The 144,179-nt window shown below is 41.6% G+C and overlaps 1 long non-coding RNA gene across 2 annotated transcripts; it reads right to left on the bottom strand.

Moving 5' to 3' along the window:
• Window positions 1–69,322: 69,322 nt before the first annotated feature.
• On the bottom strand, window positions 69,323–117,291 carry LOC137642299 (uncharacterized). 2 transcript variants are annotated; one of them, XR_011044737.1, is made up of 3 exons: window positions 117,223–117,291; window positions 89,189–89,462; window positions 69,323–70,072 (listed from the first exon to the last, which is right to left on the bottom strand). It is a non-coding gene; the product is annotated as an uncharacterized lncRNA (long non-coding RNA). The 2 variants fall into 2 exon arrangements; XR_011044738.1 differs by having other exon boundaries at window positions 69,325–70,072; window positions 89,204–89,462.
• Window positions 117,292–144,179: the final 26,888 nt, after the last annotated feature.

Below are 144,179 nucleotides of genomic sequence, written 5' to 3' on the forward strand. Positions count from 1 at the left end.
CGTGAAAATCCCGTAGAGTTTTTATCTTGTTGGAGTAAATTCTTATGAAATGTGGCGTGAAAATCCCGTAGAGTTTTTATCTTGTGGAGGAAATTCTTATGAAATGGTGCGTGAAAATCCCGTAGAGTTTTTCTCTTGTTTGAGTTAATTCTTATGAAATATGGCGTTAAAATCCCGTAGAGTTTTTCTCTTGTTTTGAATAAAATCTTGTGAAATGTGGCGTGAAAATCCCGTAGAGTTTTTCTCTCGTTGGAATAAAATTCTCATTAAATGTGGAGTGAAAATACCGTAGAGTTTTTCTCTTGGAGTAAATTCTTATGAAATGTGGCGTGAAAATCCCGTAGAGTTTTTCAATTAGAATTCCTTATAATGTCAAGGTGTAATGACAAAAAAACGGATTTTGAGCGAAGCGAAAAATCTATTTTTGGGTGAGATAGCCATGGCGTCCTGATGGAAGGTTCCTGTTTGGTAGCTTCCTTGGGTATAAGACTACTAAGATATTCCCAGAGAATTTAACCACAGGTTATCACAGAATTCTAACTTCTGGAGCGAGTATCTCAAAGGTTTCCCTTTAAGACATCGTAATACAACAGGGGACACGCATGTCTGAACGTGCCACATAGCTATCTCCACCCCGAACAGAGTTAATGCTTCGGTGTGTAAGGACTGAGAATAGCTGGGAGCCGTTCCACAGCTAATCTCACTCGTGGCTACTACTGATACTCGAGACGTAAACAAACGGACGCCATTGCTCTAATGACGTCACGCGCGTCTTTATCCTGGCGCCAGTTGCTGCCCATCACCATGATACAATTGTGTAGGGTGGGAACAAACTGAACGAAGTAGTAGGGAGGGTCCATCAGGATGCCATGGCTATCTCACCCAAAAATAGATTTTTCGCTTCGCTCAAAATCCGTTTTTTGGGCTCAAGCCATGGCGTCCTGATGGAAGAGTACCAGAGAATCAATGTATCGTGGTAGATTTTCCCCCAGAGTTAAGTGCCTAGGCATTGACAAAACAGCAAAGTAATCTTAGGTAAGAACCATAGGAACGAAGTATCCTGCCCCCCATTGGTAGGAAGTTCCCATGGGCTATGCCGACGTCAAAGTGGTATTGAAGGGCTATTCATCTTGACAGAAGAACTTTTAAGAACTTAGAGATGAAGCAGAATGTTTGATATTTGTATAGGAACATTCTGAAGTAGGCCAGTGGTGGTTGGGCACTGTGTGTAGAGTTCATCTCCTGATTATCAGAAGTAAGTATTCGTGTAGGAACCTTACTGAGACAAGGTGAATATAATTTAGGATTAGACATCTTAAATTCTTCATGACCATAAGAAAGGAGGAATAAATAAAACTATGACAGTATGTATTTCATAGTAAGTAGGAGCTGAAAGAGACGCATAAGTAATAAAATAGAAATTTTATTTCACAATGCAGAAATTAAATAATTTACAGCAAAAGTAAAGTTCATTTACAGTAATAATAATGTACATAGAAATAAAGGCTTGCTCTTGAATCTGAAAAGGAATTTCAGGATTAGTAGGTACTCGTTCTCGAGGAACGCAAGTCTTTAAACAACACATCATGCTCAAGGCATGCGGCACTTGTGTGACACTATGACATTTCACCTGGGATAAGAACAGTTATAAAAGCACTAAGTGTTTTTAGACATCACTATGAATCACTCGAGGGTCAACATAGGCACCCGAAGAGTTAGAGTCCCAAGTAACTCACTGTTCTACGCAGAGTTAGGTGCAGGTTTCATAACACTACCTGCGGCTACCACAAAATGTTTGATTTCGTGCACTTGTTTCGCATAATGTTTAAAGAAAACTCGCGAGGACTTCCAGCCCGTAAAGTTTTTAAGGCTCTCAAAGTCCATGCTCTGAAAGAAGTTCAGAGAAGATGCCACTTTTCTAGGATCATGACCAGCGGGTGTACTGTTCGGATCCGCTCTGCGAATGAAGTAGGTGATTTTCGCTCTTAATTGTTTCAGTGACAGGTCGCTGCCCGATGTTTCTCCTTTGAAGAGTTGGCCTCCACCAAAGTTCGAAGTTCTGCGAAGATAGACCTTGAGACTCTCTACTGGACATAGAGAGACATCCTCCTTCAGGGGGCATATTCTCCAAGGGCCCCATCTTTTGGTGGGTAATTCATTTTTGGCGAGAAACGTCGGATCAGGGGAGAGGGTCACTTCTCCTGAATCAGCAAACAGGATGTGTCCCTCTTCTCTTGATAATGCCACTATTTCGCTGACTCGAGCTCCCGAGGCGAGAGCAAATAAAAATATAACTTTCTGAGTCAGATCCTTGAGGGGGCATGAATCATTGTCCAAGTTGGAGGCGAAATGGAGCACCTTGTCTAGTGACCAGGAGATCGGTTTCGGAGGGGGTGCTGGGCGTAGGCGAGCACATGCTTTCGGCAGTTTGTTAAAGATGTCGTTGGACAGATCAATTTGGAAAGCATATAGAATTGGTCTAGTCAAAGCCGATTTGCAGGTTGAAATCGTATTGGCTGCTAATCCTTGTCCATGAAGGTGAATGAAGAAGGACATACAGAAATCAATGGTGATTTCTTTAGGATTTTTTGCTTTAACAAAGGAGACCCATTTCCTCCAGGATGATTCATATTGCCGTCTCGTGGATTCGGTCTTGTATTCCTCTAGGAAGTCTAGACTTTTCTTCGAGATCCCAAACCTCTTCTTTGCGGCAAGGGAGAGAAAATCATGAGATGAAGGTCCTTGATTTTCGATGATGAAGCGAAGACAGTCGACTTCTGTACTTGTTGAGAGAGAACTGGGCCCGGGAGAGGGATCAGCTTGGGCTGCAGCTCCAGGACCAGGGGGTACCAGTTGCTCCGGGGCCACTTGGGAGCCACTAGGGCCGCTGTCCCTTTGAAGGTTCTCAGTTTGGAGAGGACTTTCAACAGAAGGTTGGTGGGAGGGAACAGGTATATCTTCGACCATCTGTTCCAGTCCAGTGACATGGCGTCCACCGCTTCTGCTTTGGGGTCCTCGTACGGGGCTACGTACAGAGGAAGTTGATTGTTGTCGCTCGTTGCAAAGAGATCTATCTGAAGTTCTGGGACTTGATGAGAGATGAAGGAGAATGATCTTGCGTCTAGAGACCATTCCGACTCTATCGGGTTTGTCCGAGATAGAGCATCCGCTGTCACGTTGCGGAATCCTTGTAGGTGAACTGCAGACAGGTGCCACTTCTTCTTCTCCGCCAGACGGAAGATTGGGAGAAGCACCTGATTTATCTGGGGCGATCTTGAGCCTTGGCGATTGAGACAACGAACTACCACCGAGTTGTCTAGGGTTAGACGGATGTGGATCGAGGGCGGCGGGGATAACTTCTTCAGAGTAAGAAGGACCGCCATGGCCTCCAAGATGTTTATGTGGAACGTCTTGAATAGTGGAGACCAGGTCCCTTGAGCTTGTTTCAGGTGGGAGTGACCTCCCCAGCCCTCCAGTGAGGCATCCGTGTGGATGTTGAGTGATGGAGGAGGGTGTTGGAGAGGAATGGACCTTTTCAGGGCCATTGCTTCCGACCACGGCTTTAGGAGGCGTCGAAGTCTGTTTGGAAGCCGTCTCTTGAGGTCTCTTCGAGCGATGGATGCCGATCGTCTCCAGACTCCCGCGGCATCCTTTAGCTGTGCACGAAGCACTGGGTTTGTCACTGAGGCGAATTGTAGAGAGCCTAGAACTCGTTCCTGCTGTCGTCTTGAAATGCGTTTGGATTTCAGTAGTCGCTTGACAGACCCTGCTATTTCCTTCCTTTTCTTCTGGGGGATGGAAAGGCGGTGTGACTGAAGATTCCAGTGGATTCCCAGCCACTGAAACTTCTGAGCCGGAGAGAGGCGAGATTTCTTCTCGTTGATCTTGAATCCCAGGTGTTCTAGGTACTGGGTAACTTCGTCGCAAGACTTTGTACACTCTTCGGGCGATGGAGCCCAGACTAGCCAGTCGTCGAGGTAGGCCATCACCTGGACGTTTCTTAGGCGGAGCTGTTGTACTATGGCATCCGCCAGCTTTGTGAAGATCCGAGGGGCCACATTGAGGCCGAATGGCATGGCCCGGAAGGCGTAGCTTTTTCTTTGGAGTCGAAATCCTAGGTAGGAGGAAGCGTGATGGTTCATTGGAATGTGCCAATAGGCATCCGCCAGGTCTATAGAGACCGTGTAGGAACCTTGAGGCAGAAGGGTCCTTATTTGTTGAAGCGTCAGCATCTTGAATTTGTTGTTCTCTATGAACTTGTTGAGGGGGGATAAGTCCAGAATGACTCTGAGCTTGTCTGAGTCCTTCTTGGGAACGCAAAACAGTCTCCCTTGGAACCTGGTGGACTTTACCTTCCTTATCACCTTCTTGTTCAAGAGGTCTAGAACATATTCTTCCAGAATGGGGGTCGATTGTTGAAAGAACCGCTGGAAGATTGGGGGTGGTTGCACCCAACTCCAGCCTAGACCGTTCTTGATGATGCTGTGTGCCCAAGGATCGAAGGTCCAACGATCCTGGAATTGGCGGAGTCTTCCTCCCACCGGAAGCACTTCATTGCTTCTGGTGTCCCGAGGACTTGTTGCCTCGGCCGCTAGCTCCCTTTCCTCCTCTACCTCTGGAGGGACGACGAGAGGCGTCTCTGCTTGCACCCCTGGACGAGCCTCTACCTCTGGCATGAAAGGTAGTGGATGGCTGCTCAAAGGCAGGGGTGAAGACCGGTGACTGTGACAACACCGGTTGGGGGACCAATTGAAAGGTCTGTTGTGGTTGGGCAACCACTTGGGAGGTAGCGGGTCCCGGAAACTGACGTCGTTGTTGACGTTGCTGGGGTTTTGGCTTCTGAGGTTTCCTCTTAGGCTGAGGTCCATCGTCCTGAGAGGTTTTCCTTTTTCTGGACATGCCCCACTTGTGGAGAAGGTTCCTATTCTCCGTGGCGGCTCTGTCAGTTATTTCCTTGACAAGGTCAGAAGGAAACAGGTGCTTTCCCCAGATGTTGGAGGAAATCAGCCTCCGGGGTTCGTGTTTCACGGTGGCACCGACAAACACGAATTCACGACAGGCTCTACGAGCCTTTATGAAATGGTACAAGTCCTTCATTACTGTGAGTAAGTGGGATTTGGCTAGTACCATGTAGTGATCAGGTACTCTTGTGTCACAGGCCATAACTTCAAGTTGGACTTGATGAGAAAGAGATGCCGCAAGCCTCTCCTTCGTGTCTTGTTCCCGGCGAAGGAGGTGATCATTGAGCTTAGGGAGGTCTTCATTAAACTGACGTCCGGCGACGTCAGGATCGAGCCTACCCACGACGAAAGTATGTTGAACATCTTTCCATTGTCTAGTGTCAGGGGGTGTCACGATGGAGAAGGGTCTGCACTCCTCCAGTGCAGGGCAGGGTTTTCCTTCTTCCGCCGCTTTAAGGCATGCAGCCAAGGCCTTTTCCAAAAAAGGAAGAATCGCAGTGTCAGGTGCGACATATGTAGGATGCTTCTTGCTCAAGGCAGGAAGCTTAGAGCAGGTAAAGCCCCTGCTCTTAAATGCGGAGGCTAGCATAGCCTGGGCCTTTGCGAGATCGAACACTATCTCTTCTTTAGGTTCGGTCTCCTCCTTCGAGGCAGGTTCGGAACGAAGCCGGACGTAACAGTCCGGGTAGGCCTCGAAGCTTGGGAAGAACTCCACATCTTCCAACGGGACCGTGCCGATCTTGTCACTAACAAAGATCCTGCCGGTCGCAATAACCATATGCTCTGCATACCTCCACGGGTTGGCATGAGAGCAAGCTGGGAGATCCTTGACCGAAATCTTCTTCGGGTCTCTGGATCCAATCATAGACCTGATGGACTCCTGGTTCTCCTTCAGTCTGTCGTCCATGACAGCTCTAATCAGTCGGATCAGTTCTTGGGTAGAAGAGGAAGGATCCGGGGTCGAGGAGGTAGACGGAATGGACATTTCCGTCGGTGTAGGAGTAGGCGGAGGGATGGACGAGGGAGTAGCTCCAAGCTCCGACTCGGTGTATTCCACCTTGTCTTCGTCCTCTTCGGCTCCTTGAGCCATAAGCGTCTTCTCCGTGTCTTCCGAGACGTCTGAGATCTGTTCATCATCCTCGGAATCTAAACGACACTCGTGCATGGACTGAGCCATGACCACATCAGGTTCCACCGTAATTTGGACAGTGGGGATTGCTTCTTTTGGAACCACTGAGTCAGGGGAGGCCTTAGGGAACAACAGGGACCTCAGTTCTTCGGTGGCCAGGTACGGTCCAGTAGCATTTCTCTGAAAACCACGCACCCACTTGCGCAGCTTTTCACGAGCAATGTCTCTAACCTCCGCTGAGGGAGGGTTATGGAAGGCCTCAACTAGGTAGGCCTGGCAGACCGTACATTCCAGTGGATTCCAGAACTTCAAATCCCCTTTCTTGTCTGCGCAAGGGGCGTGAGTCCTGCACGCCGTATGTCCGTAAAACTGCGAGCGTTTCACAGCGCAGAAGGCGAAGTCACACTTCATCTGCTCCTCCTGTGGAAGAAAGAGAAAATGAGTATGGGGGAGTCATAGGAATGGCTCTTAAACTAAGTTAATATTAATCATTAATTTTAACTTAAAGAAGGTGTGATGCATAGAGAATGAAACAGTAAAGGAGAACACGCTCCATGCATCTCGCCCGGCTGGTTACCATAGGCTTGGTCCTGGGATAATCCAAATGACCGAGATCATTGGATATAGTTTCCTAGGATTCCCATTATATTGGAACTCCATGGAAAGCCAAGGACAAGGTTGGGATCGAATTCATTCGGTTCCCAGTTAAGAGCCAGAAGGCCTCATTAAGGGTAACTGCTTCTGGCAACCAGCCGCGCTAAGATGCACATAGCATGCTGGAATTAGAAGAATGCAAAGAGACAGCATGATCACTAATAGAGCAGTACTAGGTACTGATCTTAAAAGCAAAGCAGCTTATCTATTTGCAATGTAGGGCTATCTTAGTCTTATGATAGCTACAGAGAGGGGGTGCAAGTATTCTTGACGCCTCCGGGGCATCCGGCAAGCCGCCGGCATGCCGGAGCTCGCTCCAGCATAGATTCTGGCACTAGAACAGACAATTTTCAAAGTCAGTTAGATACCAGGATGGCGGCCGCCGGCACAACGGCGGCACGCCGGCAGGGAGCGGCGGCTCCGGCAGCCGGAGGATGCCAGGTTGGTGACTGGGGTAAGGATGGTACAGGTAGTATCGGGTTGCCGGCAGTATATGCCGGCACTCCGGAGATCGACCGGCAAGCGGACGATTAGATAGGAGTAGGAGAGCCGCCGGTAGTAGCCGGCGGCAGCCGGCAGTCCCTCGGTACACGGGGGGCTGGCGGCAAGGGTAGGGAAGTCACCAAGAGGGAGGCAGGTATTGCCGACAGTAGAGGCGGCAAGAGACCGGCACCCGGATAGATAGAGAGACAGGGGGAGGGGGGAAAGGATGCAGGAAGTACCGTCAGGGTTCCAGACATCCCTCCCCCTCCCTGAGGGGGTGTACCCATGATAGAGACAGGCTCTAGCATCCATAAGCAGGGGTCACTAGGGACCGGGAGCAGGTAGCCCAAGGGAGGACTAGGGAACACCCAAGAGGGGGGGGGGAGACTCCCCTATGCAGAGCTACACTAGTAACTAACCTTATAGGACACTATGAAGGTATATGTACCAGAGCGGACAGCACAGGGAAGCTCGGGTAGCCCTACTCATCCACCCTAAGGAGGATTTGTAGGACAGGGGACAGATGAGTATAAACTAACCTAAGCATAGGCTAGGCTATACAAGAGATAGGTGGGGAGGGAGAAGAGAGAGGTCTTCCCAGGAAGGGTTTCTGTACCAGAGCGGCCACTAAGGGAAGGGAGGACACTCCCTAACCTAAGATTAGGCTGATCGGCTAAAACGGTGCAAGAGTACAGTTTCAGCATGGAACAGAGAAACCTTCCTAACCCGACCTAGAGCAGGGCTAAAAGTCCTGAACTAGGTAAGGAAGAAGACGTATCGCTATCGCAGGAAAGTCATAGACTATCCTAGCCATAGAGGTAGGCTAGCCTAACCTCACTCTCAGACGCAATCCTAAAGGGGGTTCATTCCTTTAGGGAGGACTGAGAGGCGATATAAATACTCTATTAGACAATTAATCCCTTTACTCAGAAAAGGGATCAAGGCTAAATAGAGGGAGTGCCAAGGCAGGGGATGAAGGAAGCATATAGGGGTCCTAAGGTTAGGTTAGGCTAGAAAGAATCACTGACTAGCCTATCCCCTATATGGTCCCTGAAGGCGAAAACATTTGCATCACTAGTCAAAAGTATTGTAAAATAATAATGCCACTATCTTCATAACTTAGTCTAGGATCACTAATAAATCATGCATGAACACTTGTATGTAGGCTCCTGGCCTGGGGGCTATAGTAGCCGACTGGTATGAGGTCAATCGATGACCAATAAAAAGCGTCTAAACACGATATAAAAGTTCCTAGCTATGAAGACTAAATAAACTAATGTATTCGATTAGTATATAATGCCGGAAGCGTTGTTGTGGCTAACTAAATAAGACATGCAAAACAACAACGACGCCATAAAATGGCGGGTCCGGTAGAGGCACAGCTCTGCCACAAAACATCAATTATTTCGCGAAATAATATTTACTTTACGGCCAGAGCTTAATTAAACAATACTGGAACCTTGTACTCAACTTTCCAGAAGAAGGCGAGGCTGAAGGTAACGACATAGCGAAGATGCAAAGCGATAAAGTTAACACAAGGGAAAATCCGTCTAAGTAGGGCAGCTACTAAACAAAGGATAAAGACGCGCGTGACGTCATCAGAGCAATGGCGTCCGTTTGTTTACGTCTCGAGTATCAGTAGTAGCCACGAGTGAGATTAGCTGTGGAACGGCTCCCAGCTATTCTCAGTCCTTACACACCGAAGCATTAACTCTGTTCGGGGTGGAGATAGCTATGTGGCACGTTCAGACATGCGTGTCCCCTGTTGTATTACGATGTCTTAAAGGGAAACCTTTGAGATACTCGCTCCAGAAGTTAGAATTCTGTGATAACCTGTGGTTAAATTCTCTGGGAATATCTTAGTAGTCTTATACCCAAGGAAGCTACCAAACAGGAACCTTCCATCAGGACGCCATGGCTTGAGCCCAAAAAATACCTATGAATGAAATATGAGAAACTCTACGGGATGTAAACATACATTTTCATTATGCTTTCAGTTTACCTTTGAAGTTTCTTAAAGGAAATTCTGCTTTGATATAGAAAATGGACACCTTTTCCTTCAAGCTCATAGAATAAAGGGAATTTTTTTACCATAAAGATATCTATAATTAATAAATTACCGATTGGGACACTTATAAATGATAATGTAAGCGTAAATATTAAATAAGGAAATTTTATAATTGTTTTCAAAGTTATTTCGAATTTAAAATTTAATTTCTCGATATGGACTGATATTTATCAAGTCTAGGGTAATTTGAGCAGGCAATTTTCAAACTCAAAGCAATGAAAATATAATATAATCTGTAATTTGATGGGGGATATTTTACAATTGTTCCCAAAAGTATATGGAATTTTAATTTATTTTAAATTTCTCTATAAAAACGACTGACTGAAATTATTTAGCAAATTTATCATACTTTACACAGACAATTTTCTAACATTTTCTAGCATTCTTACGTCAGATTTTACATAAAAAAGTCAATAAGGGTGACTAAATATGAGTAATTTTATGATAATAAATATTATAACTACAAAATACTTAAATTTTCTCTCCAATACTGACTACTAAACAAATAATATGACAAGGAATTGCTAAATTATGTTAGAAAAACTGTCACAGTACCACATACTCAACAAAGGGATTTCACACTGAATTTTTATAAATGAAAATGCTAATTTCTTAATTTACAATTTAAGTGATTGGTTTCTTTATTCCAAATACATTTTCTTGGCCTTTTAATGTAAATTTGGTGTTTTAATGAATTTAAGACAAAAAAATAATATACCCAGAGCTGGGATTTAAAAAAAATAAAAAATACTTAGATATAGACTTTGAATACCTTCGTTTTTTTCGATTTTTGCTAATTATTTTTAATTTAGATATTGTTTTTATGAACTTGCATATTTTAATAAAGAATTTTACTCTAATTTCCAAAAAATAAGAATTTTTTTTTTTATAATATAGCTGTCAATTTTGATTCCCATTTTCTTTTTCTGATTTACCTTTTGATTTTGTCGATTTTACTTTAATTTTATCGATAATTGGCTTACTTATTAATCATTTAAACTTAAATTAAACTAACATCAATGGAAAACAGTAATTTTACTGACAAATGACTTTATAGGTTATTTTAACTTGAATTCAAGTAAAACTCAAGACTCAATGTGGAACAAGATTTAAGCTGAATGAAGATCAAATGTTTTCAAACTTTAAACAATTAAATATATCTTCTGATTAATTTATAGATTAAAATTATCTTTCTGGACTTGGATCTTTTGGCAGATTAATTCTGACTTCGCCTTTTTATTTCATTTATGCTGAACTCTATTTTTTAGATATTTCATTACTTTAGTTTCTTATATACTGCGATTCATTTACAAATAAATCAGTAATTTAAATCTATATTTCCATTTTCCCCCGAGCTTTTTTAACTTGTCATTTTCCCATTTTAGTTTTTACTGATTGTTGACTATCCTCCTGGCATTGATTTTAGCTGTAATTTCATTATATTTAGAACTTTATGAAATTATATTAGCAAATTTTATATTTTCTAAACCAAAACTACTTCAATGCTTTGGGTATTTTCCCATTCAAGTAGCAAGTTTAAATGTTCAATAGGTAGGTTAGGTTAGGTTAGGTTAGCTAAACCATTATTGTTAGATTTAAGCAAACTAAATTGTTTTAATTAAATTTAAATATTTATGGAGTAAAGTCTTATGGCTTAACGTTAATTCAAACAATTTTAATTAACGTGATCTGAACTGTTTTTTTTATATTGAAATTAGCAAGTTAACGGTACTTTACACATCCCATTCTAACATTTTCCAGCATCCTGCCGTTAAATTTTACATCAAGTTGTCAAGAAGCACGACTAAATTTAACTAATTTTATGACCATAAGTATTGTAACCATAAAAAGACTTCAATTTTGTCACCAACACTGACTAATAGAAGTTAAATTTGACAAGGAAACGACAAATTATACAGTAAAAAGTCACTTATGCATTGCAAAATAAAAAATTTCTACAAATAACTATAGTCCATTTCTTTTAGCGATGCAGATTTGCACCGACTCACAGCGGTGCCCTTTTAGCTCGGAAAATTTTCCTGATCGCTGATTGGTTAGAATTATCTCGTCCAACCAATCAGCGATCAGGAAACTTTTCTGAGCTAAAAGGGCACCGCTGCGAGTCGGTGCAAATCTGCATCGCTAAAAGAAATTGACTATAGTTTTTAGCTTTACTAAACCAAATATGTTAATTATAGATTATATTTTAAGAACTAAACAAGTTAATAGTTAATTTGCACGATTAGAAATTTTTTTTGTGTCAAATTGCATCGACACAATCTATTCATTAATGTAGGAAAAGTTTCATCATTCGTTACTTCATGAAATTGGCTTTTTATAGGTCTAGCCATTATATTAATTCAAAACTTTAATAATTTATATTTTCAATCTGGTTCCACCTTCGCTAACAGCAGTTTATAATGAATACTTGTCGAAAAACCTCTATCTTTCCAGATGTCTTTCTTAATATTACAATTTTATTCAGAAATAATTCAAAACGTCATAATTATGAGATTTTCACAAGTAAACCAAACACTTTAACCCTTTTACCCCCAAAGGACGTACTGGTACGTTTCACAAAACTCATCCCTTTACCCCCCCATGGACGTACCGGTACGTCCTTGCAAAAAAAATGCTATTTAAATTTTTTTTTCATATTTTTGATATTTTTTTGAAAAAATTCAGGCATTTTCCAAGAGAATGAGACCAACCTGACCTCTCTATGACAAAAACTAAGGCTGTTAGAGCAATAAAAAAAAAATATACAGTACTGCAAAATGTGCTGGGGAAAAAACAACCCCTTGGGGGTTAAGGGTTGGAAATTTCCAAAGAGCCTGGGGGTAAAAGGATTAATCAACGTTTAGTTTTATTCAAAATTACAAGTCATCCTTCAGTCTGTTAAAACAATACAATTGATTACATCAAGACACGCGCTTCCCCCTCAAAAGCAGACAAGTGACCTAAACAACTGGATCGACTTCGGTCGCGACACTCATTCCATGTAAGTGATTAAATCAGGTAAATACTCATGAATCTCTGGGCCACTTCAGTGTCGGTGAGATCAGCCTTACAAAATTCATACCATTGTCAGATAGAATTGTCCCACTCTTGGACATTCGTTTTGATGTTTTAAGGCTTTTCTTCAATCAATATTTCATCTTACGAGTTTCAAAAGACTTTCTAAATTGCTATCTAATACCGCTTACTACATACATACATACAGTATACCAAGGCACTTCCCCCAATTTTGGGGGGTAGCCGACATCAACAAATGAAACAAAAACAAAAAAAGGGGACCTCTACTCTCTACGTTCCTCCCAGCCTAACAAGGGACTCAACTGAGTTCAGCTGGTACTGCTAGGGTGCCACAGCCCACCCTCCCACATTATCCACAGATGAAGCTTCATAATGCTGAATCCCTTACTGCTGCTTCCTCCGCGGTCATCTAAGGCACCGGAGGAAGCCGCAGTGAAGACTATAGAAACAACAGTTTTGTCCAATTACTAAAAAAGGAGTACAAAATTCATGAATATTGCCAGTTTCATTTTATTGATTAGGGAATTATCATCATTGCCATGTTCAGGACCACGTACTATCGCTGGTATGGAGCACCCTTCCTGAAACATTTGCAGCTTTCAAATTTAGGCATAATATTCAAAAGTCACCTCTGGAATGACAATACCAGCTGATAATTCTCAAAATACAAAAACCATCTTTAAGCATTCATCTTATTTCTTCAAGGAAAATCTAACGGCAATACTTCTCGTTTTTACGTATCAATTTTGCTTCGAAGTAGTGCCATTTTTAAAAGCGTATCTAATTTGCCCGTTATCTGTTATTCATCTTAGATTCTGCGATCCCTTCTACTTACTAATTGAGAATTCTTTCAATTACAGTATAGAGCTAATTCTAAAACAAGTCACCTTTTGCATCCACAATTTCTAGCAGAATACCAAACCATATCCATCTTCTAGCATATGCTGCCAGCACTCCTAAGCTGTAAAGACTTTCCAGGTAAATAAATCTCGAACGGCAAAACTCGGACTAAAAGCAATCTCAAATAGACATACCTTCTAGATACAAGAAAAAGTTAGCAGTCATTGAGACACCTGGTCTTGAAAATACAGCTTATAGGTAAAAAAACTAACAGAATACATGTTCTGTAAATAAAACTATCACAATACTAAGCTATTAGAGCTAAGATGTCTGGGACTATGGGTTCTAAAGCTTTCACATATGTGGCTCCAAAACAGCATAACAAGCTCCTACTTATTAGAAAGACACTATGATGATATGAAGACTTTGCGGAAAGGATTAAAGATCACTTGCTCTTCGTGACAAGATGGCATGGATTTGACAACACACTGTACTGACTATGCCTCAATATTCTCTAAAAACTTTAAGAATATGCATGGCAAACAAATCAGTGCATTTAACCCTTTTAACCCCAGGCTCTTTGGAAATTTCCAACCCTTAACCCCCAAGGGGTTATTTTTTTCCCAGCACATTTTGCAGTTTATTTTTTTTAAATTGCTCTAACAGGCTTGATTTTTGTCATAGAGAGGTCAGGTTGGTCTCATTCTCTTGGAAAATGCCTGAATTTTTTCAAAAAATTATCAAAAATATGAAAAAAAAAATTTTATAGCATTTTTTTGCAAGGACGTACCGGTACGTCCATGGGGGTAAAGGGATGGGTTTTGTGAAACGTACCAGTACGTTCTTTGGGGGTGAAAGGGTTAAGACTTTTGTGTTGAGAGACAAGGAAAGCAGTCTTTAAAGACATTAATAATACAACCAAAATCATCCGAAATAAACTCTGTGGTAAATAAAAGACTGACTATAATGATAAAAAGTCTTTCCGGAAAGACATTTGTTTTTCGTGTCATGGAAGCATGGATTTGACAAGACTGACTATGCCTCAAGATTCTCTAGACTTTGAGAAAGTATTCGGCAAAGAAATCAGTGCACTGAAGACTTTTGTGTGGAGAGACAAGGAAAGCAGTCTTTAAAGACATTAACCCTTTTACCTCCAAAGGACATACTGGTACGTTTCACAAAACCCATCCCTTTACCCCCATGGACGTACCGGTACGTCCTTGAAAAAAAATGCTATAAAATTTTTTTTTTTCATATTTTTGATATCTTTTTGAGAAAATTCAGGCGTTTTCCAAGAGAATGAGACCAACCTGACCTCTCTATGACAAAAATTAAGGCTGTTAGAGCAATTTAAAAAATATATACTGCAAAATGTGCTGGGAAAAAAATAACCCCTGGGGGTTAAGGGTTGGAAATTTCCAAAGAGCCTGGGGGTAAAAGGGTTAATAATGCAGCCAAAATCATCCAAAATAAACTTGGTAAATAAAATTCAGTCAAAAACTCCCGTCTATGCTACATCATGTAAGCCTACAATTGCTGGACAAAATCCCCTTTACTTATTTGCAAGAATCTCTCTACTTAATTGGCAGAATCCAAAGCAGAATCTATAAAATTGCAAGAACACAAACTTAAGATAAACTTTCTGAGCTAAGAAACTATTTCACATGACTTTCATGGCTGTAAAATCTAGTTTTCATACAAATAGAATTCAAAAGAAGTGTTATGTGTTATATTGAAAAACAAGCAGAATTTTGAAAACTAAAAAACAAGAAATTTGAAAAAAACTTTTAGGTATGAGATTTTCATGAATGGAATTATTGTGTGGAACTTTCCAAAAGTAATTTTCAATGCCAAATAACATCTTTTTGGACCAATAACTAAAAAGCATTCTGGCCAAATACCTTCCTATCTGTGCCATTGCAAGTAAAAACTGACAGTTCAGGCATAACAACTATGGAGAAATATGCTTTTTTCAAAAGAAAATGAGTTGAAAGTAGGAAAAATCAGCGAAAACTGTCATATTGTACGGTAAAATTTTTCACAAACCGACAGATTTCTAAACCGATAAAACAAGAACATCCAGAAAGTCAGTCGATGCCTTAAAGTTTCTGATGTATCATGTATCAGTAAATATTTCTTTGAAACACTGCTATATAAGCAACTTTATAAGCCCTTTTGTAATTCTCCTATAGTCTTAAAAATGTCTGATCATAAGACACACTCAATTCAAACATATAAAAATCTATCTATAATTACTATACCCATCAGTATCATAAACAGACTTTCCCGGACCAAATCCTGTACAAAACAATAACTTTCTGAATCAAGGATAAAAGACAGACTCAGATTTCGTAGAGAAATGAATGAAAAGCAAAAATCTATGAGAAATGTTATCTAACTAAATTTCTTATGAATACCAATGAACATATCCCAAGCTTCGAACTTTATATTACGAAGGTAAATAATATTGTAGACTATGAATTCTCAAGGCAATATGACAATAAGTAAAAGACTTTCTAAATTCAAATGTGCCAGACTTCATCTGTAATTTCTGGAGACAAAAGTATCTTAAACTAAGATTACTAAAGACCAAAATTTGTACAGGACAAATTCTTTCTGAATCCAACTGAAGATTAGTTCTATTACTCTTGAACAAACTTGATGAAAAGCAGTTGAAAACTAATTGTTCACTAAACTCCTGATATCTTACAAGACAAGGAACCATAAGCTAAGCCACAAACTTTGTACCCTAAAGATAAACAACATTATAGACAAGGAATCCTGAATCCTAAGTCTCAATTTCAGAAAGCAAAATGACAAGTAACAGGTCTCAACGAACACTCCAGAAAGCAGTACAGGAATTACATTCAGGCATATAATGAAGATCCCTTTCTTAAAAGTACCATGGAACTTCAGAGAGGCACTTCTTGCCTCAATCAGTGACAAAAAAGAATTATTATTATTATTATTATTACTATTATTATTATTATTATTACTTGCTAAGCTACAAACCTAGTTGGAAAAGCAGAATTCTATAAGTCCAGGGGCCCCAACAGGGAAAATAGCCCAGTAAGGAAAGGAAAGAAGGAAAAATAAAATATTTTAAGAAGTGTAACAACATTAAAATAAATATTACCTATATAAACTATAAAAACTTTAACAAAACAAAAGGAAGAGAAATCAGATAGAAGAATAGTGTGTCTGAGTGTACCCTCAAGCAAGAGAACTCTAGCCCAAGACAGTGGAAGACCATGGTACAGAGGCTATGGCACTACCCAAGACTAGAGAACAATGGTTTGATTTTGGAGTAGTATGAACGCATTACTTCCATAAACATGAACTGTAAAAGCCAAAAAGCCTGGGTAACCATTGAGAAACTGAACTTGGAAAAGCCCCAGCCTATATTAGCTGCCGTAGACCCCTACTAGGTAGCGCACCAACTGCTGCTGAACAGCAAGCCTCACAACAAAGAGTGGGTACCTAACAAAAATGAGATACCTTAAAAAAATGAGACAGGGTATGGACCATATCATGCAAAACCGTGACGACACCTTGCAACTGTTCACCTTAAAAGAACTAGATTATTATTATTATTATTATTATTATTAAATGCTAAGCTACAACCCTAGTTGGAAAAGCAGAATGCTATAAGCCCAGGGGCTCCAACAGGGAAAATAGCCCAGTGAGGAAAGGAAACAAGGAAAAATAAAATATTCTAAGAACAGCAAAAACATTGAAATAAATATTTCCTATATAAACTATAAAAACTTTAACAAAACAAGAGGAAGAGAAACTAGATAGAGCAGTGTGCCCTCAAGCAAGAGAACTCTAACCCAAGACAGTGGAAGACCATGGTACAGAGGCTATGGCACTACCCAAGACTAGAGAACAATGGTTTGATTTTGGAGTGTCCTTCTCCTAGAAGAGCTGCTTACCATAGCTAAAGAGCCTCTTCTACCCTTACCAAGAGGAAAGTGGCCACTGAACAAATAGTTTAGTAGTTAACCCCTCGAGAGAAGAAGAATTGTTTGGTAATCTCAGTGTTGTCAGGTGTATGAGGATAGAGGAGAATCTGTATAGAATAGGCCAGACTATTCGGTGTCTGTGTAGGCAAAGGGAAAGAACCGTAACCAGAGAAAAAGATCCAATGTAATACTGTCTGGCCAGTCAAAGGACCCTATAACTCTCTAGTGGTAGTATCTTATTAGTATATTATTATGATTACTACCCAAGCTACAACCCTAGTTGGAAAAGCAAGATGCTATAAGTCCAAGGGCTCAATACCTTGCAACTGTTCACCTTAGAAGAACTAAATTATTATTATTACTACCCAAGCTACAACCCTAGTTGGAAAAGCAAGATGCTATAAGTCCAAGGGCTCGATACCTTGCAACTGTTCACCTTAAAAGAACTAAATTATTATTATTATTATTACTACCCAAGCTACAACCCTAGTTGGAAAAGCAAGATGCTATAAGCCCAAGGGCTCCAATAGGGAAAAATAGCACAGTGAGGAAAGGAAATAAGGAAATAAATAAATTATGAGAATAAATTAACAATAAATCATTCTAAAAACAGTAACAACGTCAAAACAGATATGTCCTATACAAACTATTAACAACGTCAAAAACAGATATGTCAAATATAAACTATAAAAAGACTCATGTCAGCCTGGTCAACATAAAAACATTCGCTCCAACTTTGAACTTTTGAAGTTCTACCGATTCAACTACCCGATTAGGAAGATCATTCCACAACTTGGTAACAGCTGGAATAAAACTTCTAATGCTGCTATGAAACTTCTCAGACCAGGGAGAGCAGCTGGCATAGATGACCTAATAAAAATTATCTTACATTTTGGAGACAAAACATAATCACGGTTCCTGTTGCTATTCAATTCCTGTGCAACGACCTACCAAATCCCAACGATCTGGAGAAGAGCGAGAGTAACGGCCTTGATGAAACCAAGGAAAGATCCCTCATCCCCCAAGAGCTATTGACCTACATCCTTAATGTGTATCCTGTACAACTAACATGAACGAATGATCTTACCCCATATCAAACAAACTACCGAAGAACCAGTTGTGTAACCAAGCTGGTTTTAGACGAGGTTGATCCTGCCGCAGTCCGATGTGAAACGTGACGCAATACAATGAGAACAGGCTTGAGAAGGAAATCACCAGTATAGTCTTTGTCAACCTTACAACATATGTTACTGTAAACTATAGAGCAATATTTCTGAAGGTGGCCCCACTATACGGAATAGCAGCATGTCCACTCATTGAATCCTTACTTACCAATCCGCAATATTTTGTAGAAACAGACGACAGGAAAAGAAGATGGAGGACACATAACAACGGCCTTCCACAATGGTCATTGCTGGCACCAACACAATTTAATATCTATACCTAAGACCAGCCTAAGTACCAGAGCATCCACAGGTACATATATGCAGACAACCTGTGCATTTTTAGTCAATCGGACTCCTTTACTACCATCGAAGAAATTATGTCAAAAGCCCTGACTACCCTCTCCTACAACAAAAAGTGGCACCTCAATGCCAATCCAAGCAAAACACAGGTGTGCGCCTTCCACGTGATCAATCGCCAAGCAAAGAGAAAATTAAAGATCAAATTGGGTAACAAAACTGGAAAATCCTCCCTACTCCGTCTACTTAGGTGTCACTCCTGACACAACACTCTCCTTTAAAGAACATGAAAATAAAGTAGATACTAGGAATAATAATTTTAGTAGAGCCGCCTACACCAGCTGACGAATAGACCCCGAGACAGTCAAACAGCCCTGGCATTTTGTTACTCAGAATTCAGTGCACCAGTGTGGGCAATCTCATGCCATGCCTATAAGGTAGATCCAGAGCCAAATAAGTAATCTCAAATTATTACTGGTACCTTAAAATCAACACCTCTAGCATCTTTATACACAGTACCAGGTATCCCGCCACTCAATATACGAGAAACGCTAGCAAAAACTGAAAAGAATAAAATTAATGACCTCTGGCATCCACTCTGCAATTATCGGAAAGCGGGGCGGACTGAAATCCCGCTAAGCTTGTGATAATAATAATAATAAGCTTCATAACAGTGGATGGACTAGAACTAATCAAGGCAGCTGCTCACTGGATAGAGAAGAGGCTGAAAAGAGACCAATGGCCATCCGATTGGGGCGCTGCCCAATGAAACACCCTCACCAAGAATAATAGAATATTATTATTATTATTATTATTACTATCCAAGCTACAACCCTAGTTAGAAAAGCAAGATGCTATAAGCCCAGGGGCTCCAACAGGGAAAAATAGCCCAGTGAGGAAAGGAAATAAGGAAATAAATAAATGAAGAGAACAAATTAACAATAAATCATTCTAAAATAAGTAACAACGTCAAAACAGACATGTCATATATAAACTGTTAACAACATCAAAACCAAATATGTCATAAATAAACTATAAAAAGACTCATGTCCGCCTGGTCAACAAAAAAGCATTTGCTCCAACTTTGAACTTTTGAAGTTCTACTGATTCAACCACCTGATTAGGAAGATCATTCCACAACTTGGTAACAGCTGGAATAAAACTTCTAGAGTACTGCATAGTATTGAGCCTCATGATGGAAAAGGCCTGGCTATTAGAATGAACTGCCTGCCTAGTATTACGAACAGGATAGAATAGTCCAAAGGGTAAAAGTGGGCAAAACTAAAGATAACAGACACAAATGGATATTAAACCAGCCTTCAATGCCCATGTAGGGCAACACTACAATGGAAAACATCCTACGAGGGTGTCCACTGGACTCTCACTGATCAGATCAAGACCTCAGAGAAACAAACGACAACACCATCCTGTGGGTTCGACACTGGTGCTATTAGATACGATGACCTCAAGTACCATAAAATAGACTTTCCAAGACCAAATTTGTAAAGGACAAATTACTTTCTGAATTAACCCTTTTACCCCCCAGGCTATTTGGAAATTTCCAACCCTTAACCCCCAAGGGGTTATTTTTTTCCCAGCACATTTTGCAGTATATTTTTTTTAAATTGCTCTAACAGCCTTAATTTTTGTCATAGACAGGTCAGGTTGGTCTCATTCTCTTGGAAAATACCTGAATTTTCTCAAAATATTTTAAAAAATATGAAAAAAAAAATTTATAGCATTTTTTTGCAAGGACGTACTGGTATGTCCATGGGGGTAAAGGGATGGCTTCTGTGAAACGTACCAGTACGTCCTTTGGGGTTAAAAGGGTTAAGACTAAAAGACACTATCAATTGTTCTAAAACAAGACTTGACAAATAGCAAACAGTAAACAAGATAGGTTTTCTGAATTCTCAAATTCTTATAAAAGAATACAAGTTAACATAGGCTAAGCTACAAACTTTTTTCCTGAAAGTTGAACAAACATTGAAAACGATGAATCTTGAATCCTAAAATCATAGTTTCCAAAGTGAAAATGACGAGTAAAACCATTTCTACATACCCTAGTACCACAATATTAGTTTTCTGAAGACAAAAGTATCACAAACTGATAGACGTTCTTAGAACGGAATCTATAAAGAAAAAAAATTATTTTTGAATCAAACTAAACTCGGGCTTAGTTGGTCTAGAACAAAGATTTGCTGAAAAAGGAAAAGAAAACATTTTAAAGTTTTCTGATCTGCAAAGTTAAAAACAGCAGGTCACATATCAGATGTTGCCAAAATTTGTATCATTAAATGATAAACAAAACTGATTACATTAATCCTGAATCAATAGTTTCTGATGGAAAAATGAAATCAGGTAAAACACTTTGCGTATCTGTAAGTACCAAAATCTATTTTAATTTATGAAGCCAAAGGAATCGTAAACTGATAAGACTTTCCAAGATTAAAATCTGCGCAGGAAACTTTCTTAAGCAGACTAAAAGACAGATTCAATTGCTCAAGAAGTAAAACTTGAAGAAAAGCAAACCTCTTTCACTTGAACGACACCTCGTAGTAACGGAGGATTTTGAGGAGGGAGAAGTCTAATTGGAAAGGGATCTCTGGTAGTGGTATCACTCGCCCCAGTTTTAATTCCGACACCCTTTAGGGGTGAGCGAGCTGGACATATTCCTAGCATTCCATGCAACTTTTTCCTCTGGTATATTTAGCAGTATTTATACCTTTGAAATGGTACTTTAAGGAGCATTTCACGGAGCGACACAGGTTGAGCCCAGAAATAGATTTTTCCTTTGTCAAAATCCCTAAACTAAATTTCTAATTTGGAAATATTTTAGCAGTTAGATAACATTGAAAATAATACATCCTGAACCTATCCTCATGTAGAAGACAAGATTAGTGCCTAATTCATTTGAAACAAATGGAACCTTAAACCTTAAATCTAATATCAAACTTACATAAATTTCAAACCTTGATGTTTGAAACATAGAAGTACTAAATGTCAATTTCTGATGTTAGGAATTGGAATATGAAAACCAAAAACCACAGTCACATTGCGTATTGAATACTATAGTCAATTTCTTTTAGCGAGGCAGATTTGCACCGACTCGCAGCGGTGCTCTTTTAGCTCGGAAAAGTTTCCTGGTCGCTGATTGGTTGGACGAGATAATTCTAACCAATCAGCGATCAGGAAACTTTTCCGAGCTAAAAGGGCACCGTTGCGAGTCGGTGCAAATCTGCCTCGCTAAAAGAAATAGACTATAAGTATTCTTATTATCATCTAACATCCTGATAACAAATGGTGTTGTATAAGTTAATTCTAATAGCCAGGCCTTCTCCATCACGAGGCTCAATACTACGCAGTACTCTACAAGTTTTATTCCAGCTGTTACCAAGTTGTGGAATGATCTTCCTAATCGGGTAGTTGAATCAGTAGAACTTCTGTTCAAAGTTGGAGCAAATGCTTTTTTGTTGACCTGGCGGACATGAGACTTTTTATAGTTTATTTATGACATATTTGTTTTTGATGTTGTTAATAGTTTATATATGACATGTCTGTTTTGACGTTGTTACTTATTTTAGAATGATTTATTGTTAATTTGTTCTCTTCATTTATTTATTTCCTTATTTCCTTTCCTCACTGGGCTATTTTTCCCTATTGGAGCCCTTGGGCTTATAGCATCTTGCTTTTCCAACTAGGGTTGTAGCTTGGATCGTAATAATAATAATAATAATAATAATAACTGGAAGCGAAGTATCATTAACAAACTTCCTATCGTCCAAACTCCACCCATATGGTTCTTTCAGATTTCCTTGCTTCTCTGTCATGAACTAAATATTTCTCCAAAACTATTAAACCAAGAACAAACACCTTATATGAATCCAATACTTCTTAAACCAAGTAAAATACTATCGCTATTTACAGTTCAAAGTCTCAAGTTAGAGATAATCACGACTTCCAGTATACACAATCTCATTATGATCAAATAAGAGCAGATAAATCTGATATCTCCTTAACAACATTGTAAATGCCAAACCAAAACTAATATCTACTTGTGTGTGATATGACTGCATTTCAACGCACCAGGAATGAAGGCATTGAGACACTAATACTATCATATAATGGGTGGATGGATGGAGTGAAGAAAGCTCTGGGTGATAGGAGGATAGATGTGAGAGAGGCAAGAGAGCGTGCTGGAAATAGGAATGAATGGCGAGCGATTGTGACGCAGTTCCGGTAGGCCCTGCTGCTTCCTCCGGTGTCTTAGATGACTGCGGAGGTAGCAGCAGTAGGGGATTCAGCATTATGAAGCTTCATCTGTGGTGGATAATGGGGGAGGGTGGGCTGTGGCACCCTAGCAGTACCAGCTGAACTTGGTTGAGTCCCTTGTCAGGCTGGGAGGAATGTAGAGAGTAGAGGTCCCCCCCCCCTTTTTTTTTTTTGTTGATGTCGCCTACCCCCCAAAATTGGGGGAAGTGCCTTGGTATATGTATGTATGTATAATAGACAACATGAACCCTAAACTAGATATCTTAAAAGAACTCTGTATTTACCACATATATACACATTGAGTCTATCTAAAACTGCAGAAGATCATAGCTTCCAAAACCTCTCTACAAATTCATTGATATCTCAAGCGGTGCATTATTTTCCAAAAAGAAACCTTTTCAATGTAAAACCAATAGAATTTTATCCTGGCCTTAAAGTTATCAAAGATATATAATGCTATTCAAATTCATTATCAATGCATTCTTAAGTTACGATGTCACAGATTGACCATGAAAACCTCATCTTTGCTGTAATGAAAAGGCTACAATAATCTCATCACCTAGACATCTATAAAGCTGAGAAATATAAAATCCTGAATCATGATCCTAGATATGAAATTCCTTCAAATAGTAGCACCAATGCTTTCCCAATTAACATCTGGGACATATATACAGTATACAGTTCACTATCATTTAGTTTTAATACCTAAGCAATATTGGCAATGAAAAATTATGTACATTTGAAAAGTAAATACTCTATTGATTCTAAGTTTTGCCAGACAATTCCAAATGCTTCTACGTCAATTAAGACTTCGGCTACAAATGCATCTGAAAAGTTAGGTCAAATTTCTCATAGCAATTAAAAGAACAAGATAGTTTTTATTCCAAGCAATCAGACTTTTTTCAGTGAAGTCTTAGACATTTCTCAGAGCCATACTGTAGGGTGGGCTGTGGCACCCTAGCAGTACCAGCTGAACTCGGTTGAGTCCCTTGTCAGGCTGGGAGGAATGTAGAGAGTAGAGGTCCCCTTTTTTGTTTTGTTTCATTTGTTGATGTCGGCTACCCCCCAAAATTGGGGGAAGTGCCTTGGTATATGTTCAACCTAGACTGATTAACTTGAATAAAAATTCACTTAATTCGATCTTTTCTAGTTACTGACAATGTTATAAATTGGTATATGTATGTATGATATATACTGTAGTTTTTACTTCTTCAACCTAGACCGATAACTTGGAATAAAAATTCACTTAACTGCATCTTTTTAGTTACTGACAATGTTATAAATTTGTAAGGCTTTCGCCACAGACTTAAAAATGGCCACAGCAGTATTTATCTCTCTATTTCAGGTACAGGATATGAATGTCGAACTCAAGTCGAAAAGCTATTTAAGCCCCAAGCTGGTACCACCTTTCGAAGGGACGGCATGTGTCCTACATGTAATAAAAGTATTCCCATACACTCGACCAAAGGAATAACTATTGATTTAATTGATCGCAGACTATTTCAAGTTTTTACCTTTAAAGACATCTGGCAGGATTTAAATTTGTGAAACAAATTTTCATGTAAACAATGAAAAGTCAACGTGATAGTCAATCAAATTAAAATAAAAAATGACAAGTCAAGCTCATTGTAAAAAAATGCTCTACGAGTTCAATTTCCTACATAACACAACGCAAAATTTACATGAAATTGGCCAGTTCAAAATATTGGAATTAAAATTTAACCATCACATAAAACATCACGCTTAAAGAAAAAATTTTCAATATTAAATTAAAAAATCTAGGTTTTCTATGAGCTTGAACAAAAACTGTACATTCTTTAAACCAACACATCCAGTATTAAACATCAAGAAAAAACAAAGCAATCGAAATATGCTTACGCCAAAGTAAAGTTTCTTTACTCATTCATAGAAGAATATGATTTTTTGACAATTACATTTGACATTACACATTCTACTGCACATTCCATAATACAATAACATAAAACATTATTCACGTACCAATTCATAGACATGAGTGAAAACATGAGCTCAAGCCTCCCTCAGGAGTAACCCTACCACCCCCTTGGACTTCTGTGCATAAGTTTACTTTCACATATGGAAGGGACAAAACATCCTTTAACAGTGACGGAGAAAACAGATCTGCATACGGAAGAGCACAAGGGAAGCGAGGGACTTCTCTTTCCCATCTCGGCAATCATCTGTCAACTTAAACCTTTGAATCGGTTTCGGAACTGATAACCGACTGGCCACGTCCCGCTGAGAACACTCGGCCTCCTCTCGAAGAGTTTTCAATTGAGACGATTCTCTGGGCTGCTTTCAGATTTCGCTCAAGGCAGCAGATTTTCTGAAATAACATGAAATCAGTTAATACTGTCATACTGTACACGTTAAAATAATTTGGTATCTCTAAACATGGATAACGAGGTACAACAAGGACTCAAACATTAAACATGGATAACGAGGTAAAACAAGGACTCAAACATCTTATATTTATGTTCCTATCACTAAAAACAGAAAATAAAAGTGGCATATTGTAACCCGTACTGTTTATTTGAAGGTACTTCAATCAATTTCTATTTAGTCCGTTACTGTAACTGTGCATACAATCATTTAAACATTTTACATATCGTCACCCTCATAAACTAATTTACCTAAGTCATTTTCTCCACTTGTTGGGAACTCAAAAAAAACCCTTCTCATTTCCTAATACTTTATATCATTGTCTTGATTTTCAATTCACAAATTCTTAGCAGAGGAATTTGTGAATTAGAATTTGTTAATAGAAGCTCAATACAATGATATAAAGAATTAGGAAATGAGAAGGTTTTTTTTATTTCCCAACAAGTGGAGAAAATGACTTAGGCAGTTAGTTTATGACGGTGACGATATGCAGAATTCTCCCCTTGCTAATAAGGGCCTGCGTGCATTTTTGCTACTACGGTATATCTTTACCTTTAGTTCTGGGTGATAGGAGGATAGATGTGAGAGAGGCAAGAGAGCGTGCTAGAAATAGGAATGAATGGCGAGCGATTGTGACGCAGTTCCGGTAGGCCCTGCTGCTTCCTCTGGTGCCTTAGATGACCGCGGAGGTAGCAGCAGTAGGGGATTCATCGTTATGAAGCTTCATCTGTGGTGGATAACGGGGGAGGGTGGGCTGTGGCACCCTAGCAGTACCAGCTGAACTCGGTTGAATCCCTTGTCAGGCTGGGAGGAACGTAGAGAGTAGAGGTCCCCTTTTTTGTTTCATTTGTTAATGTCAGCTACCCCCCCAAAATTGGGGGAAGTGCCTTGGTATATGTATGTATGTAAGTTCTCAAAGAATTTTATCATCTATGGGATTTTCAAATTCACGACAAACATGCATCTATAAGGAAGCTTTTCCATCCATATACCAAAGGCACTTCCCCCAATTTTGGGGGGTAGCCGACATCAACAAGAAACAAAACAAAAAAGGGGACCTCTACTCTCTACGTTCCTCCAGCCTAACCAGGGACTCAGCCGAGTTCAGCTGGTACTGCTAGGGTGCCACAGCCCAACCTCCCACATTTCCACCACAGATGAAGCTTCATACTGCTGAGTCCCCTACTGCTGCTAGCTTTTGATTCCTAAAATATGGTCTAGCTCAATTGGATTGGATAAAAAAAATTCCAATCAAGATAAAAAGGCAACATCTATAGCACAATAAGTCATTTGTGGGGTTCTAAGTTGACTTGCAACGTTAATCTATGCAAAAGGTTTCTCGATATGGGGTTAACCCTATATAATTCATAGTTTTGATCAATTCCTCCTATATTGCACCATGCAAAAGCTTATCTTGAACTATTTGTGGCGTTAGAAGCTGCTTTCATTTTCCTTAACAAAATTGATGATTGCATTAAATGCTGGAGGAACGTAGAGAGTAGAGGTCCCCTATTTTGTTTTGTTTCATTGTTGATGTCGGCTAACCCCCAAAATTGGAGGAAGTGCCTTTGGTATATGTATGTATGTATGTATTAAATGCTATAAATTAACTTCGTAATGAAAACGAAAAACCGAGGCAAAAATCCCACATTAGATTGTTTCGTTAGCTAAATGCTATTTGATTCCATACTTCTAATAGACGGAATCTTGAAAGAGAATCAAAGAAAAATTACATTGATAAAGGATGTAACTTCTGATTATACATACATATACTTATAATTATTACATATAATTATACATATAATTATGATATTTGCCTTAAGAAAAGATCTGCATCGTCTCTCCTGCCCCGAGTTGCACCCACTTCAGAGCCTTCTACTTTACCTCCATTCTCTTTTCCTTTCCTTCATCTTGCTGTCCAGCTTCTCCTAAGTTTTCCCCAGTTGTCATTCAGCTCTGAATGGTCTCCCTGGTCTGAGGGTCGAAACATAAGGACCAAATTTCACAGATCTAATGTTTTTACATGGGTCTTTTACCTGTCATTTTCCTTAGGGGGATTTACCTTGGTTGATAACCTACCTACCTACCTACCTACCTCTCTCTCTCTCTCTCTCTCTCTCTCTCTCTCTCTCTCTCTCTCTCTCTCTCTCTCTCTCTCCCCCCAATTTTGGGGGGTAGCCGACATCAAACAAATGAAACAAAAAAGGGGACGTCTCCTGTCTACATTGCTCCCAGCCTGACAACGGACTCAACCGAGTTCGGCTGGTACTGCTAGGGTGGCACAGCCCACCCTCCCACATTATCCACTTCGGGTTATACCACATCTAAACATGAATGAAAGCTGAAGACGACTATAATACAAATATCAATATTTCCAGATTGCAAAAAACTAAATCGTCAGTCCCTTCAAATATAACACAAGCTTCACCAAACTGTGTAACTTCTCACCTTAGTGAAGTGTACTTTATATTCAAGCTTTCCTATCAACAGTACCTTCAATATTTTAGTTTTATTTCAGAAGCATTTTCTTCTTTATTTCTAAGGTAGTAGGTTGTGATACTACCGCTAGAGAGTTATGGGGTCCTTTGACTGGCCAGACAGTACTACATTGGATCCTTCTTTCTGGTTACAGTTCACTTTCCCTTTGCCTACACATATACCGAATAGTCTGGCCTATTCTTTAAAGATTCTCCTCTGTCCTCATGCACCTGACAACACTGAGATTACCAAACAATTCTTCTTCACCCAAGGGGTTAACAACTGCACTACAATTGCATTGCTCAGTAGCTACTTTCCTCTTGGTAAGGGTAGAAGAGACTCTTTAGCTATGGTCAGCCGCTCTTCTAGGACACTCCAAAATCAAACCATTGTTCTCTAGTCTTGGGTAGTACCATAACCTCTGTACCTTGGTCTTCCACTGTCTTCGGTTAGAGTTCTCTTGATTGAAGCTACACTCTGGCACACTATTCTATCTTATTTCTCTTCCTCTGGTTTTGCTAAAGTTTTTATAGTTTAAGAAATAAGAAATATTTATTTCAATGTTGTTACTGTTTGTAAGATATTTTATTTTTTCCTTGTTTCCTTTCCTCACCGGGCTATTTTCCCTGAGCCCCTGGGCTTATAGCATTCTGCTTGTTTTTATAGTTTAAGAAATAAGAAATATTTATTTCAATATTGTTACTGTTCGTAAGATATTTTATTTTTCCTTGTTTCCTTTCCTCACCGGGCTATTTTCCCTGTTGGAGCCCCTGGGCTTGTAGCATTCCGCTTTTCCAACTAGGGTTGTAGTCTAGCAAGCAATAATAATAACAATATCATCGTTACACCTAATAGTAAACTAACCACTTGACCCACATTATATCAGGCTTCAAAATACTGCTTCAAAGAAAAGTTTTAAGACCACATTCTATTTCATACCATCAAAAATAAGCTGTCTTTATAATTTCTTGCCTTTACCCAAATCAATAGAACAACTCTACCAAGTTCAATGTCTTACCTTTAGAAGCTCTGAAACCAGATGGCAAACTGGCTTAGACCATCATCGATGTATGACATGGCTTCAACTCTTCCTCACAATTCTTCCATTTAATCTATTGACTTCCTTTTCATATTTGATCAACCTGAGGGAAAAGAAACATATGAGAATAAGGATATTACAATCTCTTGTCCTACTTTTCAAACCTGTAAGGATCTTTAGCAAAGTTGTCCTAGTGCGTTAAAATTGATAAACACCCCTTTGAAGCTTTACTGTTATATCAGTTCAAATAATCTATACTGAACACTGTTTAACCCTTTTACCCCCAGGCTCTTTGGAAATTTCCAACCCTTAACCCCAAAGGGGTTATTTTTTCCCCAGCACATTTTGCAATATATATTTTTCAAATTGCTCTATCAGCCTTAATTTTTGTCATAGAGAGGTCAGGTTGGTCTCATTCTCTTGGAAAATGCTTGAATTTTCTCAAAAAATTATTAAAAATATGAAAAAAAAATTTTTATAGCAATTGTTTGCAAGGACGTACCGGTACGTCCATGGGGGTAAAGGGATGGGTTTTGTGAAACGTACCAGTACGTCCTTTGGGGGTAAAAGGGTTATGCAATGAAAAATAATCTTGACTACAGTACTATGGTGTTAAAAATTACTTTTGTAATCAATTTCAAAAATGAAAAGACCACTGAAGAAAATTACTAATTTTGTAATAATCATATTTCAGATATTCTGTATTCAAATCACATGCAACTTTAGTGTTGATAATTCTAAAAAGAATTAAAGAGAGACTCACCATTCGTCCAATAGAACAATAGAACGTATTCTATTATCTTAGAAGAATCTATTGATAGCAGGCCTGTGAAAAGTGGAAATAACAGCCAGAGACCTGAAAAAGAACAAAGTTATTAGTAATGAGTAATCTCTCCATAACAGGAATTATTAAAACCGAAAATAGTATTTGGAGGCAAAGAATCAAAGGGTCTTGACAAATAGCCTGTTGTGAATGGATAGACAAGTGAAAATGCTTTTATTATTATTATTATTATTATTATTATTATTACTTCCTAAGCTACAACCCTAGTTGGAAAAGCAGGATGCTATAAGCCCAGGTGCTCCAACAGGGAAAATAGCCCAGTGAGGAATGGAAAAAAAAGTAAAAAAAATTTGAGAACAGTAATAATCAAATAAATATTTCCTATATAAACTATAAAAACTTTAACAAAACAAGAGTAATTAGATAGGATAGTGTGCCCGAGTGTACCCTCAAGCAAGAGAACTCAAAAGGACATATGAAGACCAGTGTGCTTAATATTTCATCTCCCCATTTCCCACCCCTTCCGAGTCCTCAGTTGTGGATTTGAAGAATCTAGAGGGTGCTTAGTTTTTCTACGTTTGATGAGAAAATATAGTTTTCTGGATTTATAATAGATGTGAAACAAAGGAAGCGAGAAATTAAACAAGAATGAAAGGGTTGAAGGGAGAAATCAGAAGGATTTAAGTAAAGGGATGTGGTACCCAATTGTTTAAGACCTGCTCAAGCTCTCTTGTTTTTTTGTAGTGTCTGCAACCCCACCATCCTTGTGAGCTAAGGTTGCGGGGTCAGGGGGAGCCTATAGGTCTACCTGTCGAATCATCAGCAGCCATTGCCTGGCCCTTCCTGGTACTAGTTTGGGTGAAGAGGGTGCGTGGATGCTGATTATATGTATATATGGTCCGTATCTAGGACAACTTGTTCAATGCTTCTGCCATTCATAAGCAACCTCTAAACCTTTAGCCTTATCAATAGTAATTGAAAGCCAGCTTCAATCTGTTTAACTTACTTTCAATAAGAGGTCCAGTATAGGAAATCCAGATAAGAACTACAGAAAAGAAACTCGGTTAATAATGGAATAGTTAAGCCTCTCTTGACCTCACTCATAACCTCGTCGGACGAGTAAAAAAAGTCCTAACTGTATGAAATCTTGCGACGACAGACTGTATACGTCAACAAGAATCAGACTAACAACATACATACTTATACTAAGGCACTTCCCCCAATTTTGGGGGTTAGCCGACATCAAACAAATGAAACAAAAAAGGGGACGTCTCCTCTCCACGTTCCTCCCAGCCTGACAAGGGACTCAACTGAGTTCGGCTGGTACTGCTAGGGTGGCACAGCCCACCCTCCCACATTATCCACCACAGACGAAGCTTCATAATGCAGAATCCCCTACTGCTGCTACCTCCGTGGTCATCCACGGCACCAGAGGAAGCAGCAGGGCCTACTGGAACTGCGTCACAATCGCTCGCCATTCATTCTTATTTCTGGCACGCTCTCTTGCCTCTCTCACATCTATCCTCCTATCACCCAGAGCTTCCTTCACTCCCTCCATCCATCCACCCAAACCTTGGCCTTCCTCTTGTACTTCTCCCATCAACTCTTACATTCATTACCTTCTTTACCAGACAGCCATTTTCCATTCTCTCAAGATGGCCAAACCACCTCAACACATTCATATCCACTCTAGCTTCTAACTCATTTCTTACACCTGTTCTTACCCTAACTACTTCGTTCCTAACCCCCATCTACACGAAACTAACAACATCAGGATAGAATTAAATAACTGGGAAAATGTTTAGCTGATGGCCATCTTCAATCGACAACTGCCACAATCTGAATATCCTGGAACATAGGATGAAAAGGAGTTCCAGTTTACTGTACTCCACAGACAATAGATTGATAGGACGAAGGCCATTGTGAATTAGTATAAATTACTTAGCCAGGAATTAGCAAGAATTAATAGCCCAGGAATTGCAGCCATACTCAACTTTTTTATATACATTGTCTTTGAAAAATACTGTAAATCACTCAACTGATTGTTTATGGATAATCTAGTAATAACTTTTGATTTCAAGGTGGACATGTTTTAAGAGTAATTTTAACTTCACATAATTCCTGCACATTGGAAATGTGCATCGAAATAGCTATAGCGCACTAGATCCTTTAAAAGCTCCTGGATCACAATGAAAACTATTTTTATGTGATCTTTATAATGTACTTTATGATGACCTGAAACTAAAATGTGATCGCACAAACTTAAAAGATATCCTAATCGAACTGGTGCTTGACGTTTATGGAATATCTTTCCAACTAGACAAAAAGAAAAAAAAAATGATGGGGCAAGAAAGAGTGTGTTTATACTAAATGAATACTTCCCTCACCATGAAGAACTGAGTACTATAATGTAGTAGAAAATGTCCCTGTAAATAAACAAAATGTTTAAACAAACTTTAGGGAAGGACAAATCTAGAAACTACGATGATGTGCTTCGTTGATTTCTGACTCACCTTGTTGCCTATGGTGGTCCCATTGTGGGTGTCAACTTGTGGGGATGTTCGCTTGAGGGGGGTCTGCTCGAGAGGTATCCACTTGAGGGGTCTGCTCGAGAGGTATCCACTTGAGGGGTCTGCTCGAGAGGGACCCGCTTGAGGGGTCTGCTCGAGAGGGATCCACTTGAGTGGGGTCTGCTTGAGAGGGATCCACTTGAGAGGGGATCCGCTTGAGAGGGAATCAACAGAGTAGACTGCATGCCGAGGGTATTATCCACATACCTGTAAAAGTTCAATTATCTATAATTTCCTGAAAATTAGTTCATTAGGTGTAAAAGTTCTCTTCGTTAATTTTCTTAAGATTATTTTTAAATCAAACTTAGAACAAACGTTTTAGAATAAATTACTAATTTGGTCTAGTTATTCTATAAACAAGAATGAATATTGATTTATAGGATAATTATTTTATATTTTTTTACCTGTTCAAGATATCAGGTACCTTTGACTATTAAAATCTGTTTCTAGAATACACAGTTATATTACATAAAATTAATTTCTTGCAAGTGTACGTTTATTTTGTATAACTCGATATAACTAAAACTTAAATCAGCATAATTTCATCATCTCTCTCACCCGAGCTACGCCAAAAAAAACTGCCAAAATATGGATAAATACAATATAAAATAAAGGCTATTTACCTTCATAATGACCTCTTCTTATTAATTGATAAATTGTAATAGGGGAGACTGCATTAGAATCAAGTCGAACGTTTTAAATTCATCAAAATTAACACAAAATTTTTCCCCAAATATCATGTTGAAGAAATTCATTTCCATACATCTATATTACGACAAGTTAATTCGATACAATCCAAGTGGTTGTTATTGTTGTTGTTGTTATTATTACAAGCTAAGCTGCAACCCTAATTTCAAAACCAAATAGAAGTTATATTAAATTTTTTTTTCCAAAATCTATTTTTCAAAAATCGTGACCTAAGATATTTTTCCTCTTTCTATAAAAAGTTTTATTAAAATACAAATACGAAAATTATGCATAATTCAAATATCCGTTTTACGAAAAGCACGAATTATTAATTTTAATATATTTTCAATTCAACCCCCCTCAACCACACCGAAAAAGGGTGACGGACAAGACACCTCAAGACATCAGTTTCGTTGCCAGTGCGGACGCCTCACTCCAAAGTTCGGAAAAGTGAGAGGCAAAGTAAAGGAGTTCAAGTCGTGCCTAGTATGCTGGAGGGAAAATGTCCAACGGCAACGGAAGCCGCAGCAATTATCGGCAGGTACTGAAACGGGCGTTATTCTATCGCACGCAAGAAGAGGAAACAGAAGCGGAAAACAACAAAGTATACGCGTCAGGGATAAACTCCTCAAACGAAGTTTTACCTCACCCAATGATACCCATCCGCATATCGGGGAACCCTGCTCCTTACAACAAAAAGATGCCAAACAAATCCTCATCCATTATGGCGGCCGCGGACTCCGGGGCTCACACGTGCCTGAATATGGGTCTACACCAGCAACACCTCAGGCCAGCTAACAGACGCATCTTCGCAGCCAACAACCAGGAAATCAATGTGCTCGGCTCCATACACCTCATACTATCAGGCAAGAATGAGCAAGGAGCGCACATCACAACAACTGACACGGTGCGTGTCACGGACACCGACAACAAGTTTTACATCAGCTGAGCAGCTATGACGAAGCTTGGCATCATCGACCATGATTTCCCCAGGATTGGTGCCACAGGCAGGGTCGCAGTATGCCTAAACGAAGGGAAGTCCCACAGTAACAACTTGCTCGCAGAGTGCAGATTCCCACGCCGCACTCCACCTCCCCGGCAACCAGCCAACCTGCCGTTCAAACCGTCAGCAGAGTTTACCGAAAATATACAAGCGTGGCTACTGGAACGATATGCATCGTCAACCTTCAGCACGTGTCCACACCAGCCACTGCCAACAGTGACCGGACCACCCATGGAGATAAGGATCATCGACCCTCAGGTAGAACCAACGGTGACAAAGAGACCCCTAAACATACCGGTACACTGGCAAAAAGAGGTGGCGACCCAACTGGAAAGAGACGTAGCACCGGGTGTGATTGAGCCCGTACCACCCAACACACAAGTGACCTGGCTACACAACATGGTTCTCACACAAAAAAAAAAGATGGCACCACGCTGCACTGTGGACTCACAGCCCCTAAATCGACATTGCGTTCGAGAAACACATCACACCATCCCACCCATAAAGCAAGCCAGAGCAGTACCTCCTAGTGTATACAAAACGGTCACTGACTCATGGAACGGATTTCACTCCATTGATATCTGCAAAGAGGAGAGACACAAGACAACTTTCCTCACTGAGCAGGGACGATTCCGCTACCGTCTCACACCCATGGGCTTTCTCGCATCGCAGGACGCGTACACACAACGATATGATGCGATTATTACCGACATCCCAAAGAGGACAAAATGTGTCGATGACACCTTACTGTGGGACTCAAACTCACAGGAACACTGGTGGCGCGTCATAAATTACTTGGAACTCGTTGGAAGGAACGGCATCATTCTCAACCCAGCCAAGTTCCAATTCTCATCTACAGAGGTGGACTTTTCAGGATTCCAGGTTGGAGAAACCGAGGTAAAACTCTTACCAAAATACCTGAACGCAATTGAAACGTTCCCAAGACCAAAGAACATCACACACATTTGGGCATGGTTCGGACTAGAAAACCAGGTATCACACTATGGCACAGCAACTGACTTAATGGAACCGTTCAGGCCCCTACTCAGCCCAAAGGTACGCTTCCAGTGGGGCCCGGAACTCGAGAACCCATTCGATAGGTCGAGGCAGCAATCATATGCGAAATCCAGAAGGGGGTCGAGATCTTCAACCCAGACAAGCCAACATGCCTTAACCCAGATTGGTCAAAAGTCGGAATCTGGTATTGGCTGCGTCAGAAACACTGTACTGTACATGCGAGGCCCTCACACCAGGATGTTGCCCAGATGGGTGGAAGACCACCCTAGCAGGATCGAGATTTCTCATGGACGCAGAAAAGCGGTATGCACCAATTGAGGGGGAAGCCCTGGCCGTAGAATGGGCACTCGAGGACAGCCGATTCTTCACCATGAGGTGCAAAGACTTGATAATAGCAACGGACCATAACCCACTCGTGAAAATTGTAGGGGACAAAGAACTAGACACCATCAGGAACCCAAGGCTCTTCCGACTCAAGCAGCGAACACTGAGGTTGAGATACCGAATCATTCACGTGCCAGGAAAAGACATACCCGCAGCAGACGCCACATCAAGGAACCCTTCACCTAATACAAAGCCAAACACATCGGAGGTGATAACGGCTTTAAATGCCATTCGCTCGACACCCAACCACCTAGACGACCTGGAAGCTGCTGTGATAGCAGTGGTACGGTTGACAACGGACTCAATCGGAGCTGTGACATGGGAAAGAGTCAAAAGATGCACCCATGTGAACCCCTGCCTGCAAAGTCTGATACCATTCATTGAAAACGGGTTTCCATCTACAAGGGACGAACTAACTGAAGAGCTGCAACCATATTGGCAGTACCGGGACAGGCTGTCGACAGTGGATGGTGTCATCATGATGGATAAAAGAGTCCTGATACCCTCCGCACTACGGGGTGAGATATTGAGAGCCCTACACGCGGCCCACCAAGGAACCAAAAAAACGCAAAACAGAGCTAAGGGTTCTGTGTTTTGGCCAAGACTCAAAAAAGACATCGAAAACACAAGGAACAGTTCCCAAGCATGTTGGGGGATGTCACCCTCACAACCACGCATGCCGCCGACACAACCGAGCGTCCCAACCCAACCATTTCAAGCCATTGCAGAGCATTTCTTCAAAATGAAAGGCACTGGCTACCTGGTCATCGTCGACAGATTCAGCGGTTGGCCCTACATTGTGACATCGGGTACAGGGGCCAGGGGTTTCAGCAAAGCTATCCTGCGCTACTTCGCTACCTTCGGAGTGCCTCAGGAACTAAGCCCCGACGGGGGACCTGAATTCTCTGCAAAGGAGACCCAAAGCCTACTGTAGCGCTGAGGAGTCAGACACCGTCTCTCATCTGCGTACCTCCCCCAGTCATATGGGTGGGCGGAGGCAGCAGTCAAGTCCATGAAACGCCTCCTCACATCACACACCGATACGTACGGCAGCCTAGATACTGAAGCTGTAGCAGCAGGCCTACTCCAATACAGGAACACACCAGACCAGGAAACCGGCATGTCACCATCCTAGATCATATTCGGAAAAAACCTCAAGGATCTGCTACCTGTGGCGCCTGAGACGCAGGTCTTCTCCAATCCAGCAGTCCACCCAATATGGTGGGACACATGGGAACGCCAAGAGGAAGCCCTGCGATACCGATTCACCAAGCAGGTAGACAAACTGACACCCAACACCCGGTAGCTGCCGCCTCTGAAACCAGGAGACCGGGTCCTGCTGCAGAATTAGGCAGGCAATGCCAGGGGGCGATGGGACAGAACAGGTATCGTCGTGGAAACAAGACAACATAACCAATACTTAGTCAAAGTAGACGGGTCCGGGCGATCAACGCTGCGCAATCGCCAATTCCTTCACAATATACAAGGACTATCAAAGGTTGGACCACCAACTCTCGCCAGCTCTGCACAGACACATGCACCCGATAAAGAGCACATAACTCCCGTGCAGGACAACCGTCGTACACCACACGAAACACCCACGCCACCAGGCACACAGCAAGAAGAGAACCCCACGCAGACACTACCCAAAGCCGAAGATCAGACACCTGTCAGGTCGACCACCATAATCAAGTCCGTCCCCGACGCTTCAAAATGCAAGCCAACCGAGTCACCAACCAGAGAAAAACCCAGCCCAAATTCACCCATAACACAAAGCACAACAAACTCTCAAGGCAACACAAGACCACGCAGATGCAGACGACTACCTGAGTACCTGAAGGACCATGTCACAGAATAAGTGGTTCTCAGCTGAAAAACTGGGGGGATGTGGAATAATGAGTTAGGAAGGGTCAAATCTGGCGGGCAAGCGGCATGTGCGCCACCTAGGGGCGCAAAAGGTAAACAGGGATATAAACAGATTCACGAGGGAAGCCTCAGCTACCGGAACTGTTATACTACAATGATCATAGGAATATTATCTTGGTTTATTTGTAAGTAATAGTATAAGATGGTGCATCATTATCATGAGCCCAGAGGGGGCATTATGTTTTATTTATATTTCGGGCTACATAGCAGCCTCATGAGAGTCATACATTTGGATAGGCCAATCATGGGTACATTTTACAGTTCTCCCAATGAGTAAGTTTATGCAGGTCTGGCAGTAAATATAAGCACGCATCACAGTTTACACACATAGATTAATATATATGACAGTGCATATCCCATTTCCATGCATGTCAGAGGAAGGTCATATTTATATGTATAGATATGTATGTAGAAGGATGGCCTATCACAGGTATGGTAGCCTATTTTATTTTCTAACCATTACAAGTGTGTAATTACGTACATTTATTTTTTCAGCTTCAAACATTCGTTGCATGTACCTCAAGTAAAGTCATCAAATGCACGAATGTCTTATTGACCATGTTTGAAGAAATATTGTAGACAAGAACGCAGGACATACAGACATGGCCACGTCATTGAGGTGTGAGGCTCCTGGGTGCACGGAGATGAAGCAGACGGATGATATGACAACGTGCATAGCACTGATGCAATTGCATCAGAAGAACAAGCATGACGAAAACTCGTCACGCCAGAAACCCCCCAAAATTAACCGCCCATTACTGAAACAAGGCGTCGGCGAAGATGACTGGGCCGCTTTCACAAGGCGGTGGGAAATGTTTCGCGATGGAACGTCTTTAGCACCTAACCAGAAAAAAGCTCACCTGCTCGCAAGTTGTGAACCAAAACTTGAAGCCGCCTGATTCAGAGAGGACCCCGCCATCGCAACAAAGACAGAGGTGGACGTACTAGCGGTGATAAAACGTCTGGCAGTACTGAGTGTGGCCTTAAGCGTACGGAGGACGACACTACTATAAACCACTCAGGCCCCAGGTGAACCTGTAAGGCAATATGTGGCAAGGTTGCGCGGGGTGGCCAATGTGTGTCAGTGGATCGTCACCAGCGCCTACAAGTCCAACACCTGCACAAAGTCGATTACATGCGACTACACAGAGGAGATTGTGAAGTTGATCCTGGTAAACGGCCTCGCAGATGAAGAAATCAAAAGAGATGTGTTGGGAACCCCAGAGGTCGATAACAAGACACTAAGCGAAACGGTAACACTCATCGACAGCCAGGAAACAGCTAGACGGACCACGTTAAGTGTAAACCCATCAGTATCAGTCAGCGGGTACAGGAAACAAGCGAAAATGACAACGAACACACCCCCCTCAACCACACCGAAAAAGGGTGACGAACAAGACACCTCAAGACATCAGTTTCGTTGCCAGTGCGGACGCCTCACTCCAAAGTTCGGAAAAGTGAGAGGCAAAGTAAAGGCGTTCAAGTCGTGTCTAGTATGCTGGAGGGAAAATGTCCAACGGCAACAGAAGCCGCGACAATCATCAGCAGGTACTGAAGCAGGGGCGTTATTTCTATCGCACGCAAGAAGAGGAAACAGAAGCGGAAAACAACAAAGTATACGCGTCAGGGATGAACTCCTCAAACGAAGTTTTACCTCACCCAATGATACCCATCCGCATATCGGGGAACCCTGCTGCTTACAACAAAAAGATGCCGAACAAATCCTCATCCATTATGGTGGTCGCGGACTCCGGGGCTCACACGTGCCTGAATATGGGTATACACCAGCAACACCTCGAGCCAGCTGACAGACGCAACTTCGCAGCCAACAACCAGGAAATCAATGTGCTCGGCTCCATACACCTCATACTATCAGGCAAGAATGAGCAAGGAGCGCACATCACAACAACTGCCACTGTGCATGTCACGGACACCGACAACAAGTTTTACATCAGCTGAGCAGCTATGACGAAGCTTGGTATCATCGACCATGATTTCCCCAGGATTGGTGCCACAGGCAGGGTTGCAGTATGCCTTTACGGAAGGAAGTCCCACAGCAACAACTCGCTCGCAGAGTACGGATGCCCACGCCGCACTCCACCTTCCCGGCAACCAGCCAACCTGCCGTTCAAACCGTCAGCAGAGTTTACCGTAAATATGAAAGCGTGGCGACTGGAATGATATGCATCGTCAACCTTCAACACGTGTCCACACCTGCCACTGCCAACAATGACCGAACCACCCATGGAGATAAGGATCATCGACCCTCAGGCAGGACCAACGGTGACAAAGAGACCCCCAAACATACCGATACACTGGCAAAAAGAGGTGGCGGCCCAACTGGAAAGAGACGTAGCACCGGGTGTGATTGAACCCGTACCACCCAACACACCAGTGGCCTGGCTACACAACAAGGTTCTCATACAAAAGAAAGATGGCACTATGCCGCACTGTGGACTCACAACCCCTAAATCGACATTGCATTCGAGAAACACATCACACCATCACACCCATAAAGCAAGCCAGAGCAGTACCTCCTAGTGTATACAAAACGGTCACTGACTCATGGAACGGATTTCACTCCATTGATATCAGCGAAGAGGACAGACACAAGACAACTTTCCTCACTGAGCAGGGACGATTTTGCTACCGTCGCGCACCCATGGGCTTTCTCGCATTGCAGGACGCGTACACACAACGATATGATGCGATTATTGCGGACGTCCTAAGAAAGACAAAATGCGTCGATGACACCCTACTGTGGGACTCAAACTCACAGGAACACTGGTGGCGCGTCATAAATTACTTGGAACTCGTTGGAAGGAACGGCATCATTCTCAACCCAGCCAAGTTCCAATTCTCATCTAAAGAGGTGGACTTTGCAGGATTTTAGGTTGAAGAAACGGATGTAAAACCCTTACCAAAATACCTGAAAGTAATTGCAACGTTCCCAAGACCAAAGAACATTACAGACATTCGGGCATGGTTCGGACTAGTAAACCAGGTATCACACTATGGCACAACAACTGACTTAATGGAACCGTTCAGGCCCCTACTCAGCCCAAAGGTAAGCTCGCAGTGGGACCCGGAACTCGAGAACGCATTCGATAGGTCGAAGGCAGCAATTATACGCGAAATCCTGAAGGGGGTCGAGATCTTCAACCCAGACAAGCCAACATGCCTTAACCCAGGTTGGTCAAAAGTCGGAATCGGGTATTGGCTGCGTCAGAAACACTGTACTGTACATGCGAGGCCCTCACACCAGGATGAAGACCACCCTAGCAGGATCGAGATTTCTCAAGGACGCAGAAAAGCGGTATGCACCAATTGAGGGGGAAGCCCTGGCCGTAGAATGGGCACTCGAGGACAGCCGATTCTTCACCATGGGGTGCAAAGACTTGATAATGGCAACGGACCACAAGCCACTCGTGAAAATTCTAGGGTACAAAGAACTAGACACCATCACGAACCCAAGGCTCTTCCGACTCAAGCAGCGAACACTGAGGTGGAGATACCGAATCATTCACGTGCCAGGAAAAGACATACCCGCAGCAGACGCCACATCGAGGAACCCTTCACCCAATACACAGCCAAACACATCGGAGGTGATAATGGCTTTAAATGCCATTCGCTCGACACCCAACCACCTAGACGACCTGGAAGCTGCTGTGATAGCAGTGGTATGGTTGATAACGGACTCAATCGGAGCTGTGACATGGGAAAGAGTCAAAGGATGCACCGCTGTGGACCCCTGCCTGCAATGTCTGATACCATTCATTGAAAACGGGTTTCCATCTACAAGGGACGAACTAACTGAAGAGCTACAACCATATTGGCAGTACCGGGACAGGCTGTCAACAGTGGATAGCGTCATCATGATGGATAAAAGAGTCCTGATACCCTCAGCACTAAGCGGTGAGATATTGAGAGCCCTACACGCGGCCCACCAAGGAACCAACAAAACGCAAAACAGAGCTAAGGGTTCTGTGTTTTGGCCAAGACTCAAAAAAGACATCGAAAACACAAGGAACAGTTCCCAAGCATGTTGGGGGATGTCACCCTCACAACCACGCATGCCGCCGACACAACCGAGCGTCCCAACCCAACCATTTCAGGCCATTGCAGCGGATTTCTTTGAAATGAAAGGCACTGGCTACCTGGTCATCGTCGACAGATTCAGCGGTTGGCCCTACATCGTGACATAGGGTGCGAGGGGCCAGGGGTTTCAGCAAAGCTATTCTGCGCTACTTCGCTACCTTTGGAGTGCCTCAGGAACTAAGCAACGACGGGGAACTTGAATTCTCTGCAAAGGAGACCCAGAGCCTACTGCAGCGCTGGGGAGTCAGACACCGTCTCTCATCTGCGTACCTCCCCCAGTCATATGGGTGGGCGGAGGCAGCAGTCAAGTCCATGAAACGCCTCCTCACATCACACACCGATACGTACGGCAGCCTAGATACTGAAGCTGTAGCAGCAGGCCTACTCCAATACAGGAACACACCAGACCAGGAAACCGGCGTGTCACCATCCCAGATCATATTCGGAAAAAACCTCAAGTATCTGCTACCTGTGGCGCCTGGGACGCAGGTCTTCTCCAATCCAGCAGTCCAACCAATATGGTGGGACACACAGGAACGCCAAGAGGAAGCCCTGCGATACCGATTCACCAAGCAGGTAGACAAACTGACGCCCAACACCCAGCAGCTGCCGCCTCTGAAACCAGGAGACCGGGTCCGGCTGCAGAATCAGGCAGGCAATGCCAGGGGACGATGGGAGAGAACAGGTATCGTCGTGGAAACAAGACAACATAACCAATACTTAGTCAAAGTAGACGGGTCCGGGCGATTAACACTGCGCAATTGCAATTCCTTCCCCATAGAACAATGGTTTGAATTTGGAGTGATCTTCTCCTAGAAGAGCTGCTTACCATAGCTAAAGAATCTCTCCTACCCTCACAAGAGGAAAGAAGCCACTGAACAATTCAAGTGCATTAGTTAACCCCTTGAGGGAAGAAGAATTGTTAATTAATCTGCGTTGTCAGGTGTCTGAGGATAGAGGAAAAATTGGAACAAGCAGGCCAGACTATTTAGTAGGTAGCAGGTTGGCCTGGGCACCAGCCGCCCGTTGAGATACTACCGCTAGAGAGTTATGGGGTCCTTTGATTGGCCAGACAGTACTATATTGGATCCTTCTCTCTGGTTACGGTTCTTTCCCTTTGCCTACACATACACCGAATAGTCTGGCCTATTCTTTAAAGATTCTCCTCTGTCCTCATACACCTGACAACACTGAGATTACCAAACAATTCTTCTTCACCCAAGGAGTTAACTACTGCACTGTAATTGTCCAGTGGCTACTTTCCTCATGGTAAGGGTAGAAGAGACTCTTTAGCTATGGTAACCAGCTCTTCTAGGAGGACACTCCAAAATCAAACCATTATTCTCTAGTCTTGGGTAGTGCCATAGCCTTTGTACCATGGTCTTCCACTGTCTTGGGTAGTGCCATAGCCTCTGTACCATGGTCTTCCACTGTCTTGGGTTAGAGTTCTCTTGCTTGAGGGTACACTCGGGAACACTGTTCTATCTAATTTCTCTTCCTCTTGTTTTGTTAAAGTTTTTATAGTTTACATAGGAATTATTTATATCAATGTTGTTACTGTCCTTAAAATATTTTAATTTTCCTTGTTTCCTTTCCTCACCGGGCTATTTTCCCTGTTGGGGCCCCTGGGTTTATAGCATTCTGCTTTTCCAACTAGGGTTGTAGCTTAGCAATTAATAATAATAATAATAATAATAATGTTTAGGCAAAGGAAAAATGAGCCATAACCAGAGAGGGAACCAATACAGTACTGTCTGGCCAATCAAAGACGCAATAATTCTCCGGTCAATTTTATCTGTGACATCACGTCCTTTATATACAACTCTAACCCGTAGACACACATTGAATTCTTTCTTGACCATGTGATTATACATGCCTAAACCTTAAAATGATAATCAAATATTAAAAGCGTTATGGTGTATGTATGATAGCGGCCGACTTATAATTAAGGGGGGTCGCAGTGGGGGCGTTATCCCTAAGTTAGATAAGTAGGTAAGGACACAGCTTGTAGGTTAGGTTAGGGGGGAAAGTTTAGTTTAGCAGATTTCCATTTTTTATGGAAGCATGAGGATCTGGCCGCTGATATACAAAGGCTCCAAAGGGTTTTTGGCAGTTCCAAATTTCCCTTTTAAATTGCGGTCTTCCTTTGCATAAAATGTTCCGAGAATTTGCTTGTCAAATCTTTTTCTTTATATCTTCAAGATAATTAAAATCTTAATGTTAGCTTTAATTTACAATATTAACCCTTTTACCCCCCGGCTATTTGGAAATTTCCAACCCTTAACCCACAGGGGGTTATTTTTTTCCCAGCACATTTTGCTGTATATTTTTTAAAAATTGCTCTAACAACCTTAATTTTTGTCATAGAGAGGTCAGGTTGGTCTCATTCTCTTGGAAAATGCCTGATTTCTCTCAAAAAAGTATCATAAATATGAAAAAAAAAATTTTATAGCAATTTTTTGCAAGGACGTACTGGTACGTCCATGAGGGTAAAGGGATGGCTTTTGTGAAACGTACCAGTACGTCCTTTGGGGGTAAAAGGGTTAAGTTACCACTCAAGTTTTATATGAAGCTTTTGTAGTTAATTGGTACAGACCACGTCAGTAATTAAAATGTGGGTAAATATTTACTGTAGCACAATATTCCTAATGAAGAAAATATGATGTTTCTGATGTATTTGTGGATTACTTTGAACTAGTTTAGTGCAAATAACTGGGAGAAAGCCATATTTATCTTATTTAAGTAATCTTAAAATTCTATACTGGATTACAGGAACAAAACACATTTAAAAAGGGAATCAAACACAAGAACAACATTTAACCTTAAGATATTTCTCCCTTACCCTAACCTAGGAGCCATATCCTTGCTTTTAAAATTCTATATGGGATTACAGGAAAAAAAAAACATTGTAAAAGGGAATCAAACACAATAACACCATATTTCCCCCTTACCCTAACCTAGGAGCCCTATCCTTGCCTTCTTACCTACCAGGGGGTCATATGAACCCTTCTGGACCCCTATTAGACTGCCCTATCCTCTGCTTACCCTAAGACTAAGTCTCAATCCTGAGGTTGCTTCCAAACCAGCTTCCTTCCTGACAATGTAAACCTAAGTATTTCATAAATAGTAAAACTAGCTCCATAATATCGTATATTAGACCAAGATAAATATTATTTCATAAAGGAAAACGAATTGACTATGAAAAGAATCGCTTGCCACCATGCCATTCTTCACGTTACCTTTTCTTTCTGTCTCGATTTTGGTCCACCAAAGATCTTGAATTGCTTCAGACTACTTGAGAAACGTAGATCACAAAGTATTCTTTTCACTATTAATAAAATATATTTGCTTATTAGCAAAGACACGCGTCACTATATGCAAAGATATACGTATCAAGATCGGCTTCAAAACTACTGTTTGATTTGAAGCTTTGTTCAGGTTCAGGTTCAGGTTCCGGGGCGAGGCATAGCCTTTACAACGGCGCCTCTAACGCTTATCTTCTTATACTGTTTTGTCTTTTCTTCCACATTATGTTTAATACTTCTTTTTTCTTTTCTATATTTGTTTCACTAAATAAAAATAATCCTACTATTTTCTTTGGGTCTTCCTCGTATGGTTGTTGTAGCTCAATTACTTTATTCCTTTCTTTTCTATATTCCTGGCAAAATAACAAAAAATGTATCAAATCTTCCTCCTCATTTTCACAAAAATTACAGTTTACATTCCCTCCATTGTGTCTATTTACAATATTTAGTTTTAACGTATTAGTTCTTGCTCTAAAAAATATCACTGAAGCAAATGTATTGTCATAAATTAACTCTTCCTTAATTTCTTTCTTCCACGTTCTATATATTTCTAGGCTCACTTTACTTTCTATTCCTTCTTTCCACTTTTCAGTATCCCACTTTCTGGTTTCCGTTTTTATTTCTGCCTTGTTCATTCTTCTTATATGTCTTATACCTAAACTTAATTCTTCCAAATACTTTGCAGGTTGTTTCCACCATCTTCCTTCTTTTTCTTGAATATCCTGGATAATTATTTTCAGTCTTTCCTTCTTTCCATTCAGGGTACGATTTAAGTACTGCAGCTTCCCATCCATCACCCTTGCTTTCATAGAAGATGCACCTATCTCCCCTCTTAGAGCAGTATTAGCTGTGCTTTTAGTGGCACCTAAAATCTTCCTATATACCCCATTCTCTATTCTTTGTAGTTTCTCTATTTCAGTTTCTGTTAGATTTATAACATTTGTTCCATACAAAATAGATGGTAAAGCAATACTTTTCCAGAACGTTTTTCCTATCATCACTTTATTGCAACTTTTCTCTATAACTGAATATGTTAGATTAGCTCATTTTTGTGCCTTTTCTATCATTACCCTTTTCTGAGTTTTAAATATATTCCTACTATTGTCTAGCTTTATTCCTAAGTATGTCAAACTTTCTACTACTTTGATTCCCTCTATGTTATCTGGCTTTTCTTTCATATTGTAAATCATAATATTACTCTTCTCTTTATTAATTTCCAACCCACATTTTTTACTAGTTTCTACTAATATCTGAATGTTACGCTTAGCATTATGTATATCCTGTGCAATTATTAAGGCATCATCTGCAAAAAATAATGATTCTATCTTTATTAACTGATTTCTGAAACCGTTTCCTTCCTCTTCTATTTTCTTCATGACAATATACGTAATCAGTTTAAAAAGTGAAGTTGATCCTGTGCAACCTTGTTTAATTCCACTTGTAACTTCCATTTCTTGTTCTATACCTTCTCCTAAGTCAATGCCCGTAGTATCTCCTTGATAAATATTTTCAATTGCACTTATGATTTTGGTGTTAATTTTATATTCTTTTAAAACTTCTATTAATACCTCCCTTTTTACAGAGTCAAATGCTTTGCTAAAATATATCGCAGTTACTATTAGAGGTTTCTTGTTACTATAGCTATCTTCCACACAATACTGTAATATAAAGATATTGTCCTCTATCCTGCCTCCACCTGTAAATCCTGCTTGACATTCATTGTCTTCTTCATTCATTCTTATGTGGTTTTCTATTTCCTCTTTCACCATCATCATGAATATTTTATAAGAAATATTTAATAGAGCTATGGGTCTTAAGTCTTTTGCCATTGGCCTTCTTTTCTTTTCAATCATCTTTGTTCTTGACTTCTTCCACATATTTGGTTTTTCTTTTTCGTCCAACTCATTTTGATAACATTTCTGTAAGGTTTCAAGACATATTTTGCTTTTTCCTAGTGCCTTATATAGTTCGGGTTTTAGGCCATCTGGTCCTGCCGCTTTTTTTGCCTTTAATTTTCCCAGGCAATTCTTTACTTTTTCTGTTGTGATTTTTGGATTTTTCATTGGTTTTATTTTTCCTTTTGTCACCATTACAAGGTCATAGTGTTCCCTAAGTATGTCCGGGATATTATATTCATCTATTCTTGTTGTATCTTCCTGATGTGCTATTTCATTTTCATATTCTATCTGTTTTTCTTCATTCCAAACTGAGTCTATTCTATTTTCATGTTTACAATATATAGTTTTCCAGTACTTGATTAATTCCTCTTTTGTTTCTTCCTTATTTAGCCTATTTCCTTGTTCTCCATAAAGTTGTATAACTTTGCCATGGGCTTTCTGTCTGTTCCTTATTCTATCAATATTCTCCCAGAGTTTTTTATTTTTATCCATTTTTATTTCTTCTGTTACCTTTTTTTCAAATCTAGTAATTTCCTTCTTTATCATTTCTTGCACTTCCCTCTTCTTTTGATCATATCTCTCTTCTAATACATTTTTTACTTCGATGTTGGATTCATTTCTTTTCTTTCTGTTTAAATCCTTCCTTTCCTTTATGCCTTTTCTTATTTCATCGTTCATCCAGGGTTGCTCATGTACCTTTTCTTCATCAAGAACTTTCCTTTTATATACTCTTGCCAATTTTTCTTCTGCAGCCTCTTTTATTATCAGATCCATTCCTTCTATTCTGTCTATTTGTCTATCTCTTACAATTTCCTCTACTCTTGTTGTATATTCTCTTAAACTATTTTCATCTGTCCTAAAGTATTTTACTTCCTCCCACCTTCCTTTATTAAAATTTTTGTTCTGTTCACTCATGAATTCCAGTTCTATAGTGATCAGATTATGATCTGAGATGTCAAAATTCAATTTTTCGTCGTCTATAATCATTTCCTTAAAGTGCTTATACATTTGTTCGTTTACTAGTACGTAGTCTATTACACTTTTTTGTTGCAATCTTTCCCATGTATATATACCTTTACATCTTAAATCTCCATTCAATAGGACTAACCCATGGTCATTCATCCAATCGAGAATCATTTCCCCGTTCCTGTCTAAATTCTGGTAACCTAAAAATCCTACATGTCCGTTGAAATCCCCTAATATCATCAATGCCTCTTCTTCATTTAGATTCCTAATAATTCTTTCACATTCCTGTTTTATTATTTTATCCCTACTTTTGTCTTCTTCAGTATTCCCTGCTGAAAAATAAACCAACAATAATCTAAACGTATGCTTATAAGCATTACACTTAACATGCAATAGGTCTTTACTATTAGTTTCTATCTTTTCCAATTCTAGACTGTCACTATTTCTATAAAGTATCATCAAACCTCCTCCTTTTTTATCATCCATATTCCTCATATTTTCTACTTTTATAACACCCTTACTTAAATTTAATCTATCTAACTTTTGGTGTGTTTCTGTCAAGCAAAAAAGTTTATTTCTACTATTCAATTCCTTCTCAACTTCCATCAGTTTTTGTTTTGTTAAGCATTGTATGTTCAACAAGTAAATCTTAAAGTTTTCTTTAATTTTGTGTTTATATTCTTCTTCTTTCCTTAAAGTTCTTGCGTGTCTTCCTCGTTCCGACGAAAATTTTCCCTTCTGTGCAATTTTCCTTTCTTTATGAACCATCCATCTTCACCATTTTGTCTCTTTGTTTGTAATTCTTCCCTTAAGCACCTATCTTGCTCTCTCTCTCTCAACGTTAGATCTGGCGCTACAAAGATTCTACTTTCTCTTGTTTCTGGACAATTTCTAAGGTTCTTAGCCTTTCCTATAATTGTCCACTTCTCTCTTTCACTTTTAATTTTTACTAGTAATGGCCCAGGTTTATTTCTTTGGTTTCTAACCTCTTGGCTATCAGTTGGTCTATTACCTATTTCCAACCTACCTAACCTGACTGTTTCCACTACTTCAACTCCAGTTACCCCTATATTATCTTTGAACAGTCGCTCACACCTATCCTTATCCTTTCTTTGCTTTTCCTCTGTGCTTCCTTCCATGCATTCCTCGACATTATATATTACCAGATTATTTTTCCTCTTTTCCTTTTCCATTATCTCTTTAACCTCTTCTCTAACTTCTTCCCTGATGGCTTCTATAGGCATATTAACTCGTCCTACCTGTGCCGAACCTATCGAGTCCTTTATTTCTATTATTGCTTGTTCCAGTACCTGCAGCCTATCCATTAGCCTATCATTAATCTCCTTCATCTTTTTAAACTCAACCTTCATATTCCTATATGATCCCCTACATTCTCTACAAAACCAAGAGAGACTTTTGTTATTCTGCAGCACTTTGTAATCTTCCCTGCTTATTTTAACACAACCATTGTGGAACCAAGACTCACAGTAGTCACAGGCGATTCCATATTGTTTCTTGGTTACCTCTCTGTCGCACATGGCACAGTCAGCCGGTTCCCTTTCCATTTCTTCGTCTGATGAGGTTTCTACATCCTCGTTCCTCACCATCTTCACTTTCGGCTTCGTTCCGGTCTTGCCCTTATTTTCCATATTCGATTTTGAGCCCATAACACCTTAATGTCCTTAATTTTCTTCACTTAAATCAAATAATACAGGAGCTCACGTGCGACGTGAGGAAATTCTCGATTTAAAGAAAACGCGTTGTAATGATAAAGGAAATTTAGGAGAGACTTCGATAAATTTACATTTGGGTTTCATTGATGAAGTTAAGTGATTTAGTTGCCTTAATCTGAAGAATTATGTGATATAAGTTATACATACTATAACTGTAGAATAATTTTATCAATTCATACATATCTAAGGTACCAGGTTCCATAAAAAATCTCGTTTTTTGAGATTTTCAAAATATGACTAAAAGTTTTGCTGGTTTAAATCCCTTATAAAGATACCGTGTTAATAAAATCTTTATAATTAGTATATTAAAACCAATCATATACAAAATGCCTTTTACTTATTAATTTAGTATTGAATGCCCGAAATATATTTCAGATAGACTTAGCAAAATTCCCCAACATTTGTACTTGAAGTAATACTAAGTTTATTTAACCAGAGTTTGCAACATTGTATCAGCAAAAGCACCATTGAATAATAGCGAGTTTTCTTCTTCTTGGAAAAAGCGATTATTAAAGAAAACATCAGACTTATAATAATTTTACCTCCGAACTAATGTTGAGTAAAGCAGGACTTTCATAAAATTATGTTCGTACATCTGCTTACCTTTCATCGCCTCACATTTCTTCATTTCCTTTATTGACAAAATCCTAAAAATCGTTATTTTCACAATATTTTTCTAATTTCTCAATTTCATGTTAATTCTTGACATCCTCTCTATCACATATCTGTTCTCTCTTTATAAAACTTCGAATAATGAGAACAAAACACAGACTAATTAAAATACTTACTAACTTTCCGGGGTCTTAAACTCGCTACTAAATTGACGTATCTTCGCTATAAAAGGGGAAAATTTCGCCTCCCGTTAAGGCGTTGGCAACGCTGCCATGGAAGGCACCGGTTTGATGACGTCATAGAAACCAAAGCGTTTATTGACTGAGGTCACGTGATAGAGCAACTCCCATTGCAAGATGACTTCAAGTTTTTTTCAATGTAAACAAACCACCTAAACTCGTCTCCTTCTTCTTCTTGCTAAATTCGGTGTGATTAAAATCAGATTCGTTTCGATGTTTCTGAAATATTTGAGTTATTATGAAATTATGTATACTTACTCACGTTTATCCAGAATTATACTAAACAGGACTCTATCTGTGGAGGCCACTACTTTACTTTAAGTCCTTAGTTAATTTTCCCTACGTTTACTTAATATAAATTGGATAAGTAGACAGAATCTAGAAGCCCCTTCCAGACCCTTTATATCATTTAACACAGTAGATAAATTACCAACTGGTCCAATTATCAATCAATCTTGCTTAATCTTGACTAACTTCTGTAGGTTCCATGTTGCCATCAACCTTAGAGCCATTGTTTAGTTTAAATCGTCTACCTTCACCATTGCTCAAAGTCATTACAGAAATAGTAAATACAAATCACCACAATTCACACTTACCCTCCATTACTGTGTCCTTAACTTTGACCTCATAATCAAGTAGTTTACATCACTAGTATAGGTCATACAATAAGGCAGTCTTCACCGCTAAGAAAAATTTTAAGCTCACAGGAATGTTCAGGTTTTGGTATTATAGAAACCAAAATAAAGGAACAATTTTCCTTTAAGTCAGATGTGGGGAACTTAGTCTTTAAGTCATTTGGAGTAATTACAGCAAGGCATCTTCACGGTCAATACCAACATGTGGGACACTTTAAACACACACACACACAGAGAGAGAGAGAGAGAGAGAGAGAGAGAGAGAGAGAGAGAGAGAGAGAGAGAGAGAGAGAGGGGAGAGAGAGAGAGAGAGAGAGAGAGAGGTTAGTTGTGGGAGAAGGGAATGGATGGTGAATATGGAGTGTGGCCAGGGTTGGAAATGGCAGCTCCAATTTTAGAACAGATTTACCACCAAAATTATTCCTTTTAATTTAAAGGTTTAAAGGCCACTCATGAATAACAGAGGCAAGGGACAGTGACATTGCCCTACCAAGCAGGACAATGCCCCAGAGACTGACCATATATATGCATATGACCAGTTTCCAAGCCCTCTCTCCACCAAAGGTAGGACCAAGGAGGGACAGGCAATGACTGCTGATGGCTCAGTAGATAGACCTATAGGTTGCACCAAACGCCTCATCTTTTAAAAGGATGGTGAGGTTACAGTAACCAATGAAACTAAAGAGTCAGGGGCATTACCACATCAGCCCCCATAACTGTACTTTTAATCAATTAAACCCTTACGAGGTTGATGCAGGATTTCTATGATAAGTACAAAGCTCTAATCTGTGTCCAGACAAACTGGGCTGTCTGTCCAAGGGAAGGATCATATGGCTGGGCCATAAAAGCCAACGTTAGGACCGGGGAGACTCTTCAACGACATAGGTGCAAATGGGGAAACCCTTTATAATTAACCTGTTTATTCAAAAGTAAATAAAATATGGACAAGAGAATGGAGTAAAGACCTTATGGCTATGTCTACAGTGCAGTGCTTGAGGGGCACAGTCAGCAACCCTTTCTGACTAAATTTATAGAATTTGGACCATATGGCTTTGTAGTGGGATCGTGGAAGTCATCAAATCCCTAGAGGGAAAATTGTGTCAAAGAAAAAACAAGACAACAAGATGGATGAAATGAAACCAGAATCAAAGTATACAATATAAAAAATGCATTAGAAGTAACAGAGACAAGGGTGGCCGAGACCCCTTCTATCCAAAAACCCAATCTTGTGACAAAGTCCTTCCTGATGAAACGTGATTCACGAAGCTCCAGCAATTAGAAATGATCTGGGAGAAGGAAGGAATTAATGTCGCAAAACCTCTTGAGAAGGACAAAAGAGTAAACTGTTCACAAACCTAACATTGAGTTCTGATGAAGTCATCACCCTCATTGTTTCGTCTAAGAATGTTTACAGATCTTCAGAGTAACAACAAGAATCCAGGACAGCTGATCTAAGACTTTGAGATTTAAGATTCTAAAAGATTACAATCAATTTTTAAAGGAGACACATGCGGAAATTATGGGATGACTAATAACAAGGAGACCTCAGAAGGCAATACTGTAGAGGTCCCTTGCAAAGTGAAAATTGTGCCATTTAGATTTTGGCCAAGTGCTACCTGGGGGAAATCTCAACTGGTATAATGCACTGCGGGAAAACTTGTAAGATATTGGCCACTAAGATGAAAATAGGAAATGAGAATGGACTTTAAGTAGAAGGTTATAAAGTGGGTGCAATTGAGGGACAAAGGAATGTTGCAAAGACACCCAAGTGATGCCTACAGTGCACAGCAGGAGGTGCACCAGCCCATACGGGAACCACCAAAAAAATGGACGAGAAACCAGGATTAATCCGGACTGCTCTGCGATCATACCTGCTTAATGACAATGTAATCCTGTAGATTTTTGGTCTAGTGCTGTGGATGAGGAGGCCGTGTGACACACAGGTTCAATTTGGGGAACCACGCAATTGTAAAACAGAGGTTGGTCTGAAGAATGGAAGGAGGCAGGGACAGATACAAATAGAAAGATAAAAAGCAGATGAAGTCAACAGCAAAAGGGATCCTGAGAAGCCCTTTGAGTAGTGGATATATTAGTAAAAACAGATATAAACTAAGACCTTATTCTTGGGAAAAATAGGATTATGATTGGATATATGAATTTGGGCTATATAACCCAGAACTGGGACCATCAAGCCACCAAGCGCATAGTTACAAGTGGGAGGAAAAGTCAAGAGGTTGAACACCAAGATGGTAGAATGGATAAACCATGTGACACTTGAACATTATTAGGTCATCAACCCTACGGTTATAAAATGATTACGGATATATAAGAAATGTCTCACTGTATTTGTAATAATAGTATGCTCACCCTCTGTTAATTGGGCATCAAATGAACTTTACAAAAGAAGACTTCATATAAAAAATACAGAGATTTTGTTTGGTTAATTAGTATAGATATGACGATGAAACTCCACTCAGTTGAAACGGACACACAACACAGATGAGGAAGTCTGAGCAATGACTGGAACATGACACAAAGAAATAACGACATAGAATCAGAAGTGGGATTTTAAACACCTTTGCTAAACTATCAATAAAACTGTAAATTATTGTTCCAAGATGTATTGAGCAATCTCTCTCGGGACAATCTACCTTCAAATATTATTCAGTTCAACAAACCTCCCTTCCCTGAAGCAGGACACAAAAGAGGTGCAAAAACAGATTGAAATAAAACCTCATCTTATGCCAAGTGATCATGTTCCTTCTGCAACTCTTCAACATAAATGAAAGACACAACTAAATAATGTTTGTAAGAAACCACAACAAACATTTCAAAAAAACTTAGAATAACTCAAAATTTGTACCAAACTCTTAACAATCAACTTAAGTCTGATTTGCCTCAAAATATTTTAATGTCAAAACTAAAGATTGGAAAATTCTGATTAATATAAACTATCAATGAACCTTTTACAAAATATTTCTTAAAGTCAATTTCTCTATTCATAGATGCAGAACTATCTTGACTACTTTTCCTTGAAGCTCAAAAGGCAACTGAAGGAAAACCTCTCGGTCGAACTGTGAAGTCAAAATTGAGAGTTTTCACATCATGACTGAAGTTGAAGAAAATTTTGAAAATATAGAAAAGAAAAAGTTATTAGTAAATACTTTGACTAGACCTCTTGGTTAACATTGATCAATGGTAACAAATATCTCATTGGAGAAAACAAAAAAAATCTGCAAGAAGTTGGAGTTCTTGAAAAAGCAGTTACATAAATAACTAGAAAAGCACTCAGTAGAGTGCAGACCTCCATCACAGCAGCTTATTTCTCAAAACCAGATTAATTCCCTTTACCAGAATCAATTTAGACTGTAGGCATATTTGAAGTCTGTGTGACAACCAAGTGTGAACTTGGGGTCAATGTTACGGTTAACTCGGTTGACCTTTTGCTCAGCCTTGACCTTTGACCTAGGACTTTCAAAATTGAATCATTTCTGCGTCTCTACACAACAATTGATCCCTAAAAGTTTCACTACTCAATGAATAAAACTGTGGAAGTTGTTCAGAAACAAACAAACAGACAGAAGGGGGAAAAAATGACCTACCAACTTTGTTAGTGGAGGTATTCATGGCTAGGTCGTAGTTTGAAGATAATACGAACACATTAATAGACGCATCTTTAAGACCAATATGGTTTGTACATAAACCAGTGAGGAGTTATTTTAGACATAACAAATGACCACAAGATTTAGTCGAACAACCAGAAGTTAACGAGAGAAATCCTTTCGTGTCTAACCCACATCCAAACATTAATGATAATGTTGAATCATCTCAACAGATCAAGCAATGTGGCTCCTAACACATTCACTACATCAAATATAATATGTTTATTCAACATGTAACAAAAGGACACACTTCATTGACTAAGTGGAACATCGGACAAGATAGTACTTTGCAATGTTCTGAATTTGCTTCATCTAATGTAAGCTAAAGAAATGAAAACAAATCTTGAATAACTTTCTATCATCCATTTTATTATTTGGATTTTTCCTAATTATTGAGTGTGGCTGGAGGCTAGGAGGCCCTGGTGGGTCTGCCCACTCACTGTGACCTTGACCTAAGTCTGGTAGGTGGTGGGGGTGGGCAGTGGAACTTGAAGAAATCGGGTTTGTATACTTAGGAAAAATAGAAATTATTAAAAATATATAATTTGTTCTGATGCCAATAAAAAAAAAACCCAGTCCTTTAATAAGAGACTTTTCTTTTGGAGGTCAAAGTCCCTATAACTATCTGGGAAATGTCGAAGTACTCTTGTCCATTATAGGACCAAAAGTCCTGACTTCTGTCAACCTCTTGAGAATGAAGATGTCACAGGAGTTTGGTAGCCATTAGTGGAAGAATCTACATCCCTAAGGATATAGTGTACGAGTGTATGGTCGTCTATGAGGAATGGCTTTGCATACATTCCATCCCTTTCCTTTGGGAGATCCTTCAATACAGTACAAACATAGCTGGGAGGGAAAACTACTTGGTTGAGTGACTCACTTGCATCTAGCGTTCAGTTCAGCGCATTACGGCATGACGGCTGTACCTCAGGAGAGGGGAATGAAGAAGAAAACAAATGGCCGAACATTTTCACTTCTCATTCTACTCTTGGACAAGATGCTTTTCATCTCATGAGGTACATAGGCTCATCACACAACCACAGATCCTAAAGATAGTCTGGCTTTTCCAGACTCCAGAACTTGCGCTACGGAGTCTTCCTTGAAGAAGGAGAGGAACCGATAGCCATGACTGTGAGCTTCTTGCGCCTTGGGAGGTCCACCAGATGTATCTCTAGGTGATGAGTACGTGTGCCAGATGGTATTATGAGGACGGAGCAAAACCTTGTTCTTGGATATCCTCTTCTTCCCTCTACCGACACTGAAATACAGTCTCTGGTACTCTGGTCTGTAAGGCTTTCTTCAAGGAGTGCCATAGCAGCCTCACTAGTCTGGACTTGGAGGGAAAAGATGGAGATGGAAGACTCTAACCTGGAGTTATGGATGGTTTGGTTCTGTGTCTCGGAGCAAGGAAAGGAAACCTTCCTTCACTCTAAACGAGTCACAACATACCAGATACCAAAATTTCAAAAGCGTAAAGAACAAATATGTAATAAATATTATAAAATCCTAAGCCAACATCTCAGCTATAAACTCGAATATAACGAATGATATAAAAAGTCTTTTGGAAAGAGGTAGCCCTTTGAAGCCTCCGGCACTCAACAGAGGAGATAGATAAGTTACAAGTATTAGAAAACAAAACTTATGAATTAATAATAAGAGCTACAAAGTATACATCAATCATTGTATCAAGTGCAGAAGTTGGGTCCTCTTGTTACTACACCAGAGATATGTACAAAACTCAACCATGTCAAACACATCATGAAAGACAATGAAAATGCATTGGTGCAATATATGTTTCTTGACATGTTTTGAAGAACAACATATGAGAACTAATATCCTGGGTCTTCTCAACATAAAGCATATAGACAAAGTAATGAAAGCGTTGGATTAAAAAATATGGGAGGAATATATAAAAAAGAAAGTCATGCTACAATTTAATTAAATGGAAACTACACATAAAAGGAAGAAAAAAGATCACTTATGGAAAGGGACAAGATCCACCACTACATTTTAAGGTAAGCACCAACACACTAGATCTGCAATGGAGGAAGAAATTAAAAAGAGGCAGATCAAAGAACTTTCATGACGTTCCATTCCCGAGGCCTGAGTTCTCTGGGGGACAAGATTGCTCCAACTCCTCATGAGCACAGACAATTCCTAGGAAGAGGAAAGTTAAGCATTTCACCGCTGAGACTGATATCAGAAATCAATTGCTGAAATGCTTCGATCGCAGAATATCCAATCTACAACACCAATGGAAGAAGATGGCCCAGTCTCTCCCTGGTATTCAGCTGCAGAGGATATTCACAAATATTCAGACATCCACCGTGCAGCGTCTCACGAACAGCCTTTTGCTGGAGAATGTGTTGAATAATCGCCACCAGGGAGGAGACAGGAATGCCACTGAGTGCGATACCTCTGCAGGTGGGAGTGATAAAGGAGGTTGGTCCATTTGGTTAGTTCTTTCGGCACCTCGAGAAGGAGAATCAGCAGATCTGGAAATCATTTGGTTTGTGGCTACTTGGAATGAATTATTTTTAGTTTTCTTCCATCATGAAAACGTAATTGATGCTGAAATCACTTGTTATGAATAAACTATGAAAGGTTTTTCAATTTAAAACCATAAAAAAAAACAGATCAGTATGAAAATGAAATAGTTTTCAGAAAACATGCTTCTGAAATGAATATGAAAATGCTGCTTATATGATTAAACAGGATCAAATATCGTCAAGATATCTCAGAAGATGAGTCCAGTTCGAATGGATGCAAGATGAAAAGAATGTGAACACATGGGGGAACAGTAGACAATACGAAGCACAAATCTTTGAGCTGGTACACAACTCCAACGAGAACTAAGCAGAGGTGCTTTCTGTCTTCATCCTACAGTCAACTTCTCTACATGGAACAGCTAACTCTAGAATCCTGGAGAACAGGAACATGACAGCAAAAGACATAAAGATGGAGATCCATATCAGGTTTTCTAAAGTATTGGCCACAATTCAGATCAGGTTTACCAGATTAAAGCAACATGTACGCTCGTAGTCTCTCCATCAATAGCCACCAAGAACAATCACTCTGAAAAGAGAAAAAAAAAACAAACTGTCAGGTCAATGGCAACATAGTAATCCGACTGTACTGATCTGTGGTTTAGTCAAAGCGAGAGTTGCTCTACCTGCCAAGTGGGTGGAGCCTAGCCACTATCCGATAGGCATTGAATTTAAGCAAAACTGGCTGACACAACCCTTGAAAAACTTGTTAAATTCCGAATCATTTGGCTAAATGTTTTCACAAAATGAATAATCTACGAAGAGCGGTTCTTCAATTTAAGGAATACGTCAACAGATTCTTGATGACACAAAGATTAAACCATTCAAAGTTTAAGCAAAAACTCTCAAGTGAAAGGAAAAGCTTTCACTTTCGGCACCATGATCAAGGCTTGCTAGAGTTGTAATACCGTCATGAGGAGGTGAGAGATTGCTTGCATAAAGCAAACTCTCAGGTGAAAGGCTACCTTTCACCTTTAACACCATTGGCCATTGGCATAGCTGCCAGGTTCTCCCAGTAACTCTGAAGAGAAAGAGCGCTCTTGTGTTGGAACGTAAGAATGCTTCCGAGCTACCTGGATACATGAACTACCAGGCAAGGACAGCAGGTTGCGCTAGCGACTGCATCTGCTGAAATCCCCGAGGGGTTAGCACTCAGCAGGCTTAGAGGGAGAAAGAGACAAGTATATCTCTCAAGTGAAAGATTAACTTCCACTTTAGTGGTAGAGGGCAAAGCTTAGCGATTCGATCACTGACAAAGTCTGACGATTGGTCGCAAAGCAACGGCTTCCAATAAGTGAGGCTGAAATGTTGAATCAACAACACTCGCTAGGACGCAAGTTGCTTGTGTGCATCCGTCGACACATCAGCAGAGACAGAGCAGACGAAAATTACTTCCTCTCTAAGGGATATTTTATTCCTAAGACCTCAAAGAAGTCTAACTCCATGGCAGTAAAGGTAAGTCCCTGGCAACAGTTATTCACGTTTAACTAACTTAAGAGTTAATGGAGTCCTGAATATAAATAAGTCGTCAACTCAAGGAATAAAATCCTTGAGACGCAATCATCAACGGGAAAGAATCCCAAGAGTTAAGTTTCATTTATCATAACCAGTGAAGTGGAAGGAAAATGAATGACAGTCTGCTGGAGAAAAAGCAAAGGGAAGTATAGAGTAACAAGATGGAGGAGACCTTTGAGTTTGGACGAGACATATGATACAGAAAGGATGATACAAAAGCAGAAGGTATTTATACATGAATTTCAGAGAGGAAATGAAGAAATCAAAGTAGATTGAGATGAGGACCAAAGTGTAGGCAGTGAAGTTAAAAGAAGAGCTGGAAGAGATGAGACAGAACATCTCAGGAAAAAACTGAGTAGCAGCACTTGTTTTTAGGGTCATTCAGCCTACAAAATTATACAGGTATAGATGAAATATCCTTGAGTAAGGAAAATAGGAAGAAAGTATCACTCAACAGGAGGGATGGGTCAAACATAACATTAAAAGAAGAAACGCAAAGATGATGGAACATTTTAGTAACATCATGAATAAGATACAAGAGGGTAATCTGATATATATATACATTAAGATTTCTTTTGCCCTGTGGTAGGAGAGTAAGAATACTACTACTGTATATTGTACGTGTAGAAGAAAGGAATAAAAGGACATCTGCTGTCTTGTAGTCTTGCTTTCTAGCAAAAGATGAGGCCCACTGCCTATAACTGTGGTTAAGGACTGCAAGATCATGCGATCGTAACAACCCTCTGCCAAGAGGAACAGACACTGATGCAGTTGAGCACATTAGGAGTATGTTAGTTAAGGCAAACTCAAAACTTATATTAGTCCTTAAGAGGACCATAGTTCACTCTTCTTACCAGTTTGAGCATCAAGATCTCAGGTTGCATCCTGAGATATACCAGGTCTTGTGCTGGTTGCAGAGAGGACTTCTCATGATTTACCACAGCCTCCAGATCATGGCAAAACTCAAGGAATTTGTCTCAATGAAGGGAAAGGATCTCCATCGAATCTGCGAGAATCAGCCAATCGTCTAGGTAACGAAGTAGACGACTGCTGTGAGACTAAGCTGCCACTAGAGAGAAGACCCTCGTGAATGCCTGGGGGGATGAAGACAGGCCAAAGCTCAGCACCTTGAATTGGTACATCTGGTTATTCAGGATGAATCTTTGGTACTTCCTTGAAGACGAATGGATAGGGATCTGGAAGTATGCATCTTTAAAATCCAGTTTTATAATGAAGTCCTTCGGTCTGACAGCTTGCGCGACCATTTTTGTGGTCTCCATCTTGACCGGAGTCTACTGAATAAGCTCGTTCAAGGCGGAGATTTTGATGATTGGTTTCCAGCCTCCAGATGTCTACAATCTTGCAGTATTTCCTCTTGTCATATATACAGCTGAGAAAGTGAAAGAGATGAGCTTACTGACCTGAGGGACTGGGGAAAGCGCACCACTAGGGCATAGGCCCTACTCTTGGTTTCTTTAAACTCCCTAGACCATGGCAAAGCTACCTTAGTCTTGCTTGGCCTGGGGTATTATAAAAGAGTTCAAGAACAGCACCCTTTCCTTTGTGGGAACATCATCTGGATCTCCCAAGGAGTTGATCTTCCTTGTGCAGGATAAGACCTGCAGAAAGACGTGGTCCGAGTCATTCTGCTCCAAGAGAGAAATCATTGGACTGGTGGACACCAGCAGTATGCCATTTGAATGTTCCAAGCCATCGTCAAAGAAATCTTCCACCCCCGAGCTCACATCCGTAGAAGCCTGGGTGGGTTAAAGTCGTCAACTATGAATCTAGCAGGAATTGAGACCTAGGAAGTAAGTCACAGTCCTTTGGTCTTGAAGAGGTCAATCTGGGATCAGTAATGCCTTTCTTAGAATCTGGGATCTCAGATGTCGAGTGCCAGTTCTTCAGAATGGTGTAAGTGTCCTATCTCTCTCACGAGGTACAAAGATGACTCCTTCCTCCTAGCCTCCTTAGGTTGTACGACCTTCGGTGGTATGGGAGGAGAAACTACTACTTTCGCGGTTAGAGTAAGAGGTTCGGGTTAATCCAAGTCCATCTCTAGCCCCTGCTAGTCCTAGGGTGATGAGAGTTGTCTGAAGTGAATTAGAATGTCATCGTCCCTGTTTCTTCTTCTGAGCGTTGAGCAGGATAATGCCCAGTCTCTCCCACTCAGGGTAATGGCTGGTGTTGGAGGCCTTTAAGTCCAGGTACCGTTGATACCTGCATGACCATTGAGGGGAAGGAAGGAGAAGGGCTGTCAGAGGAGGCACCTGTCTTGCTGTAGTGCTACTGTATCTAGGGCGTGGAGGAAGACTACTCCTCCCAGAGGACTCTAATACCTCAAAAGGAATGTGTAGGGTAACTGGGGGATTACAACAGAAGTTACTTGGGTCACAAGTTCAGCAAACCCGGGTGTATCCCTCATAAAGGAAAGGGCACCCATTGGAGTGCTACTCAAATGCTTCCCTCCCTTCTCAGGTGTAACAAGGAAGGGGTAAGTACAACCAGCTGACCTGTCATGTTCATCAAGAAAGTTCACTTTCATAGGAAGGCGAGTACGCTCTACACGAGCATTGCAAACAAGCGCATTCTTGCCAACGGATTAAGTAGGGAGAACAGTAGAGTAGGGATTGTCACCAAAGTGAAGTGAACGTTGGCGAGCAACTGTAGAGGTGTGATCACGTAAAGTGGCAAGTACCTGTGTTTATTCTCTCGCTGTCGATGTATAGCGTGATGGCGAGCGAGTGCACCCTACTACGGTAGCTCGTACTTGTGGGATTTTCATTTCCGAAGCCTAACATATTGGCTAGTATGTCTGTACTAATCCACAACTGCTCTCATTCGAGTGATGAGGCAGGACAAACAAAGGGTGGAAGAGCAGAAGCAGAAGTTGCTACAGCTTGGGGCACAAGACGCTCCTTCGGTAAATTACCTTTGGAGTCTTAAGGGAGAGGACTGTAGTCAACTTAAGGGGAGGCAGGTGTGTGCTCCCGCTATGACCCTAAGTGCAGAACCTCAAGCAGCCGTTCCTTAGAGGGGTTTCCCGAGTGCCACAAGAAAGGCCGCAGCTGTCACTTTGCTAGGTGAAGTGCTAGTGTCCTCAAAACCATAAGGTTGTCCGTGTTTCAAGCAGCCACCACTCTTACTCGACCAATCCCCAAAGGAAACCAACTGAACGAAGTCAGCGTGGATGGAACGAGCCAACGGAGTAAGACACTGGAACTTCTTCACCTTCGGGGATGACCCCAAAGAAGAAGAGTTCCTTTTGGCCTTCTGCCGACTACCGAACCGCAACCACTGGGAGGATGGCCACTCCCGACAAACATCTCAAGGAGACTCCCACAAACAGGAGTGACCTCTGCACACAGGACAAAGGGCATGAGGATCCATCTCCGAGGCTGACATGAAAGTGCCACAAGGGTGACCTTCCGCGCCAGGACATACCCACTTAGTCGAGCCTCACAATACACTCACTCCTGATAAAGAAAAATAATCTTTATTTTAAAGTTTTAGGACAATTTGTATTATTATTAAGTAATAGGCTCTACTGAGCCAAAATAAAAAGTGACGTTATACCATCGGTGTTTGCGTGAGCAGGGTGGTTAGTGCACCCCTCGCTAACTAGCAGTTGGTGGTTATACTTTGCTAAAAAGTCTTTTGGCCGGTTTCAGCTTTTGCTAAGATGACATATTCATTATAAAGAGCAGAGGGGTTTGTATTAGACATTAGAACAAATCATGAATTAGTTAACTTTTACATTAATACCTTTATACATTTCACCCAGCTGAGTCAACCTTTCTCCAAAGTTTGGGAGCCAAAGATTGTGTGTACAGTATATGAGAAAGATATTAATTCCCGTTTATTCAGTTACAGACTGCAGCTTAAATCATTACAGTATACCACTGAAATATAAAGAAACAATTTTGCTGATCATAGGTACAAAATACAGTAATGTATTTGCTAAATATTATGAACGTAAAGAGGAAAAATTATAGGTTTTCATATTAATATTTTTGTGTATATAATTTTGCTTGATGTCATCAGACTCACAAGTTAAAATTTTCAAGATTCATCATCAACAAAATCATGTTACTTTTATAAACAAAACCAAAATGACGTTAATTTGTTGGAGTAAACATAGTGTTAACTAATGACCTAAATTGTTAGCCAATGTAGAGTAAACAGTGTAGCCATATCCCCTACATTATTATGAAGGAATTGAAATAAAATCTAACTTTCAGCCACTTGCCCCTGTGAGTTTAGAGCACCATGGCTCATGTTCTTCTTCTTCTTCTTTGAATATTCATTTGTTAACTGCCAATGTTCAAGATTTAGAAGTAAATATGTTATTTTCATTAGTAAAATAAATTTTTGAATATACTTACCCGATGATCATGTAGCTGTCAACTCTGTTGCCCGACAGAAATCTACGGTCGGGATACGCCAGCGATCGCTATACAGGTGGGGGTGTACACAACAGCGCCATCTGTGAGCAGGTACTCAAGTACTTCTTGTCAACAAGAACTCAATTTTCTCCTCGGTCCACTGGTTCTCTATGGGGAGGAAGGGCGGGTCCTTAAATTCATGATCATCGGGTAAGTATATTCAAAAATTTATTTTACTAATGAAAATAACATTTTTCAATATTAATCTTACCCGATGATCATGTAGCTGATTCACACCCAGGGTGGTGGGTGGAGACCAGCATACATGTTAACAAAGAAGCTAAGTATCCCGTATCTTATTTTAGCCGTTATTCAAAATAACAAACATAAAATAAATAAGTACCTGGTAAGGAAGTCGACTTGAACCATTACTCTGCCTTTTTAAGTACGTCTTCCTTACTGAGCCTAGCGATCCTCTTAGGATGCTGAGCGACTCCTAGGTGCTTAAGTATTAAGGGCTGCAACCCATACTAAAGGACCTCATCACAACCTCTAATCTAGGCACTTCTCAAGAAAGAATTTGACCACCCGCCAAATCAACCAGGATGCGGAAGGCTTCTTAGCCTTCCGGACAACCCAGAAATATTTCAAGAGAAAGATTAAAAAGGTTCTGGAATTAGGGAATTGTAGTGGTGGAGCCCCCACCACTACTGCACTCGTTGCTACGAATGGTCCCAGAGTGTAGCAGTTCTCGTAAAGAGACTGGACATTCTTAAGATAAAAGACGCGAACACTGATTAGCTTTTCCAAAAGGTTGCGTCGAAAATATTTTGCAGAGGTCTATTTTATTAAAAGGTCACGGAAGTTGTGATAGCTCTAACTTCGTGTGTCCTTACCTTCAGCCAAGCTTGGTCTTCCTCATTCAGAAGGGAATGAGCTTCTCGTATTAACAGTCTGAAAATAATGGGATAAAGAATTCTCTGACATAGGCAAAGATGAATTCTTAACTGAACACCATACAGCTTCAGACGGGCCTCATAAAGGTTTTTAAAATAGAACTTAAGAGCTCTACAGGACATAATACTCTTTCTAGTTCCTTTCCAACCATATCGATAAGTTTGGAATAACGAACGATATTGGTCAAGGCCGAGAAGGCAGCTCGTGTTTGGCTAGAAAACCAAGATGTAGAACATGTAGCCGTTTCGGATGAAAATCCGATGTTCTTGCTGAAGGCATGAATCTCACTGACTCTTTTAGCTGGTAAAGCATATCAGGAAAAGAGTCTTAAAGGTGAGATCTTTCAGGGAGGCTGATTGAAGTGGTTCGAACCTGTCTAACATAAGGAATCTTAGAACCACGTCTAAATTCCAACCAGGTGTAACCAAACGACGCTCCTTCGTGGTCTCAAAAGACTTAAGGAGGTCCTGTAGATCTTTATTGTTAAAAAGATCTAAGCCTCTGTGACGGAAGACTGATGCCAACATGCTTCTGTAACCCTTGAAAGTGGGAGCTGAAAGAGATCGCTCTTTTCTCAGATATAAGAGGAAGTCAGCTATTTGAGTTACAGAGGTACTGGTCGAGGAAACGGATACTGACTTGCACCAGTTTAGGAAGATTCCCCATTTCGATTGGTAGACTCTAAGGGTGGATGTTCTCCTTGCTCTAACAATCGCTCTGGTTGCCTCCTTCGAAAAACCTCTAGTTCTCGAGAGTCTTTCGATACTCTGAAGGCAGTGAGACGAAGAGCGTGGAGGCCTTGGAGTACCTTCTTACGCGTGGCAGACGTAGCAGGTCCACCCTTAGGGGAAGAGTTCTGGGAACGTCTACTAGCCATCGAAGTACCTCGGTAAGTTATTCTCTCGCGGGCCAGAGGGAAGCAACTAGTGTCAACTTTGTCCCAACGTGAGAGGCGAACTTCTGCAGTACCTTGTTGACAAACTAGAACGGAGGGAATGCATATAGATCTAGATGAGACTAATCTAGTAGAAAGGCATCTAAAAGAACCACTGCTGGGTCTGTTGAGAGCCTCTTGGACATCGAGGTTGCGAAGAGATCTATGGTTGGATGGCCCCAGGTGACCCAAAGTCTCTTGCATACATCTCTGTGGAGGGTCCAATATGTTGGAATTATTGTCCCTTCCTACTGAGACAAACTGCTAAGACATTCAAGTTGCCTTGGAAGAAATTTGTTACTAGTGAAAAGTCTAGACCTGTTGAACAGGAGAGGAGGTCACTAGCGAACTCGTACCATGTCAGAGAGTAGGTCCCTCCTTGCTAGGAGATGAACATCAAAGCAGGGAGTTGTCCGTGTTGACCTCCATTACTTTGTCTTGAAGGAGAGACCTGAAGCTTTTCCAGGCCAGACTTACTGCCAGAAGCTTCTTGCAGTTAAAATGCATTGTCCTTTGACGCGAGTTCCATAATCCCGAGCATTCCCTACCGCCTAAGGTCGCACCCCAGCCTGCGTCCGATGCGTCTGAGAAGAGAACGTGGTTGGGAGTCTGAACAGTCAGGGGAAGACCCTATAAAAGGTTGATAAAGTCCTTTCCTCAGGTTAGACCAGACTTATCTTCCGGAAACCGGGATCGAGACCGCTTCTAGCGTCTTGTCCTTTTCCAGTGAAGAGCTAGATGAAACTGAAGAGGACGGAGGTGTAGTCTTCCAAGTGACACCAAATGCACCACGGATGACAGTGTCCTAATCAGACTCATCCACAGCCTGACAGGGCCGTATTCCTTCTTCAGCATCTTCTGGATGGATAGCAGGGCTGGGGATTGATCTTCTTGTTCAGCCATGTCCTCATCAGAGGGTTCCTCATCCGAAACTGATGAGGAAACGGCAACGGAGTGGGCAACGTCTGACTCGCTGAATCCGGTCGCACTGGTGGATGCGTGACGGAGCCGGACACAAGATCATGGTACTGCTGCACAGTCTGTGAACTGTCAACCATGGGGAAGCGAGGAAGTACAGCGACAACCCGAAACTGTCTAGACTGTCTGGGTAGTACAGACAACCCCTTATCGGGTTGCTGAGGTTGCCGCACTGCGTCACAACAAGTCACCTCTGCTGGTTGTTGAACGTCTTCCCAGTGACACACTGAACGTCCACAACCACCTCCGAGAGTAGCATAACATCAACGTGCGACTGGCAACCCACACTGGGTCGCACCGGTGGAGGAACCATCTCAACTGGCGGACGTGAGTAGGATACCTCAGCGTCAACAGGGCGTACAACCAACCGGTAGGAAGGTCGTTGGCAAGAAGGGTCTTCTCCGTAAAAAATCCTCTATCAAGGACTAAGCTTGGACTGCATGTCTTGCAACAAAGCCCAAGGTCTATGGGAGCAGGTGTGGCAACAGACGGGGTTAGCGACTGAAGCGGAACCATTTACCCTCCCTGGAAGCATGTTATGCTTAAATAAAAGTCCATAGGAGGCTAAGCAGCTTAAGGCTCCTCTCCAAATGACAGAGTCCTCAAGGGAATATCAGAAGGAGGGAGAACAGCCCTTTCTCATCTACAGGAACCAAATCCGAGAAAAGCTAGGTTCTCTCAGTGAGGGTTTCACTGGTGCAAAAGCAGCAGACCAGAAGGCAACGTTATGAAACTGCTTGACAGTCTGTGAACTGTCAAAAACTGAACTGTCAACCACAACAGGAGCGTGAGGACATACAGCACTGGTGTATAAGTAGCAGACCAGAAGGCAACGTCATGTAACTGTATGACAGTTTGTGAGTTGGCAACAACCAAAGTTGTGTGGGGAAGCCTCAACTCCTGACTGACTAGTTTGCTGCTGGCGAGTGGCGGTAACCACAGTGTGTTGCGGAGGCTGACACACCGTGTCAAAACACGGCAGCTTGTGGTAGCTCACGCACGGCAACGAAGTGCTCTGTGTGTGGGAGTCATCATACATCTGGTAGGGTTGACTGTGCATGGGTGGAGGAGCTCTCACAACAAGAGTGTGAGAGCAGGAAGCCATGCCGGGCGCACAACCGTGGGAGGTGTAGGCCCACGGGTGCATCGTCAACCTTCTCCGCAGACGGAGTGTGGGAGCTGGCAACAACAAAAGCAGAGTGCTGGTGCGTGGGAGGGGCTGCGGTGGGTTGAGGAGCATGCGGTATGGTATGCGGAGCATGCTGTAAGGTATGCGGCTCATCTCATGCTGCATGTTATGCGGAGCATGCTGTAAGGTATGCAGAGCATGCTGTAAGGTATGCAGAGCATGCTGCATGGTATGCGGAGCATGCTGTAAGGTATGCAGAGCATGCTGCATGGGCTGCGGAGAATGCCGCATAGGGCTGGAACCCGGCAGCTCTACAGAACCTTCCCACTGCTGATGCGGTAGCTCACGCATGTTAGCAGATGGTGCAGCAAGAACATGCGTCTGGCAGGGTGGACTGCGCATCGGTGGTGGAGCTCTCACAGGTGGAGGGTGGGAGCAGGCAGCCGCAGTATCTGCTGAGCGCACAACCTCGGCGGGTTGTAGGTTAACAGGTGCATTGTCAACCTTCCAGCATGATACTCCTGCATGAAGGAGCAAGCTGAGACTGTATAGTCTGCAGCATGGACCACTAGGGTCTATGAAAGACAACAACAAACGGAGCTACTGTCCGTTGTGACTGAGGGTCTAAAACAGCTGGTGCGGCAACAGACGGAGTTACTGCCTGTTGCGGTACCACCTTGCCTCTCTTGGGAGGTGTGCAGTTGTCGTACTGCAGCGAGTCCGAACTGACCCAGTGGCTACACCTAGGCCGTTGGACTTGCGCGGAAGGGACCGACTTGCACTTAAAAGCTGCAAGATTTGGTCCATGGTTTCTGCGAGAAACCTCTTCCGCAGACGAGGAATAAATGGGCTCTCTCGTCTTTGTGTGGGTGGGGTGATCACGTCGGCAACGTGTGTAGATACACCCGAAACCACGGAGGGAAACGTCTGTTCGTTGATCAAGGCCTGTGGAACCCATAAGTCCTTCGACATTACTTCTCCCCTGGGCTTGGGAGCTTGTAAGAGGTATCGGACTAGGTGAACAACTGGCACGAACAGACGAACCCTCGAACGCAACACTGTAACACTTTGCGCATATCACTTTATCACTTTTGATTTTCTGTTTGCACTTATTTCACTGAACTCGAAACTTTAAGTGGTTTGTACCTGAAACACGCAATCCTATCCTTCATTAAAAGGTAGTAATTGCGAAAACAGTATTACAATGTAACAGAAAAACATAATGAAAGATAAAGAATTCAGTGGTTGGAAAAGAGACTAAACACTAGATCAAATAAACTACGTTTAAAATCTCTCACCGCATAAAGCCTGGGAACAAGAATAAAACTCTAGAAACGTTTTACCTTCTTCCCCTATAGCGACTAGGGAGAAGAGCAAAAAAAAAAAAAAAAAAAAAAAAAAAAACGAGAACAACGTTACCCGCTTGAACGAAACGTTTATACTCCTCTCTCTCCCTCCGTCTCTATCTCTCTCTCTCTCTCTCCTGACTTAGAACCTGAGAGATGAGCCCAATTATATATATCGTTAAAACATATTATTTGTTAAAGGAAAAAAACTGAAAGGTTTCCCAAATAAAAAGTTCCTTTATTAGAATTAAAACCATTTAAGCTAAGAAAGAATGAACGAAACGCTAGAATCGGTTTACTCTTACTGCAACGTGAAACCGTGAAATACTCTCTCTCTATCGTAACGATAGAGCGCAAGTTGAACGTTCTGAACGTCAACAACTGCGGAGACTAAACAAAACGTTAGTTCAACTTTGAAAACAGTACGAGACTATCAAAGAAATTCTTTCAAAAACATTAAAATTAAAATAGCATAAATTCTTAACAGGAAAAACGATATGACGGGCTCAATGTTATAAAATAAATCTATAACTTTGTTAAGCAAAATTACCAAAAACCTAAAAATGAAAGAGAGTCTATACTCTCTTCGACACCAACACTTCCGTCTAAGGGAAGGGTCGGCCATTTAAAAGTGAAAGAGAGTCCATACTCTCTTCGTAACCATAATTAAATCAAATTAATTCCAAAAGCTTGCTAAGCTAATGATAAAGCTTCCTGAATAGCGAAGGCTAAACTCTAGAGCAAATACATCACCAAATCGTGAACAATAACTCCAGAATCAACAGCGTATCCAAGTAGGTCTAGCCGGTGGCACGACAGGAAAAATTGAGTTCTTGTTGACAAGAAGTACTTGAGTACCTGCTCACAGATGGCGCTGTTGTGTACACCCCCACCTGTATAGCGATCGCTGGCGTATCCCGACCGTAGATTTCTGTCGGGCAACAGAGTTGACAGCTACATGATCATCGGGTAAGATTAATATTGAAAAATCTCAAATTCTAAATGCTTTCTGTATTAAGACCTGTGCATTTAATAATAGTTAAGTTTGAAAGGAACTAAAGTATAAATGAAATATGAGAAATGTTATGAAAATAATTTATTCAATTATTAAATGCATGTTAAAAATACAATATCTCAAATTAACAATTATTTGTTACAATATGAGAATATTACAAAATCTGCTTCAATTACATACAAATAAGCAAGAAAAAATTAGGAGAAATATTTTCAATTACTGTACAACTTTAGACACAAAAATATTCCCTTTTCTTTATAATCGAACTGGCAAATATATTCATTAAGGAAGAACTTCAAAGTAAGGTAACATTTCGTACTTTGGAAGTCTGAACTTTCCTTCAGAATTCGAGTTGAAAAGGAACCTTTCTATCAGCTAGGACACCATCAGGTAAGAAAACTAGGGACAAAGTTTGACACATCATCAATGCACTGAAAAGGAACCTTTCTATCAGCTAGGACACCATCAGGTAAAAAAACTAGTGACAAAGTTTGACACATCATCAATGCACTGAAAAGGAACCTTTCTATCAGCTAGGATACCATCAGTCAAAAAAAAACTTGTGTCAATGCACAAGAAGAGGATACAAGATAACTCACTGTGTATTTTGCACAATTAGTTTTGGCAAAGTCTATCCCAAGATTGTCTTCCAGTTAAAGATGGTTGGGATAGAAAGATAACTAGTTAGTTTGAAAGGTATGAAATGATGATCATGAGTAGAGTCATACAGAAGAAATACACAAAGTGTGGATCCAATAGACCAACCTTATCACTTGGTCAACATAACAATGTTAAGAGTATCACAATACTTTCGTGTTTGAGCTCATTCAGTATTGGGAAACACAGGGGATGAATGAGCAGCAAAAAGGCCAGTGGTGGGGGCTCAAGGACTTACTGTCTTGTCTGAATCTTTCTGGAGCTTTGAGGACATAAATCCCCACATGAGTTTCATGAAAGAGTCTGTGGAAGGGGAAAGATCTGAGTGGTAATTTCTGAGAGGAGTGAAGAGCCAACATTACACGTTACAAAAACATGACATAATCAAATGCTATTATGAACTCGCAATCAAGTTAAAGCTATAGAAAACTGATCATGAATCTTAAGTCATGACCTAGATTAGCATTAATCTTCTTTTAATATTCTAAAAAAAGAATTAATTTTCTTGTAATAATCATGAGATCCAACGTCCTTGAAACCCCATATTGGTAGTGATAGAAGACATGTTCCCTGGACTCAAAAAATTCCTGAGAAATTAATCAAGTTGTAAATACCATCAAAACTTCATTTCCTTAATGATAACTGCTTGACTGCCAAAGCCTGGGTCCAGGGAGGCCATTTAGCATCAGAATGAAGGGGGAAGAGCTGAATTTGCACCATGAAACTGAAAGCTAAGAGAGGTGGGAAGAAAAAGAGTGGAGAGAGAGAGAGAGATACAGCAGCAGATGGACACACGAATATTTGTTCTCTTATATCTTATGTTTGCAATACTGTCTATTCTTCCGATGAAGTTTGTCCATTTAACCTATTGGTCTTTCTTTGACTTGTGTTTGAATTTGAAATGAAAATATGAGGAAGAGGAGGAAAAAAGGTTATTCAATTTTTCAAGATACAATACGCATCATCAGGGAATGAAGCAAATGGTACAGGAGGCCAACTGTATGCACAACAGGAGAGAATCATCATAGCAAATGACGAGATCTTTCTTGGAGGCCATTTGTAAGGAGGTGGGCACTGTCGATACGATGTTCCTTTGCCTGGAGAACCTGCTCATGGCCACGGAGCGAGTGCACAGGTGAGCGCTGGATCTGCGAGTGCAAGTGCGAAGGAAAGCACTGGCATGCTGGAGAGCATTGGCGCACAGTAAGACGCTGCTCAGGGTGTTGCACAGTCTCCTTAGAATGAGCAGGAGAGCGCAAATGCACCGGAGAGCATTGCGCGCAGTTTGGCGCTACGCAGGAGGTTGCTGGAGAGCAACTACTGGTGAATGTAGATGCACAGGTGAGCGCTGGCGAGATGGAGAGCGCCGGTGCTTGCGCCCAGGAGTGTTGGAAATCTGGAGACCGAGGTTTCACAGTAGCACTGTGGTTTTGGTGAGCGCTGTTGCGCCTGGGAGCGTAGGTTGGCTGCTCGCTGGAACGGCGAGGCTGCGCTGGAGAGCGCTGAGGACGAACAGGAGAAGGCTGTAAGTCAAGCGAACACCGAAGCGTTGTAGAACGGTGACGAGCTGGAGAGCGTGGGCGCTCTGAAAATCATGAAGGAGCAGGCTTTCGCTGACAAGATGTTGGTGAGCGCTGGTGCACTGCAGGGCACTAGCGCGCTGGAGAACATTTGAGCGCAGCTGCATACTTAGGTAGGGCCTCAAGAGGCTGTACCAGAGACAGGAATTGTGATGGCAGGTTGGTAGGTCAGCTGGTAGGACAAACAGGAACAGGGATGTGCCGTTTGGAAGGACGAACATCCACCGATGGAGATCGCAAACGATCCACAGAAGGGTCAAGAAACAAAGTCCAAGGACTAGCAGCAGCGTCGTCGGGAGAAGGTCCAGGAATGACAATGGTTGAGGTCCAGGGGACAACTGAAGCGGAGACTCATTCGCAGGGGACAGCTGCGATGACAAGGCTGAAGAGCCGAAGAGGCGCCTTTTCACCGATGGTGAAGGACGACCTCTTAGGTGAAACGGAGGGAGAGATCGGCGACGGGGACGCTCTCTAGGGATAGTTGGATCAGCAAGTATATCATGAGCAGCTTCAGTCCTCCGAAGAGGAGTCTCTATGAGAGAACTCCACCGAGGGTGAGAAACACTCGTAGGAGAGACAGAAGTAGGACTAAGTTTCCCCCTCAAAGGATGATGAGGAATGGGGGAAACTTGAGTCGGCAGCAACAGATAGAGTCTGGAGGGGCAGGGGCGTCGGTTAAAGCCACAGAAGACACCTCTAACACCATAACATCGACAAGCCAAGAGGATTCACCTCTGAAGTTGACGACAACGGCTGGACACTCGCACCACGAAGGATGAGCTGCAGCAAGGAGTCCTTGGAGGGCGGACTCGGAAGACCAAAGGACGACTACACCTGCAAAACAGAAGACAAAGACAAGGTCTCACCCGGGGGGAAAGGTGGGGCCACTTCACTAGGGGAAGCAACACAATCTCCCGAGGACCGGGGTTGCCCACAAATACAAGGATCTATGCTATTCCTCGACGGTCTCTTAGAAGAGGCCAAACGAGTAGGAGCTCCAGAGGAAGGTCGGGAGATGGGAGAAGAGGTCTTGGTATATTTCCATTCGAAGGAACATTCGAAGGAGAAATATCTCGCTTAGACTTCTTCTTCCTTCGTCGCACAAACCTCACCCAATGGGAGGCAGACCACTCCTGACACTCAATAAACTGATTACCACTATCACACCGTTGACCTCTGCAGGTGGAACAAAGGGTGTTGCAATCAGTTTCCACGGCCGACATCAAGGTCCCACAGGGCAGTGCGCATAGTCGTAAAAGTCAACACACGCACACACTAACACAAAGAGAAAGCACAAAAGAATTAATGGCAGTACAATTATAACAGAGAAAGATGAGGAACGGCAACGACCGTACACCGAGCCAAAAGCAAAGTGAGCTAAATCACCTGTGTGCGAGCAGGAGTGGTAGCAAGCTACACCCCCTTACCCCTGCTAACTAGCGGTGTGGGTAGTTAACCCTCGCTAAATTCTAAAGGTTCGTCATTTCAGCTTCGCCGAAAGTAATACCCCTAAATAAATAGCTTAGGTTTGTATTCCAATTACAGAACAATAATGTTGTTGGAGTTATGGTTATCTAGAAGAACCTCTAAGAGAGTCCTCGATAGAAGATTACTTTACTGTATGATACTCAACCTACAGCTCACCAGTGGGCTTGTGGGGATCGTCCAATCCACAGGTCAGAGTGAATTGGTATCAGTGTGAATACCCTCCAAGAGAGGATTCCCAATATCATTATTTTGATTATATGTTGGGACAATCAACACCATGATGACTTCGCCACTGTCAGGAAAAGAGAGAAATGAAACGACCATGTCCCAAGTCTTGGTTGAGATTCGACAGATTTCTGGTATAAAAAAAAATTACCCTTAACAATAAGACAATGAAGTCTTATGAATACAGTATACAAAATGGCTCAGAAAGACCTAAATTATTCAGTATATGAAATTCATATAAAATAGAATTTTGTAGATCAGGATTTCAAGTTGTATATATATATATGAAAAGTTTCTTTTTTATTTTTTATCATAATTTGGAGACATCCTTTTGTAAGACTTTACAACAAAATATTCTATGACACAAAATGTTTTAAATTGTAACTATCTGCATTTGAACATCAGCTTCTTACTTACTGTAAGATTTGCAACAACATCATGGCTTCCTTGATCTTGCAAGATGTCAACAATAAACTTGATTGCATCTTGTGCTTTGGAACTTGGCTCAAGCAGAGAATTGACCTCCAAGTCACGGTACATTGATTACAGAAACCAGGGAAAAAAGTTAAACTAATCACATCTGATAAAATTGACATATTTTTCAAATCTAAATCAATTAAGGTTATACCATAATGGTCTGGAAATGCAAGACGGTGATTATGTTCTACTACTTTATAATAATCAATAATACGTCAAAGATATCTTGGTCAAACTGTTGCAGTTCTAGCTTAAAAGGATAACTCATTTATTTTACATTTCATGGTTTCATGTTGTACATCTTTAATGAGACCCTTTTCCAGTAATGGACAGTAATTTATGACACCTCATCTTTTCTCCCAAAAGAATTATGTCAATTTATTGAACATCAAATCTTTGGCAAAAAACAAAGAAAGCAAAGAATTGTCTCTAACAACAACACAAGACATCCAGAAGATGGAGGAGGAGGAGGATATGCCTCGAAGAAACCAATTTCAGTCTTATCTCGTGAAACCTCTGTAATACAGACAGAATGACTGTAACTTACACTCCCTAAGCTTTTAGTCTCCTTTGCATTAAAACCATTAATATTGCCAGTACTCTACACATCTCCAGTTTAATGTAAATGAATGAAAACCAGCTTTCACTGCCATCAATTTCCATCAAACTCTACATACAGCTTTTCTTATTGCAGTTTTGATAAAGAGAAATGGGCTGACACACCATCACAAGACCTCAGTGGATAACTTACTTATCAGACCTTTCCAAAGGATTCATGGTAGAGACCTGATCGTAACACCCATTCTGATACAAGAAGGGTATCGAATGATGGTAGAATTCCAATCTATCATTCCAGGCGCTTCCCGTGGGTCTCTAGGGTAGAGGCGTCCACATGTCAGCCGCCTGGAAGCGCTGCCAGGGATATTTCCTTCGCTTGACTTCTTCGTATCAAACTTTTCAACGTCATATTGTCGAAGAGAATTTCTGAAAAGAAATGGAAAAAATCACATATAAAAGAAGGGAAATAAAGTTATGAAATAAAGCCATTTTTTATTCTATACTGTGCATAGAAAGAGGCTCTACATATTTTCTTGCAAGACAATTGGTAATGTGTAAGCTTACTTGACATTCACTTCCACTAAGACAATTTAGAAAAGTATATTGTTTGTAATACCATCATTTGTACCAAGACAAATTCAAGTTACGTTGTTTCTATGACATCAAAGAAAAAAAAGAATAAAACAAAAGATTCTAAAGTTAATGAAAGAAATGATAAATTGTAAGATACTTCACTCACACAAATAAAGGAAGGATATTAAATGGCAGTTTTATTTCAAACTATTCTTACTATAGGTTCACTTCTATTACTCTGGGTGAGAATCCAAGACAATAAACTAATGAGGCATCAAGACTAAGACAGGACAGTACTTCCTTTACGCTTAGGGTAAAATACATGACTTACAGAAGTCTTGACTCCTCTATCATTCTAAACCACACTTAGCATTGTTCAGTAGTTGTCAAATTGGCTAAACTGACACCAAGGATTCGAAAACTATTTCATAATCAATGCTAATAAGGAAACAGGAATGAACCTACCTAAATCATCATCAGTAACTTGTAAGGTGGCATGAAGAACTCCTCTAATCGTAAAATCACCACCAGGTGACATGGCCGCATTCCACCTGTCGTATTCCGCCAGCAACGACCAATTTCTCAGACTGGAATGATTTCAATGTTTGGTACATTTAATCTAAACGTCAGAGGTTGTACATTGTTTGATTGTTTTTAATATTATTGGAACTTTGAGTCAATCCTTTGAGTTCTGAAATATCCTCAGGAAATCAAAGCTGACAACATAATCACTTAAAAGGCCAGAAAATCATCTACCTTGGGATTCACCTTTGAAATTCACTAAGACAGAATGAGTTTATGGACACAAAATGCTCACTGAAATGAGGTTAACTAAATAAAAACTTAATTAATCAATCCTTAAACATGAAATCTATATTTCAGCAATTATGGATTAAAAAAATAGACACTGCTTGTCAAAATAAACTATAAGAGAGATTACTCGAATGCCATATGTGGATAAGATCATGGTGAGGGGTAGATGGAGATGGTTTGGGCATGCTCTTCGCACTCCCCAAGAATTATTAGTTCAAACTTTCAACTGAGCTCCACAAGGCACTGGAAGAGTTGGAAGACCCAGGCCTACATGACTGAGGACTCTGAAGTGTGAAGTAGGAGGTGATGAATGGAGAAGCATTGGTTTAAAAGCTCAAGATAGAGACGACAGGCAAAATCTAACAGAGGCCCTTTGCGTCAAGAGGCGTAGCAGGAGATGATGATGATGTCAAAGCTTCTAAAGAAAAGACTGGGCTTCCTGTTGGAATTTAGAATAATAATTTCCGCATCACAAAGCACCTCCCTTGGCAGTTCTTTAGAAAGATACTCTCAAAATGATATTTTGATTATAAAATAAATTTTTGAATATACTTACCCGGTGAATATATAATAGCTGACGTCTCCGACGGCTCGACAGATTCCCAAAAACTCGCGAGCGATCGCCATGAAGGTAGCGGGTGTGCCCACCAGCGCCAACTATCGGCCAGATACCGCATATACATGTAAACAGCTCCAGTTCTTCTCATCCCGCTGGGTCTCTATCGGGGAGGAAGGGGGGGCCTTTAATTTATATATTCACCGGGTAAGTATATTCAAAAATTTATTTTATAATCAAAATATCATTTTTAAATATTAAACTTAGCCGGTGAATATATAATAGCTGATTCACACCCATGGTGGTGGGTAGAGACCAGTATTAATACAGTTTACGGCGTATATGCTTAGAGTTTTTGACATTTATATCATAACAAAACCCAAATAAATATAGGTACCTGGTAAGGAAGCTGACTCTAACGATTACTCTGCCTTGTTAGTCCGCTTTCCTCACGAAGCCCAGCCATCCTCTCAGGATGCTGAAAGACTCCCAGGAGCTGAAGTATCCAGGGCGACAACCCATACAACAGGACCTCATCAAAACCCTTAATCTGGGCGCTCTCAAGAAATGACATTTGACCACCCGCCAAATCAAAAAGGATGCGAAAGGCTTCTTAGCCTTCCGTACAACCAAATTAAAAACATTTCAAGAGAAGATTAAAAGGATATTGGAATTAAGGGAATGTAGTGGTAGAACCCTAACCCACTACTGCACTCGCTGCAATGAATGGACCCAGTGTGTAGCAGTCCTCATAGAGTCTGGACATCTTTTAAGTAAAATGACGCGAATACCGACTTGCTTCTCCAAAAGGTCGCGTCCATAATACTTCGCAGAGATCTGTTTTGCTTAAAGGCCACGGAAGTTGCTATAGCTCTTACTTCGTGCGTCTTAACCTTAAGCAAGCAACGGTCTTTTTCACTCAAGTGAGAATGAGCCTCTCGGATTACAAATCTAATAAAATACGACAAAGCATTTTTAGACATAGGAAATGATGGCTTCTTAACTGAGCACCACAAGGCCTCAGATCCACCTCGTAAGGATTTGGTACGAGCTAAATAAAACTTAAGAGCTCTAACTGGACACAGTACTCTTTCAAGCTCGTTGCCTACGATCTCTGATAGGCAAGGTATATCAAATGACTTAGGCCAATGACGAGAAGGCAGTTCATTTTTTGGCCAAGAAACCAAGCTGAAGTGAACATGTGGCTTTATCTGTGGAAAAGCTGATGTTCCTACTGAAGGCATGGATCTCACTGACCCTTTTAGCCGAAGCCAAGCACACTAAGAAAAGCGTCTTGAGGGAGAGATCCTTCAGGGAGGCTGAATGTAATGGCTCAAACCTGTCGGACATTAGGAACCTTAGGATCACGTCTAAGTTCCATCCAGGAGTTGCCATACGACGCTCCTTAGAGGTCTCGAAAGACTTAAGGAGATCTTGGAGATCTTTATTATTGGAAAGATCTAAGCCTCTATGTCTGAATACAGACGCCAACATGCTCCTGTAGCCCTTAATAGTGGGCGCTGAGAGGGAGTGAACATTTCTCAGATGTAGGAGAAAGTCTGCGATTTGGACTACAGAGGTACTGGAAGAGGAAATAGATGATGACTTGCACCAGTCTCTAAAGACTTCCCACTTCGACTGGTATACTTTGATGGTAGAAGCTCTCCTAGCTCTCGCAATCGCTCTGGCTGCCTCCTTCGAAAATCCTCGAGCTCTTGAGAGTCTTTCGATAGTCTGAAGGCAGTCAGACAAAGCGCGGGGAGGCTTTGATGAAGATCCCTTACGTGGGGCTGCCGTAAGAGATCCATCCTTAAAGGTAGACTCCTTGGAACGTCTACCAGCCATTGAAGTACCTCTGTGAACCACTCTCTCGCGGGCCAGAGTGGAGCAACCAATGTCAACCTGGTCCCTTCGTGAGAGGTGAACTTCTGCAGCACCTTGTCTAGGATCTTGAAAGGTGAAAAGGCATAAACGTCCAGGTGAGACCAGTCCAGCAGGAAAGCGTCTATGTGGGCTGCCTCTGGATCTGGAACTGGAAAGCAGTAAGTCGAGAGCCTCTTTGTCAGAGAGAGTCGCAAAAAGATCATGGTGGGTTGACCCCATGTCATCCATAGCTTCTCGCACACAGTCTTAAGCAACGTCCACTCCATGGAGATGACTTGTCCTCTTCTGCTGAGGCCGTCCGCCAAGACATTCATTTTCCTTGCACAAATCTCGCCAAAGGAGAGATGTTACATGCCTTAAATGGAGTTCCTTCTGATCCGTGGATCAAAGACCCGAGCCTTCCAGACTGTCCAGTGGAGCTCCCTAACCCAAATCCGATGCATCTGAAAACAACACATGGTTTGGGTTCTTGATCGCAAGAGAAAGACCTTCTCGAAGTCTGATGTTGCTGTCCCACCAAGTCAGACATGTCTAGACTGAGTTGGAGATTGGGAAAGAGATACTCACTAAGCCCTTCTCCTTGTTCCAATGTTTTAGGTGAAATGGGAAAGGGCATAGGTTGAGTCTCCCCAGAGAGATAAACTACTCCAGCGATGAAAGAGTTCCCACGAGGCTAGTTCAAATTCTTACAGAGCAACTGTTTTTCTCTTGCAAGTGAAGGACTTTTAACAGAGCTTGTTCCATTCTTGCGGGAGACGAAAAGGGCCGAAAAATCAGACACTGTATCTCCATTCCCAAATAAAGAATAGTCTGGGATGGGGTACTGTAAGTTACGACTTCTCTATGTTCACTATGAGACCTAGCTCCTTGGTTAGGTCTAATGTCCATTAGAGGCTCTCCAGACAGCGATATAATGACGACGCCCTGATTAGCCAGTCGTCAAAATAAAGGGAGGCTCTGAATCCTCAAAAAAATGTAGAAAGCTTGCTACATTTTGCAAGGGCCTTGTAAAAACAAGAGGAGCAGGAATGAGGTCGGAGTACAGTGCTCGACAGTGGTACATTACTTTCCCGTCCACAAACCTCAGATGTAGTTGAAAGTTTGGATGAATCGGGATGTGGAAGTATGCCTCCTGAAGGTCGAGAGAGACCATCCAGTCGCCTTCCCTTAATGCTGTCAAGACAGATTTGGTAGTCTTCATCGTGAAGTTTGTCTTGACAATGAACACATTGAGCGCACTTACATCTTAAGTACTCCTGCAGTGAACGTGGCTGCCAGATCATTGGAGCCATCCCTGATAGTCTTGGTCCTGCAGAGAACGTGGCTGTCAGATCATTGGAGCCATCCCTGATAGCCTTGTTCATGCATGACATAATTGTATAGCAAAACTTCAAACGCTCGAAAAAACTCCTAACAGGAGATGGTCTAGCTCTGAAGCCGACCATAAAATCTTGGAGTGTCTCATGGCCAGGCGCCGGGGAGAGTCTATGAGGCTTGAGAAGTTTCTCTGGGCAGAGGCAGGAACTCCCAAGCCGAGAACTTCTCCCGTGTCATACCAGACGCTCGCTCTATAAGCCAGTTTAAAAGGAGGGAAAGCAAAGGCTGTCTCCCCCAAACTCCTCATGGTGATCAACCAGTCGCCTAGCAAACGTAAAGCTCTCTTAGAAGAGCGAGAGAGCACTAGCCTAGAAAACAACGGCTTCGAAGTAGCTAGGCCCAGTGTAATCTCTGACGAAGGCGAACGAGGAGCAGAAGTTACAAAATGGTCCGGACAAAGATCCTTAAAAACCATCATGATTTTCTTAAAATCCATGGAAGGTTGCGCAGCCTTAGGCTCTTCCACGTCTGATAAAACATCCAAAGGATTATCAGTAGGCAGGGGATCAGCAACATCCTCATCTGAAGGAACCTCGTCCGACAATTGATGAGTCTCAAGCAAGGAAGAGACCTGCCGTGGTGGCAATACTTGACAAGCAAAGTCCACACGCAAAGGAGCATCAGTAGCAGTCAAGGACGCTACGTCATGTAACTGCTTAAAGGACTGACCAGCAACAGCAACAGGAGCGGGAGGACGCTCGACGTCAAGTCGAGACTGCCTTGACTACCTAGATTGAGCAGTCAAAACAACCCTTGACTGCGGTGTTTGACGCTCAACGTCAAAACAAGGCAACTGAGCTGGTTGGCGAACGTCCTGAACGTCAACACGAGCATGCGGTGGCGGCTGAAAGTCAACACGGGACTGCATCGAGTGAGGCTCCAAGTCACGTGACTGACGTGACTTTCTAACGTCAACAGGACGAGTAAAGGTTCGTTTGGGCGGCTGAAGGCCAGGATCTCGATCAGCGTAACGGCGAGGATCATCGTGAACCTGCTCAACGGTATACTCCTCCATAAGGGAGGCAAGCTTATTCTGCATATCCTGCAGGACAACCCATTTAGGATCAACGAGAGTCGGTACGGGCCAAGACGATGGTAACGTCTGTGACGGCAAAACATTGCCTTTACTGAGACTCTCGGAGCCCGTGTTACGCTTTCGTTTAGGCGGCGAGCAGTCTTCCGATGACTGCACAGGGTCAGAGCTGTCCCAATGGCTACAGCCAGGTCGCTGGACTTGTCCTGAAGGGACTGACTTCCGCTTTAAGGGTCTAGAAACTTTGCTCCAAGGTTTCTTTCGCGAGAAGCCTTCGAATGACGAGGAGAAAACCGCCTCGCTCGTCTTATGGTAGGGGCGGTCTTGACGAGACACGCCCGAAACCATAGAGGGAACGTCTGTTCGTTGGTTAGAGCCTCTCGTCCCCATAAGTCCTACGACATTACTTCTCCCTGGTGCATGGGAGCTTGCAAGAGGTCTCAGACAAGGTGAACGACAAGCACGAACAGACGAACCCTCGGTCGCAACACTAAAAACACTTTGCGCACTTATCACTTTATCACTACGATTTTCTGTTTTTTGCACTTACTTCACTGATATCGTATTTTTCAATAATTTCACATTAGGCATGAATAAAACTGATTTCTACCTGAAGCACGCAATTCTCCCTTACATCAAAAGGTTATAATTGCAAAAAGTAAGCACATTAGTACATGCAAAAATCAGTAAACATATATATCGAATAAAACGGAAATATATATAAAATATATAAAGTTAAAAAGGATCAGTGACTGGGGAGGAGACTAAACACTAGTTCATTAAAGACTACGTTTTCAATCTCTCACCGCACAGTGCCTTGGGACGAGAATAAAAACCAAAAACGTTTTATCCTTTCTCCCCGTACAGAGACTTGGGACGAGAGTAAACTGAATCGAGAACAACGTTACTCGCTCCTAAACTCCCTTGGGACGAGAATAAAGATCGGATCATTCTCTCTTCCTCTCTCTCTCTCCGTCTCTCTCTCTCTTGTCACATACAAGAGAAAAGCCCACTCACCCTTCGTCAATAAACAGGTTATTTGACCAAAGGAAAAAACTGAAAGGACTAAGAAAATGAAAATTAACAAGTTCCTTTAAATTAGTATTTAAAACACTTCAGTTTGAAAGAAGAGTGAACAAAACGTCAAAATCGATTTACTCTTTCTGCAAAGTGAAACCGTGATTCTCTCTTTCTCTATCGTAACGATAAAGCGCAAACTGCGTAGCATAAATAAACCAAACGTTAGTTCATCTTTGAAAAAAAAAAACAGCACGAAGACTATTCAAAGAATATCTTTCTTAAAATATTTTCTAAAAAATATTCATTTCATTTCATAACTCTTACAGAGCAAATGATTTAAACTTAACGAAAATAAAAGTTGAATGGGCTCAACGTTGTTTAACTTCGGTTTCCAAGTTAGGACCGCCTACCTCTCGGAGGTAAAGGCCGCATATAAACAAAAACATAAAATTTATCTTGATGTTTAGTATAAATGGAAAGCTAATCGAAGAGGCCTAATAATGGCGGGTGAGATATAGAATATATAGAGGAAAATCTATAATTATCAACAATAATTTTTAACGTGATAAAATAATTACTAAAAGCCTAAAACACACTTCCGCACACTGAGGGAAGGGTCGGCCATCTTTACTCAATGGAAAAAAACCAGAGATAAAAAAGCAAGGGAAAAACACTTTTACTCTCCTTTCAAAAGCATTTCTTTTGAGGATAGTATTGAATAATCCAACACGGCGAAAGCAATAAAACCAAAACCAAGTACTTCACCAATTCGGTAGAAAACTCGAGGTCATAAAGCGAGTGGAATCGACTTGTCGATGAAACCGACAGAGAAGAACTGGAGCTGTTTACATGTATATGCGGTATCTGGCCGATAGTTGGCGCTGGTGGGCACACCCGCTACCTTCATGGCGATCGCTCGCGAGTTTTTGGGAATCTGTCGAGCCGTCGGAGACGTCAGCTATTATATATTCACCGGCTAAGTTTAATATTTAAAAATACTTAATATCAAATCAACACATTATTACATATAGGACTAGGAGGGAGAAATGGTAACCATTTTTTAAAATTCTAATCATGAATCTGTTTTCATTTTAGAGGTGATCCCCATTACTGTCTCAGCATTGGGGAGTTTGTCAGTGACTACACAAAAATTTATCAATACATAAAAACAAGATTTCTAAAACATAGCCATTGACAGTAAAATCATTAGCTTTCCTAGAATGAATTTGGTATTGCATTTGTTTATCAATCAGAAAAAATATTCATTATGTAAAGATAATTTGATTACAAAGTGCGCCAGTCCATAACTGAAGTACAATGTGTTGAAAATCATTATTCCAAATATAGAGTTTGAGCAAGTAGGTTTACAGGCTATGAAAAGGTTGAATAGAGAGGGAGAGAGAGAGGAGTAATGAGTGAAAGAAATAGAAGAACTATGTGACTGATAGACTGAGATAACTAGTTGGAAGATAATAGAGGAGAGGAGATAGAAGAACCATGTGCAAGAACATGAACTTGATTAGAGGAGCTGGAGAGATCTCATCAGGTGTCTGACATCATAAAAGAAATACCTGATGAAAATACGAATAATGTTGGTTTTACAAATTAAATATATATATATCCTCTTTGAGTTTTATTATGTGAAAATTTATGCTAACAAAAATGTGAATAAAACTAGTCTGACATAATCATAAAACTAGATACTGCTTCTCAATGTGGTTTAACCCTGGATAGGTACGGTGGGTCGTTCGCGACCCCGAGCGTAAAAAAAAAACAGGTTTTTCTCACGTGACTCACCCCCGTGACTGAATTTGTGGGTGATCGACCTGCAGGAGGTGTCTCCCCTACACGCTCTAGTAGTGTCCAGATGTGCATTGCTGTAGCTGTACTCCTTCCCCGATTTCTGAGACGCGTCGGGGTCGAGCGCGACCGAGTTTACCCTTCTAAGGTAGTTTGCATAATTATCAAAGTTATTACGTATTATGAAATTGTCGTAGAATGGTGCAACTTGTATAGGTTATCAGTTGTGGTAAGTCTTGGTGGATTGTTTGGCTACCATGTGCATGATTTTTTTTTAGTTAAAATGTCGTTCATCACCACGAGGACCATTTTACCGCGAGTGCCCCTTTTTCATTTTTTTTCATTTTTTTGCCAAGTCATTTTTCCGTAAGATATTGCCAAATAGTGTCGTAAAACTTTTGCTTGTTTAGTGTTGGAAAGTGTGTCTAGATGATCTGGCTACCCATGCATGACTTTGTTTTTGTCAGATACGACGTAGTTATTGGTATATTGGGTATTTAACTGCGGTTACCAATTTCTGTTTTTTTCAATATTTGTAAAAATTACTACGTAGTAAGGAATTGCCGTATATTATTCATTTTTTTTTCATGTTTATGTGTTAGAAAGTGTGCCTTGATGGTTGGGCTAACACGTGCATGTCTTTTTTTTTATCTGAGATGCCGTATATTAGAATGTCGGGCATTTTACCGCGAGTACCCCTTTTTCATTTTTTTTCATTTTTTTGCCAAGTAATTTTTCCGTAAGATATTGCGAAATAGTGTCGTAAAACTTTTGCTTTTTTAGTGTTGGAAAGTGTGTCTAGATGATCTGGCTACCCATGCGTGATTTTGTTTTTGTCAGATACGACGTAGTTATTGGTATATTGGGTATTTAACTGCGGTTGCCAATTTCTGTTTTTTTCAATATTTGTAAAAATTTACTACGTAGTAAGGAATTGCCGTATATTATTGATTTTTTTTTCATGTTTATGTGTTAGAAAGTGTGCCTTGATGGTTGGGCTAACACGTGCATGTCTTTTTTTTATCTGAGATGCCGTATATTAGAATGTTGGGCATTTTTCCGCGAGTGCCCCTTTTTATTTGTTTTGCATTTTTTTGCTTAGTCATGTTACCGTAAGGAATTGGCAAGTAGTGTCGCAAAACTTATATTTTTATAGTGTTGGAAAGTGTTTCTAGATGATCTGGCTACCCATGCCTATTTTTTTTTAGCCAGATATGGCGTATATATAAGTATGTGTTCGATTTTCCTGTGATTGCCATTTTTTCGTTTTTTCCCATTTCTTTCAAAATTACTACGTACTAAGGAACTATCACAGAGTAATGATTCATTTATATGTTTATTTGTCGGAAAATGTGCCTTGATGGTTTGCCTAGCACGTGGCTGAAATTTTTTTTTTCTGAAATGCCGTATATTAGAATGGCCATTTTTCCACGAGTGCCCCTTTTTATTTGTTTTGCATTTTTTTGCTTAGTCATGTTACCGTAAGGAATTGGCAAGTAGTGTCGCAAAACTTATAATTTTATAGTGTTGGAAAGTGTTTCTAGATGATCTGGCTACCCATGCCTATCTTTTTTTTTTAGCCAGATATGGCGTATATATAGGTATGTGTTCGATTTTCCTGTGATTGCCATTTTTTCGTTTTTTCCCATTTCTTTCAAAATTACTACGTACTAAGGAACTATCACAGAGTAATGATTCATTTAGATGTTTATTTGTCGGAAAATGTGCCTTGATGGTTTGCCTAGCACGTGGCTGAATTTTTTTTTCTGAAATGCCGTATATTAGAATGTTAGCCATTTTTCCGCGAGTGCCCCTTTTTATTTGTTTTGCATTTTTTCGCTTAGTCATGTTACCGTAAGGAATTGGCAAGTAGTGTCGCAAAACTTATATTTTTATAGTGTTGGAAAGTGTTTCTAGATGATCTGGCTACCCATGCCTATCTTTTTTTTAGCCAGATATGGCGTATATATAGGTATGTGTTCGATTTTCCGGTGATTGCCATTTTTTCGTTTTTTCCCAATTCTTTCAAAATTACTACGTACTAAGGAACTATCACAGAGTAATGATTCCTCTAGATGTTTATTTGTCGGAAAATTTTGTTTACTTTTTTTTTGACTGAATATCATCAAATTTTTTTAGCTAAAATATATTGTTTTACATTTTTTTTTTCGATTTTATTTCCCTTCAAAAAATTTTTTTTGGGTCAGAATTTTAATTTTATAGTCGTAAAATAATCGACAATTATCCAGCAACCCACCATACAATTTTTATGCATATCCAATAATAATTAGATTAGTAAATAACACCTTGAAATTGACATACCCTTCCTACATTTCAAGTGGCAGATTAGGGAGTCTGAGTCAGTGTGGTTGGCGGCCATTTTGTGGATGGACATATCCGAAGCGTAAGCTGCCCTATCTATATATATTCTTGTTCCCTATAGAATTTGTGATATTTTGGTATATTTTTACCTGCATAAATATCATATTATATATTAAATATATGTATTTTTTTACGAAATTTCTAAGTACTCAAAAAATTACCTTTAGATATGGCCCCTGATATAAATGTAATTTACAAAATAATGAAGATTTTTTTACATATTTCTATTTTAGGATAACATATGTTTATTCCCTGAAAAAATTAGCCACTTCCTATTTCATTTGGGTACCCAAAAAAATTCATGAAATTTGGACACATTTTTTTAGCCAAAAAAAGTTACCCTTTTTTTCTCATTTCAGATCTTCACCTCCATGGGTCTGACTTCATCCAAAATACATCAGGATGTGTCCTAAACATTCAAGAATCCATTCCTAAAAGGATTTGTGTATATATGTATAAACTTTTTTTTTATGAATTTTTATGTCAGGTCTTTTTTTTTTCTACTTAATTTTTTAAAATATTTATAATAAATAGTTTTTCTGCAGATGAGTAGTATTTATCTTTACAGTTGTTTTAAGCATTCATTGAAGTTTTTTTTGGCAAAAGAAAAAAGGAGGTAACTGCAAAAACTGATTTTTCAAGAATTTTTTTTGGCGTCGGGGTCGTTCGCGTCCGAGTATACCCTTAAAGGGGTGTCCGAGGAGCGTACCTATCCAGGGTTAAAGAATCCCAGTCTTTTATATCTGCATGTATAGTATATACCTAAAAGAATACTCCAAACTGTTAACTTCTTAAATAAAGCTATACACTACAGTCTACATAAATGTATCTAACAGCAATACATTATCAATTTAAAAGTAATTTGTAGTTTTCTAACTATACTAACCTGAGTCCTGTTATTCTTGTGAAGCTGGTTTTGGACGTTTATACTTTTAACGTTTATACTTTAAGGTGATTTATAATTGTTAGCAGTTGGAAGGTAGGAGACACACACACCCACCAGAGGGAGCAACTCTGACCTTAAGCTAGGACTTGCGGGGCAGTTGAGGCCGGCAATTCAACTTGAAGGGTCCAAGTGTGTATAGTTAGGAAAATAAAAATGACTTTCAAATCATGTGATTTGTTCCTACATGAATAGAGTCCATCGTCTTTTAATGGGAGACTTGTCCTCGTGAGGGAGGAAGTCCCTATAACCAAATTGTTTACTAACCCAGGAAATATCATGGCTCTTTGGTCTTGTGCCGAAGGAGAGGAAAAGTGATGACTTCTGTCAACCTGCTAATGACCTGAGTATGAAGATACCGCAGGTGTTAGGTTGGGTTAATACCAGGAGAATGATAGGCGGTCGTGGAAGAACTTATATCCGTAAGGGCAGGTTGACTGAATAAAGGGCATTTATAAGAAATGGGTTTGCATATAACCTGTACATCCTTCCAAACTGGGGAAGATACTTCAATACAAACTTTGCTGTAAAATAAAGTCAGGTCCACCACATAACAGAATGACAGATGCACCCTAAGGAAGGGGGAAGAGGGAAGAGGAAAAAGGGCCAAGATTCTTCTCGCCTCTCATTCTATTCTTACGTCGCGACCCGTATCTTACACGAGATGCTTCTTGTCCCACGAGGGAGCTAGGTTACCTTACACAGCCTGCTGAGTAGCTACTGCCAGTCTAAGAGTACAGGACTTGAGGGCAGTGATGGTTACCTGGTGTCTCCTGCCTTCAAAACTTGTGCTACCGACAGAATCTTCCTGAATGCTAAGGTGGATTCAATACCCATGACTGCTCTGGGTGGGTCTCACATTCACTTGCTGGGTTACAGAGAAAAAGTGTTCTTGGATATCTTCACTTTCACCTTTCCGGCAAGAAGGAAGAGTCTCTGGTGACTAGGTCCAAAGCTCTGAGTTCTCTTAAGGTAGGGTCGTAGAGCAATCACAGAACAAAAATAAGTGTCACCTCAATCCCTGTTAGTCACTTCTTGTAGAGAAGAGATGGAGGACTCTGACCTGATGTTGTGAATGGTTGGGCTCTGGCTCTTGGTCCCAAAACTCACGACAAAGGTGAGGGAGACCGTCTTCCATCCTTCGGAATGACTAGCAACATACGAAATGCCATGCAGCTCGTCTGCGCTCTTTGCCGAGGCTAAGCCGTGTAGGAAAACAGTCTTGAGGGTCAGATTCCTATTCGATGCCTTTCTTCAAGCACTTCTACCACGAGTGTGAGCTCTTGTACCAGGCACCAATGCACCTTCCGGGCTGGGTTGGGTCTCTCCCACGTGTATGTGGGGAGGGAGTGGTTGAAGTCTTGTGTGACTTCAGCCAAACAGCCGGCATGATTTTCACTGCCTACAACTTCTTTTTCTTCGAGGCAGCAGACATGACATCCGAAGGCTTAACAGACAGGAAGAAGAGATACAGGAGTGCTGGGGAGGAAAAGAAAAGCATGTCCGTTTCTTTTTCCGCCTTACTAGACTTTGCAGATGTTGAGGATTCCAGATCCGATGACAACACTACTGCAGCTGGAGAAGACACGGATTCCTCCCCAGCAACAGAAACTACCCGATCGTAACCATGTCATAGAGCTCCTCTGCAGGTGGAACAGCCGAAGAAGAGGGTGCGGAAAGAGATGATTTCAAAGTCCTGGCACCAGCCAGCACCTCCAGAAGCTTCTTCACTTATGGGATGTCATAGATACCCAAGGAGGGCAACAACCTCAGCAGGTCCAGGTCCTCAGATGCGTTATCATTAGGCAGCACAACAACAGGTGTACTTTGGGAGAGATACAAAAGAGCATTGTCTTTGCCATGGAAAGGTGATACTTCTGCTCCCTTTGAAGCATGACCTAAGCCTAAGTTGGAGTCTCCAACCTCAATTTGAATTCCTGCAGAGGACCTCCTAGGCCTGAGGAAATCAAGAGACACAGCAGGTTTTGTGCTTTCAGAAGAGAAAAAGGAGAAACTGTATGGAGTTTCTTCGGCATCAGCTTAGGAGTTGCCAAATCCAAAGACGGATAATCCCTCTCTTGGAGTTTTTTCCTCCTTCTTTCTGAACTCCCTCCATTGCAGAGGAGGCCAGGTCCTACACTCATCACAAGGGGCCTTCTTGGTAAAATGACTAAATTGATGAGGATCCACAAAAGGCTTATTCACTATCCCTATGCAAGGATTCCTAAGGCACACTGGCATGTCTATTCACAGAGTCTCCATTAACAAAGCAAACAATCTGATAAGATGAAAAATATCAAAACAAGTTCAGAGGCAGCAGAAAAGTACTGATCTGCGGCCAAAGACAAAATGAAGCTCCTCCTGGTGGGGGTGGATGGGGCCTACCCTCCACCTGCCAACCACTGCAATACCCTAGTTAAAATCTTAAACAACTCTTGCATCCAGCTTTGATGAAATCATGCTTCTGTTAAAGGATCATGGCTTGGATTTATGTAGGAACAAATATATTCTATTACTATAGTATTGGATTATCAAGAACTTTTGCCAATTTCATCTAGATTCATGAAACCAAATCCACACATTTCTGATACAGTCAACTTGATGGATAAGAGAGCAGCATTTATAACATAACATCACAAATAACAAACAATTCTTAACAAATATTCAAACCTAAAAAAATTCTACAAGAAGAATAAAACTATCAACATACAGAATGCATCCTTACAGTCTCCTGTGCATTGAATGTTAGCGAGTTCTGAACCAAAGAATCTTCTGTATATTTCCAGAAGAGAGAGTTGGGGGCATGAGCAGACACCGAGTAAGTCCTGCTCGACGGTGGGCTCTGAGCATGAACGCGAGCCAGAAGACAGACGTACTTGTTGCTCGTCGTGCAGAAAGAAGTAGGAGAGCTCTGGTGTGTGTGCGCAGTGATTAACTCCTCCAACGCTTATTGGGATGACTCCAACTGTCATGTTACTTCTTATCTGGGAATTGAGAGAAAAAAAACGATCTCACTTATAGAGTATGTGGCATAATACGGATATTGCAGCTAAGAGATAATCATCATATAAAACTTTTAATTCATTCAAAATATCAGCAAATAAAATCTACCTATGTAGACTACTTAGTTATTGGAATATAACAAATTCGTAGATATTTTGTATTTTTCCTAACTATACAAACTTTAGCTATTTAATAGTGGTATTACTTTCGGCGTAGCTGAAATGACGAGCCATTAATTTTTAACGAGGGTTAACTACCCATACCGCTAGGTAGTGGGGGTTGGGGAGGGTAGCTTGCTACCACCCCCCACCCCCCCACACACATCTGTGATTGAGCTCACTTCGCGTTTGGCTCGTATGGTGAACGGACATTGCCGCTCTTCATCCTTGCTGTATATTGGCAGCCATTAATGACGTTTTTCTTTTTCTTTTCTCTAGTGTGTGTTTGTGAAGTTGACTTCTGCGACCATGTGCACCAGCCCTGGACTCTCCAGCCGCCCTTGTGGAACGTTTATGTCGGCGGTGGAGAAAGATCCTCACACCCTTTGTCCTAAATGCAGAGGTCAACGGTGTGATAGGGTAAATAAGTGTAATGAGTGTAGGGAGTGGTCTTCCTCCCACTGGGAGAGGTTTGGGTGATGGCGGATGAAGAAGTCTAAGAAGGAAAACCCAAGGCCTCTTCTTCCGTCTCCCGACCCTCCCCAAAACTCCTACTCGTTCGGCCTCTTACGAGAGACCGTCAAGTAGTAGTGTAGACCAAGTTAATGTCGGCCAACCCCAGCTCATGGTGTTCCTTCCCCTAGCGAAGCGGCCCCACCTTTTCCCCGGGGTGAGGCCTTGTCACTAACCCCTTTGTTGCAGATTTGGTCTTCCTTGGGGCTTACGGGTTCGCCTTCCAAGGAAGCTTTGCTACAGTTCACCCGTATGGGTGCTTCTGTTCAGCATTCATCGTCGCCGTCAGAGGTAGATCCTCAGGCCCTCGTCGACGTTGTAGTGTCAGAGGTGTCACACTTAATGTCATCCAACTACTCTGCCCCTCCAGACTCTCCAGCGGTTGCTGCCGACTTAGTTTCCCCCGTTCCTGAACAACCTTCGAGGGGGAAACTTAAGTCCAACGTCTGTCTCTCCTGCGAGTGTTTCTCCCCCTCGGGGGAGTTCACTCATAGAGACTCCACTTGAATTGAATTGAACAGTAAAACTGTTATGGTTAACGGAAATACAAAGAAAATAGAATAGAGGGATTAATGGGAGAAAACTTGTAGTCTTTGGGCCAACACTCGGTTCACATGGAACAAGTTTGGGAAGCAGACTACTAAGTGGTGAGAAGATCAGCTGTTTGATGTAATGGAGCATGATTTTAAAAATTTCCTGGCGCTTCTCAGTTTAGCAGCTGCATACAACTGAATTTTCATTGTGTCTTTTCTATAAACATCTTGATAGTTCAACAGACGTAGCGGAATCCTAATCAGTAGGAACAGCTGAACCATTCATGGTAGCAAGGAAGATCCATTGGAAAGGGGAGAAGAGTTATGTGATCTCTTCTTCCTCCTCCACCTACTCCTCCCTCCCCAAACTACCTTCTCCTTCAGACACTTCTCAGAAGGAAAAATGAGCAGAGTTGGCTGCATTGGAAGCCTCGTCTTTTGAAGTTCCATGGGACCAGCAAAGCTCTGAGAGGACCAAAGAGATAGTGTAAGTGAACTGCGGCTACCTGTCCCCATAGACTTCTGCTGATCCTGGAACTGATTGATGGATTGGCGACATTGCGTCCACCTCGTCAACTTTTGTCTCGGTTGGACTGAGACTAGTGTAGACCCAAATCAGCCGCTGTCCACTTATACTAACACACACACACACACACACACACACACACAGAGCCTTATTGCCTTATTTTTTGTTTGGGTTCCCCAGGTCCCTCAGTGTGAGGCACCTCGTATATCCACCAGACAGTTGCTAATGCATCTTCCGGTGTATTTTGCATCTTCCAGTCTTGGATGGTCTGGGATGCATCTTAGGTATTTATCGAGCTGATTCTTAAACACATCTACGCTCACTCCTGATATGTTTCTTAGATGAGCTGGCAGCACATTAAATAGTCGCTGCATTATCGATGCTGGTGCGTAGTGGATTAATGTCCTGTGCGCCTTTCTCAGTTTACCTGGAATGCTTTTTGGCACTATTAATCTACCTCGGCTTGCTCTTTCTGATATTTTAAGCTCCATGATGTTTTCAGCAATTCCTTCTATTTGCTTCCATGCTTGTATTATCATGTAGCGTTCTCTTCTCCTTTCTAGACTGTATAGTTTTAAAAATTGCAGTCTTTCCCAGTAGTCAAGGTCCTTAACTTCTTCTATTCTAGCAGTATAGGACCTTTGTACACTCTCTATTTGCGCAATATCCTTTTGGTAGTGTGGGTACCATATCACATTGCAGTACTCGAGTGTACTACGCACATAAGTTTTGTAAAGCATTATCATGTGTTCAGCTTTTCTTGTTTTAAAGTGTCTGAATAACATTCCCATTTTTGCTTTACATCTAGCCAACAGTGTTGCTATTTGGTCGTTGCATAACATATTCCTATTTAAAATTACACCAAGGTCTTTAATTGCATCCTTGTTTGTGATTGTCTCATTATTAGGTCCCTTGTATGCATACACCATTCCTTCTCTGTTTCCATAATTTATTGATTCGAATTTATCGGAGTTAAATACCATCCTATTTATCTCCGCCCATTCATATATTTTGTTTAGATCTCTTTGTAGTGAGTTCATATCTTCATCACAAGTAATTTCTCTACTTATTCTTGTGTCATCGGCGAAACTTCTCACTACGGAGTTTTCAACATCACAGTCTATGTCTGAGATCATAATAACAAATAGCAGTGCAGCTAATACCGTACCTTGGGGCACACCAGATATTACCTGGGCTTCATCTGATTTCTCGTCATTTGCAACCACTATCTGCTTTCTGTTTTGCAGGAATTCTTTTACCCATTTTCCTATCTTTCCCACAATATTATGCTTTCTCCTTTTTTTTCTCCAATATGTTATGGTCTACCTTGTCAAAGGCTTTTGCAAAATCTAGATAGATCACATCTGTGTCCTTTTCATTTATCATATTATTGTATATGTTTTCATAGTGTGCTATCAGTTGGGTCTGTGTACTTTTTCCAGGTACGAAACCGTGTTGACCCATATTAAACAAATTATTTTTGACCAAATGGTTCATTATTTTCTTTTTTATTACCCTCTCATACACTTTCATAATATGTGATGTTAGACTAACAGGTCTATAATTGCTTGCCTCTAGTCTTGATCCACTTTTGAAGATAGGGGTTATATAAGCTAATTTATGTTTAACATATATCTCGCTCATATCTATACTCTGTCTTAGCAGTATTGCAAGCGGCTTCGCGATAGTGTTTGCAGTTTTTTTTAACAAAATCGCTGGAACTCCATCTGGTCCGGCTGCCGATCCATTTTTAATTTCGTTTATAGCCGTGACAATATCTGCTTCATTAATATCTATATCCGTTAGATATTCGACATTTTCTTCTCTCATTTCTGTTTCATTATTCTCATTCGCAATTCTTGGCGTGAACTCACTCTTATATTTTTCTGCTAATATGTTGCATATTTCCTTTTTTTCATTCGTTAGCCGTCCTTCATTTCTTAGAGGGCCTATTTCTATTCTCCTTTTATTCATCTTTTTTGCATAAGAGTAAAGTACTTTGGGGTTTCTTTTTATATTTTGAAGTGTCCTTTCTTCTAAGTCCCTTTTTTCATTTTCTTTTGACTGTATAATCTTTTGTTCTGCATTTTCTATCTTACATTTTATTTCCCTCATTTTCCACACATTTTTTTCTTTTGCAAGATTTTTCTTCCACTTTCTAATTTTCTGAAATAAGATCCTTCTGTCTCTTGGTATGCACGTCTTTTGTTTATTGTTTTTTTTCGGTACATATTTTTCAACAATTTTCTCCAGTATTTTGTACAGTATGTCCGTATTTACCTGTATATTATCACTTATAAATATGTTATTTTTATTAATAAAATAAATTTTTGAATATACTTACCCGATAATCATGTAGCTGTCAACTCCGTTGCCCGACAGAATTCTATGGAGGGATACGCCAGCTATCACAATACTAGAAGGGGGTGTACTTACCAGCGCCACCTGTGGCCAGGTACTCAATCATTTGTTGTTGACACCTCCTCAATTATTCCTCGGTCCACTGGTTCTCTCTGGGGAGGAAAGGGAGGGTCGATTAAATCATGATTATCGGGTAAGTATATTCAAAAATTTATTTTATTAATAAAAATAACATTTTTCAATATTAAACTTACCCGATAATCATGTAGCTGATTCACACCCAGGGAGGTGGGTGAAAACCAGTGTACATGATTAAAGGATAGCTAAGTATCCCAAATTTCATATAACAGTTATCTCAAATAACAATGAAATAATAAGTACCTGGTAAGGAAGTCGAATAGAACCGTTACTCTGCCTTTTATTTAAAGTTCGTCTTCCTTACTGAGCGCAGCGTTCCTCTTGGAGGCTGAATCAACCCAAAGGTGCCAAAGTACAAGGGGTTGCAACCCTACTAAAGGACCTCTACCAAACCTTTAACCCAGGCGCTTCTCAAGAATGAATAGACCACCCGCCAAATCCAAGGATGCGGAAGGCTTCTTAGCCTACCGTAACAACCATAAAAACAACAATAAAAGTATTCAAGAGAAAGGTTAAAAAGGTTATGGGATTAAGGGAATGTAGTGGCTGAGCCCTCACCTACTACTGCACTCGCTGCTACGAATGGTCCCAGGGTGTAGCAGTTCTCGTAAAGAGACTGGACATCTTTCAGATAAAATGATGCAAACACTGACTTGCTCCTCCAATAGGTTGCATCCATAATGCTCTGCAGAGAACGGTTTTTATTAAAGGCCAACGAAGTAGCTACAGCTCTTACTTCGTGGGTCCTTACCTTCAGCAATGCAAGGTCTTCCTCCTTTAAGTGAGAATGTGCTTCTCTGATCAGAAGCCTTATATAGTACGAAAGCCCATTCTTGGACATGGGTCTCGAGGGTTTCTTGATGGCACACCATAAGGCTTCTGACTGTCCTCGAATAGGTTTAGACCTCTTCAGATAATATTTGAGAGCTCTGACAGGGCAAAGAACTCTCTCTAGTTCGTTACCTACCATGTTGGAGAGGCTAGGTATTTCGAACGATCTAGGCCAAGGACGTGAAGGAAGCTCGTTCTTTGCTAGGAATCCAAGCTGAAAAGAACATGTAGCTGATTCGGTTGTGAAACCAATGTTCTTGCTGAAGGCATGAACCTCACTGACTCTCTTAGCTGTTGCAAGGCAAACGAGAAAAGCAGTCTTGAGGGTAAGATCCTTGAAGGAAGCTGACTGGAGAGGTTCGAACCTAGATGTCATAAGGAACCTTAAGACTACATCTAGATTCCAGCCTGGAGTGGAAAGACGACGTTCTTTAGACGTCTCAAAAGACTTGAGAATGTCTTGAAGGTCCTTGTTGGAAGACAGGTCCAAACCCCTGTGGCGGAGGACTGAGGCCAACATGCTCCTATACCCTTTAATCGTAGGTGTTGAAAGGGATCTCTCATTCCTAAGATGAAGAAGGAAGTCAGCTATTTGGATCACAGAGGTATTGGTAGAGGATATTGAATTGGCTCTACACCAGCTTCGGAAGACCTCCCACTTAGACTGGTAGACTCTACGAGTGGAAATTCTTCTAGCTCTGGCAATCGCACTGGCTGCCTCCTTCGAAAAGCCTCTAGCTCTAGCGAATCTTTCGACAGTCTGAAGGCAGTCAGTCGAAGAGCGTGGAGGTTTGGGTGCAACCTGTCTACGTGTGGTTGACGTAGAAGGTCCACTCTTAGAGGTAGAGTCCTGGGGAAGTCGACTAGCCATTGAAGTACCTCTGTGTACCATTCTCTTGCAGGCCAAAGGGGAGCAACCAGCGTCAGCCGTGTCCCTTCGTGCGAGACGAATTTCTGCAGAACTTTGTTTATAATCTTGAACGGAGGGAATGCGTACAGGTCGAGATGGGACCAGTTCAGAAGAAAAGCATCCACATGAACCGCTGCAGGGTCTGGAACAGGGGAACAATAAAGCGGAAGTCTCTTGGTGATGAAGGTGGCAAACAGATCTATGGTAGGTTGACCCCACAAGGTCCAAAGTCTGTTGCACACACTCTTGTGGAGGGTCCATTCCGTGGGAATGACCTGATTCCTGCTGCTGAGGCGATCCGCAGAAACATTCATATCGCCCTGGATGAACCTCGTGACCAGTGTGAGGTTTAGACCTCTTGACCAAATGAGGAGGTCCCTTGCGATCTCGTAAAGGCTCCTCGAATGGGTCCCTCCTTGCTTGGAGATGTAAGCCAAGGCTGTGGTGTTGTCTGAATTCACCTCCACCACTTTGCCTAGCAGGAGGGACTTGAAGTTCAACAGGGCAAGATGAACTGCTAACAGTTCCTTGCAGTTGATGTGGAGTAATCCTTGTTCCTTGTTCCATACTCCTGAGCATTCCCGTCCGTCCAAGGTCGCACCCCAGCCCGAGTCCGATGCATCCGAGAAGAGATGAAGATGGGGGGTCTGGATGGCCAATGATAGACCCTCCTTGAGAAGGAGATTGTGCTTCCACCACCGGAGAGTGGTCTTCATCTCTTGGTTGATAGGGATAGAGACTGCTTCTAGAGTCGAGCCCTTGTCCCAATGAGCTGCAAGATGGAATTGAAGAGGGCGGAGGTGGAGTCTCCCTAGCTCGACAAACAGGGCCAGAGATGAGAGGGTCCCTGTGAGACTCATCCACTGTCTCACTGAGCAATTGCTCCTCTTCAGCATGCTCATGATGCACTCTAGGGCTTGGTTTATCCTAGGGGCCGATGGAAAAGCCCGAAAATCCCGACTCTGAATCTCCATTCCCAGGTACACAATGGATTGGGAGGGAATGAGTTGAGATTTCTCTATATTGACTAATAGACCTAGGTCTCTGATTAGATCTAAAGTCCAAGAGAGGTTCTCCAGACAACGACGACTCGTGGAGGCTCTCAACAGCCAGTCGTCTAGGTAGAGGGAGGCTCTGATGTTCGATAAGTGCAGGAATTTCGCTACATTCCTCATCAGATGAGTAAAGACCATAGGAGCTGTGCTTAGGCCAAAACACAGGGCTTGGAACTGATAGACAACCTTTCCGAAAACGAATCTCAGGAAAGGTTGGGAGTCTGGATGAATGGGAACGTGAAAGTATGCATCTTTCAAGTCCAACGAGACCATCCAGTCCTCCTGTCTGACCGCTGCTAAGACCGACTTGGTCGTCTCCATTGTGAACGTCTGCTTGGTGACATACTCGTTGAGAGAGCTGACGTCCAGCACCGGTCTCCAACCTCCTGTCTTTTTGGCTACAAGAAAGAGACGGTTGTAGAAGCCCGGGGATTGATGGTCCCGGACTATAACCACTGCCTTCTTCTGCACAAGTAGCGACACCTCCTGTTGCAATGCTAGCCTCTTGTCCTCTTCTTTGTAGTTGGGAGAGAGGTTGATGGGCGATGTGGTCAGAGGCGGTTTGAGGCAGAATGGAATCCTGTAACCGTACCTCAGCCAACTGACCGACTGTGCGTCTGCACCTCTCTTCTCCCAGGCTTGCCAGAAGATCCTGAGTCTGGCTCCTACTGTTGTCTGGAGAATCTGAGAGTCAGTGCTTTCCCTTAGATGTCCTGGATCCTTTCCTAGACTTGCCCCTGTGAGAGTCTGGACGGGAGCTTCCTCGGCTGGGGGCTCTACCACGAAAGGGCGGTATGAACCTAGTGGCCGGGGTATCAGCCACTGGGGAGCGATAAGTCTTGGGGACAGAGGTGGTAACCTTAGACTTACGAGCCGATGAGGCTACAAGATCGTGCGTGTCCTTCTGTATCAGGGCAGCCGACAAGTCCTTAACTAGCTCCTCGGGAAAGAGGAACTTTGAGAGTGGAGCAAAAAGGAGCTGTGACCGCTGGCACGGTGTAATGCTGGCTGAGAGGAAGGTACACAGTTGTTCCCTTTTCTTCAACACCCCTGATACAAATAACGACGCTAGCTCACCCGATCCATCCCTGATAGCCTTATCCATGCAGGACATAATTAGCATGGCAGAGTCTTTGTCCGCAGGAGATGTTTTCTTGCTGAGGGCTCCCAGGCACCAGTCGAGAAAGTTGAACATTTCGAAAGCTCTGAACAACCCTTTCAGAAGATGATCCAGGTCTGAGAAGGTCCAACAAACCTTCGAGCGTCTCATCGCAGTCCTCCTAGGCGAGTCCACCAGACTTGAGAAGTCAGCCTGGGCAGAGGCAGGTACTCCCAAGCCTGGTGCTTCCCCTGTGGCATACCAAACGCAACCTTTCGAAGCGAGCTTCGTTGGAGGGAACATGAAGGAAGTCTTGCCCAGGTGTTGTTTAGACTGAAGCCACTCCCCTAAGATCCTTAAAGCCCTCTTGGAGGATCTAGCTAGGACAAGCTTAGTATAGTTCGACTTAGCTTGTTGTACGCCTAGCGAAAACTCAGATGGAGGAGAGCGGGGAACAGCAGAGACGAAGTGGTCAGGGTAAAGCTCCCTGAGTAGAGCCAAGACCTTTCGAAAATCAACAGACAATGGAGAAAGCTTAGACTCCTCCACGTCTGATGAGGGATCAAGGTGTGCCTCCTCATCATCCGACACTTCATCAGCAGAGGGTAGCGAAGCAATAGGACCAGAATGCTGAACCGCAGAGTCAGAACGGGTAGGAACAATAACAGAGGTTTCCTCATCTTGAGGGAAAACCTGAGGCTCAGACTGCATAGGCTGAACAACAGACGGAGCAGAAGGCAGGCGCATGGGTGAAGGAGGTTGACTCCTAGCAAGAGTTGAACCCAAGGATTGCACAAGCTGAGCGGAGGACGGAGGCGGCGTAGTCCGTTCCTGTTCCTGTGAGATGAGTGGAGCATGAGAAGGTTGAGGCTGCGCAGAACAAGGTAAAGTTCTCGCAAGCTGAGGCTCCTGAGGCGCAAGTCCATGGTGTAGAGGAGCTTGCCTAGATGAGGGTTGAGCTCGCTGCAGCGATGGTTGAGCAGACAGACTCACGGAGGGGAGAGGTTGTTGTACCCCAACCGAGAGTTGCACCACTGGTGGAGCAGCAAGGGGAGGAGGAGGAAGAGTGGAATAACTCTCCTGATCCCAAAGCAAGGGTTGCCTTAAAGAAGGCTGAGGCTGAACAACACTGTGAACAGCAAACTCCGAAAGTGGCTCAACATCGTACGCCTGGCAGATGGTGCTGCGACCAGGCGGAGCAGGTGCAGGCTGGGCGAGCACAGGCGGAGCAGGTGCAGGCTGGGCGAGCACAGGCGGAGCGAGAACAGGTGGAGGGAGTGCAGGCGGAGGAGAAGGGTGTGCCTCCTCTGCAACACTCTCAGCCCGACACTCACGCATCAAGTCCGAAAGCTGAGCTTGCATGGACTGAAGCAGGGTCCACTTGGGGTCGGCAGAAACGATAACAGACTGAGGTAAAGTCACAGTCGGGGTCTGTATAGGCAGAACCTTACTCCTCTTGGGCGGAGTACAGTCGACCGATGACTGAGGCGAGTCGGAGCTGAGCCAATGACTACAACCTGGCTGAGCACTCGCTGACTGAACTCTACGTTTAAGCGGTCTCGAGACCTGAGACCAACGTTTCTTCCCTGCATGAAGATCAGCGGACGAGAAGACGGGCTCAATCGTCTGCAGGTGGGAGTGACGGTCTAAGGAAGACACGCCCGCAACCACCGAGGATAATTCTGTGCGCCTAACAAGGCCTGTCGAACCCTTAAGCCCTTCGACATTGCTTCTCCCCTGGGCATGGGAGCTTGCAAGAGGTCCCGGACTGGGAGGACGACTGGCTCGCACAGAAAAATCCTCACGCACCACACTGGCACCACTAGCACTTGGCACTGCACAGACACTAGCACTCGTCACAGCACTGGCACTATTTCCACCCACTGCACTCTTGACCTTCAGTTCTTTAACCTCGGCCATCAGAGACTTATGGTCACTTACCACTGATTCTACTTTATCTCCTAAAGCCTGAATAGCACGCAAAACAGTTGACATATCAGGCGGAGGGCACACAGTAGGTTCGGGGGTAGCCACTACAGGGGTAGGAAAAGGTAGGGGATCATGAGGTGAGGAAAACATAGAAGAGTGAGAAGAACTTCTCCTAACTCTAGTTCTCTCTAACTTAGATGAATATTTTAAAAGACGTACAAAATCCAATTCCGAAAGTCCGGCGCACTCCTCACACCGATTTTCTAATAGACAGGGCCTGTCCCTACAGTCAGAACAAGCGGTGTGAGGATCTACCGAGGCCTTCGGAATACGCCTATTGCAAGACCTACATCGTCTATGGGAGGGAGCTTGCGAAACGTCAGACATCTTGTTTCAAAGAGTTAGTCAAAGGGTGATCCAAAAACAAGCAAAAATTCATTAACCGTTAATCAGTATTTATATAAAAGCTATCTAGCTAATATAAAAAGGATTCCAGTATGCGACAGCCGTTAATCTAAGAGAATACTTCACCAAATATCCATGAATAAACTCGAAGACCATGAGCGTATCCCAGAACGTCTAGCCGGAAGCACGACAGAGGAATAATTGAGGAGGTGTCAACAACAAATGATTGAGTACCTGGCCACAGGTGGCGCTGGTAAGTACACCCCCTTCTAGTATTGTGATAGCTGGCGTATCCCTCCATAGAATTCTGTCGGGCAACGGAGTTGACAGCTACATGATTATCGGGTAAGTTTAATATTGAAAAACATTTTTCCATTCTTTATTCAGTTCTTCATTTATTTCTGACCATTTTATATTCTTACTGTAAAAGTTATATTTTCCATATCCTTCCCAAAGTTTTGTGCTTTTATTAATTCTGTGATCACTTGCTTTGGAATGAACTATCAATTCTATGACATTGTGGTCTGAAATTCCCGTGTTATACACTATTATTTCTTTAACAGAGAGAGAGAGAGAGAGAGAGAGAGAGAGAGAGAGAGAGAGAGAGAGAGAGAGAGAGAGAGAGAGAGAGAGAGAGAGAGGTGGCATGAAGTGGGGCAAAAGTTACAATTAAACAAGACGTATAAAGTACCTGTTCAGGACTCATGCTCTGTCCACGAGACAACTCATGAAGAGAAAACTGGAGAGATCTTGAGTAGATTTGTCGTACGAGACTCTCAGAGCTGTTCCACCTCTGTTGCATCTCCAAAGATGGAACCTGGAAGGTTTGGGACCAATTTTGGATGCAATTTGGAGACAGAACTTGTAAGGGAAGGCATCATCCCCCACAGGCATCGCTGAAATGTAGTGCAGCTGGAGTGGGGGTCGGCATACGGAACAACGAGACAGGGTGCTACGTCTGGCCGCAGTCCACAAACCACTATGACATCTCTTTCGCAGTTCTAGGTAGCAGGTTGGCCAGGGCACCAGCCACCCGTTGAGATACTACCGCTAGAGAGTTATTGGGTCCTTTGACTGGCCAGACAGTGCTACATTGGATCCTTCTCCCTGGTTATGGTTCATTTTCCCTTTGCCTACACATACACCGAATAGTCTGGCCTATTCTTTACATATTCTCCTCTGACCTCATACATCTGCAGTGGTTAATCTCAGTGATATCATATCACTGAGATTAACCACTGCAGTATAATTCTTCTGTGGCCACTTTCTTCTTGGTAAGGTAGAAGAGACTCATAAGCTGTGGTAAGCAGTTCTTCTAGGAGAAGAACACTCCAAAATCAAACCATTGTTCCCTAGTCTTGGGTAGTGCCACAGTCTCTGTACCATGGTCTTCCACTGTCTTGGGTTAGAGTTCTCATGCTTAAGGGTACACTCGGGCACACTATTCTGTCCTATTTCTCTTCCAATTGTCTAGTTAAAGTTTTTATAGTTTATGTAGAAAATATTTATTTTAGTGTTGTTGCTTTTCTTGAAATATTTCATTATGATATTTTAATTATAAAATAAATTTTTGAATATACTTACCCGGTGAATATATAATAGCTGCAACTCTGCGGCTCGACAGAAAACATACTAAAAAACTCGCGAACGATCGCTATGAAGGTTGCGGGTGTGCCCACCAGCGCCAACTGTCGGCCAGATACCACTCTTGTATGTAAACAAAACCTTCAATTCTTCTCGTCCCGCTGTGTCTCTATTGGGGAGGAAGGGAGGGTCATTTAATTTATATATTCACCGGGTAAGTATATTCAAAAATTTATTTTATAATTAAAATATCATTTTTAAATATTTAACTTAGCCGGTGAATATATAATAGCTGATTCACACCCAAGGAGGTGGGTAGAGACCAGAGTTAATTATGTTTACAGCGTATAAGCTAAGAGTTTTTTCATTTTGGCAGTTATCAATATAACAAAACCAAAATAAATAGGTACCTGGTGAGGAAGTTGACTTAGACGATTACTCTGCCTTGTAAGTCTGTCTTCCTCACGGAGCCCAGCGATCCTCTTAGGATGCTGACAGACTCCCAGGAGCTGAAGTATCAAGGGCTGCAACCCATACAACAGGACCTCATCAAACCCCTAATCTGGGCGCTCTCAAGAAATGACTTTGACCACCCGCCAAATCAATCAGGATGCGAAAGGCTTCTTAGCCTTCCGAACAACCCATAAAACAATATTAAAAACATTTCAAGAGACAGATTAAAAGGATATTGGAATTAGGGAAGTGTAGTGGTAGAACCCTCACCCACTACTGCACTCGCTGCAACGAATGGACCCAGTGTGTAGCAGTCCTCGTAAAGAGTCTGGACATTTTTTAAGTAAAATGATATTTTAATTATAAAATAAATTTTTGAATATACTTACCCGGTGAATATATAATAGCTGCAACTCTGTTGCTCGACAGACATACATAAAAACTCGCCAGCGATCGCTATACAGGTTGCGGGTGTGCCCACCAGCGCCAACTGTCGGCCAGATACCACTCTCGATGTAAACAAAACCTCAATTTCTTCTCATCCCACTGGGTCTCTATTGGGGAGGAAGGGAGGGTCGTTTAATTTATATATTCACCGGGCAAGTATATTCAAAAATTTATTTTATAATTAAAATATCATTTTTAAATATTTAACTTAGCCGGTGAATATATAATAGCTGATTCACACCCAAGGAGGTGGGTAGAGACCAGAGTTAAATATGTTTACATCGTATAAGCTAAGAGTTTTTTATTTCATTTTGACAGTTATCAATATAACAAAACAAAATAAATAGGTACCTGGTAAGGAAGTCGACTTAGACGATTACTCTGCCTTGTAAGTACGTCTTCCTTACGGAGCCCAGCGATCCTCTTAGGATGCTGACAGACTCCCAGGAGCTGAAGTATCAAGGGCTGCAACCCATACAACAGGACCTCATCAAACCCCTAATCTGGGCGCTCTCAAGAAATGACTTTGACCACCCGCCAAATCAACCAGGATGCGAAAGGCTTCTTAGCCTTCCGGACAACCCATAAAAACAACATTAAAACATTTCAAGAGACAGATTAAAAGGATATGGCATTAGGGAATTGTAGTGGTTGAGCCCTCACCCACTACTGCACTCGCTGCTACGAATGGTCCCAGTGTGTAGCAGTTCTCGTAAAGAGACTGGACATCTTTCAAGTAAAATGACGCGAACACTGACTTGCTTCTCCAATAGGTTGCGTCCATGATACTTTGCAGAGATCTATTTTGCTTAAAGGCCACGGAAGTTGCTACAGCTCTAACCTCGTGCGTCTTAACCTTAAGCAAAGATCGGTCTTCCTCACTTAAGTGTGAATGAGCTTCTCGTATTAACAATCTGATAAAATATGACAAAGCATTCTTTGACATAGGCAAGGATGGTTTCTTGACCGAACACCATAACACTTCAGATTGGCCTCGTAAAGGTTTAGTACGAGCTAAGTAGAACCTAAGAGCTCTAACAGGGCATAAGACTCTTTCTAGTTCATTGCCTACGATCTCCGATAAGCTAGGAATATCGAAAGATTTAGGCCAAGGACGAGAAGGTAGCTCATTTTTGGCTAGGAAACCAAGCTGCAGAGAACAAGTAGCTTTTTCTGACGAAAACCCGAAGTTCTTGCTGAAGGCATGAAGCTCACTGACTCTTTTAGCCGAGGCTAAGCATACCAGGAAAAGAGTCTTAAGAGTGAGATCTTTCAGGGAGGCTGAATGTAAAGGCTCAAACCTGTCTGACATGAGGAATCTTAGGACCACGTCTAAATTCCACCCAGGTGTAGCCAAACGACGTTCCATAGAGGTCTCGAAAGACTTAAGGAGGTCTTGCAGATCTTTATTGTTGGAAAGATCTAAGCCTCTATGCCGGAAGACCGAGGCCAACATGCTTCTGTAGCCCTTGATAGTAGGAGCTGAAAGGGATCGTACTTTTCTCAGGTATAAGAGAAAATCAGCTATTTGGGCTACAGAGGTACTGGTCGAGGATACGGAAACTGACTTGCACCAGTCTCGGAAGACTTCCCACTTCGATTGGTGAACTCTAATGGTAGACGCTCTCCTTGCTCTAGCAATCGCACTGGCTGCCTCCTTGGAAAAGCCTCTAGCTCTCGAGAGTCTTTCGATAGTCTGAAGGCAGTCAGACGAAGAGCGTGGAGGCTTTGGTGTACCTTCTTTACGTGTGGCTGACGTAGAAGGTCTACTCTTAGAGGAAGACTTCTGGGAATGTCTACTAGCCATCGAAGTACCTCGGTGAACCATTCTCTCGCGGGCCAGAGGGGAGCAACTAACGTCAACCTTGTCCCTTCGTGAGAGGCGAATTTCTGCAGTACCTTGTTGACAATCTTGAATGGTGGGAATGCGTAAAGATCTAGATGTGACCAATCTAGGAGGAAGGCATCTATATGTATTGCTGCTGGGTCTGGGACTGGAGAGCAATAGATTGGAAGCCTCTTGGTCAGCGAGGTTGCAAAGAGATCTATGGTGGGTTGACCCCAAGTCGCCCAAAGTCTCTTGCACACATCCTTGTGGAGGGTCCATTCGGTTGGAATTACTTGACCTTTCCAACTGAGACAATCTGCTAGGACGTTCAAGTCGCCCTGGATGAACCTCGTTACTAGGGAGATGCCTCGATCTTTTGACCAGATGAGCAGGTCCCTTGCGATCTCGTACAAAGTCAGTGAGTGGGTACCTCCCTGTTTGGAAATGTACGCCAAGGCCGTGGTGTTGTCCGAGTTGACCTCCACCACCTTGCCTCGAAGGAGATTCTCGAAGCTTATCAAGGCCAGATGAACCGCCAAAAGCTCCTTGATGTTGATATGCATGCTCCTCTGACTCGAGTTCCACAGACATGAGCATTCCCGACCGTCCAGCGTCGCGCCCCAGCCCAAGTCCGATGCGTCCGAGAAGAGAACGTGGTTGGGTTTCTGAACTGCCAGGGGAAGACCCTCTCGTAGGCTGATATTGTCCTTCCACCAAGTCAGACAAGACTTTATCTTTTCGGAAATCGGGATCGAGACCGCCTCTAGCGTCTTGTCCTTTTTCCAGTGAAAAGCCAGATGGAATTGAAGAGGTCGGAGGTGTAGCCTTCCTAGCGAGACAAATTGCTCCAGGGATGACAGCGTTCCTACCAGACTCATCCACAGCCTGACTGAGCAGCGTTCTTTCTTCAGTATCTTCTGGATGGAGAGCAGGGCTTGATCTATTCTGGGGGCCGACGGAAAAGCCCGAAAAACTTGACTGTGAATCTCCATCCCTAAATACAGAATAGTTTGGGATGGGACCAGCTGTGACTTTTCCAAGTTGACTAGGAGTCCCAATTCCTTGGTCAGATCTAGAGTCCAATTGAGATCCTTCAGACAGCGATGACTGGAAGAGGCTCTGAGAAGCCAGTCGTCCAAATAAAGGGAGGCTCGGATCTCCGATAAGTGGAGGAATTTTGCCACATTCCTCATAAGCCTCGTAAACACGAGAGGAGCTGTGCTTAGGCCAAAGCACAGGGCCCGAAACTGGTACACCACATCGTCGAAGACGAATCTCAGAAAAGGTTGGGAGTCTGAGTGAATGGGGATGGGGAAGTAGGCGTCCCTTAGGTCTAGAGAGACCATCCAGTCTTCCTTTCTGACCGCTGCTAGGACTGACTTTGTGGTCTCCATGGTAAACTTCGTCTTTGTGACAAAGACATTCAGAGCACTGACGTCTAGCACCGGTCTCCAACCTCCTGTCTTCTTTGATACTAGGAAGAGACGGTTGTAAAACCCCGGTGATTGAAGGTCCGAGACTTTGACCACTGCTCCCTTCTCTAGCAAAAGAGACACTTCCAGTTTCAGGGCTTGTCTCTTTTCTTCCTCTCGGTACCTGGGAGAGAGATCGATGGGGGACGTCGCTAGAGGAGGTCTGCGTACAAAAGGGATTTTGTACCCCTCTCTGAGCAACCTCACAGATTGTTGATCTGCGCCTCTCTTCTCCCAGGCTTGCCAGAAGTTCTTGAGTCTGGCACCTACTGCTGTCTGAAGTTGCGGGAAGTCAGACTCTGCCCTTAGAGGACTTGGATCCTTTCCTCTTCCCTCTCTTCCCTTCGGCACGAGCACCTCCCCTGCTGGAGGCTCTGCCACGAAAGGGCGGGATAAACCTGGACGCTGAAGTGTCTATCCTAGGTCTAGCAGACAAGGCAGGCAAAGGGGGAGCTTTGCGAGCCGAGGACGCAACTAGATCGTGGGTGTCCTTCTGCACTAAAGACAAGGCAATTTCCTTAACCAAGACTTCAGGAAACAAGCACTTAGACAAGGGCGCAAAGAGTAGCTCAGATCTTTGGCATGGCGTCACTCCAGCTGACAGAAAAGAGCACAGAGATTCTCGTTTCTTAAGGACTCCGGACGTGAATGAAGCGGCAAGCTCGTTGGACCCATCACGGACGGCCTTGTCCATGCAGGACATAATGAGTAAGGAAACATCCCTATCGGCAGAAGAGATTTTCCTACTCAGGGCTCCTAAACACCAGTCCAGGAAGTTAAAGACTTCAAACGCCCTAAATATGCCTTTAAGAAGGTGGTCCAGGTTCGAGGGTGACCAACAAATCTTCGAGCGTCTCATGGCAAGGCGGCGGGGAGAGTCTACAAGACTTGAGAAGTCGCCCTGGGCAGAGGCAGGAACTCCCAAGCCGAGAACTTCTCCCGTGGCATACCAGACGCTCGATCTAGACGAGAGTTTAGATGGGGGGAAGGCAAATGCCGTCTTCCCTAAACTCCTCTTGGTCTCTAACCAATCGCCTAACAGCCGTAAAGCTCTCTTGGATGAGCGAGAGAGAACGAGTTTAGTAAAGGCAGGCATGGTAGCAGGAACGCCTAAGACAAACTCTGACGGCGGCGAACGAGGAGCCACAGAAATAAAGTGATTAGGGAACAACTCTTTAAAAACAGCCATGACTTTTCTAAAGTCCAAGGATGGTTGAACTGCTTTAGGCTCATCTAGTTCTGAAGGCTGATCCTCAGGATGTGGTTCAGCAACGTCCTCATCTGACAGTTCCTCATCCGATAACTGATGAGAAAACGGCAAAGGTGTAGGCAACGTTTGACTCGCAGAGTCCGGTCGCACTGGTGCATACGTGACGGAGCCGGACGCAGCGTCTTGGAACTGCTGAACAGTCTGGGAACTGTCAACAACAACAGGTGCGCGAGGACGCACAGCGTCCACCCGAGACTGTTTAGACCGTCTGGGTTGTGCAGTCAACACCATACCGGGTTGCGGAGGTTGACGCACCGCGTCAAAACAAGTCAACTCTGATGGTTGATGAACGTCCTGAACGTCACCAATCGCATCAGTGCGTTGCCTAACGTCAACGTGCGGCTGGAAATCCACACTGGGTCGCATCGGTGGAGGTACCACCCCAACTGGTTGACGCGAGAAAGCTACATCCACGTCAACAGGACGCACAACAGAACGCTTGGAAGGCTGATGGCCAGTAGGTTCAACGGAAACCTTCTCAGCGTTGTAGTCCTCCATCAAGGACGCAAGCTTAGACTGCATGTCTTGCAGTAACACCCATTTAGGGTCTACGGAAGCAGGTGCGGTAACAGACGGGGTTAGCGAATGAGACGGCACAACTTTGCCTCTCTTAGGCGGCGAGCAGTCATCAGATGACGGCAACGGGTCCGAACTGTCCCAGTGGCTAAAACCGGGACGTTGGACTTGTCCTGAAGGGACCGACTTACGCTTTAAAGGTCTGGAGACCTTGGTCCAAGGTTTCTTACGTGAAACACCTTCGGACGACGAGGTAAAAATGGGCTCTCTCGTCTTACGTTAGTAGGGGCGATCTTGGAGAGATACGCCTGATACCATAGACGGAACGTCTGTTCGCTGATCAAGGCCTCTCGAACCCATGAGTCGTACGACATTGCTTCTCCCCTGGGCTTGGGAGCTTGCAAGAGGTCCCGGACTAGGTGGACGACAGGCACGAACAGACGAACCCTCGATCGCAACACTGTTCACAACACTTTGCGTAACACTAGGCACTTTGACACTTTCCGCCGTGGCACTTTGGCACTTGAGTTCCTTTACGTCCGCCATGAGTTGATTTCGGTCACTTGCTAGAGCCTCAACTCTCTCCCCCAAGGCATGAATAGCACGCATCATGTCTTGCATAGACGGTTCCTGAGTGCTAGGAGGGGGGTTAGGAACAACCACTACAGGGGAAGGATTAGGTTCAGGGGCATGTGGAGAGGAAAAATCTACCGACCTAGAAGAACTTCTCCTTACCCTATCTCTCTCTAGTCTGCGTGTATATTTATCAAATTCGATAAAATCGAATTCCGAAAGGCCCACGCATTCCTCACACCGATCTTCCAATTGACAGGTTTTACCCCGACAATTGGAACAAACAGTGTGAGGGTCGAGAGAAGCCTTTGGAAGATGCCTATGACAGTCCCTAGCATTACACTTTCGAAACTTGGGAACTTGAGAAGGGTCAGCCATTTTGAATTAGTCAAGGGAAAATTCCAAAAAACGATCTAAGTCATCAACAATTAATCCGATTCAAAAAAGAGTTCAAGGATTTATTTGAAGAAAAACACCTGTACTGCAAAAGCTCAAACCAAATTAAAGTACTTCACCAAATATGATGGGAAAAAACTCCAGGTTCAACAGCGAGTAAAGTACGTCTTGTCGACACGTCGACAGAGAAGAAATTGAAGGTTTTGTTTACATCGAGAGTGGTATCTGGCCGACAGTTGGCGCTGGTGGGCACACCCGCAACCTGTATAGCGATCGCTGGCGAGTTTTTATGTATGTGTCTGTCGAGCAACAGAGTTGCAGCTATTATATATTCACCGGCTAAGTTAAAAATTTAAAAATGACGCGAACACTGACTTGTTTCTCCAAAAAGTCGCGTCCATAATACTTTGCAGAGATTTATTTTGCTTGAAGGCCACGGAGGTTGCTATATCTCTAACTTCGTGCGTCTTAACCTTAAGCAAACATCGGTCTTTCTCATTCAAGTGAGAATGAGCTTCTCGTATTAAAAAAATCTGATAAAATATGACAAAGAATTCTTTGACATAGGCAATGAAGGTTTCTTAACTGAGCACCATAATGCCTCAGATTTCCCTCGTAATGACTTAGTACGAGCTAAATCGAACTTAAGAGCTCTAACAGGACATAATACTCTTTCCAGTTCGTTGCCTACGATCTCTGATAAGCAAGGAATATCAAAAGATTTAGGCCAAGGACGAGAAGGCAGTTCATTCTTGGCCAGGAAACCAAGTTGAAGTGAACAAGTGGCTTTTTTTCTGTAGAAAAGCCGATGTTCTTACTGAAGGCATGAAGTTCACTGACCCTTTTAGCCGAAGCCAAGCACACTAGGAAAAGTGTCTTGAGGGTGAGATCCTTCAGGGAGGCTGAATGTAATGGCTCAAACCTGTCTGACATGAGGAACCTTAGGACCACGTCTAAGTTCCATCCAGGAGTTGCCAAACGACGTTCCTTAGAGGTCTCGAAAGACTTAAGGAGATCTTGGAGATCTTTATTGTTGGAAAGATCTAAGCCTCTATGTCGAAAGACCGAAGCCAACATGCTCCTGTAGCCCTTAATCGTGGGAGCTGAAAGGGAGCGAACCTTTCTCAGATGTAAAAGAAAATCTGCGATTTGGGCTACAGAGGTACTGGACGAGGACACAGATGCTGACTTGCACCAGTCTCGAAAGACTTCCCACTTCGACTGGTATACTCTAATGGTAGAAGCTCTCCTAGCTCTTGCAATCGCACTGACTGCCTCCTTCGAAAAACCTCTAGCTCTTGAGAGTCTTTCGATAGTGTGAAGGAAGTCAGACGAAGAGCGGGGAGGCTTTGATGGACATTCTTTACGTGGGGCTGACGTAACAGATCTACCCTTAGAGGAAGACTTCTTGGAAAGTCTACCAGCCATTGAAGTACCTCGGTGAACCACTCTCTCGCGGGCCAGAGGGTAGCAACCAACGTCAACCTTGTCCCTCCGTGAGAGGCGAACTTCTGCAGTACCTTGTTGACTATCTTGAATGGTGGGAATGCATATAAGTCCATAAAAGACCAATCCAGTAGAAACGCGTCTATGTAGATTGCTTCTGTATCTAGGACTGGAGAGCAAAAGATTGGTAACCTTTTGGTCAACGAGGAGGCAAAGAGGTCTATGGTTGGTTGACCCCAAGAAGCCCAAAGACTCTTGCCCACGTCCTTGTGGAGGGTCCATTCCGTGGGTATCACCTGACCCCTCCGACTGAGACAGTCTGCCAAGACGTTCAAGTCCCCCTGGATGAATCTCGTCAACAGGGAGATGCCTCGAATTCTAGACCATAAGAGAAGGTCCCTTGCGATCTCGAGCAGCGTGAAGGAGTGTGTGCCTCCTTGCTTGGAGATGTACGCCAAAGTTGTGGTGTTGTCTGAGTTGACCTCTACCACTTAGTTTCGAAGACGCTTCCTAATATCATCAAGGCCAAGTGGACTGCTAATAGCTCCTTGCCATTGATGTGCATGCTCTTCTGACTTGAGGTCCACAGACCCGCGCATTCCCGACCGTCCAGGGTCGCACCCAACCCAAACCCGACGCGTCTGAGGACAACACGTGGTTTGGGTTCTTGACTGCTAGGGATAGTCCCTCTCTCAGACTGATATTGCTGTTCCACCATTTCAGGCATGCCTTTATTGGTTCGGAGACTGGGAATGATACCGTCTCTAATGTCTTGTCCTAGTTCCAGTGAGAGGCTAGATGGAACCGGAGAGGCAGAAGGGGTAGTCTCCCTAGTGAGACAAACTGCTCCAGGGATGAGAGAGTCCCTACGAGACTGTTCGAACTCCTGACTGAAAAAAAAAAAAAAAAGTTTTCTTTTCAGCATTAGTTGGACTTCGAGCAGGGCTTGACTGCGAATCTCCATCCCCAAAAATAGAATAATCTGGGATGGGATCAGTTGGGACTATTAGGTTGACCACAAGTCCGAACTCCCTGGCCAGACTCAACGTCCAATGTAGATCCTGCAAACAGCGAAGGCTGGACGATGCTCTGAGAAGCCAGTCGTCCAAGTACAGGGAGGCTCGGATCCCCGATAGCTCGAAACTGGTACCCCACATTCCTGTAAACAAACCTCAGAAACGGTTGGGAATCCGGGTGTATAGGAATGCGGAAGTATGCCTCCTGAAGGTCGAGAGAGACCATCCAGTCGCCTTCCATAAATGCTGTCAAGACAGCCTGGTAGACTTCATCGTGAAGTTTGTCTTGACAATGAACACATTGAGCGCACTTGCCTCTTACGTACTCCTGCAGTGAACATGGCTGCCAAATCATGGAGCCATCCCTGAGGGACTTGTTCCTGCAGAGAACGTGGCTGTCAGATCATTGGAGCCATCCCTGAAAGCCTTGTTTATGCATGACATAATTGTACAGCAAAACTTCAAAGGCTCGAAAACAGCTGTGAAGTTGACCTGTAAAATCTTGGAGCGTCTCCTGGCCAGGCGCCAGGGAGAGTCTATGAGGTTTGAGAAGTCTATCTGGGCAGAGGCAGGAACTCCCAAGCCGAGAACTTCTCTCGTGTCATATCAGACTCTCGCTCTATAAGCCAGTTTAAAAGAAGGGAAAGCAAAGGCTGTATCCCCCAAACTCCTCCTGGTGATAAACCAGTCGCCTAGCAAACGTAAAGCTCTCTAGGAGAGCGAGAGAGCACTAGCTTATAAAACAACGGCTTCGAAGTAGCTAGGCCTAGTGTAAGCTCTGACGTTTAGGCGAACGAGGAGCAGCAGTTACAAAAAGATCCGGACAAAGATCCTTAAAAATCAGCATGATTTATTTAAAGTCCATAGAGGGCTAAGCAGCTTTAGGCTCCTCTCCGTCTGACAGAGTCCTCAAGGGAATATCAGTAGGAGGGGGAACAGCAACTTCCTCATCTGAAGGAACCTTGTCCGATAATAGCTGAGTCTCAAGCAAGGGAGAGACCTACCGTGGTGGCAATGCTTTACAAGCAGAGTCCACACGCACTGGTGCATTAGTAGCGGACCAGGACGCAACGTCATGTAACTGCTTGACAGTCTGTGAACTGTCAACAACAACAGGTGCGAGAGACCAGGACGCAACGTCATGTAACTGCTTGACAGTCTGTGAACTGTCAACAACAACAGGAGCGTGAGGACGCACAGCGTCCACTCGAGACTGCTTTGACCGCCTAGACTGAGCAGTCAAAACAACTCTAGAATGCGGAGGTTGACGCTCAGCGTCAAAACAAGTCAACTCCGATTGTTAGCGAACGTCCTGAACGTCAACAGGAGCATCAGCAAGTGGCCTAACGTCCAAATGTGGCTGAAAATCCACACGAGACCGCATCGAGTGTGGTTCTAAACAACCTGACTGACGTGACTTAGCTACGCCAACGTCAACAGGACGCACAAAGGAACGTTAGGGAGGCTGAAAGCCAGGATCTCGATGAGATAAACGGCTAGGCTCAACGGACTTATCGGCAGAATAGTCTTCCATAAGGGAGGCAAGCTTATTCTGCATGTCTTGCCGTACAACCCATTTAGGATCAACGGAAATGGTTGCGGTAAGAGACGAGGGTAACGTCTGTGACCGCAAAACCTTGCCAACAAAAAGACTCTCGGAGTCTGTGTTACGCTTTTGTTAGGCGGCGAGCAGTCTTCCGATGACTGCATAGGGTCAGAGCTGTCCTAATGGCTACAACCAGGACGCTGGACCTGTCCTAAAAGGACTGACTTTCGCTTAAGGGCCTCGAAACCTTGTTTCAGGTTTCTTATGCGAAAAGCCTTCGGATGACGAGGAGAAAATCGTCTCTCTCGCCTTATGGTAGGGGTGATCTTGGTAAGATACACCCGATACCATAGAGGGAACGTCTGTTCGCTGATCAAGGCCTCTCGAACCCATAAGTCGTACGACATTACTTCTCCCCTGGGCTTGGGAGCTTGCAAGAGGTCCCGGACTAGGCGAACGACAGGCACGAACAGACGAACCTTCGGTCGCAACACTGATAACACTTTGCGCAATATCACTTTATCACTACGATTTTCTGTTTTGCACTTATTTCACTGAAATCGAAACTTTTACTGATTTCTACCTGAAGCACGCAATTCTACCCTCATCAAAAGGTAGTAATTGTGAAATCGGTCGTATAATGCAAGCACATTAATACCAGCAAAAAACAGTAAACATATTTTAAGATAAAAAATTCAGTGGCTGGGGAAGAGACTAAACACTAGTTCATTCAAAACTACGTTTTCAATCTCTCACCGTACATTGCCTGGGGACGAGAATAAAAAACTAAAAACGTTTTATCCTTTCTCCCCGTACAAAGACTAGGGACGAGAGTAACTCGAGAACAACGTTACCCGCTTGAACGGAACGTTTTCTCTCCTCTCTCTCCCTCCGTCTCTCTCTCTCTCTCTCTCTCTTGATTACGCACCTAAGAGAAGAGCCCACTTACGTTTCGTCAAAAAAACATGTTATTTGACCAAAGGAAAAAACTGAAAGGTTTTTCAATTAAAAAGTTCCTTTAAAATAGAATTTAAAACATTTAAGCTTTGAAAGTAGAATGAACAAAACGTCAGAATCGATTTACTCTTTCTGCAAAGTGAAACCGTGATACTCTCTCTCTCTATCGTAACGATAGAGCGCAAACTGCGTAGCATAAATATACTAAACGTTTGTTCATCTTTGAAACAGTACGAAGACTATTCAAAGAAAATCTTTCATAAAATATCTATTAAAAAATATTCATTTAAAAAGTTTTAAATCATTAGCTCTTTAAAAGCTATTTACGATTGAAAGGGCTCAACGTTGTTTAACTTCGGTTTCCAAGTTAGGACCGCCTACTCTCAGGAAAGGTCGCATATAAACAAATCATTAAAATTTATTTTTATGTTTATTATAAATGGAAAGTTAATCGAAGAGGCCTAATAAAGGCGGTGAGATATAAAATATATAGAGGAAAATCTATAATTAATTTATAACGTGATAAGATAATTGCTAAAAGCCTAAACACACTTCCGTCTAAGGGAAGGGTCGGCCATTTAAAAGTCAAAGAAAGTCCATACTCTCTTGGTCATCAAAAATTAAATCTATCCAAAAACGAGTTCAAGATTTAAGATGAAGATAAAACACCTGCACTGCGAAAGCTCAAACCAAAATGAAGTACTTCACCAAATATGTTGAGAAAACTCCAGGTTCTACAGCGAGTATTGATACGTCTTGTCGTCAACGTCGACAGAGAAGAATTGAAGGTTTTGTTTACATACAAGAGTGGTATCTGGCCGACAGTTGGCGCTGGTGGGCACACCCGCAACCTTCATAGCGATCGCTCGCGAGTTTTTTAGTATGTTTTCTGTCGAGCCGCAGAGTTGCAGCTATTATATATTCACCGGCTAAGTTAAATATTTAAAATTTCCTGTTTCCTTTCCTCACTAGGCTATTTTCCTTGTTGGAGCCCCCAGGCTTATAGCATCCTGCTTTTCCAACTATGGTTGTAGCTTAGCAAGTAATAATAATAATAATAATAAGGAAGTACCTCGGGAAAGAACAGATTGAAACGACACTGCATCGTCTAGGTGAACAGTGATCTTCAAACACTTGGCCCAAGCAAAGATTGGCCTCGTCAACATGCGTAGGTCTGTTCACCTCCGAAGGGTACAGCCACAGGGGCTGCTAGACTGGAACCAAAGACTGGGTCAGTGATCTGCACTGGATTAGGTATTGGCGTGCAACCGTAGGTGAGCGCGGAGGAAATCTCCAACTCGCTATACAAAATGGCCGTGTGCAGCATAATACTTAATCTGGGATGGATGTATTATTGGGACAGGAGGCGGAAACTGTTATTGTCAAGTTGATTTTCTTCTTGGGGAGAATGTGGTTTATCTTGGTCTCAAATACTATGAAATAAAGAAAGTTTGAAGATTTATGAAATAAGATTCAGTGTTACATTGCAAGGAGTGAAGACGGTTTGAAGTAAACACATGGTTGAGACTTAAAGTCTTAAGTGGCCCACACACGCTCAAATTTTTGGTCAAATTTTTTTTATGTCAAATTATTTGACGATTTGACGTTCGCCCTACACGCTCAAACTTCTCATCAAATTTTCATTTTGCTCCCGAATGTCATCATGGAGGCATATACAGCGTTGGCTCTTGGCTTAGCGTTGAAGAGCACACACAAACGAAAGAGACGAAAGTGGGCCCAGCAATGGTATTTGTGTCGTGAACGATTTGGTCACGTTCCTTTATTAAATGAACTAAGAATTAGTGAAACTGATGTTTTCAAGAACTTTCTTCGCATGGACGGAGGATCATTTGACAAACTATTAGATCTTTTGAGACCATATATAACCAAAGAAAACACAGTTATGCATTGTGCGATATTACCATTTGAAAGACTAAATAACACTAATTGTACAAATATTTTTGCAATGAATTCTGCACTTCGTTGTACAGGAATACACGGATAAATTCACTCCAGAAGTTTGTAAAGTTGGAATCTATAACTGAATAGGATATGCATTTTGTTATTATTTTTTATTAAAAAGCACTTTCATGAGGATGCACACATACCATGTATATATACATACATACATACATACATACATATATATATATATATATATATATATATATATATATATATATATATATAAGTTAATATTTATGTATATATAAATTTTTACAAAAAGAAATATTTACTTCTATAAATACATAGGATTATATAATCTATAATTACTCATACACACACATTATATATATATATATATACATACATATATATATATATATAATATATATATATATATATATATATACATTATCATTATTATTATTACTTGCTAAGCTACAATCATAGTTGGAAAAACAGGATGCTATAAGCCCAGGGGCTCCAACAGGGAAAATAGCCAAGTAAAGCCCTCAAATTTTTGGTCAAATTTTTAATGTTCCAAAGTTGTGGTAAACTTCTATAAACATCAATAAGCTCAAGAAGAAATTTCTTTTCATTATTTTGTTGGAGCCATGATGACGATGAGCCGCGCACGTCCTACTCAGATTATGTCTAATCACTAACTAATTTGCGCAGATTATTGCTAGGTACCACACACGCAGAAATTATTTGACGTCTCAGAAAATATCTACTGAAATCAGATCAGTAAAAAATTTGACATCAAACCTTTTAGGCCATCAAATTACGCCACACATGATCAAATTCATGTCAAATAATTTGACATAAAAAATTGGACCAATAATTTGAGCGTGTGTGGGCCGCTTTAGGGTACGCGAAGGATACAGCGGTCAGCTCTCGGTAGGTAAGGATACGGCTCCTAGGTTACCTTAGGTTAGGTGAGGAACCTTAGGTTAAGGAGTGTTCTTGTATTTCCCTTTTATTAAAATGTGGTTTCATCAGTCGTAACTGTTTGGGATTTCAGAAGCTGTCTGTCCCAACCGACTACAAAGGCTGCCGTGACACAAAAGGAAAATGATTATGGTAATAATTTCCTTTTTATATTGACCACCAAATATCCTGCGGAGAATGATTGACCTTTGGTGATGTGTTTTACATCACCAAAGGTCAATCATTCTCCGTCAGAGTCTAAAGTGGACACAATATCATAAATTATTCTAAAAATTAATTAATTAATGCGTTTTAATGACAAGGTTTTCTGGGTCAAGGAAGAGAAGTGGTCATTGACCCAAATAAAATAGTGGTCTTTGCCCCATAAGGTCAAACCCTTGCATCCTGGGGTAGGTTAAGTATATGCATGGTAGGTTAGGTTAGGTTAAGTTACAATGGACAAATATGAATGTCTTCCTTTAAAATAGATTTCCAACTGATGTTTATACATCCACAAACTAAACTATTGATTCCCGCAAAGGTTTATTTCATGAAATGTGGCCACATGACCAGAAATGTGGGACAACAGCACAAGTAAAGTAATACCAAAGGCTACTTAATACCTTCAAACATCTATTTGATTGGAACAATCTACAGACCTACATTAAACACCTTCTGAAATTAACTCTTTTATAACTTTCCTTTGTATCAACCTGAAAAGAAACTTTGATTAGGAAGGAATTTTTGGCAGATGAAACACGTGGCAGATAACCCACATAAGACATTCAACTGTCAACATTCTTTGTTTTTATTATTTCCATAACAATTCTAAGTGTACCACCTACATAAATAGGTTCCCCTAATATTAAATGTATAAACCTTATGATTAACACAACGATACTTACTTTATATACACAAAAAAAAACACGATTAAAAAAAATCTTTAGGCATAAAAAGTTTGCGTAAGTAAATTTGTCTTGTTTACATAGGATTAGCAATAGCTTGCGCACAGGAAATCCCTAGAATACCCTCAAAATTCCTCAATAGTACGTCTTCAACACGAGCTATTTCAAGTGCTACCTATAATTCATCATCTTCTCAAAGTACGTTACATAATATATTCTCTCTCATTAGATATATTTTTCAACCAAAAACATTGGAATATAACTCACAACAGCAAACCAGGAAAATTTGACTTTCACAATTTTTTCCCCAGATTCACTAGAAATTTCCCTATTTTGGGACAATTTCTCTAAAAGCAGGACCGTCAGGTGCCTCACCTGACGGTCCTGTTTTACAACGGCGCCTCTAAAAATCTAGCAATTTAGTTTATCTTTCTATTATATTATTTTGCTTTTACTCAAAATCATGTCTAAATATTTACTTCTTTTCTATTTTCTTTCAATAGATAAAAATTATCATATTATTTGCTTTAGGTCTTCCCTGTAAGGTTTAAAAATAAAAGACTTAAGTCTTCTTATTTTCACAAAAATTAGTTTATTTAGACTTCCCCGTTTGAGTCTATTTATAATATTCAGTTTTAACGTTTTTATTCCGGTTCTGAAAATAGATATCACAGATGCAGTAGTTAGTTGTCATATTTATTCATTCTTCTTCTTTAATTTCTATCTTCCACTTACTGTGTATTTCTAAGCTCACACACACACACACACACTCGAATAACATTGAACTAAGATCAGATCCTTTATCAGATTTAGTAAATTTGAAATATATTACAGATAATAATAAACAAAATAAATAAAAAATAGATAAAAAAATACACCTTAATTTGTATTGTATAGTACAACAAGGGAAGAAAAATATTGACACCAAAGAAGCAACATACGAACGAACCGTCACAAGATTTCTCCTCTCGGATATGTTCGATTTGTATTGACAGCGAATTCGTTTTTATTATCTCTAATGACTTTTATGATAAGTAATTCTATCAATCATAGCTTTATATAAAGAAATTTAGGCTTTAAGTGTAGGCCTATAAGTGTTTATAATAAGCCTGAAATCTCAAATTGATAACTACTTATCCGACGTCGAAGTTAGAATTACAGACATTCGAACATGAGAATTATTTATTTCGCAAATATTGCAAATCAAGAATTTCATTTGTAAAACTAGACCTACGCCATTGTTTTATGTAAATTTTCTTTAATATTTGAACAAAATGTAAAGAAATGTATAAGATTTCTCTTGATCTGAGAAGATAATTATGTATCTGACATTAAGTAAACTGTAGTTGGTCGCAGCCAAGGCCAGATAAGGCATGTAGGTGTGGCAACCTCATCCCTCGTTCTGTGTCTAAGATTATTATACATTTGGCAACAAATTTCGATGAGGACGAGCTGTGATTGGCTGAATTGAAATGGAGGTCTGTAATTGGTTGATTCAAAATGGGTGGATGGTATAAATAGGAGGAGCCAACCAGTTGGCATCAGTTCTCACTCAGATCCCACTGAGAGAGGACCATCACTGCTGCTCCTGCCTGCTGACTGCCAACATCTTCTGCCGCCGTTACTGCTGTTGCCTGCTCCCTCTTCACTTTGCTGATACTTTCAGCTTCCTGAAGAGACCGCCGCCACCGCCGCCGCCGCCTCCGCCGATAAATCGCCGATTTCGCCGACGTTTTTCGCCGATTTCTCGCCGAATTCGTCGCCGATTTTCGCCGTTTTTTCGACGATTTCTGTTGCAGTTTTTGCTGTACTGACAAGGGCCTTGCCCCTGAATTGGCTGTAATCAGCCCCCTCATATAAAGAAAATTAAAATTGACAATATAGGCTAAGCTTTGCCTCCAACTACATAATTTTACCTTACTAATAGATCCTCCTGTGGAAAATCTGGTAGCCGTTGTGGTCTTAAAACTCCAGTTGAAGCAGGGCCCAAGGGTCAAAAACTCCCACTCTCGCTGTCTGTGGCAAGTGGCATAGGGCTGTTAGGCTTGGCGCCTATAAGCCAAGTTGTTTGATAAGTAATAGGTTGTTATTCTTGGTAACTGGCGAAATAAGCCAGTATTCAAATAGGGTCAGGAATCAGCTCAAATAAAAACTTTTAGGTCTCCACTGAGTTTTACTTATTATCCCCAACCTCCCTACCTGCAGGAATAGACTGCTGGGCCGTCTTAGTGCGTGAACGCAGTAAGAAGGCTCCCCAACAGCTATTTGTGTAGGCTAGTACTTAGCTAAAAAGAGTTAGTTTCAGCACTGCTCTAGCAATAGGTTAGTTAGCATAACCCCCATATAACTAACGAATTTGTGTTTCATTTTCAGATTCTGTAATTCATTCTTATAACTTCTACTATAACTTTGCTTGGGGCCCTAGGGCTTAAAGGGTTGGACAACCCCACCAGGCACACTGTCTGTCCCTCTATATGGTCTCTGATCATATACTTACTTATCTTGAAAAAAAGGACTTATCCTGGAACGAACTTCATGAGATCGTACTAGAAGCTCTAGCAACTGGTGAAATGGAGATGGACCCCGACCTGCAACCCCTTCTAACTGAACTTGACAAGGAAGCCGAAAAGGAACTCATAGACAATGAACAGAAACGAATGGAACAGGACCAAGACCAAACTAACCGGAAGAGGACCAACGACAACGACTCTGATGGAGAAGGAAACCTACCTTGGCAGGAAGTAAGGAGGAAAAAGAAACTTCCTAGAAGGAGCCAACCAGGGAATGTTGTACCCACACAGCAAGAAAACCTCACCGCAGGAAGCAGCAACCAGCCTGCTAGAGAAAACAAGACCTATTTTTTTAGGGTCTTGGCTGGTAACTCATCAGAAGCCTTCAAGGCTATTGCTGCCTTTGAAAGCAAGCACAAAAACATTCAGACGATTGCCAAACCGAACAGGCAAGGACAGTGGACCATATCCACCAAGGACGCAAGGGCACTGATAACCTTGCGAAGCACCTCAGACATTAAGCTATTGGAGCTGAAAGAAGAGGAAAAATTAAAAAAAGCAGTTGTGGTTGGCTACCCAACTGATATGATGGAAAGCCACCTAACTAAATTACCAAATATCACTGCAGCGGAAAGGATGAAGAATAAGGCAGGCTTCCTTACAAAAGCCATACTGGTGACATTCAAGGGTCCACACCCACGAAGAGTCGACCTGGGCATCTTTGGCAGCTTCAGGGTCAACAAATATTACCCTGATCCCCTCAGATGTTACAACTGCCAGAAGTATGGGCATCATAAGGACCAATGCCAAGCAAAGGTCCCAACCTGTGCTGTCTGCAGCCTCAAGCACCCCACACAGGAGTGCATTGACAAGAAGGCTGCTGGAATACCCACAGTCAAAAAGTGTTCCAACTGCAAGAAAGGGCATACTGCAATGGCCTGGGGATGCCCTGAAAGGGTAGCAAGAGTAATTGCTGCCCTCCCCAAAGACAAAAGGGACCCATCAAGAGTAAGAGCGGCCCCCAAACCTCTACCCAGAAGGAGATTTTATACCCAGGAGGAGCTAAACAGGCACTCCAACTCCAGAACAAGAACCAGGTCAGTATCTAAACCCAGAGCCAGATCTACCTCCAAGGCTCCAACCGAAGGTCCGAAACCACTGCCTAGGACCATCTTCATAAAGACCACGGTCCTAAAAGACAAACTGACCGAACTAGTCACTCAGGCCGTGACTGGAAAAATCAATGCTGCAACAATTGCTACCAGCATTGAACAAGTCCTAAAAGACTTGCTCTCCAGGAATAAGTCCTCCCAATCCCCCTCTCTTGCTATCCAGAAGATCACTTCTCACTCCTCACCAACCACACCTACCATTCCATCACCTCAATCACCCGTACCTTCCACATCCTCCACTTCAGTCCCAGCACCTATCATACCACTCACCCCATCCATCATCCCATCATCCACTCTCACCCCATCCACCTCATCCACTTCATCCTCCGAGGTCAAGGCAATTGCCTTTGCCCCTAGGGACCCTAGACAATACTCTTCAACCTACACCATGGAGTAAGAGTTCTGAACTGGAACTCAGCCGGTGTTAGACCAAAGATCTCCTCCCTAATTGCAATATGCAAAACTGAGAATGTAGATGTCATCCTGCTACAAGAAACCAATCTTCCAGCAGGAAAGAAACTAAAAATCCCAGGCTACAATGCCTACATCGCACCACAGATAGGCACAGACAGAGGACTAGCTACATTAGTTAAAACTAGCATACCAACAACAAGGTTACACAACCCTATTCCCTGTGGCACCAACATAGAGACACTAGCAGTAACAATAACATTACTGAATCAAAAAATAGACATATACAACATATACAGAAAATTACATAGGGAGGATACAGGAGAGTTACAACTAACTCAACTCTTTGCTCACACAGAAAGAACACCAACAATTATCTGCGGGGATTTTAATGCACATCACCCCATACTATCATCCCCATCAAGGACAAACCCCTCAGGGGAACACATAGCTTTCGCCCTGGATGAATTTGAGGGAGTCTCCCTCCTAAACACAGGGCAACCTACACACATAAGAGGTGGAAGACTAGATCTGACTTTTGCCACAACAGCCATTAGACACCTAACCAAGTGGCAAGTACACTCAACCCTGATAAGTGATCACTTTGCCACAGTGACAGAATTGGACTTACAACAACTACCTCCAATCCCACCACCCCCACCAAGATGGAACCAGGACCTAGCAGACTGGGTCTGCTTTCAAACAACCATAGAGGAATGGGCAATCAGCTACGCTCCTCCAGAAGACATAGACCAGCTAGAAAAAGACCTAGTTGAGGCCTTTCACAATGCAGCCAACAGAGCTATGCCACTAAAAACAACACAAGGTAGTTACACTTACAAAGACTCCTGGTACTACTGCCCAGAAGTCAGAAGACTAAAAACCAGACTAAACAGAGTCACAAAAATATACAGAAGATCCACAGTAGAAAACAGAGAGCTACTACAAACAGTCAAAACTGAAACAAATGAAAGAATCCATGAAATCAGAATTGAAAAATGGATGGAATGGTGTTCAAGCCTGTCAGGATACACCAATCTAACTCAGCTTTGGAAATGGCTAGGCAGAGTTGCCGGAAAAAAGAGAAAGACACCAATTGCCACACACCCACACCCACATGAGGAGGCTGAAAGAATTGCAACATCCTTTGCAAACAGAACACTGTCAATCAATCTCTCCCCCGAAACCAGAATGCAACAAGAGCAACTGGCACCATCAAGATGGGAAGAGATCAACACAGCCTGCCTTCAGCAGGATGACACAGACACCCCATACACAGTTGAGGAGCTAAGAGCAGTACAAAAGACAGGGAAAGACACTGCACCTGGAGCTGACAAAATCACCTACACAATGATCAAACACATGGGTCCAGCAGGAGAAACTGCATTCCTAAGATTACTAAACAAAACACACCTAGAGCACATAAGGCCTCAAACCTGGAGACAACAAGATACACAGCCAATTCCCAAGCCAAAGGATCCAACAAATCCCAGGCCAATAGCCTTGGTATCCTGTATAGAAAAAACAGGAGAAAAAATGGCCTTAAACAGAATAAAGTACAAAATTGGCCCCCTAAACAAGCAGCTATATGCATATCAGGAGGGAATTGGAACCTCTGAATGCATCACAGATGTATTAAGCTGCATAAATCAGAACAAGGCAACAATAGTCTTCATAGACTTTGAAAAAGCCTTCGAGCTTGCAAGCCCAGTTGCAGTGCTGCAATCAGTAGCCAAAAAAGGAGTCAAAGGACACCTACTAGCATGGACTAAAAACTACATGCTAGGAAGGCAAGCCAGAGTCAAATTTCAAGGAGTGATATCCACATATCATGATTTGGAAAATGGTACGCCACAAGGAGGAATTCTAAGCCCCCTCCTTTTCAACATCCTCATGGAGAATATAGCCTCACTTCAGCTACCTGAAGGAGTTAATATATATATCTATGCAGATGATGTATGTGTAATAGCTCGAGGGCCAGTCAGGACAATAAAAATGCAAAGAGCACTCAATGCCATCAGCCACAAATCCAATGAGCTTGGACTAAAAATTAACATTGCCAAAACAAAAGCAATGACAATCAAAGCCCCAAACCCCGTACAACCACTCACAATAGGAATGGAACCCCTAGAATGGGTGGACCAATACACATACCTCGGGGGTAATAATAGACAAACAGCTCACTTTCAAGCAAGAGATAAAAAATCTCAAGGAAAGAACAAATGCCAGAAATGCAGCTATGAGATATATGTGCAGGCTCAAGGATGGAGCAAATGAACACATCCAAAAGAAATACTATCTAGCCTGTTCCAGATCACTAGTAGACTATGCCGCCCCCAACACTCCTGGGACTAACAGATCTACAAACAAGCACAATTGAAGTGATTCAAAACAATGCCATGAGGCTCATGTTGGGTGCCCCAATGTGGACAAGACTTTGCAACCTAAGGTTGGAAACCGGACTACCAACCCTCGAAGACAGAATTGCACTAAGAAATGCAAGCATAGTTGCAAAGATGTTCCTGTCAGACAGAGACTCAATCACCAAAAGACGAGTAAGAGAGGAACTATCCAAACATCCTGAAGTACAAACCCCAGATTCTTATGGCAAGGACCATAGCAATAACATCAAAAGACTTGGCCTTACAGAAACAATCCTACAATTAAAACCTGACACAGCACAAAGTACTATACACATTCCACCATGGAAAAAACAAGTTGCTAAATTCAACTACACCAAACTCCCAAGGGCAAAAGAAAACTGCACAATAGAAGAACTCAGAAACGCAGCAGAAGCAGCAATAACCTCAGTAGAAACAACAGGGGCACAGATCTACTATACTGATGGCACAGTAGATCCTGGAACCCAAACAGCAGGAGCGGCAGTTCACTCCTGCAAGTTCACAGCTTGCTGGAGAACATCCAACAATGTCTCCACCCTGCAGACAGAGCTTGTTGCAATACAGCAAGCATTAAAATACTCTATTGAAAATGAGGAAGGACCAGTAGTCATCCATACTGACTCACGATCCTCAGTGCAGGTCCTACAGCAGGACAAAAACAAAGAAAACAAATCCCTGATAGCGGACATTAAAATCCTCTTACATCAACATAATGAAAGAAACAGACTAGTAACTATAAACTGGATCCCCAGTCACATCGGGATACCAGGGAATGAAAAGGCTGATGAGCTAGCCAAAAGCACCAAACACATTCACAATGTACAGGTGCACATACAGCCTGCACTGCAACAAATCAAAAGCAAAATAAAGACACAGCTCAAGAACAACCTAATCAAGGAACTACATATGAGGATAGAGAATGGCTCTCCCTCTGCAACATGGTACAAATGGGCATCGGAACTAGAACCCCCTCCCATAGACAGATACACCCCAAGAAAACTGGCAGTATGCATACACAGACTCCGGCTGGGTTACAAAGCAAACTGGGAACTCCTAGATGACATCCAGACAAGGTGTGAACACTGTGATGTCATACCACAACAACCTCTCCTGCACTACCTACTAGAATGCAGAGAAACAGCACAGCTACGAGGTGATCTACTTGTAGACATCAACACACCACACGCCATGAAAGAGGCAGCCACACTGGCAAAAGCAATTGTCGAAAGCATAGACACACATGCACAGTTGCTTTCAACACTACCTCCACCAAGGTAAGACCTCCTCATTCCATGCACCATCTCATCCCCCTCATTGTAAGGCTCTATTCACATCACCCCCTTTCACTTCTCAACTAATCTACCACTTAAAAATCTCTCTGCAGGGACCCTAGGGAGTAAAGGGTTGGACAACCCCACCTGCACAATTTTTCTCTAATCCTCAAAAGCCTTACACCCCCACTTTTCAAACTACCACTATCCGAGAAATGATGGCCCTCTACCACTACCACCATCATCCTTACCCTATCCACATCTTTCTCTACTACTAAAAACCTTTCAAATTTCCATTAATGCAACTACCTTATAAATTTTTACAGATCACCTACGGGCCAACCAAGGGAAAGGCCCGTGCCAACAACAAGTGTTGGCTTTAATACCCCAACAACAACAACAGTTGGCATTGGAACAGTGTTCGCTTAGACTCGGTGCTGACAACTGCTCTTGGATTATGTGCATCGTAACCTCCCGAAATTTTCACTGTGATTCCCGTAGAGTTCAACCACAATGTCCGTTTTTCATTTAGGAAAACAGGCATGGGACTATTATGATGAAGAAGAAAGACACTGTGAAGACTATTTCAATGGCCAAGTTTGTGACTGTGATAGCTGTGTGGCTTACCAACGTCGCCGAGCTGAGATCTTCAAACACATAGCTAAAATGAACTTTTTTGTAGACCCAAAAGTTCATAATCACCATGTCACTTGTAACTGTGAGGGTTGCAAAGATGCCTCTTTCAAGATTATCGAGCATAATAGATTAGTTCCAATCAAGAATCTTGAACAACAGAAGAATCTTGAACACCAGAAGAAGAAAAGGAAGAAGGCTTCTGTCACATCTTCACCAACGCCAGAAACAGCCCCAACATCATCTATTGTGACTCCAAGGACTGAGAGCACAGACTCGTCCTTGTCTGTCCCTACAACTCCACAGCAATCAGGTGCAACAGCAGTCAACCCTTTTACCAACGAGCCTGAGTCCTCCAACGCCATGGAGACCGAACTAGGGGCCCACTCCACGGACTGCAACTGCATAGATTGCCTCCAAACTCTTCTGCAAGACGCCACTGCAATACAAGAAAACATCTCAGCTACACAACCAAAGAAGCCTCTGCCAAAGTTTCGACTTTCACAGGCAAACCACGAGCTCTCTTATGCCTCTGTTGCTGCCATGGCTGCCAAGCCTGGCATGAAACTCACTGCAAGACCTAACAGGAAAGGTGACCTTATCATCTATCCCAAGGACATCGAGACAGCCAGATTCCTTCAGGAAGACTCCACCTTAACACTGCTGGATCCTGCTTTTATCAGGAAGAAGGCAGTCATTACCAGGTATCCTGTGACGATGCCTATCTCCATTGTAACCTCGTGCAGCAATATTGACTGTGCTATTCGCTGCACAAGCAAGGATGACGTTCCTGTTAGACGCCTAATCGCCACCTTTATAGGTCCAGTTCCTTCCAAACTGGACTTAGGAGTCTGGGGTACTTTCCCCATCGAGGAATATACACCTGAGCCCCTTCGATGCTACAGATGCCAACGCTTTGGACATCATAAAGAAGAATGCAGAGGCCCCATTATCTGTGGTATCTGCAGCCAGCGACATAGCACAGAAGTGTGCATAAAGGCCCATAAAGAAGGGCGACAAACCACATCCAAGTGCCCCAATTGTTCCAAGCCACACCATGCTTGGAATAAGCGCTGCCCAGAGCGTCTCAAGAGGATAGCAGCTATGAAGAATACATCCTCTTCAAACCAAAACAAACCAGCTTCATCCCAGCCACCTAAAGAACAGAGAACTCCTCGCCAGAGAAGACCAACTCAGCCAACTCCTGCTCCTACTTCTACATCTACAATAGCTCCTGCATCTACACCTACAACTGCTCCTAAAAAGGATCAGCAACGACCTGCAACTGTTCCTATGAAAGATCAGCACCGACCTGCAACTGGTCCCCAAAGGGACCAACAACGACCTACAACTGTTCCTAAGAAGGATCAGCACCGACCTGCAACTGCTCCCCAAAGGGACCAGCAACGACCTTCATCCTCTTCCCCTTCCCAAACCTTGACTCAAGCAATTGAGTCTCTCACCTTGCAAGACCTCATACCTATCGCCTTCCAGATCCTTACCAAAGTCCTCTCCCTCTCATCAACCTCCACCTTCCAGCAACTCCTGCAACAGTTCCAGTTCTCAGCCACTGAGCAGAGATAATCCTTCCCTACTTGCAATCCTTCCCTTCCCAATTCCCTATTCCTAAATGGAGAATAGTTATTACAAGGCTGTCTTCCTCATAAGGAAACAGCTCTTGTTTTTCCTGTCTCCCACCCTCTTTCCCTGTTAACCCTCCTCTTACCCTATCCTTAGGGGGCCTTTCTCGTGCCAGCTGACCGAGCGCAGCACAGTTTTGGCTTCCTCCCCCTTTTCCACCACAAAGAGCAGGAATAAACTTCTTTGTTTAAACCTACTCCTTTACTCTCCTACTAAAATTTCCTTCACTCCTCTCCCAGTCTCTTTTACTTACTGGGACTTACTACTATCAATACTTTATCCTCTTACTAAAAACTTTCTTTCGTGGACCTAAAAGGGAGACCCCCCTTTTCGGGTTACTATCTACCCCTTGTCACGTCTTGTACCATTCCATTCCATTCCATCATTCATTTATCATCCTTACATATCATTTCCTTTAACTATCCCTAACCTGACATTCCTTTTCCTATTATTACCTAACGTTCCATTTACTAATACAAATTTTACTCCTTGGAGTATACCTTTTACAAACCCAATCCTATTACGGGCTGCCCAAAGGCAAGAGCCCGTGTCATGCTATATGCATGGCAATCTACACACACACACACACACAGTTGGCATTCAGTAGAGGGGGAGGGGAGGGTGGGGTAACAAGGGGAAGGGAAAGGGGACTGGGGATAAGGGGAGGAGGGGATAGGGGCTTTGGGGGCTGGGGGAGGGATGGGACAGGGTGGGGGGGTTGGGGGTGGGAATGGGTTGGGGGGGGTAGGGTAGGGTGGGAATGGGTCGGGGTGGGGGAGGGTTTTGGGGTTAGGGTAGGGTGGGACTGGATTGGGGGTTAGGGTAGGGTAAAAGTGGGTGGGGCTAATGTACAATTGGGTAGTGTGTGGTTATGGGCAGGGTGGATACGTGTTGGGGCTCTGAGGTTAGGGATATGAGCAATGGCTGCTGATGAGTCAGCAGGTAAACCAACAGTAGCAGCAACAACATAAAGAACAACAACACAGAAAAACAACAGTAGCAACAGCATAAAGAACAACAACACAGAAAAACAACAGTAGCAACAACATACAGAACAACAACACAGAGCAACAACATACAGAACAACAACACAGAGCAACAACAGTAGCAAGAACATAGAGAACAACACAGAACAACAACAGTAGTACCAAAAACAACACCATGAACAACAAACACAATAAAAACAACACGACTTCAACACCAAGGACAACAACATCAAGAATAACACACACTAATACAACAACAGTACCAAGAACAACACAGAACAACTGTAGCAACAACATCAAGAACAACAATCAGCAAATATATCAAGAGCAACAACACAGAACAACAACAGTACGATCAACATCATGAATAACAAACACCAAAACTACAACAGTAGCAACAACAATTCAGGTTCTGGGGTGAGAGGCATCGTAGCCTTTGCAACGAGAGAGAGAGAGAGAGAGAGAGAGAGAGAGAGAGAGAGAGAGAGACACACAGCGAGTCAGAGGAGTTCTTGTCTCAGAGTCCAATCGTTCGATTTCAATTCAGCGTCGGCTTCGTTTGAAATTTAGTTTTAAATCTGTAAATCATAACGTTATTCAAGTAACTTGTGCTTTATGTTTTGATTATGTCTAAGTTAATTGATTTAAACATGGCTCTGTTATTATGAAAACCATAAAACGTTCACAATGATAACTATTTATGCGAAGTCGAAGTTAGAATTAAAGACATTCGAACACCAAATACGTCTTTCATGAGAAATTGAATGGGTTTGATACGTAAAACTAGGCCTACGTCATTGTTTTCTATGTAATTTCCTCTATGTGAATGATGTGAGGCTAGATGCTAATCCTCTATCCCTTGACGAGGATAGTTACTTCGAAGCATGTACATTGCACCTAATTAACAATATTTCCTCCATTATGATTAAGGAACGCTTCTTCTTGAACGGATTCTTACTAAAAGGAGACTTGTTTTATGATTAATAATGAGAGAGAGAGAGAGAGAGAGAGAGAGAGAGAGAGAGAGATTCTCTAAAGGTTGTAATACAGTCTCGGAGATATTGCGGTTTCTGTTGCCAGAATAGGATGGATTGGAAGACAATAATTATTAGGTCCTGTTGACGGAAGAATTTTCGTATAGAAATTGACTCGTCCGGTTACACATATTATTATGATTATTATTATTATTATTACTTGCTAAGCTACAACCCCAGTTGGAAAGGCAGGATACTGTAAGCCCAGGGGCTCCAACAGGGAAAATAGCTTAGTGAGGAAAGGAAAAAAAAGGAAAATTAAAATATTTTAAGAAGAGCAACATTACAATAAATAAATGCCTATAAAATACAAAAACTTCAACAAAACAAGAAGAGAAACAAGATAGAATAGTGTGCCCGAGTGTACACTCAAGCAAGAGAACTCTAATCCAAGGAAGTGGAAGACCATGGTACAGAGGTTATGGCACTACCCACGACTAGAGAACAATGGTTTGATTTTGGAGTGTCTTTCTCCTATAAGAGCTGCTAATATTGTGCGTTGTGACAACCAACTACTTATAGACTACGCGCGCTCTCTCTCTCTCAATTAGCAACACGACACTAAATCAGTTTTTAGTTCTCTTTGAGTAGAGAGAGAGAGAGAGAGAGAGAGAGAGAGAGAGAGAGCGTCTCTATAACTTTCTCGTTTCCTTCCATGCCAGAAGGGCGTATGTGACAGTGGAAGGATTTCCTTCTCTATTCCCTTGTCTTTAAGATCAAAGATAACTCAAGAGTAACTTCGATTTACTGCATGTCGATAAGGTCTGTTTTCATACAAACTATTTGAAAATTGGCATTTTGTAATGGATGGGAAAATATTATCTATAATATTATGAAATTTATCAATAAATGACACATTATGAACAATATAAAACTGCTTATTTCTCAGACAACGAATAATTCGAGTGACAGATGAGCAGAGTTGCCAAATTTCGTCCTGACACCATCATTTCCCTTACTAATATTGAGACTGGATTAGACATTTACATTTGGCAACAAGGGAGGCTAACAAAAATCTACGTGTTATCATTGCAGAGAACAATGGAATATAATCTCTCTCTCTCTCTCTCTCTCTCTCTCTCTCTCTCTCTCTCTCTCAAATTGTCCAATAAAAGCTATATTAGCTTCATATATTATATATATATATATATATATAATATATAATAATGAAATTCCATTATATAATAGGAACTCAATTGTAGGAACTCGGGACTTGGGCATGCAGACGTTGTTACCAGATGTACGATGTTTTGCAAGACGTCAAAATATCATAATTTTAAACGCTAGGTATATATATATATATATATATATATATATTACGTAAACTGAATAACTATGACCAAAACTTAGAAGTTATCTGATTTAGCGATTTATTCGCCAACATAAAAACTCACCAAATTTCCCTCCGACATTGAAGTAACTCTACCGATTTGCCTATTATTTTTATACGTTCATAATTCTCTTTTCATAATGGTTTAACATTTTCAGAATAGATCGTAGGACGATTGAGAACATATTTCTAATATTTAGGAATAGAAAGAAGAAGAAGAAGAAGAAGAAGAAGAAGAAGAAGACGAATTCTAAAGAGATTTACAAGGAAGATGAACGATACTGTCCGGGAATAAACAGAAAAGAAATATGACAAGAATGCTCTCTCTCTCTCTCTCTCTCTCTCTCTCCTCTCCTCTCTCTCTCTCTCTATTACACCGGCCATTAGAATATGACAGAATTTTCCATAATTGGAGTGAAAACGAACGAAGAAATAAGAAATGAAAACCTTGGAAAAGAACAGAAAATTCGTCTTCTGTGTAAAACATCGCCTGATTTCCTTCGGAGACACTTTGAAGATTCCTACGAGAGAGAGAGAGAGAGAGAGAGAGAGAGAGAGAGATAGAGAGAGAGAGAGAGAGAGAGAGAGTTGGAATTCCTTAATCTTTCGATTATTCTCATAATTATTAACAAGAATTCAAAGGAAATTGATAGGGAAGGCGAACATTACATTCTGGGAATGAACGAAGATGAAATAAGAACGCTTCCAGAATGTTTTCAAAGGGTGAGATTTGTCTCAGAAGCGTCTTACCTGATAATAATGATCCGATTCGCACAGAAAGAAAACTATGAATAGATCTTTCCTTTTGTTATTGTTTTTTTTTATAATTCCTTTCTGTATTTCTTTATCTTGTGGATTCTCTGTTGATTTACTCTCTCTCTCTCTCCTCTCTCTCTCTCTCTCTCCCCTTCATACATGAAGACATTTGGACTCCAGTTGAAGCCAAAAGAAGAATTTGTCGTATTCTCTCTCTCTCTCTCTCTCTCTCTCTCTCTCTCTCTCCTCAACTCGCTTTTTTCAAAAATAATGCTAAATTTAGGAAAGGTTTCGGTAATCAAAGATATGGCTTCTCAAGTTTTCAAAGCATTTTGCGCGAATTTCGAAATGGAGGCAATGAAGAAAGCGGTAAGAATTCTCCTTAACGGAGGATGGCAATGGTTACATCGGTTTATCGAACCTGGTTAGGTGAGACTGTGAGAAAGGAAGAGCTTTTGCAGAATCTTCTCAAGGAAATCGAAGGAGAAACTACACAGGAAGATGGTATATTTCTTCCAGCTGAAGGAATGTTCCAAGAAGAGCTGGAAGATGGTGAATTTCTTCCAGCTGAAGGAGGGTTCCAGGAAGAGCTGGAAGATGGTGAATTTCTTCCCGCTGAATAAACTTTCCAGGATGAACTGGAAGATGAAATCGATCTTCCTGCTGATGGAGTGTTCCAAGATGCACTGGAAGATGAAATTGATCTTCCTGCTGGAATACTCCAGGATGAACTGGTAGAGGAAATCGATCTTCCAGCTGTAGGAAGGTTCCAAGAAGAGCTGGAAGATGGTGAATTTCTTCCAGCTGAAAGAATGTTCCAAGAAGAGCTGGAAGATGGTGAATTTCTTCCAGCTGAAGGAGTGTTCCAGGAAGAACTGGAGGATGAAATCGATCTTCCTGCTGGAGAAGAGGTCCAGGATGAACTGGAAGATGAAATCGATCTTCCAGTGGAAGAACAAGAAAAAGAGCCGGGTCTTCCTCAAAGAGGAGAAGAGGAGGATGCAGAAGAAGAGAAGGAGGAGAAGGAGGAAGAAGAAAAAGTTCTTACTCTTGAAGAACATCGGTCTGAAGACGATTCAAAAACAGAGAGAAGTGATAAAAAGCTATCAAATAAAAAGAGGAGAAAAAGAAAGCTCTCAAAGGAAGAGACCAGTAATGCTGAAGTGTCTAAGGAAGAGACCAGTAATGCTGAAGTGTCTAAGGAAGAGACCAGTAATGCTGAAGTCACTAAGGAAGAGATGAATAACAGAGAGGTATCAAAGAAAGATAAGAATAATAAAAAGCTCTCAAAGAGAGAGAGAGGAGGAAAAGAGAGCTCTCAAAGGCAGAAAGAAGAAATAGAAATCTCTCAAAGGAGCAGAGCAGTAATGAAAAGCTCTCAGAGGAAGAGGAGAGATTTGGTTCTGAGGACATCCTGGAGGTCAAAGAGCATCTAATACTAGAAGGATGGCACCTCAAAATAGAGGTCGAGAGCATCTAATGCTAGAAGGATGGCACCTCTAAATAGAGGTCGGAGAGCGTCTAAAGCTAGAAGGATGGCACCTCTAAATAGAGGTCGGAGAGCATCTAATGCTAGAAGGATGGCACCTCAAAATAGAGGTCGGAGAGCGTCTAATGCTAGAAGGATGGCACCTCAAAATAGAGGTCGGAGAGCATCTTTTGCTAGAAGGATGGCACCTCAAAATAGAGGTCGGAGAGCATGTAATGCTAGAAGGAGGGCACCTCAAAATAGAGGTCGGAGAGCATCTAATGCTAGAAGGATGGCACCTCAAAATAGAGGTCGGAGAGCATCTAATGCTAGAAGGATGGCACCTCAAAATAGAGGTCGGAGAGCATCTAATGCCAGAAGGATGGCACCTCAAAATAGAGGTCGGAGAGCATCTAATGCCAGAAGGATGGCACCTCTAAATAGAGGTCGGAGAGCATCTAACGCCAGAAGGATGGCACCTCTAAATAGAGGTCGGAGAGCATCTAATACTAGAAGGATGACACCTCTAAATAGAGGTCAGAGAGCATCTAATACTAGAAGGATGACACCTCAAAATAGAGGTCGGAGAGCATCTAATGCTAGAAGGATGGCACCTCTAAATAGAGGTCAGAGAGCATCTAATGCTAGAAGGATGGCACCTCAAAATAGAGGTCGGAGAGCATCTAATACTAGAAGGATGGCACCTCAAAATAGAGGTCGGAGAGCATCTAACGCTAGAAGGATGGCACCTCTAAATAGAGGTCAGAGAGCATCTAACACTAGAAGGATGACACCTCAAAATAGAGGTCGGAGAGCATCTAACGCTAGAAGGATGGCACCTCTAAATAGAGGTCAGAGAGCATCTAACACTAGAAGGATGACACCTCAAAATAGAGGTCGGAGAGCATCTAATGCTAGAAGGATGGCACCTCAAAATAGAGGTCGGAGAGCATCTAATGCTAGAAGGATGGCACCTCTAAATAGAGGTCAGAGAGCATCTAATACTAGAAGGATGACACCTCAAAATAGAGGTCGGAGAGCATCTAATGCCAGAAGGATGGCACCTCTAAATAGAGGTCGGAGAGCATCTAATGCCAGAAGGATGGCACCTCTAAATAGAGGTCGGAGAGCATCTAACGCCAGAAGGGTGGCACCTCTAAATAGAGGTCGGAGAGCATCTAATACTAGAAGGATGACACCTCTAAATAGAGGTCAGAGAGCATCTAATACTAGAAGGATGACACCTCAAAATAGAGGTCGGAGAACATCTAATGCTAGAAGGATGGCACCTCTAAATAGAGGTCAGAGAGCGTCTAATGCTAGAAGGATGGCACCTCAAAATAGAGGTCGGAGAGCATCTAATACTAGAAGGATGGCACCTCTAAATAGAGGTCGGAGAGCATCTAACGCTAGAAGGATGGCACCTCTAAATAAAGGTCGGAGAGCATCTAATACTAGAAGGATGGCACCTCAAAATAGAGGTCAGAGAGCATCTAACGCTAGAAGGATGGCACCTCTAAATAGAGGTCAGAGAGCATCTAATACTAGAAGGATGACACCTCAAAATAGAGGTCGGAGAGCATCTAATGCTAGAAGGATGGCACCTCAAAATAGAGGTCGGAGAGCATCTAATGCTAGAAGGATGGCACCTCAAAATAGAGGTCGGAGAGCATCTAATACTAGAAGGATGACACCTCAAAATAGAGGTCGGAGAGCATCTAATGCTAGAAGGATGGCACCTCTAAATAGAGGTCAGAGAGCATCTAACACTAGAAGGATGACACCTCAAAATAGAGGTCGGAGAGCATCTAATGCTAGAAGGATGGCACCTCAAAATAGAGGTCGGAGAGCATCTAATGCTAGAAGGATGGCACCTCTAAATAGAGGTCAGAGAGCATCTAATGCTAGAAGGATGGCACCTCAAAATAGAGGTCAGAGAGCATCTAATACTAGAAGGATGGCACCTCAAAATAGAGGTCAGAGAGCATCTAATACTAGAAGGATGGCACCTCTAAATAGAGGTCAGAGAGCATCTAATGCTAGAAGGATGGCACCTCAAAATAGAGGTCAGAGAGCATCTAATACTAGAAGGATGACACCTCAAAATAGAGGTCAGAGAGCATCTAATGCTTGAAGGATGACACCTCAAAATAGAGGTGAAAGAACCTCTAATGCATTATTGCCTGAGGGTCATGTTAGGAAAGAGGAGGAGAGGGGAAAGTGTAGGATACGGTGTAGGATAGGGGAGGGACTTGATAGGATACGGGAAGGACAAGTGTGTAGCAACCTGCTATCGTAAATGTGAGTGTGCGTGTGTGTGTTTGTTCAAGGCGAATACAGTAACTTCAATATTCTTAAAGTTTCTGATTTTCTAAACATAAATAGGTCTATAATTTTGAATGTATTTGAAAATTTGCATTTTATGATAAATATGAACATTATATAAATGGCATATATAATAAAAATAATAAATGACACATTGTGAACAACATCGACATATTTATATTTAAAAAAAAAAAAAGAATGTTTCCAGTAAACGATGAGCAGCGTTGCCAAATTTCCTCTTGACACCTTTATTTCCTTCAATAACACTGATACTACATTAAACGTTCAATTTACATCTGGCAACAAGTGAGACTAACAAGAATCTACGTTTTAGCATTATAGGGAATCTCTCTCTCTCTCTCTCTCTCTCTCTCTCTCACGATGCCCCACAGTTTTTATATGCACGACATCCACACAGATTGTGTGTGCACGACACCCCGACATTCTGTTCATGTTAAAGAGTTCGTTCCTCAACTTAATAACAGCTGGAATAAAACTCCTTGAGTGCTATGTGATAGTTTGTGGATGAGAGAGAGAGAGAAGCACCTAGTATGCATATCATTTTGTTAAGATCACACGAAGTTTAAACTACTGGTCTATAGTAAACCAGTAGTTAAAACTTCGTTTTTAAGTTTAAACCTTTTATCATTCTATTTTCGAACTTCAAATGCAGAATAAACGAACAATAATAACGGGGAATAATTAGATGAATGTAAAATAAATATTTTGCACATGATTTAAACGGTGTAGACTAGTGTTGCAGGTTGCATGAGAACATAGGCCTAGTTAGTGGTGTTTGAATGAACAATAACTTATTTTGTTCTTCCAGTCTCAATTTTCCATCTAATATGATGCAAAAGTCAAATTGAAATATATGATTGATAATAGTAAATGAAATTCGAAAACAAATAAGTATTTACACAAGATTTTAGTGTGTATTAAGGTACCCGGTTACCTGGAGTAAGCTGTTCTCACCCTTGCGATGTCAAACAGTAAGGATGATTTCAGTGTTCTTTTACAATGGTATACGTTCTTCTAACGGAAGGATTTTCGTACTGTTTTAATCACATGTACAGTAAATATAGAGAGAGAGAGAGAGAGAGAGAGAGAGAGAGAGAGAGAGAGAGAGAGATATTCAACACTAAAGAAGCACACGACGAACGAACTCAAAGGATTTTTCGTCTCCGAGTCCATTTGTTCGATTTGATTTGACTTCAGTTTTAAGATTTAGATTTAAATCTGTGAATCATAACTTTATCTTAGCAACTTGTCCTTTATTTTTGTTTATGCCTAAATTTACTTGATTCGGATATGGCTATTTTATTCTTGAACTTGTAAAACGTTTATAATGATAACCATTTTTACAGAGTCAAAGTTATGATTAAAGACATTCAAACACCAAATACGTTTCTTTCGCGATCAGGAGAAATTGAATGGATTTGATACGTAAAACTAGGCCTGCGTCATTGTTTTCTATGTAATTTCCTCTATTGATTGAATAATTTTGGCATAATTACCCGAGAAGATAATTATCTTTATTACTGATTGTCTAGGAATAACTTAATTGTTATTGTAAATGTGTGTGCGTGGGTGTGTTTGTGCAAGGCTAACACCTTGAACACAGTCGATTCCTATGTTGCATCTTTTGGTCTTTTCTAGACATTAGTAGATCTGTGATTTAAGAACATATTTGGAAATTTACATTTTATAAAAGCAGGGGAAATAATAATAATAATAATAATAATAATAATAATAATAATATAACAAAGTAAGCAATAAATGACACATTATAAACAAAATAAAAATTATTGACGTTTCATAAATCGAAGGATTCGAGTGACAGATGAGCAGCGTTGCCAAATTTCATCCTAACTACATTATTTCCCTTACTAATATTGATACTGGATTTGACATTTACATTTGACAACAGGGGTATAAGGACTGAAGCCTAAACGAAGGGTCTGTGGATATGAGAGAGAGAGAGAGAGAGAGAGAGAGAGAGAGAGAGAGAGAGAGTAGGCCTATGCTCTCTTTGAGAGCTTGGCTGTCTTTTACTAATTTTTAGCTGCCTAATACGATGTCAGGATCATAAAAGCCTTATTTTCCTCTCGGTGTTTAAAGGTTACTCATGAATGGCAGTAGCAGGAGACAGTGACAATGCCCTAGAGACTGAACATATACACATATGATCAGCGCCCAAGTCTCATCTCCACTCAAGCTAGGACCAAGGAGGGCCAGGCAATGGGTGTTGATGACTCAGCAGATAGAGCTATTTGAATCAGATGTTTCCCAGAAAGTTTCGTTCAAAATTCATTTCATTTATTCACGAAACTGGGATTCTACTCTCGGAAATCATTAGTGAGAGAGAGAGAGAGAGAGAGAGAGAGAGAGAGAGAGAGAGACTTTTCTATAGACCTAAGTCCATCATCTCAACATAAGCTTCCACCAAGATTGCCCCTACCTTCGGCCTCTGCTCTAAATCTAAACTATTAATAATGAAATACGAGTCTCAAACTACAGGTCTCAGGAAGGATGGATTAGCTTACAAAACGAAACAAAATGAGAAAATCTAATAACAATGAAACACCATATTCAAGTATAGTGTTTACCAGAAAGTTTCTTAAAAATTCTGTTCGTTTGATCATGAAACTCCTGAAATAATGTTTATTTTGCTAATATTATATTAATTTCCATTTGCGACTTCAGGAAGACCAATAAAAATTTCAATGTTTCTCGTTATATTAGTTCATTTAATATACTTCTATTGTTGTATTATTTTGAGGATTTTCGCTTGGTTTCACCATTCATTTATATAATTTTGGAAGTAGGAGATCATAAATGATGTATTGATTCAAGATTGGTTGTATTAGTGAACGAATGTTTTAGAAAATGATCAATACAAAAAGAAAAAACTTAATTTTCTGGTGTCTACTCGTGAAATTTCATTGTTTTTCGTCCCATTTGACCAGTTATTACAAAATGACGTCAACAAATGTTCAGTTGTCAACAAAATCCTAATTAGTAGTAATTAGTCACTTAATTTCATTTAATTTATCTATTCGGCATTCATTAATTTATTTGAAAGAAATATGGGGTGTTTATCAACGTCTCTCTCTCTCTCTCTCTCTCTCTCTCTCTCTCTCTCTCCTTATTTCATCACAATGCTTTTTTCAAGTCGCAATTTAGCTTTTGGACTTGTCAGGATTCCGTCTTGTCCCTGTGAGTTTAACATAGGCTGTTAATTCGGGATATTTAGTCACAGTAGTTGTTAATTTTGAAGATAATTTGAAAGTTTTAAGAGGTGAAATAGTTTCAAACTTTTAAGATACAAAAGTTTAAGATAGTTTCATAGTTTGAAGATAGTTTCGAAAGTTTTGAAATAGTTTCAAAAGTTTTAAGGTAGTTTCAAAAGTTTTAAAATAGTTTCAAAATTTTAAGAAAGTTTTAAGATAGTTTAAAAAAGTTTCAAGATAGTTCCGAAAGTTTTTAGATAGTTCCGAAAGTTTTAAGATAGTTTCAAAGTTTTAAGATATTTCCAAAAGTTTTGAGATAGTTTCAAAAGTTTTAAGATAGTTCCAAAAGTTTTAAGATAGTTTCAGAAAGTTTTAAGATAGTTTCAAAAGCTTGAAGATAGTTTCAAAAGCTTGAAGATAGTTTCAAAAGTTTTAAGATAGTTTACAAAAGTTTGAAGATAGTTTAAAAGTTTGAAGATAGTTTCAAAAGTTTTAGGATAGTTTCAAAAGTTTTAAGAAAGTTTCAAAAATTCAAAAAGTTTTAAGATAGTTCCAAAAGTTTTGAGATAGTTTCAAATGTTTTAAGATAGGTGTAAAAGTTTGAAGATAGTTTACAAAAGTTTTAGGATAGTTTCAGAAGTTTTAAGAAAGTTTGAAAGTTTTAAGATAGAACAGTTTTAAGATAGTTTCAAAAGTTTTAAAATAGTTTCAAAAGTATTGCAATAGTTTCAAACGTTTTGAGACGATTTCAAAAGTATAGAGATAGTTCGAGTGTCATATTAATCACAATAAAATTTTATCCTTGACTCTCTCTCTCTCTCTCTCTCTCTCTCTCTCTCTCTCTCTCTCTTTAAAACTGCTTAAATTATGTATGTTAAAGGGTAGGGATCAGGAGCCTTTTAAATCCCTTGAAAGAATGAGAGATTCAATTGGATCCTGATTCCTCAAAGTTGCCATTGACTCTCTTAATGTCTCAAAGGAGATCTGTTGTGAGCTTAAATGTCTAGACTTAGGCTGGTGCTCAAAGCAAGGTCTAAACTTTTAAGATAATTACCTTAGTGTGAGGTAATTTGCATGGCTTCAAGGTAATTTTTATGTTGATTATAAGGTAATTTCGGTTTTACTGCTTCAAATTTAATGAAATTAGGAAAGTTTTCTGGTAATCTGAGGTAAAATTGAGACAGGATCTGATGCGGTTTGCTTTCAAATGTTTCTAGTATCGTTATGAGAGAGAGAGAGAGAGAGAGAGAGAGAGAGAGAGAGAGAATGTCCCAACCGTAAAATAAAGCACATGGGGACGAGAGATAGCTAAAATGTATTCTATAGACCCTAGGAAAAGTAGGCCTACAGGAAATGGACCAATCTTCAACTTATAGTAAACACTTGTGTGTGTGTGTGTGTGTGTACAGTCCTGCCAACGTCCCTTGCTTTTTCTCACATGGTAGAATATTCTATAGTTTATTTTGATCTTGTACCCATATATATATATATATATATATATCGAATAACTACAAATTTTAGTCTTTATTTTAATATTTTCGGCGAATTTAAAGCACATAAATTTCTAGAAGAAACCGAACAGAAGTAACAAATACAATAGGCCAATTCTATAGAAATATCTAAGGTAATTCATATATCATATTTAATTATATTTCTTCCATGTATGCAATTTGTATTCCATTATATATACAGTTTTCCTTATCTATTTCCGTATCAATTTAAACTGTTTTTCGTTTAGTGATTCGTCTGCAAGAGTGATCAGCTGATTTGACTAAAAACTGCTGATTTGACTTAAACAGTTCTTTTGTTTACATTTTCAAGATTGATGGTGAAACTATTTTGCTGTAGGAAATGAATGAGAGAGAGAGAGAGAGAGAGAGAGAGAGAGAGAGAGAGAGAGAGAGCCTTACCTTATTGCCTTATTCTATGTTTGGGTTCCCCCAGGTCCCTCAGTGTGAGGCACCTCGTATATCCACCAGAGAGAGTTGCTAATGCATCTTCCGGTGTATTTTGCATCTTCCAGTCTTGGATGGTCTGGGATGCATCTTAGGTATATATTTATCGAGCTGATTCTTAAGCGGGGTTTACACGGGCGAGCAGCTCGTCGAGCCTGGCTCGACAACCCTGTGTTTGAATTGATGTTCGAGCGTGTAAACGGGCTATTTGGTTGTCGAGCGCGCTCGTCGAACGGCTCGATGAAAGTCAGGCTCATCTTGACTTATGTGGGCGGAGCTACATTGTTTGACGAACGGTGTGAACGTGTTAACGGGTGTCGAGCATCGAACCTCAGTTGTTATTCAAACCTGCTAGAGGAAACATCATCAAAGAAATGCATAATTGCTGCCATTAATGAAAGTAAGAATGAGAAGGAAGTCGTACTTGATTTCATACATGCATATCGGGCTCATCCAGCTTTATGGAAGTTAAATCAAAAGACTATTCCAATAAAGTAACCAGAAACAAAGGAATAACGGCTCTGCGTGAAATATTGAAAGAACTCTAGCCTGACAGCACACGAGACGCCGTGACGAAGAAAATAAATTCTTCCTGATGCTAAATAGCGTAAAGTGACTCTTGGTCTTTCATGTGGAGTTATGGCCTTCCTCATAGTTGTATCTTCATAAGTAATCAAAACGATTCAGTAGATCAATATACGTGTCTTCATCCATACGCAAATCATTGCGCCAGTCATCTGGCTCTAATCTTTGACGTTGTTACTGTTTTTAGAATGATTTATTGTTAATTTATTCTCATCATTTATTTATTTCCTTTCCTCACTGGGCTATTTTCCCTATTGGAGCCCTTGGCCTTATGGCATCCTGCTTTTCCAAGTAGGGTTGTAGCTTGGCTAGTAGTAGTAGTAGTAGTAGTAGTAGTAGTAGTAGTAGTAGTAGTAGTAGTAGTAATAATAATAATAATAACAAGCAAGTTGGTGTTTGAAAATTTCTCTCTTTTTAGTAGCCAGTCCTTCGTCCGCTTTGATCTTTTTTTTTTTTCCTTCTTAGTGCCACTGCTAAAGCAATGGCTATCAAATCGTCCTGGTTGAGAGACAAGTTGACGTTGTTTTAGCACGAGGCACACTGAGGCTCGATGTACTGTCTGAAAGCTCTTGGAGCCGTTCTACAAGTAGGTTCGACAACCGGGCTCGGCGAGCTGCTCGGCCGTGTAAACCCGCCTTAACACTGATACTGGCCTTGGTCTTCAACTTACATTTGGCACAAACTAGAATCTTCGAAGTATGTAGAATCTCTCTCTCTCTCTCTCTCTCTCTCTTCACACACACTATTCGATGTTTTAATCGTTTACATTATTAGATGTTTTCGATTCCAAAATAGTCATAAACCGAAATTTCCCGCCTTTACTTCCCGTCAACCTCTCGCCGAGTCAATTGGCTTTGGCTTCGTCTTCATTTTCATAAATTCCAACTTCTGTAAGTGACGAATACAATACAAGGTAATTCCTGAATTATTTATATATTACGTGTGGGTAATACCTATCAATTTTTGGCTAATGTTGCCCCAAGAAAAGAGTGATATGATAACTACTTAGGTTAAATTGAAGTCAAAGTCTCAGTCATGCGAACTTGAGAGCTTTCATGAAACCCAAGATCACGTGATTTCTACTGTCAACGGGTTACTCGGATTCTTCTGAGTCTCGAAACCATTTGTGTGAAATCTGGTTTGATAATTTAATTGATGTTAACGTCGTGCAAGCAATTGGAAGAGTCTCTGTTGCTAGGAATTAGCAGTTCATCTCGTGATTGCATCTAAATAATCAGTAGTCTCACTTATGAGCCACCGCCTTGCTAAGGGCTAGACTCCTTGCACCGTCGCCAACACACACATGATTTCATTTATCTATTGGTTTACCTTTGAAAGCTGGAGAGAGAGAGAGAGAGAGAGAGAGAGAGATGAATCGGATAAAAATATTCGGAGATGCTTTTTCATTATAGATATGTATGTTTTTATAATGAAAGCATGAATATACACCATATGCTAATATTCTAAATCAACTTAGACAATGATCATGAAAGCAAAACCATTTAGAATAACTGGGTGAAAACGACGACAGGCAAACGTAATGTTTTTATTTCATTCTTTATATTAGTAACATCTCATTCAAATACACGGAACACAAGAAAAATGCATAATTGAAGCACGCCCCCCCCCCCCCTCACAAAGCACCCCCCCCCCCCCTTCACAAGAGTCACCCTGTGGCATGGTGAAGGGACAAGTTATGTAAGAGCTGAAAGGTGTCTCTCACTTTTCCATTTCCATCTTTTAAGTAATTAGTGGACGATGACGTCTGAATCCTTGGAGTCCTCTCAACCTCCCCTTTGAAGTTTTTCTTTAAAAGATTTCTTCTTTCTTTCTTTCTTTGTGATTGTGGGACGAGACTTTCCTGTCTTAGTCCTTAACATTGAAGTTTGTCATTTGGTTAAGGAATAAATTTTATACTCAAAAGATATTTGTATACAGAACTCGCCTAGATTGATACTAACGAATGTGCAAGAGAGAGAGAGAGAGAGAGAGAGAGAGAGAGAGAGAGCAATATACATTGCCAATTAGGTTGTACGCAACTATATAAAACCCTCTTACATCAGACCATCAACGGAATACATTTGATCTTTATATAACATAGAAATCCTTATAATCAATCTCTCTCTCTCTCTCTCTCTCTCTCTCTCTCTCTCTCTCTCTCTCCACCATGAAATATATTCCCCAGAAAAGTTCTGGAGATATTATATGCAGGTGATGCGCAAACCAAATAAGGCCGAATAAAAGCGAAGAGAAGAGTTTTCTTATCTTTGTTTTTTATTGTTGTGTTTTCAGAAATGACTTCGGAGAGAGGCCACGTCATTGCAACCCGCAGAGCGAGGAAACTTTGGTAGAAGGATCTAAGGGAACGAAATCATCCTCAAACGGCCATGAGGGCTCATTACGCTCTAGTCTAGCCTCCGGTATCCAAGTCAGTATAAAAAAGGAGAACCGTGTGTGTGTGTGTGTGTTTGTGTGTGTGTGTGTGTGTGTGGGTGTGGGTGTGTGAGTGCGCGTACAATAAGAAACCCAAGTTTCATATGAGATAGCATGACATACCTTCTTGTTTAAAACGTAAGATATCTATAGGGTTTAACGGAAATTCCAAGATCTAAGTTTGTGGCAAAAAACAGTGCACGGTCGTGCTTGTTAATCATACAGTCGTTTATTATACATGCATGTGCATCTGTGCATAATTACACGTATAAGTGCATAATTATGCTTAAATGTGTAGGCTTAGACTCACCAGCCTTACTTCTACCCTCATCCATATGCATTGTTTGATCTGCCTGTGTGTGTTCGTTAGTCCGTGAAGGTCGGCGAATTCATATGAATCCTGAATCTCTTACAAATTCCATAACTAATCCCAATACATTATCTCAGAGAATAATAAATAGAGAAAGATTCTGCTCTCACACAGACAGACACACAACCCTTTTACGAAGGTGACTGACATACCAACAGTGCACGTGTATTGTAACGAAGCAAATTGTTTCTCATTGTTCGTCAAAGGTTGACGTTGTGGTCACACACAAGTGACACTTTCGAGACACAACTTGGATGCAAGGTCTATATATGTTAGGTCTGGTCACTGACGGGGATTAAGCCGCTAGAGCCGCTAGAGCCTGCTCACGCATTAGTTTGCCACTATCTGGAAGGCGAAATGAATCCTAGGTGATAGAATGTATGTATATGTATTTATGTATATATATATATATATATATATATATATATTATATAATTACATA

The sequence above is a fragment of the Palaemon carinicauda genome, chromosome 6 (genome assembly GCF_036898095.1).
Source record: "Palaemon carinicauda isolate YSFRI2023 chromosome 6, ASM3689809v2, whole genome shotgun sequence".
Lineage (NCBI taxonomy): Eukaryota > Metazoa > Arthropoda > Malacostraca > Decapoda > Palaemonidae > Palaemon > Palaemon carinicauda.